General features: G+C 46.4%; 2 protein-coding genes across 4 annotated transcripts; one reads left to right on the top strand and one right to left on the bottom strand.

The window, feature by feature from the left end:
• Positions 1-20,462: 20,462 nt before the first annotated feature.
• Positions 20,463-35,280, top strand: mocs1 (molybdenum cofactor synthesis 1). The gene is made up of 11 exons (XM_056295880.1): positions 20,463-20,686; positions 24,423-24,528; positions 25,339-25,506; positions 27,867-28,031; positions 30,269-30,330; positions 30,468-30,579; positions 31,389-31,501; positions 32,419-32,529; positions 32,731-32,851; positions 33,212-33,259; positions 33,573-35,280. Exons 1-11 carry the CDS (start codon positions 20,480-20,482, stop codon positions 34,703-34,705), a joined length of 2,346 nt encoding a protein of 781 aa, XP_056151855.1. The 5' UTR covers positions 20,463-20,479; the 3' UTR covers positions 34,706-35,280.
• A 9,425-nt stretch (positions 35,281-44,705) lies between these two features.
• On the bottom strand, positions 44,706-117,954 carry daam2 (dishevelled associated activator of morphogenesis 2). 3 transcript variants are annotated; one of them, XM_056295691.1, is made up of 25 exons: positions 117,746-117,954; positions 105,536-105,625; positions 95,170-95,244; positions 86,326-86,420; positions 76,920-77,253; positions 74,562-74,672; positions 73,976-74,079; positions 73,264-73,330; positions 72,743-72,860; positions 72,088-72,226; positions 69,185-69,243; positions 68,665-68,849; positions 68,045-68,347; positions 67,326-67,427; positions 65,726-65,755; positions 62,697-62,803; positions 61,119-61,203; positions 60,558-60,664; positions 58,717-58,805; positions 55,687-55,855; positions 54,076-54,183; positions 53,473-53,533; positions 52,639-52,770; positions 45,833-46,003; positions 44,706-44,915 (listed from the first exon to the last, which is right to left on the bottom strand). In XM_056295691.1, the coding sequence occupies exons 1-25, from the start codon at positions 117,911-117,913 to the stop codon at positions 44,706-44,708; spliced, it is 3,219 nt and encodes a 1,072-aa protein (XP_056151666.1). In that variant the 5' UTR covers positions 117,914-117,954. The 3 variants fall into 3 exon arrangements, with proteins under 3 accessions (XP_056151666.1, XP_056151665.1, XP_056151668.1); XM_056295690.1 differs by having other exon boundaries at positions 67,326-67,433; XM_056295693.1 differs by lacking the exon at positions 65,726-65,755 and having other exon boundaries at positions 67,326-67,433.
• Positions 117,955-123,520: the final 5,566 nt, after the last annotated feature.

Raw genomic sequence — 123,520 nt, forward strand, 5'->3', positions numbered from 1 at the left:
ATTAACAGCTAGAATGCCAAAGGTCTGCAATGCTGTAATTGCTGCAAATGGAGGATTCTTTGACGAAAGCAAAGTTTGATGTAAAAAAATCTTATTTCAAATAAAAATCATTATTTCTAACCTTGTCAATGTCTTGACTCTATTTTCTATTCATTTCACAACATATGGTGGTGAATAAGTGTGACTTTTCATGGAAAACACGAAATTGTTTGGGTGATCCCAAACTTTTGAACGGTAGTGTATATATTTGTAATTTGACCTGGACACAAGCATTATGAATCATAATATATATATATATAATCTTCTTCCTGGTCTCATTTGATCATGTCAGTCATATACAGGCATCACATTTAAACTGAAACCGGTCAGTGACAACCTGCTTGATGTAGCTTTTCAGCACCTGGGAAGATGAAGACTTCTGATGTGTTAACACTGCAGCTTGATCTTTCCTTCATAGCTTTTACCAAGACCTGGCCTGCTGAGAAAACAAGACAAGTCAAACGCCTGAGCGTCTTGTCTGTAATTAAGCATATGGTACAGCAGTCCCAGCACCCCAGGAGCTAGGACTGACTTTCACATCAGTGTTGTAAATACACATGGCACACCAAACCAGACAGGAGTGTCTTCTCTTCCTGTGAGGAACTAACACCTCAACCATTACAAATCCACAACCACACCGACGAAATCTTAGAAAAACTCGCTAATGGTAATGTCCCCATCATGCAAACAACTGCTCTGCCGGAACGGTTTTCAAAAACATCTCTGAGAGCACAAGCCAAACTTAATCATATGGGTGAGCTAGCTCCTTATTCACAATCCATTTCTTGCAAATTGCTCTTTAAAATGTCACCGGCTGCAGAAGTGCTCCAAGCGTGCAAAATCATCCCTGGAGGGTAGACCTTTTTTTTATTCTTTGTATCTTATATATATATATAAAAAAAAATTCTTTTTGCACAGGCATAGTTTTAGCCAACATGTACACAGCCGCATTTCCAGCATCGATGCACAGACTCACACACCACGGATGTGAGAAAACAACAACTTTAAACTAAACTGATGGGGGAGGAGGCTGAGTTTCCTGCCCCAGGGTGGATGGAGAACAAAGTTTGAAACGAAGCGCACAGCTGGATTCATCCACATCGCCACGTTTCACAAATGATAATGCACAGTCCAAAAGCCTGGATAAAAAGAGAAAAATCAGCAGCTGAGAGGGAATAAACAGAGAGGGTTCATGCATATATAGTTGAGAGTTATGCCCCGTAGGCTCAAGTCCATGTGTGTGGCTTTATTTGTCCCCCTGATTTAGTCCCTGACATTTGGGAAGTCAGACGAAGTAATACCAGAGAGACGGCTTTGGATTTGGCTGCTTTGCCCTGAAGTGTGAATGTGATTGTGACACACCAGCTCATGTTGGCTGGTAGATTGCACTGGCCAGACAATTTGTGACCAGAACAGAAATTTATGCCCAACACAGACCCGGCAATGTCTCGACGAGAAGGGAAATTTCAATGTTTACTTTCCAGTATAGTGCATTGAATCCTCCTTTGCTGTTGTTTTGTCTCTATAGGAAGGGCTGTTTGTCTTTATAGGAAACTGATTGGGAGGTTTAAAAACTAAATGTGCAAAATGCCAACCAGCCTCCCGATGGCGGCCCTTCAGCCATTTCATTAAATTCAGTTTATGATATGTTTTGAAATTGGGCCATGGGAGGCAGATGTCCTTGGCTTTTTTTTTTGTTGTTGCTTGGTAATATGAAATTCCTTTCTTGCGCAGCGTTTTTAGCCTCAAGTTCCCAGTTGAGTCCATTTTTTTTATCATTTACATCATATTAAAAATTTAACAACAAAGATCATAGAAAGCACGTCCGTTAGTGGTGCTCTTGTGTTTTATGCACGAGTGTGCCGTACAGGCCTTAAACCCCAACTGCCAGAAGTCTGATTCACAAGGGGGCTTCAAACGTCTGGAGGAAAGAGTGGGATTAAGCAGACATCTGTCTGCAATGAGTCCTGCAATGAATGAGGAGGACAAATCTAAATTATTCAAATGCTCACTACCTTTTCATTAATCTATGAGAACTAGAAAGGACCTCACCCCCGCAGTGGTTAATAATAGCTCTCTTAAGAAACAGGGGAGGGAAGGGAGTCCGAGATGCTGGAACTCGTAGCGGTCTGAGAGTCAGCGGGCATATCTGAACCTCAAGGCGCTGGACATGATGCAGTATTAGCAGAACCACAACGAATAGGAGCTATTCATGTGGTAACTAGGCCACCTACCTTCTTTAGGCAGAGTTCACTTAGCAAAATTTACTGCTATGAATAGCAGACGGTGATACTATATTAAAGGGCAATTTCACCTAAAATTGACACATACATATATATAAGGTTTTTTCATTTAATTGCTCAAGAAGACAGTTCAAATATTAGAAGATTTTTAGTTTTTTTTCATCGAAGCTGTGGAAATAAAATGTGATTTGATGATGTACTCAAATTTCTAACTTGGGATTGTTGAAAGATATTTTAGTGTACTGTGTTCCTGAACCTGAACTGTTTAATATAAATACAAATGAAGATCTATCATGGTGGGCAGAACGGTGGTGCAGTCGTTAGTGTGGTCGCCTCATTGCAAGAAGGTCCTGGGTTTGAGCCCTGGGGTAGTCCAACCTTGGGGGCCCGGGCTGTCCTCTGTGTGGAGTTTGCATGTTCTCCCCGTGTCTGCGTGAGTTTCGTCCCACAGTCCAAAGACACGTAGGTCGGGTGAACTGGCCATACTAACTTATCCCTAGGTGTGTGTGTGTGTGTGTGTGTGTGTGTCAGCCCTGTGATGGTCTGACAGCCGGGTTTCTCCCCGCCTGCCACCCAATGACTGCTGGGCTAGGCTCCAGCATCCCCCTGACCCTGAGAGCAGGATAAGTGGTTTGGATAATGGATGGATGGATGGATGGATGGATGGATGGCTCTAACATGGGAATTTTCTTTTTTGGGCAATGCAGTTCACTGCATTTGGAGCTCATACCTCAAAACTGTTGACGCAGGCGAAAAAATTCTTGAGGACATTTTAGGGGGGGGGGGAACAATTATTCTCTCAATGCTGCTGAAGGTCAACTTCAGGGGATATCCTTTAATAGGTGCACCGTTCAGTTGGCATTACCGCATCGACTCGCCCACTTCCTGGGAAAGTTCATTGTAGAATCGATGGATATAATCAATGTGCATTGGCAGAACCGCTCCGCTACTCAAAAGCCTTTATCCCGAGCCACCCGGGGTTTCCTATCATTTGATGTTGAGAGTTATTTTGCAGTTGTCCTCCCCTCTTTCCTGTCCCTGCGCTCTCTGCCGGGTCTCTAGTGGCCGACACCCACTCTGGCACAGAATTGATAACAGCTCAAGGATTAACTTCAAGAGAAGCGCCGCATATGCCGGGAGTCCCTGTTCCCCCGAGCTGCCACGTGACCGCCAACGAAGGACAACGTCCTCCACCAAAAAACACCGCGCGTCGACGAGCCCCGCCGCCGGGGAACACGCGTCACCATGCGGCGCCGTCATCCCGGCTGTCCTCGTAGCCGCGACAGCCCCGCAGCACTCGCCGAGCTACCGAGCCCTGCTCGCGAGTTCACCGCGTGACGAGCCCTCGGTAAAAAAGGTCAAGAACACCGGCGGCAAATGAAACCCGGTGACGTCATATTTCCGGAAATGGGACTAGCGTTGAAAGGCTAAAAGCTAAGATAGCGCGCGCACGCGCACACAAAAGGTCTCTGAAGAACATTTGGAAGATTAAGCAGAAAGGGGGCGCTATCGCAAAGCAGTACAATCGTTAGAAAACGGAAAAGGATAATCAAGGAGCTCTATGAAGAGCGCACAATAATAATAATGATACTAATAATAAAAAATCCCTTAAATCCTCACTTTGAGAGTCCTCCGTGGAACATTTAGGGTTACCGTCACCTACCGTTTAGGGTTACCCTCACATACCATGTGGGGTTACCCTCACATACAGTTTTAGGGTTACCCCCCTCAGCTACCATGTAGGGTTACCCCCCCTCAGCTACCATATAGGGTTACCCTCACCTACCGTTTGGGGTTACCCTCACCTACCATGTAGGGTTACCCTCACCTAACATTTAGGGTTACCCTCACCGAACGTTTACCCGTACCTTCACCCGAACACCTACAGCTCAGGCGGAACTTCTCCTTACTGGGTAACGTCATCCTTGTACTGGGATGAGGCTGTGTATCGTAGTGCTACGGGCAAATGTTCTGCACTATGGACAAAGGCCAGCCGCTCTACAATAGCATCAGAGTACCTGGAAGAGGTCAGCAGTAAAAAGTTGATTGTTCCTTTTGTAACCAGGTGGAACTCATTCTATGAGGCATATGCCCGCATTACAGAAATGCCCCTCACTGTCATCAATAACCTCTGCACAAAGCTTCAGATTAAATGTATGAACGACAGGCAGTACCAGTTTCTAAAAGAATACTGTTCTATAATGAGACCTTTCACAACTGCTTTAGACATTTTGTAGGGCGAGGAGAATTGTTTTTATGGAACACTTCAGCCAACATTAGAAATTCTTATGGCCAAAACCCTCGCAATTAAACATGGCCTATCGCAGATGACCAGTGGACTGCCAGACATCATTGTGACCGCAATCAAAAGTCGGTTTGCAACAACTCTTGACTCCAAGGAGGCTTTGCTGGCTGCTGTCTCGCTCCCCAAGTTTAGGCTCCGTTGGTTGAAAGAGGAAACGAGAAAAGACAACATTAAGCTGCTGCTCATTACGGAGTGCCGCTCCTTTACAGAAGAACCAGCACCCCTGACACCTAATCCTCATCCACCTGTTGCTGCCTCCAATGAGAAGGACTTTTTTTTCCTTTGATGCAGAGGCCAATGTAACCAGTGCAGCTATGTCAGTGGAAACGGAGGTGGTGGACTATCTCAAATCTGATCCTGTGATGGAAAGCCTGCACAAGTTTCAATGAATAAAAAAAGTGGCCCTCCGCTATAACACAGCAACACCATCCAGTGCACCAGTGGAAAGACTTTTCAGTCTTGGGGGACTTGTTCTCACTCCAAAGAGAAACCGTCTCAGTGAAGCACGCTTTCAGCGCCTACTCCTGCTGCGTTTTAACAAGGTCTTTAGCAGTATGTAGTAAAGCCTTAGGGTCAAGGCTAACTGCCTTCTATAGTTTATTTTTATTCATCATTTATTATTACTGTCAGCCTTTATAAGGCTGTATGTTTCCCTTGCTTGTACTGCCGGTCTACCCTGTTTGGCTGTAGTGTTTTTGTTGTTGTTGAAATAATAGCCTACACTACAAGCTATGCACTTGTTTATTTAATGAAGTTGAGGTTATGTATTATTTTTTTCTTCCTCCAGGACTGAAATGAACCATATTTTATAATTAATGAATGATGCACTAATATTTGTTGCTGTTGGTCCCATACTATTTCAGGGATGGAAAAAATGAATGCCCTTCTGGTGGGTGTATGTTTAGTGATGCCCTAACATGAAGTTGTTGAAGTCCAAGCAATTAAAAAAAGCATAGAAAAATATATTTTGTGTCTTGTCATGTATTTGTTTGTTGTGATGTAATTCTGTGTAATCAGCTCGTTAATCTGAGCTTCTGTGCTTCCATTATTCGCCATGAAAGAAGTAGCATGTGCTTTGATTTTTTAAAGCCTAGGTTTCGGCGTTTAGGTTGGTGAAAGTAACTCAAAGTAATATGTAATCAGTAACTAATTACTCTACACATAAAGTAATATTGTAGTGTAACTTGTTACTTTTAAATGAAAGTAACTAGTAATATATAATATATTACATTTTGTAAGTAACTTGCCCAACTCTGGTGAAGGCTGAGGTCTCCACCCCGTACCGCCCAAGAAACCCCCATCAGCCCTGAGCTGACGCGCGTGAACTCGCTGGACGAGAAAGAACCACAAACAACACAAACTGTTACCGCCGCTTCACTTTACATATCGTGATAGTAAATCACTAGGATTTAATAGCATATCATATAGTGGCATGAGTAAAGTATGTTAGTGTAGTTTACTAGTATTCATGCATTTCTAGTATAAGTCTAATACCGCACAGTCCATCTCGAGCTCTTTGCTCTGAAAACACAGGGCTCCTGTGTCTGTGAATGTTCTCATTCATCCAGGTCATGGTTATCCAAAGGAGTTGAATCAAGTGCAACTGGACTTGGTATATATCTGTGAAGACGTTTCGCCTCTCATCCAAGAGACTTCATCAGTTCGTGCCTTTCTGACTAGACCAAGCTAGTCTGACTGGCTGGTGATGAAACTCAGATATTTATCCTCTTTGGAGTCGTTATCCGAACTATTGATGTCCATGGCTCTTTGTGTTCCGATGTTTAGCAACGAAAGCCGTTGGGGGTGTTACTTTCTACTTTGTTAGTGCTCCATTCAGTGGTCATGAGTCGTTGGAGCCGTTAGTGACCGACTGCTGTTCTTGGAGGCTAAGCTTCTTGAGTCTCCTGGGTAGAGATGAAAGGACGGCATTGTAAGTGGGAGATAGGTGGTGTCGCAGACCTCCTCCTCTGTTGAGGGATGGTTTTTCCAGCTTCGCATAGATGGCTTCCTTCACCCCTCTTTCAAACCATCTATCTTCCCTGTCCAAAATGTGTACGTTGCTGTCCTCGAAGGAGTGTGTCTTCTCCTTAAGGTGTAGATAGACTGCTGAGTCTTGTCCTGAAGAGTTTGGCCTTCTGTGTTGGGCCATCCGTTTGTGTAGTGGTTGTTTGGTTTCTCCTATGTATAGGTCAGTGCAATCCTCGTTGCATTGTACAGCATACACCAGATTGCTTTTTTGGGCTCCTGTGTGTCCCCAAAGTTAAGAGGAAGTCCGCTGGTGGCAGGGCCTTTTGCTGTCGGGCCCGCTCTTGTGGCCTAACCTGCCTGCTGCCGTCAGACAATCAGAGTCTGCTGAGTCCTTTAAATCCAAACTTAAAACTCATCTTTTTGCCTTAGCCTATAATTAGTTGTCTTTAAGTTGAGTGCTTCACAACGGTTTCTGTCTCAGTGAATTTACCAACCACTGTTCTGCCGACGAGATTATAGCGTATAGATTATGACTAATTGATGACTTAATTGACTATGACTAATGACTATTGCAAACTGTTCTCTTCTCTCACATGTTTTCTCTCTCTCTCTGAATGATGTCTTCTCCTTTCTCTTCTTCTGTGTATGTGAATGGTGTGATCTGAGTCTCCCTTGTGTGCACGCGCAGTCTGTCCTCCTCCCATATAATATTTTGTACAATTATTAGCATATTTATCTGATTCATACAGGCTACTACAAGTAAAATACCCTTTAGAAAATCAAAGTGATTGAATAAAAGTCTAATAGTATCAGTATATAAGAGTAGTACAATTATAATTTACACATAATAATTATAAATTGTTAGTATAATCTCGTTTCCAGTTTATTAGCATATTTGTTTCTGCTTCTGAAGTTCACTTTAGAAAAGTAAAGTGATTATAATGTATTGCATTGTACTGTGTCATATTGTCTTCTACTACTACTACTACTACTACTATTAATACTACTACTACTACGACTACTACTAATCAAGTCAGTTTTATTTGTATAGCCCAATATCACAAATTACAAATTCGCCTCAAGGGGCTTTACAGCAACACAACATCCTGTCCTTAGACCCTCGCTCTGGATAAGCAACAATTTCCTAAAAAAAAAAACCTTTAACACGGAGAAAAAATAGGAAGAGACCTCAGGGAGAGCAACGGAGGAGGAATGTCTCTCCCAAGACAGACAACGTGCAATGGATGTACTACTACTACTACTTTCGGTTGCTCCCATTAGGGGTTGCTGCAGCGGATCATCCGTTTCCATCTCTTTCTGTCCTCTGCATCCTCTGTCACACCAGCCACCTGCATGTCCTCCCTCACTGCATCCATAAACCTCCTCTTTGGCCTTCCTTTTTTCTTTTTCCTCCGATATAATTGTTCCTAATCCTGTCCTTCTTCGTCATTCCCAACGAAAATCTTACCATCTTCAACTCCATCTTCCACCTCCTGTCTTTTCATCAGTGCCACTGTCTCCAAACCATATAACATAGCTGGTCTCACAACCATCTTGTAAACCTTCCCTTTAACTCTTGCTGGTACCCTTTTGTCGCAAATCACTCTTCTCCACCCACATCACCCTGCCTGTACTCTCTTCTTCCCCTCTCTTCCACACTCCCCGTTACTTTGAAAAGTTGACCCCAAGTATTTAAACTCATCCACCTTCGTCACCTCTACTCCTTGCATCCTCACCATGCCTCTGTCCTCCCTCTCATTCACGCATAGGTATTCCATCTTGCTCCTGTTGACTTCCGTTCCTCTTCTCTCCAGTGCATACCTCCACCTCTCCAGGCTCTCCTCAACCTGGTCCCTGCTCTCGCTACAGATCAATGTCATCCACGAACATCATTGTCCACAGAGACTCCTGCCTGATCTCGTCCGACAACCTGTCCATCACCAGTGCAAAGTAGAAAGGGCTCAGAGCCGATGCCTGACGTAATCCCACCTCCACCTTGAACCCATCTGTCATTCCTACCACACACCTCAACACTGTCACACTTCCCTCATACGTATCCTGCACCACTCCTACATACTTCTCTGCCACTCACGACTTCCTCATGCAATACCACACCTCCTCTCTCGGCACCCTGTCGTATGCTTTCTCTAAATCCACAAAGACACAATGTAACTCCTTCTGGCCTTCTCTATACTTCTCCATCAACATTCTCGAAGCAAACATCGCATCTGTGGTGCTCTTTCCTGGCATGAAACCATACTGCTGCTCACTAATCATCACCTCTCCTCTTAACCTGGCTTCTATTACTCTTTCCCATATCTTCACACTGTGGCTGATCAACTTTATACCTCTGTAGTTACTACAGTTCTGCACACCACCCTTGTTCTTGAAAATCAGTACCAGTATGCTTCTTCTCCACTCCTCAGGTGTCCTCTCCCTTTTCCTACAGACACAATTGGCCGTGTCTACGGGTGAGAAGCCGGGTGTGGGTATGTGTCCTGGTCGCTGCACTAGCACCTCCTCTGGTCGGTCGGGGCACCTGTTCGGGGAGGAGGGGGAACTGGGGGTAATAGTGTGATCCTCTCATGCGCTACGTCCCCCTGGCAAAACTCCTCACTGTCAGGTGAAAAGAAGCGGCTGGCGACTCCACATGCATTGGAGGAGGCATGCGGTAGTCTGCAGCCCTCCCTGGATCGGCAGAGGGGATGGAGCAGCGATGACAAGAGTGGGGTAATTGGCCAAGTACAACTGGGGAGCAAAAGGGGGAAAAATAAAAAAAAAAAACCCAAAAAAACCCTCTACTGCCACCTCTCTTTATTGTATGGTATGGTATTGTATTGTATGGTATGATATTGTATGGTATTGTATTGTATGTATGATATGGTATGGTATGATATTGTATTGTATGTATGATATGGTATTGTATTGTATGTATGATATGGTATGGTATGATTTGGTATTGTATTGTATGGTATGGTATTGTATGTATGATATGGTATGGTATGATATGGTATGGTATTGTATTGTATGTATGATATGGTATGGTATGATATTGTATGGTATTGTATTGTATGTATGATATGGTATGGTATGATATGGTATGGTATTGTATGTATGATATGGTATGGTATTGTATTGTATGTATGATATGGTATGGTATGGTATGATATGGTATTGTATGTATGATATGGTATGGTATTGTATGTATGATATGGTATGGTATGATATGGTATGGTATTGTATTGTATGATATGGTATGGTATGATTTGGTATGGTATTGTATTGTATGGTATTGTATGGTATTGTATGGCATTGTATTGTATTGTATGTATGATATGGTATGGTATGGTATTGTATTGTATGTATGATTTGGTATGGTATTGTATGGTATTGTATTGTATTGTATGGTATTGTATTGTATTGTATGGTATTGTATGTATGATATGGTATGGTATTGTATTGTATTGTATTGTATGGTATTGTATGGTATTGTATTGTATTGTATGGTATGGTATGGTATGGTATTGTATTGTATGGTATTGTATTGTATTGTATTGTATGGTATTGTATGGTATTACATTGCCGAATTCAACTTCCGCCGATAAGATGGTGGGAAGTGACGGGGAAGTGCTTGCTCTGGTGCAGCATGTATAATAGTCCCATTAAGGTTACAGTGGTGTGCTATAACAGTCTAAAAAACTGCATCCAGGTTGTAGTAGAAATCAAATGCTATGCCCTAAGAACCTATGGTGGGTCCTCATGTACCCCTTTTCCATCAGATCAGCTCTGGTTCTTGAACCGATTCCGTTCAAGATTCTTGGAGCCTTGGTGCTGTCTAGCGAACCAGGGCATTGCACAACGGAGGGCATTGCACAACGCACATAGTTTGTTTAAAAATCGCACACCCAAGAAGATCTTTTTAGTGTGCTTCTTTATTTAAAAAGACTGACGCGTGTTTTTAATTAAAGAGGTGTGTGTGTGTGTGTGTGTTGGCCCTGTGATGGCCTGGTGGCTTGTCCAGGGTGTTTCCCCGCCTGCCACCCAATGACTGCTGGGATAGGCTGTGGCATCCCCGCAACCCTGAGAGCAGGATAAGCAGTTTGGATAATGGATGGATGTATTGCATTATATTGTATTGTATTATATTGTATTATATTGTATTGTATTATATTGTATTGTATTATATTGTATTGTATTTTATTATATTGTATTGTATTATATTGTATTGTGCTTTATTGTATTGTATTATATTGTATTGTATTGCACCCTTGTGGAGACTAGACTTTTTTGCATCTGGAGAGAGTATTTTGTTGTTTTCAAATTGAAAGTGAATGACATAGAGGGCATTTTTCTCACAATATGGGAGGAATAAAATTTCTACCAGTGGAGAGGGCAATTCCATTTACGGCCCTTTCCCCACCTCAGCGGGGTTTCCTCAAACATCATTTTGGTGGGTGTGGCGTAAACAGGAAAGTCACCTTCCAGCAAAGAGAGGGTCCTGCAGCAATAAATCACTGAATAGCCATTGGCATCATGTAATTTGTCACAGGGATTATAGCTGTGATTTTTCTGCTCCTGTATTTCAGTACTTAATGCTGATGCATCCTCATCGGTGGAGGCCTCGGTGTCCTTGATACCTTGTTTTGAAGACTATAATTCAGGCTGGCAGCTCTGTTGGTCAGACATGACCGTGCAAATGTGTCTCTCTCTTTTACCCTTCCTATTACTTTCCTCAATACACGTGGTGCAGTTTTAAACTGAGTTCTCTGATACATGTACTCATGCAGTACTACATATGTCCAGTAAACTAGTATCACACTACAGTGCCAGTGTCAGGTTTTTTATGCTCTCCTGTCTTAACTGAATTTTAGAAAAGTAGAAAATGATTGTGACGGGTTAATTCTTTATTCAGGACCCCCTCCCCTCAAAAAAATAAATAAATCAACAGCAAATAAAAAGTTTTTCAGTTTCTTGCTGTGCAATAAGCCAAGGTGACCTCAAATTCCCTGCAATGGTTTGATGCAAAGCAACAGCAGTGAGACCCTCTAGCCTCTCCTCATTAGGCACTAACAATCCTTTTTTTATGTGTAGCATTTTACCTAGTGTTATTTATAGATGGTGTCAAAACATGAACAGTGAGTGAATACTTATTACTGACAAAACAAGAAACAATAGGACACACAGTAAATCAAGAGGAAACCTTACATCATTACCATGGTTGTAGTGATCCAGTATGGACTACATCATCACTACGGTTGTAGTGATCCAGTATGGACTAATTCATCACTATGGTTGTAGTGATCCAGTATGGACTACATCATCACTATGGTTGTAGTGATCCAGTATGGACTACATCATCACTACGGTTGTAGTGACCAAGTATGGACTACATCATCACTATGGTTGTAGTGACCAAGTATGGACTACATCATCACTATGGTTGTAGTGACCAAGTATGGACTACATCATTACTATGGTTGTAGTGACTCAATATGGACTACATCTTTACTATGGTTGTAGTGATCCGGTATGGACTACATCATTACTATGGTTGTAGTGACCCGGCATGGACTACATCATCACTATGGTTGTAGTGATCCAGTATGGACTACATCATCACTATGGTTGTAGTGACCCGGCATGGACTACATCATCACTATGGTTGTAGTGACTCGGTATGGACTACATCATCAGTACGGTTGTAGTGATCCAGTATGGACGCGGGTGTTCAGTTAGCATTTTGAAGCTCTTGTCTCGGACTTCACATCATAATGACTCGGGTTCGACTCGGGGCTTGGACAGTACAGACTCATGATCATTTTTCATGAAGTGCAAAACTTTGATTTACTTTTTTTTATTTTGGAATAGACATCAAACTTTGCCTGAGGAGAACAACAAAGTGCAGGTTTAACCTAATTTGTTTCTCTTGTTGTTCACTTATGTCTCTGAAACAGTCCTTCCATGGTGGAGGGAAAAAAGCCTAATGAATATCAGTGTGGGACATTTTGACTGTTGTTATTACGACTACTACGTCATATGGTTACATACATAGTCACATAGTTATAGTGGTGGTGTTTAACTGCACTGTTCTGGGGTCAGTCTTTACATTAAGTTTTGGCCCCTTTGTTCTTGATTCAGACTCATCCCCATAAAGACTTGGTCTGGACTTGGTCTTGCCTTTGATGGTCTCGACAACCACTTACATAAATAAATAGTGTGCGCTATGTGTTTACTTTACTTTCAGCCCTCCACTTTGCCGCATACTGCTTTGTCCTGTCCTTTTGTCCTTTTTATTTATATGAGGCCACTTTAGCCGACTCAGCGACCCATACTGGGAAAGACAGCTCTCCTGGGCTCCTCTAGCGCCTCGGCGTGATCATTATTTTGCTCTCTTAGGTGAGTTGTTTTTTTTAGGTTAAAGGTTATTTCTATTACAATCCAGCAGGAGGGAGACGGTGCACTCTACTGCTGGCCCAGCTGCTCTCGCTGACTAGTTTCAAAGTCAAAGTATAAAGCCTAGGTACTTGGTGGTGGTGCAGATGACCAGGACTTCCTGTCCCCGAGTAAACAGAGGAGCAAGATGTGCTGGGATTCTGGAGAAGCAGATTCTCAGTTCCGCTGATTTTTCTCCATTGAGCATCATGTAATCTGATGCAGCCCATTTACCCAGCTGCTGGGCTTCCACCGCCACTGAAGGGTCACTGTGAATATAAGGGAATGGCCCGAGACAGTCCTATGTCGCCAGCATACCCAATGTCCGATGTGTTGTCAAAGACAGTCTTTCGAGTGGACCTGTGTAGTAGGAACAGGTATGGTGAGACCACACCACCTTGGGGGACCCCAGCTATAACCTCTGACCAGAACTGTAAGTGCCATTTGCTCTCATCCTCGGCCTTCTTCCAGTTATGCAGCTGTGCACCCGGGCTAAAAGTCAAAGACATATATCTCTATGTTGGCCAGATGTTGCAGCAGCTGGGCACGGTTCACCCTTTCAGAGGCCTTATCAGGACATATCAGCCAGCAGCACCCTCACCATAGTTTGCTGTTTGATGTCTATAGCCTCTAACCAAGAATGTGTGGCTTTAACAAGGACAGTTGTGGTCCCGGACCTAGGGAGGGAGCCATGCTGGTTCTTACATTCAGACATCACTGTTGGCATCAGTTTATTTATGATGAATCTTTCTTGTGTTTTTCCCGAGCATGCCGTTAATGAGATGAGCCTTCAGTCACTAGGGGTGCCGGAGTAAGTCATTTACTCAAACAATGGCCACACATTACAGAGGAGAACACCTCTTTAATTGTTAAGGTGGACAACGCAATGCTTGCACGCGAAACCCGATATAAGGGAAGGGCATTATTACTACTGATTCACCCTGAACTCAACATTAGCTGTCATGATGTGAAAAAACAAATTAAATGGGGGACATGTGGAGGGCTAAGAAAGAGGCTGTCTTTATTTGCTCTCAAAATGCAGTACTCAATAATATATGACATTCTTCTTCTTGGGCTATGAGGTCCTGTTCTCTCCATAGTACTGAAAGCGCTGAGGGTTCCCCAGGGAAAGTGGAGAAAGGCAGTAAATCCAGCATAAGTATTCATTGATTGCAACGTCTCTTAAACTGTCCGTTGTAGTGTGAACAAAATTGCTGGTCAATAACCGTGCAATCAATAACCTTTTTGATCAACAACCTCTCAATAAAAACAAAGCAGATGAAACGTAAGCCAACATCAACTGTTTTCTTTCTTCAACACAGTCTTGATAATTAGCGATGTGAATTGTTTCAGTAGTTATGAGTCAGACTTAAACACTCTGTAATCATTTAATCTTAACAAAGACATCTTACGTGGATTTTAGAGTATCCAAAGAACGCCTTGGTAATTCAGTAGATAGTCAACAGTCAGCAGGCGACAGCTGGAAACGGTCTGCTTGCTTTTCAGCGCTCTCCGTACATTGACGCCTTTATCCAACAGTGACGTCATCATGCAGAACAACAGCCCACTTCAAAATAAGTTTGGACAGGCTAATAAATCCGGGGTTTCCGTCTCGTTATTTATAAATGGACCATCAGGTAGCGACTGGCAACAACATGATTGCCGTCATAATTACCACCATAAATAACAGAAAGCGAGGCACACATAGGTAATTAAACCTGAGTGAGGCTTTGCAACAAATTGCAAAACACAGAAATGATTTTATAATATTCACCCAAAGCTTAAATTATTCACTGACTCACATTAATATCAGGCAGGCGGATGACTGAAAGGAGGTTAAATGTTGCAACCAGTTCAACGTGAGATCCAGGGCCCACAGGAACGGTGTCTGTGTATGAAGCCTGAATGTATGCATAACATAGAGAGCATAATTGTTGTTTAAATAGGTTCTCAATGAATTAGTCCACCTGCCTGTCCTAATGAGGGAATTGAGATTTTAAGAGTTTGAGTAGAGTTGCATGAGAGTGATCCAAGCTGCCTGCATTCCTCCATACAACTTTACACAGAGGATCCTTGTCCATATGTGTGTAACCATGTCCCATTTAATGCCATGCATGCTTGTATGTGGTATGTGGCAGTACCTAAGTCATTCTGTCAAACTGTGTGGAGATATATATGAATAGATATATATGTGTAAGGATACGTATATGAGAGTGAACTTGTATTCTGGTGTTGGAGGTTAACTTGTATTTTGATGTACAGGCTGTGGCAATAAATCTCATCAAGTAAGACAATAAAGAATCTTTATCTGTCTGTCTATCTATCTATCTATCTATCTATCTATCTATCTATCTATCTATCTATCTATCTATCTATCTATCTATCTATCTATCTATCTATCTATCTATCTATCTATCTATCTATCTATCTATCTATCTATCCATCCATCCATCCATCCATCCATCCATCCATCCACTCTTATTGACCAGAAGCTCATTACCCAATCAGATTATATACACATGTCACTGCTTAACATTGCTGTCATAAAATTGTCTGGTTTTGATTATGAAGTGATCTTTCCCTGAATAACACATAGCTATATAGTCCTTTGAATACACCACCTCCTAAAAAGGAGGTGGTGTCACTCAGAAAAACTTTTCCAATCCACAGTGCTGCAAACATCCAACTTCTCTAAACCAGTCAGTCAGTGCTGACACTGGGGAAATGATGCGGTGTGTTGGGTGTTAAATAATGTAGCCAATCAAAAATAGATAAGTAGCACAGCAGATATTTAAGACTAGGCCTGAACATTACTGCTTTACTAGGATTTATCACTAAGACACAAACATGGTGTAGAGCCCAACGGTTTTCATCAGTGTTGATCCGATTTCAAGACTTTCTGAACCTTCATAGGGTGCGTCTCGTTGAAATCTTGAATTAGACACTTGGCAAGGTAAGGCAAGTTTATTTATATGGCTCATTTCATACCCAAAAGCAACCCAAAGTGCTTTTATGGAGTATGCAGGCAAAAGCAAGAAACAAATGATTAATAACGATAAAAGTAAGCAAACAAAAGCACACAGAGTAAAAACAATAAAGCAAACAGGCAAATAAATGTGATTTAAAAGAAAATTAATCAAGCACAATTTTAAACAGACAGGTTTTTAGCTTGGACTCAAAGTAATCAGCATAGTCTCAAGTCTTAGCTTTTCTGGTAATTTGTTCCACATTTGAGTAGTATAGAAGCTAAAGGCAGCTTTACCATGTTTAGTTTCGACTCAGGGAACAGCCAGAAATCCAGAACCAGCTGACCCAAGAGGTCTGCAAGGTTCATACTGAGTTAGGAGATCTGATAAGTATCTTGCACCTAAACAATTCAGTGAAGCAACAGCATTTTGAAGTTACTTCTATGAGAAACTGGAGCCAGTGTAGTGATCTGAGAACTGGAGTTATATGCTGACCTTTATGGTCTTTGTTACAACGCTAGCAGCAGCAGTCTGGATCAGCTGAAGCTGTCTGATTGCTATCTTAGATAGACATGTGAACAGTCCATTGCAGTAGTCTAGTCTGCAAGAGATAAAAGTGTGTACAAGTTTCTCTAAATCATGTGCTGACATCAGGTTTATGATCCTTTTTAAAATCCATATTTCTAAAGGTGGTAGAAGACTGATTTTGTTATTTATTTAATGTTACTACTGAAATTTAGGTTGGAATCCAGGATAACACAGAGGTTTCTAGCTTGAATTTTACTCTTTAAGGACAGACTATTAAGGTGAGCACAGACTTTAAGTCTTTCTTCACTGGCTCCAAAAACATGACTTCACTTTTGTCCTCATTTAACCGGAGAAAATTTTGGAACATCCAGCTACTAACTTTGTTTAATGCACTGTCCTAGGGCGTCTGTTGAACTGTATTCGTTTGGCGACACAGCTGTATGTATTTGCGTGTCATCTGCATAAATGCGATGTGAAACCATACATTTTTAAATAATTTCAGCTAACGGGAGCATGTAAAGTTTGAATAACAGAGGTCTGAGAACTGGCCCTTGTGGAACCCCTGACATTGTTGGGAGATGCTCTGAGCTACCATTGAACATGCTCATGTTTTGGGTGAACGGTGAACTGAAGTATCCGTTTGCAACTAATGAATGTGAACGTAAGCGTTGTTAACTCCTGAGTTAACTCCAAGAGTTATCAGCACTCATACACTGTTTTATGGCACCCAAGAACTTACGACATTTAGCATGCTGGCATGGCTAGTGCAACTGGCAATTTAGATGCAGCTACCGGTACTGCTGAAGACAGTTCATATGACTATTTGAAAGAGTTTTATGAGCAAATTAGTTCAGCTTCCAGTGGAAGAAATGTCACTTTTTTATGCAAATTGTGAACGTCAGCCACATCAGCAACTAATTTGAAATGACACAGTGAGTTGAAGCATCCGACCATCGGAGCAGCTCATAAAGAAAAGAAGAAGAAAAAAATAAAAAGAAAATAACAGAGGAAATTAATGTGAACTTAGTTCAAAATTCAAAATTGTGAACATGAACTAGTTCAATTTAATCTGTGTGAACTGAACTTTGAGCTAGCTCTTGTGAAGTGTGAACTTGCACAACACTGGCTATCAACTGATAAAAAATAGTCTCTGTCTTGAAGCTAGGACATGAACCAATGCAGGACCATGTTAGAGAGGCCAAACCAGTATATCGTGATCAACTGCATAAGATGCAGCAGTAAGGTCCAACAACACAAGGATGGAGACTTTACTCAAGGTGCTGAGATTAATGTCATTCAGAACTTTGATAGGAGCAGTCTCAGTACTGTGGTGGGGTGTAAATCCAGACTGGAAAATGTCAAAGTAGTTTTTTACTGCCAGAAAGTTGCTAAATTATCTAAAGACAACTTTCTCAATAATTTTAATAATAAATGGCTGATTTGATATGGGCCTGTAGTTTGTTTAGTACAGATGCAACAAGATTAGCTACTTTAAAAAAGTGACTTGATTACTGCAGTTTTTGGGGCTTTGGGAAGACCCCTGAAAGCAGTGAACTGTTGACTATCTGTAATACACCTGTTGCCAGGCAACTAAAAACCCTCTTAAAAAAAATAAATCTGAAGGCAACGAATCAAGGCAGCACATGGATGGTTTGAGATGTAAAACAACTTCTTCAAGAGTTGTGAGGTTTATGACAACAAAATGAGTCATCTTTACCAGATTAGTTCTAGCTGATTGCTGAGGTGTGTTATTTAACTTATGTGAGGAAGCACTAGTCTGCCTAATCTCTTGAAAATTTTCAGAAAAAAGAAGCACAGTTATCACACCCAAGATGGTGGCACCCACAGATGCAGCGGCTCGGTGCTCTCACCAAATGAAATTTTATTGTATGTATGTAATGTCAATAAAGTATCTTATCTTATCTTATTACACAACTTTGTAGAATTGAATTCAGGCAGTGTTGGTACATGTGGATTGGTGAGTTTATCCACAGTGGCAAACAGTGTGCATGCATCATTATTCTCTAAATTAATGATCCAAGACAACAATAACTGTCTTGCGTTTTTCAGCTCTAAATAGTAATTACGGGGACTCGCTTGTAGAGATCATAGTGAATTTGATGTTTAGTTTTCGGCCATTAACGCTCAGACTTTCGACACATTATTTTTGGAAGTTTGGCCTGTGTTCCTCAACTAGGCCTTTCACTTACCTGGCTTGGCTCTCCTGTTTAAAGCTTTTTGAGTGAGCTGGTCATTTCCAGGCATTAAAAATTGTCAAGAATGGGAATATGATATATGAAATCAGTTTTTTTTCACGACTGTTTTAATTTCAGATTTTACAAGGATGTCACAAACAACTATCTTCACCCTGACTCTCTCCCCAACCAGTCAGTGTTCAGTTGCTCGGTGGCAGTTCATCATAATCTGTTTACAATTAGATTTACAGTTGTTTGGAAAATAACATCATGAAAATGGAATTTCTCTTTCCAGTCTTTTTGACTTAAGAACTAAAATCTTAAAAATATATTTTGATTTCAGTTTTAGACCATGTTTGCCTTATCTATTAATTTACTAACTTCCTCTGCAGTAATTAGTGGAGTTGTCAAAAAACTGTTGTCGTAGGGTAAACCAAAACCAAGACAATGGCTCCCTCTGGTGGCAAGATTACAGACCGCAACGCTGTACAGGGGAAAGTCACGGCTCAGTGTTGCACAGTCATGATAAATACTATTGTTCAAAAGCAAAATAGACACATGACTTAGGAATGACTTGATGCGTGACTTTGGGAACTCCAGCAACCGCTGTTCGGAGGCCCTACGGATGAGCTCAACGGTCATCTATTTGACAGCCAATCTTAAAGGTAAACGACAGTGTCGTTTAAAAGTACACTTTATGAAACCAAAGGTAATGAAACACGTTCAAAGTTGTGAATTTGGGGAGACATCAGAATCTTACAAGCAATAGTTAAGCTGCCGTTTAAATTCGAGTTTAATTAAATATAAATGGCATGCGACGCCGTTTTGTTTTTTAACCGAGCCTGTCCATAGAAATCCGTGGTCAGATGAACGTTAACCCATGCTGATGAAACTTGCACAAGAGAAACGGTTGAACTCGGCGGTTGAACTCGAGAGCAGAGGGATTCAGCGACATCCTTCGCAATGCCTCATGGGATGAGTAGTACACGTCCCCTTAAAAGATGTTAAGCAAAATGTTGACATACCTTTGTCTTTTTCGGATATCATTTACTCGGAACAAATTGTTTTAAGGAAGGCCAAGATTCACCTCGTCGTTAGTTGGATCAGTTCGGGGATTTTTTTTTCCTAAAGAGGGAACAAACCGAAAGAAGAAGAAGAAGAAGAAGAAGAAGAAGAAGAAGAAGAAGAAGAAGAAGAAGAAGAAGAACGTCTACGGAGAAAATGACTGGGACATGTACTTCCGGTAATGGTGTTAGCGAAAATTCCGTTGAAAACTGTGACCATCTTTAAGCGACACAAGAAACGGGAAACAGTCCGGAAGAGTTTGGCGACGGACTGGTGGATATCTCCCAAGTCGCCACCGGTTTCTGTTTACGTTTAGGTTCGGCTTAGGTGTCGTTTAAGGTGTCGAATAATGATGTAGGAGGGTGGTCGTTCCTTTGCAACGCCGTCAAGTGGCCGCCCAATGTGGTCACAATTTTCGATGGTCACAAATGTAAGTACAACACCACCGGAACCGCCAATGTGGTCACAATTTTCGATGGTCACAGATGTAAGTGTAACACCACCGGGACCGCCAATGTGGTCACAATTTTCGATGGTCACAGATGTAAGTAGAACACCACCGGGACCAGGACTGCTGAAAAAGTGGGCGGTCGCCTCTCCGCTTTATTCGCCCGATTGGCACTCGGTGTCCACGCCCCTCCTGATTTCAAGGGGTCGGTGTTTATAGGGAAAGCTGCAGAGAAGTCCGGCTTGACACGCTGTCGGCACGCAAAACGAACCAGAGACAGTCCAGCGGCCATGGCCGTTCACGGTGGCATGTACTGCCGTTTGATAGCCAGTCACACCGGCGCCAGAAGAGCCTTGACGCGTCTGGGGAGGATCTTCGCGCAATGCGCCAACGGGGAGAACCGCAGACGGTACTCCGGCGTTACGCACAGGGAAAACCAAGTTGAACTTGCAGACTCCAGTTCAGTTCCCAACTTCGCCAAAAATAGGCCAAGACAGGTAAATAACACGGGAGCGGTTTGCTTTACTTGTCAAGCGAGGCGGTGTCTCGTCAGTGCATTCGCAGTGGCTGTTATATGGTAGGCACTACATTGTTATAACCACGGAGGAGTTTAACGGACCGCAGCTTGTGCCCCTGCGCGGTTAAGGGCCCACAGGCCCGGTGTAAAATGTTATTAATTCTGTTCAAGGGAGTTATTAAACCTTAAAAACAAACTTGACAAAATTTAATTTTGATAGTGTGCCCCCCCCCCAGCTCGGTATCGCCTTTTGTCACTTGCAGACTGTTGGTCGCCTATTCAAAGCTGTCTCCAGTATCAAACACAAGTTTCACAAAATGACCCTTGAGAGAAAGCAAGAAGCTTACAGAGAACCGTTATGCTCTAAAAGCCGGTGGGGGGGGAAAGGGTTCTCCTCAAATTGTACTTATTCTCTTTTGGCACAAGGAGAGAAGTGGGAGTGCCTTTTAGATAACGATTCACAAGCTGTCAATGCCCAGTGAATAGATAACAGGCCGTGTTTCAGCCATGTGCTCGCTAATACGTTTGACATCATCTCGGTCCTTTATTTGATGTCCAAAGTTCACAAGCCATCAAAAGAAACGTGCCGGACATGTGTATGTTCCTCGCTATGGTTCACTTTAACAATGATTGTTAATGTGGGTTGTAATGTTACAGTTGCTTATTTGGTGGCCTGAAGCTGCTTTTTTTGGCAAGCAAATTCTATGAAAGCACATGTCAGATATATCTGTGAATGTTCTCATTCATCCAGGTCGTGGTTGTCCAAAGGAGTTGAATCAAGTGCAACTGGACTTGGTATATACCCGTGAAGACGTTTCGCCTCTCATCCAAGAGGCTTCCTCAGTTCGTGCCTTTCTGGCTAGACCAAGCTAGTCTGACTGGCTGGTGATGAGACTCAGAATTTATCCTCTTGGAGTCGTTGTCAGAGCTATAGATGTCCATGGCTCTTTGTGTCCCGATGTTTACCAACGCCCGTCAGTGGTCATGAGTCGCACTGAATAATGAATGAATAATGAATGATGAATAATGAAGTCGAAACTAACACCCCCAACGACCGTCGCTGCTAAACAAATGCATATCAATAGCTCCGATAACGACGGGCGTGGCCAAACATTGGTACACAAAAGAGCCACTCATATCTATGGCTCTGTTAGCGACGGGCGTTGGTAAACATCGGGACACAAAGAGCCATGGACATCTATAGTTCTGACAACGACTCCAAGAGGATAAATTCTGAGTCTCATTACCAGCCAGTCAGACTAGCTTCGTCTAGTCAGAAAGGCACGAACTGAGGAAGCCTCTTGGATGAGAGGCGAAACATCTTCACGGATATATACCAAGTCCAGTTGCACTTGATTCAACTCCTTTGGATAAGCATGACAGATGCAGTCATTCAGATTTGAGTAAGATATCAGATTTATTTGGGGGGGGGGTGAACTGAGATCAAGAAGAGGAAGAGAGTGATTGGCGATCAAGAAGAAGAGGTTGAAGGCAGGGCCAAGGATCAAATGGTGGAAGTTGAACAAGGAAGACTATTGCGTGGAGTTCAGAAAGGAGTTAAGACAGGTACTGGGTGGTAGTGAAGAGTTGCCGGATGGCTGAGCAACCACTGCAGAAATAGTGAGGGAGACAGCTAGGAAGGTACTTGATGTGTCATCTGGACAGAAGAAGGAAGACAAGGAGACTTGGTGGTGGAATGAGGAAGTACAAGAAAGTATACAGAGGAAGATGTTGATGAAGAAGAAGTGGGATAGTCAGAGAGATGAAGAAATGAAGAAAGTAGACAGGAGTACAAAGAGATGTGGCATAAGGTGAAGAGAGGTGTGATGAAGGCAAAGGGAAAGGTGTATTGTGAGTTGTATGAGAGGTTGGATACTAAGGAAGGAGAAAATGACATGTACCGGCTAGACAGAGGGAGAAAGCTGGGAAGGATGTGTAGCAGGTTAGGGAGATCAAGGATAGACATGGAAATGTGCTGACAAGCAAGGAGAGTTTATTGAGAAGGTGGAAGGAGTACTTTGAGAGGCTGAGGAATGAAGAAAATGAGAGAGAGAGAGAGAGAGAGAGAGAGAGAGAGAGAGAGAGAGAGAGAGAGAGAGAGAGAGAGAGAGAGAGAGAGAGAGAGAGAGAGAGAGAGAGAGAGAAGGCTGGATAATGTGGGGATAGTGAATCAGGAAGTGCAGTGGATTAGCAAGAACGAAGTGAGGGCAGCTATGAAGAGGATGAAGAGTGCATACCCATGGAGGCATGGAGATGTTTAGGAGAGACGGCAGTGGAGTTTTCAACTAGATTGTTTAACACAGTCTTGGAAAGGGAGGATGCCTTAGGAGTGGAGAAGAAGCATACTGGTACCGATTTTCAAGAATAAGGGCGATGTGCAGAACTGTAGCAACTACAGAGGTATAAAGTTGATCAGCCACAGCATGAAGATATGGGGAAGAGTAATAGAAGCTAGGTTAAGAGGAGAGGTGATGATTAGTGAGCAGCAGTATGGTTTTATGCCAGGAAAGAGCACCACAGATGTGATGTTTGCTTTGAGAATGTTGATGGAGAAGTATAGAGAAGGCCAGAAGGAGTTACATTGTGTCTTTGTGGATTTAGAGAAAGCATACGACAGGGTGCCGAGAGAGGAGATGTGGTATTGTATGAGGAAGTCGCAAGTGGCAGAGAAGTAGTATGTAGGAGTGGTGCAGGATATGTATGAGGGAAGTGAGACAGTGGTGAGGTGTGCGGTAGGAGTGACGGATGGGTTCAAGGTGGAGGTGGGGTTACATCAAGGATTGGCTCTGAGCCCTTTCTTGTTTGCAATGCTGATGGACAGGTTGTTGGACGAAATCAGGCAGGAGTCTCCATGGACTATGATGTTCGTGGATGACATTGTGATCTGTAGCGAGAGTAGGGAGCAGGTTGAGGAGAGCCTGGAGAGGTGGAGGTATGCACTGGAGAGAAGAGGAATGAAAGTCAGTAGGAGCAAGACGGAATACCTTTGCCTGAAAAAGAGGGAAGACAGTGGAATGGTTAGGATGCAAGGAGTAGAGATGACAAAGGTGGATGAGTTTAAACACTTGGGGTCAACTGTTCAAAGTAACGGGGAGTGCAGAAGAGAGGTGAAGAAAAGAGTGCAGGCAGGGTGGAGTGGGTGGAGAAGAGTGTCAGGAGTGATTTGTGAAAGAAGGGTACCAGCAAGAGTTAAAGGGAAGGTTTGCAAGATGGTTGTGAGACCAGCTATGTTATATGGTTTGGAGACAGTGGCACTGATGGACTGCTCAGGATAGACGATTTGGAGACAAGGCAAGAGAGGCAAGATTGAGATGGTTTGGACATGTGAGGAGGAGAGATGCTGGGTATATTGGGAGAAGGATGCTGAAGATGAAGCTGCCAGGCAAGAGGAAAAGAGGAAGGCCAAAGAGGAGGTTTATGGATGTGGTGAGGGAGGACATGCAGGCTGGTGTGACAGAGGAAGATGCAGAGGACAGAAAGAGATGGTAATAGATGATCCACTGTGGTGTCTCCTAAAGTGAGCAGCCGAAGGAAGAAGTGGCACAAATTGGTTCAATGGGCTCACAAAATCACAAAGGAACAACCTATTGCAAAACACTACTCGGCTGTTCAAGAGCTGGTCATCCTACTGTCGTCTTGGTACCAACTGCTCATCCATTATTCTGACCAGTTTCTATAAAGGCTTTTGTAACTTTTTTCTCCTTTTTTTTACACAGAGGTTAAAAGATGACACCACACCCTTCTCAGCATTCCTTACAGACAACTTTGGTCGGAGGCACAGCTACCTCCGTATCTCCCTAACTGAGAAATGCAACCTGCGTTGTAAGTGGGTTTATCTTTTCCAATGTCAAAAGCCTTCTGCTCTCTCATCAGTATGTGTTTCAACTCTCTGGTGGAGACAGTTTTAGATCTGAATGAAAAGACGAAAGAGGAAGCAGCACCATCTTCCAGAAATGTAAAATTTGCTTTTCGATAGCTCTTAACAAATACTACTTCCTTCACGGGCCATACATGCCACACATTGCTGTTAGTACACTGAAACGTTAGCTTGTTAAGATGAAGTCTCTCAGGCCTGTTCACTTTTCAGGTAATGACTAACCACATAAGGGATTTTGTCATTAATTGTGGCTAGCAGTGTGAGGCAATCACAGAGCATCTATATGGCAATCCCTTTTAGATGAAGTTTGTTCCTCCTCTCATCAGTCTGAAGCTACCTCTTCTTTTGCACTTCTTTTTGTTTAACATTAGTGTGCATCATACTGCGTTTCTGAAGTCACAAGAGTGCCTCTATATATTAAAATATTGCTAGTAAAATACACTGCATGCAATGCACATTTTAAGTTATAATCTGCATTTATAGGTTGAATTTCCATTAAAGGAAGTGAGTAGTAGCCACTTACTCAAGCAATCACTTTTACTTTTGCAGCAAATCCAATGTTCCAGTTATTACATGTGAACCATTGGAGTATGCCTGTTCACATTACTGGCCAGGTACCATGTGGTGCTGACACGCTTTTAATTTTCATTGTAACCACCCGTTCCAAAAAAAAAATCTGAACTCATGGTATTGCAGGATGAAATAGTTATCATAATTACTTTATGACCATTTTTTTTACCCCACCTTGTCTTCAGGTCAGTACTGCATGCCGGAGGAGGGGGTGAAGCTCACGCCGCGGGGCCAACTCCTGTCCACCTCGGAGGTGCTGACCCTGGCACGCCTCTTCGTCAAGGAGGGGGTAGAGAAGATCCGCCTCACTGGAGGAGAGCCCCTCATCAGACCTGACGTAGTGGACATCATTGGTAAGGGCCTGTTCAAGACCTGTGGAGAAAGAGAAATACTGTAAACGTAAACGAAACGATCTTTGCAGCAGATTTCCTCCTCACCCAAGAGAAACGAGGTTTTAATAAAGAAATGTGTGGGGTCTGTATTTGGTTTCCTGCGTGCTCGGTGTTGCAAAGCATCGCTGTGTTTGTACCTAATCCCTGACATTAGTTATTCCTCACTGCAAAAGAAAAAAGATTGGGCTGTGTCTACAACTTCATGGTTCAGCAACCGCAGTGGTGTTTCTCTGCTTACTTTGTTGAGTAATGGGCTCTGACAAGAGAGGTGGCCCGTGTGTAGCTTGTGCAAAGTTGGCATCACACTTCCGAATGTCTTTCTCTGCCCCCCCCCAAATTGCCAGAGGAAGAAAACTACATCAGTTTACATCAACCAGGCTTTGAGTTTACATTTTTATTTCATCTTAAAGCAGCACTCGGTAATTTTTTTTTTTTGGATTTTGGCAATGTCTTACGCCAGCTGTTGCAAAGACAACCCAGGGGCTTTTTTTCTTCTTCATCGTGTAGCAACAAGATGCATACATTTATCTGCAAGCCGTAGCTCAAAAGACTGTCTTGGAAGAAGAGGAACTGTGTTCACAGTTCAAAGTAAAATCTAGTAAATCTTTCTAAAATATACTTAAGCAGTCTCTACCTATAATTCTCAGGAGGTTTGGTGCCCAGTGGCAGACAAAGGACTTCCTGGAAACTGATCCAAATTATGGTTGTGTCATTCTCCCTTAGCCATCACATCAAAATTAGATTAATGATGATGTGTGAAAGCAAAAAGTTAGAACACGTTAAAGGTTTTAAATTTTTTTTTTTTTTTTTGCAGTTTCAGATTTTTCCTTTTCCCTTTATTGTAGAGCCTAAACACATAATCACCTTACTGTATTTATTCACCTGGTGACTATGAGAGTCACTAAAAAAGTTTGAGATTTTCCAAGGGATCGATCTAACATTTGGGATGTGGCTCTGTGATTCGTGAAGCGATGTGACTCTGCCGAGAGGAGATGTTACGAGTTCGACGGGGGGGAAATGACGCCGCACACAAAGAAGTGTGCCGGAGAAGGAAATGGATTAGCCACACCACAGCTGCATGATCGGTCCTGTGACATGTTATCGTCCCACCTCGCTTCATAATCGGACCAAATCCGGGCCACGCGGAATCGAATCCTGTAGGAATGCGTTCACGTACATCATCAGTGGAGAAGGAAGGTCTGCCGTCTGGTTTTAAGTCTCTTAATGCTTATTTGAAGATGATCGCTCATAAAGTTTTCTTACCCCACAGCCAGATGTTATTGCTTGTTTTAAGAGAGTGTACTTGTTTCATGACTATAAGACTTGTTCTAAGTAAGTTTCACTAAACAGGAAAAGAAATCTTAAGATAGTTGATCTAAGGTCATAGCTGATTTAAGATAATATTTTTCTTGGGGTAAATGTCATGAGACAAGTCCCGTTATGATGGAACAGATGCTCTTTGTTGAAATGAGCAGTAGAATCTGCCAGTGGGTTAGCAAATGTTTACCAGCAATGAATTATGAGACTTAAAACGAGATGAAATACCTCAATAAGCTTGTGTTTTCTTTCAGTGGGGGGGGGGGGGGGCGACGGCGCTAGAGGCAAACCCAGTGCGTCCAATGACAATGTTATGCTAGTGAGATGTTCATGTGAGGGTCAGCAGTGATCACACTGTCACCTGAGCGGCCACCACTGTGACCGCCTATGGCCCATGTTAAAGTTTGGTAACGTGGGTGGCGTGGCGGTCTAATTCATTGCCTACCAACACAGGGATCGCCGGTTCAATCCCTGTGTTACGTTCGGCTTGGTCGGCGTCCCTTTTGACACAATTGGCTGTGCCGGCAGGTGGGAAGCAGGATGTGGGCGTGTATCCTGGTTGCTGCATTAGCGCCCTCTCTGGCCGGTCGGAGTAGCTGTTCATGGGGGAGGGGATACTGGGAGGAATAGCGTGATCCTTCCACGTGCTACGTCCGCCTGGCAAAACTCCTGTCAGGTGAAAATAAGGAGCTGGTGACGCCACATGTATCGGAGGAGACGTGGTAGTCTGCAGCCCTCCCTGGATCAGCAGAGGGGGTGGAGCAGCGACCGGGATGGCTCGGAAGAGCGGGGTAATTGGCCGGATACAATTGGGAGGAAAAAAAAAGGGGGGGTTTGGTAGCCCAGAGGAAGTGTATTGTGAAGTGGAACCAGCAAGTTGTGGTTTTTTGTGTTGTGTTCTGGCAGGAAGTGATCTATGAGCCACCATCATCTCTCACTCTTTGCATCCTTTCTCTTTCTCTTCTTTTCACCCTTCTCCCCTCTTCATTTCTCCCTTTGTGTAGCGGAGCTGAGGAAACTTGAGGGCCTCAAGACGATTGCAGTGACCACCAATGGGATGAACCTGTCCAGGCTGCTGCCCAAGCTGAAGGAAGCGGGCCTGGACCTGCTCAACATCAGCCTGGACTCTCTGGTGCCCGCCAAGTTTGAGTTCATCGTCAGGCGGAAAGGTACAGCACAGTTTATATCGGGACGAAAAATGATTATAAATGCCTCGAACCTCTATGTTCGTTGTAAGGAGAAATTGATGTAAAATTGACTTGGAGGAATTACAATAGCGGAGGGAAGCTCAGAATCTGACCATGAACTCTGACTTTATAATATGAATGTTATAAAGGCCCAAGTATTTTTGTTTAATACTTCAGCAAATTTCGGGCGGGTTGGATTTACAGAGGTGATTGTTGCACAGCAAGTCAGATGTTAGCTTTGGCCATTGTCTCATATCTCTTCAATGTCATATATTCATCAATCACCAAAGCAGCGACAGTTACATTGGTACATTATTTAGCAGGAAGCATTAGATTGGTCCTCTATCTAGAGCGCTACTCATCACAAACTATTCTGACATGGAAAGCGACAATGGCAGAACTATATCCGTGACTTGAGTCTGTGTGAACTGCTTAAGTCAATTCATATAGCAGCCACAGGTCAAATCCCCCAGATTACAAAAGGGAATTGCTGGCCTTAAAGCACACGTTTTGGGTTGGAGGGCAGGTGGTGCAGAGGGACAGAGCTCCGGGTGGTTAGGTGTTAGTGGGGGAAGAGACAGATGGACAGACTGGAGGAGATTAGGGAGAAAATGCAAAACCCCGGCCAACATTCCTCTTCCGCAACACTCGTTTTTCAGTGAAAGGTTTTAACAATGTCGGCTAAAATCAGCTGATATTGCCTTAAAAAAAAAACCCCCAAACTTTTGCTTTTTTTTTTTTCTTCAAAAATTTGTGTCCGGGTACCTAGTAGGAGCTGTGGATCCAAAAGCAGACTCAGTAGACAAAAAGGGAAGACTCCGTGGATCCATCCAGCCATCCATCCATTATCCAAGCGGCTTGCCACCCAATGACTGCTGGGATAGGTTCCCAGCGTCCCCACGACCTCGGTTGGGATGTTTAATAAAAATAGAAGGCACTGCAGGATGTCACAAAAATGTAGGCAGCAAAAAAAGGGCAAGATGCAGTCCAGCTGAATAGTTACAACAAAAAAAAAAGAAGGGGGGGGGGTAATCACAGCAAAGCTACAAGCATGGTTCAGGCAACATCAGTACCCAAAACAGACAGAGAGATCGAGGCACAGAGGCAATAAAGGTAACCAGGGGCTTGGCAGAACTCACATAGCAAAAAAACAGGCTTAGGTCAAAGAGCAAAATATTAACTAGAATAAGCTTCACAATGAAGAGACGTATTGGCGAGATAATCTAGCGAAGAGCGTTGATCCGGGCATGGTTTAAAAGCTGTGGCTGATGAGGTGAGTGGCAGCAGGTGTGGGATACACGGGGGTTGACTGAGGACAAAACCAGGAACTGACTCGACCAAACAGGTGAGAACTTGTCTTTATGCATGCTCAATAATCAGATGAGAACTTCAAAATAAAACAGGAAAGACAACAGACAATGATAAAGGTACTGGGCTGACAGACGGAAATGATGGGAGACGATGACTGCCGAAAATAACTGACTGAGCTAAACCAGGAGACAACCCAAAAGTACACAATGTTTTGGGTTGTTTTGGGCGTCCATACTGGCATGTTTTGGGTACTTCTGGGTTGTTTTGGGCATCTGTACTGTGTTGTTTTGGGTAGTTTTGGGTTGCTTTGGGTGATTAGTATGACCCACAATTCAGCCTGAACAAGAAAATATGGTGAACCGAGCAAGCTGTGTTTATATTATAAATGCCTTAAAACGAGCAAGCGGCAAACTTGTGGCACAATACAGCCATGAATTTTGTCCTCTTGCGTCATTTTGAGGTTTTATCCCAAGATAACTTGTATCAGTTTTGTGACTTTGTCTAGCCCTCTTACCACATCCATCTTTACAAGGAGGTGCTCATCTCTAGACAAGTGTTTAAAGCTTTATTATCCATCTATGGGAAAAGAAGTGACACTTACTGTTTGTTGTTGAATAACACCAGTGCAAAAAAAGTCTAGCTGATTATATTCATACACTTTAACAGAATGCATTGCTGTATCGTATAATAATTTATGATGAACTTTAAGTGAGCATTCATCAAGATATTTTTTAAACATGCCATGCATGTAACGGTCTAAATGTGCTCCAGGTGTGATGCAAGCCATTGCAATTTTACATCTTTTGTATCTCGAGTGTTTTGCTTGTGTTCATATTGACACCTGAATTTTTCCCATTGTTCGTCTCGGGTGAGGTGTTTTCCAATAGTTGCTCTGCTTTCTTTGTCAGGGTTCCACAAGGTCATGGAGGGCATCGATAAGGCCATTGAGATGGGCTACCAACCTGTCAAGGTGGAATGTAACACACTTTTTATTTCCGTTTTAGTGATGTTTGCACTTGCTAGTCAGTCATACATCTTTTTATGTAATGAAATTGATTTTTTTGTTGTTGCATGCAACAGCTTCTAATTGTGAGCTGCTCTCCGTAGGTCAACTGTGTGGTCATGCGGGGCCTCAATGAGGACGAGCTGCTCGACTTTGTGGCCCTCACGGAGAAGAAACCGCTGGAGGTGCGCTTCATTGAATACATGCCATTTGATGGTGAGTGCCTGCGTTTTACATGTGAATCCTGTGCAGATTTGGAAAGTCTAGGGAAGTTTCATAATTTACTACATGTTTAAAAAAAAATTGGGAATGGCACTAAACATGTTAACAAAACATGCAAAATGGTGTTTTTGCATGTTCTCCCCGTGTCTGCGGTGGGTTTTCTCCAGGCGCTTTGGTTTCCCCCACCATCAAAAAGACATGCATGTTAGGGTTAATACTCCTGTCTGTGCCCCTGACCGAGGCATGACAAGACGAACTGGAGTTGGTCCCCGGGTGCTGCACAGCGGCTTCCCGCTGCTCCTAGCTACATAGCTAGGATGGGTTAAATGCAGAGCAGAATTTCCCAACAGGGATTAATAAAGTAGTAATAAATAAATAAATAAATAAATGAAGTAATGGTTGGTTATGACAGCATAGCCTGTTTAGGTGGGGTCTTTAATAAGAGTGCTATTTGTGGGATTTCAAGATGTTTTTTGGGTCATTTTCAGATGAAATGGAATATGGGGGGTGATGGCGCTGCACAAAATTGCTACCAAATCCTGCATGTTGATCATAGCAAAATTGTAAAGTACTAACTCTATCAAGGGAAAAATGGCATTAATCTCATGTTTTAAGAACAGGTATTGCTCTTAGATCAGAATATTTTTTTCTGTATCTTCCCTTCACTGTATTCGCTGTAGTCTTTCTAAACATACTTACAAAGACCTTAGGGTAGCTGTGTGTTTGGTGGTGAGAGTCCTGAAATATGGCACAAGTTGAGTTTACCTCACATTGACTAATGATGCCTCTCATTTCCCCTGTAGGTAACAAGTGGAATTTCAAGAAAATGGTGAGCTACCAGGAAATGCTGGACCATATAAGGCAGCAGTGGCCCACCCTTGAAATGCTTCCCATCGGACATGCAGAGACAGCCAAGGTCAGTTCCCCCTTGCCAGATTCATCCTGAGAGAGATTAATTTGCTTCTGTCGGGTTCTGGCATATTGGCCCAGTTGAGGTATTTAGTGCCCTGTATGCCCATTAGAACCAATTAGAATAACACGTTATCCATTCTCATTAAGCCCACATACATTTCTGAGAATTAAACAATTTATCTTTGTAACAAAGCTTGCCAGTTTCATTATCAATTTCACTTGGCACATGAATTGTTATCTTTTTCAGGTTATTGAATTCTGATGTGGTTTTGCATAACCACATCATTATGGATCTATTTTCCTCCTCTCAGGCATATATTGAAATTGTTACAGGCTAAAACGAATATGACCACAGCAGAAATGTTCCCTAAACCCACTTTTCCTAAACTTTTAGGGTGATGCTTGGTTTTGCTTAATTTAAGAGAGATATTTCCGAGTGATTTCTGACAGAAGGGTACCAGCAAGAGTTAAAGGGAAGGATTACAAGATGGTTGTGAGACCAGCTTTGTTATATGGTTTGGAGATGGTGGCACTGACGAAAAGACAGGAGGTGGAGCTGGACGTGGCAGAGTTGAAGATGCTAAGATTTTCATTGGGAGTGACAAAGAAGGACAAGATTAGGAACAAGTATATTAGAGGGACAGCTCAGGTTGGACAGTTTGGAGACAAAGCAAGAGAGGCAAGATTGAGATGGTTTGGACATGTGTGGAGGAGAGATGCTGGGTATATTGGGAGAAGATGCAGAGGATAGGAAGAGATGGAAACGGATGATCCGCTGTGGCGACCCCTAACGGGAGCAGCCGAAAGTAATAGTAGTAGTAGTCGTAGTAGTAGATTTGAAGAAGTTCAGTGTTAGAAACCATTTTCAAATATACTCTTTCCAGGATTAGTTTTTTGACACCCTCCTCTTTTCCGCACCAGACGTTCAAAGTGCCAGGCTTCAAAGGGCAAGTCGGCTTCATCACCTCCATGTCCGACCACTTTTGTGGTTCCTGCAACCGCTTACGCATCACAGCAGATGGCAACCTCAAGGTAAAGCCCTGGTTTTACTCTGTCAGGCTTCAAATATACCGCAAGAACGGTTCTTGTATGGGGTCTGCTTGCATCTGTTTGCGTGATTGTGTGACTTCTCAGATTTATTAATTAGTTATAACTAACCACGTACCTGTTTCTGGGGCCGTGCCTGTTTCTGTTGCATATTTCATGTTCCTTTCTTTTTCTGTCTTCTCTCAGGTGTGTTTGTTCGGCAACGCCGAAGTGTCCCTCAGAGATGTCCTGCGTTCAGGGGCATCAGAGGAGGAGCTACTGCAAATCATTGGGGCTGCAGTGGGCCGGAAGAAGAAGCAACACGCTGGTAGAGATCACATAGAGTTCCTCACTAGCTTAGATACACACCAGAACTGATATACCACCTCAGTGACATCAGAGCAAGTATGTTTTAACATACAAATAAACTGTCACAAATAGCTATTTATGGATTCAAAGATCACACATTTTGATTCCATACACAATACACTGTTTTCCTCAAAGAGTCCGATCTCTACCTTCACGCTCTTATTTCACAGTCAGATTACTTCCTTAATCCTTCATATAACGTTGATGTTCTGATCTGGGTACATCTAGAAGCATTATTCATGGGCTCGTGCACCATTTCTTTGACTTGCCACTGTAGTTTGTCATGATGGCACGTAAACAGTCTTCTTTCTCTTCTCAGGCATGTTCAGCATTTCCCAGATGAAGAACAGGCCTATGATCCTCATTGGTGGGTGACGTGGCTGTACGTACCGTACATTTCCCTCATTCACTGCCATTCAGCTGTCTCTTCATGAGCCGTTTTAGAGTCACCTAGTGACTGTTTGTTTAAAGGACTTGTCTGGCCTTGTTATTTTATTCATTCGTTTTTGTTAAAATCATGGCCAACCCACATTTGAAGCATGCATCTACTTAAACCAGTAAGAATTGCAATTTGTTGACCGCTAAAATACATATTCGGCTAAAAAGATGAAATTTAGAAACGTGTCTCTTTGATTTGGAGGTGTCTTAAAACAGCGTCCTATTTCCTCCATGTTTGACAGATACCACATCCCAAAGGCTTCTCTCTCCACCGGAGTCAGAAGACAGCCGGGGGGCTTTACTCTCTGTTCCCTACCTTAAAAATCAGAGATTCTTCACTCAAAAAATGGCTCCTCACCTGCACCACCCAGGCGGTAGCAGAGCTAAGATGGGTGAGGACGTTTTGTGCCTTTCTGGCAGCACTGTTTTAACAAGGGCTGAAGATGTTTGCTGCTCAGGAACCTCCAGGAGGGGTGGTTCCTATTTTAGCTCACCTATCATCAAAGCAAACCTCCATGGGACTGGAAGTGTCCACAATGCAGAACCCCTCCACTTTAAGTCTGGAAATATACCCCCTCCCCTTCGTTCTCCAATGAAGACTGTGAATTATGCCAAACGCACAACATTTATGAGCCACGTTTATGCAGACTGTCTCAGGTACGCACAAGTAAGGGGTCCTTGTTTCGTAAAAAGACACTCAGTTGGGACCCCAGGAATGCCCTATTTTTGCACACTAATAAATAATGCCAAATTAAGTACCAACAAGCACCACGGCATTAGACTATGCCATGGGCAAACTCCCAGTGAAGACCTCAAAACCAAAACTGAGCTATCCCCATGTGGTCAGAGCCCATCGGGCACGAATCCCCCAGAAATCCACGGGCTTGATGGTACCACCAAAGCCCATTTGACGCACACAGATGCCCAGGGCCGAGCCACCATGGTGGATGTTGGCAGCAAACTGCCCACGTGTCGGACCGCCACAGCCCGCGCCTCTGTTATTTTAGGCCCCACTGCCTTCCAGCTGTTACGAGAAAACCAGCTGGCGAAAGGCGATGCATTAGCCGTGGCACAACTAGCTGGCATTATGGCTTCCAAGCAGACCTCGTCCCTCATCCCACTCTGCCACCCCCTCTCATTAGACCACGCCTCTGTCACCTTTGACCTCAACGAGCAGCAGAATGCCGTGGTCATCACGTCAGCATGCCGCACCGTGGGCAGAACGGGAGTGGAGATGGAGGCCCTGACAGCTGTGACGGTGGCGGCGCTGACCCTTTATGACATGTGCAAGGCGGTGAGCCATGACATTGTCATTGCGGACGTACAGCTGGTCAGTAAGACGGGAGGGAAGAGGGACTTCCATCGGGACTCCTGATGGACCACCTCGCCCCGGGCTTTTTTGTTGTTCGCTTAGTGTTAATGTTCTTACAAATGAATTGAGCACTGGATTTTCTAGTCTTGTATTACCATTTTAACGTTGCACTTCCAGCTTCTGTATGTAGTTCACCTGACTGCCTGGGTCTTGCTCTTTTTCCCTCTCCTTCACATTCACATTTATTTAGAAAGTAGATAGGTGGTTGGTTGACTTTGAAATGCAAATCAGAGTTGTTTCAAGTCTTATTTAAACAGAGTTTCACAGTTAACATATGTCATATTTCAGAACTATACATTAGATTGATTTATTTTGTAGCTTTTTGATCTCAGTGCAGCTTACGACCTAAGCAAGTTGGAGGTTAGCGGGGCTGTGTATATTAAAATGAAAGTTTGCGAAAGTGTTGGATTAAGTATCTCTTGCCATCTTCAGAAGGTTTTTCAAAGCTCATGTGTACCTTAAGCATAGTTTGATTTTATTCAAGCTAGTTGCCCTAGGCAGCATGGTGGCGCAGTGGTTAGTGCGGTCGCCTCACAGCAAAAAAAGTCCTGGGTTTGAGCCCTGGGGTAGTTCAACCTTGGGGGGGTGTGTGGGGGGGGAGGGCTGTGATGGCCTGGCGGCCTGTCCAGGGTGTCTCTTCGCCTGCCGCCCAATGACTGCTGGGATAGGCTCCAGCATCCCTGAGAGCAGGATAAGCGGTTTGGATAATGGATGGATGGTTAGTTGCCCTACTTTGCCCAGATTGAAAAGGCGGCAGCGGTAGTATTAAAATGAGGCTTTTTGTGTCCTGTTATTCTTTCCATTTATCCATTTGCAGGTGCATGTCGAGACAGTTGAGAGTTTCCAAACTCATTCCTCTCATTAACTTTGCACTGAAATGCTGGACAGCAGTGAAAGGTTTTCCCAGGTAAGCCTTAAAAAGAGGTCAAGTTGGTCAGAAGACACATCGTCATGATTTTATTTTCTTGTGTAACACTACGATCCATCACTTTGTTCTGCTTGTGTTGTTCGCTATTTTGAGACGGGGTGCGTCTTCTGATCGCTGCCCGCTGGAAGGTTTTCCTGGGAAAAGAAATGCAGAGGTGAACCGTTTATAACGTGACAAGATTTAGCAGTAAAACATACTCGGCATGCATTTCTGCACTCTGGCGTTTACCATATCACGTTTTCTTTCAGTTACTTAAACTTCTGTTGGAGCACAGTGTTTTGGATTAAGCATTTTAAACAGGATGAATGTGTGTTGTGGTGCAGGGTGAAGTGAAAAATCAAGGTGGTGATACTTCACACAAAAAAAGGTGTTACTTCTTTGAAAAAAAAAAGGCTGATGGTGCACATGTGGTGCACATAAAGACTCATTTCGTACTTTTTACATGGGGATCGGTAAACGGTGTCCTCGGTTCACAAGGTAGTGACACCCATTGACTGGATCCACATTATTTTGGAATTATTAAAAAAACAAACCATGTTTTCAAGGTAAATATAAAAAGGTTTTGGAAAGGAACTTTGTAAATGTACATTAAAAACAATTGCCTGATTCACAGTGTTTCTGCGATAAACTTGGGAAAAAAACAAAAAACAAGATCCTTACATGTATTCAAGCATATGATAAACCAGCCGGTGACATGAAGTCTGCGTGATTCTTTAAAGCTGCATGGTCGTTGGTCTCCGCACAGCAAATGGATTTTGTCGGTATAAGTGTGGCGCTTTTCTCTAATCTGCATTGTAGGTGAAGTTCACTTTATTGCTCTAATCCTCACAGTGAAAAATAAATGAAGGCTAACTGTGCATCTGGATGACTTTGGCTGCTCACTGAATCTGTTTTTCCACATTAGTTCCCCTTTTACAAGCCTCCTCGTACCCAAAGTGTGTCTGAAAGCTGAACGCAGTCGAGAAATAAAGGCTTGTGTTGGGGATACAGCCTTTCAGTTAAATAAAACAAACTTTTATTTTGTCGAAAGTACATTTTGTGCTTCGTGTTACATTTTAGGTGTGAAAAGCTACCAACAAATGAATACAGAGTGTTTAGTTTTTATTTTGTAGCTGGTGCATCTCTCTATTTCTGCCTGATTTAATAACTCGGTCATTCATTCATTGCCAACCATAAATATGAATCTAATCAAACAATACAAATAAAACATGTCATCTCATATATGTTTATATGATACATGTTAATGATTTAGATCATGTAAATCATTAACATCTCATATGCCTTGATCATAGGCTCATCTTATGATCATTAACATGATACATCGGCGTCTCCTGTTATATAAATCTGCACTTTGATGTGATGTTCCAAGTGTGTGTGTGTGTGTGTGTGTGTGTGTGTGTGTGTGTGTGCATACTTTATATCCGTGTACGTATGGATACAAAGTATGCACACACCTCTTCCACTTTCAATGCTATGACTATTGAAATGGTCATCAGCTAAAATAAAACGAATTAGTAAATAAGTAAATAAATAGAAAAATGACTAGGGAGCAAAAAGGCGGATAATTGCATTTAGGATTGCATTATTCCCGAAATCCCTCGTGTTCACGGATGTAAATAACACAACAAATAACATTGATTTTACAAAGTAAACCTGAATTCCGGAGTTAATCTAGTCGTACGCAAACAAACGTCTCGTTTTCGTGTTGCGTGACCCTTTAACCGTGGACAACACAGAAAAAAAATTGAAAATAGACAAAAGTGTGAATTTTTAGTAAAATGCAATCGTTCCTAGTTTAGAAGCTGCTTTTGCCGCGTTCTTTGCTCAGAACGCCCCCTGCAGGACTTTATGTGTCAATGCAGCCGCGTGACGCGTTTCATGAAAATAACAGAAAAACAGCCAAGGGCCGCCTGTTAGGGACAAAAGTTTATTGTAACCCTACAAAATGACACAGGGTGAGAAAAAAATACAGAAATGAAAAAAAAAGTCTCATTCTTATACAAGTCTGAAAACTATCCAACAGACATGGACCACAGTATAATTATTCATATACATAATTTTAATATAACATTTTATTGTAATGCTGTGTATACATACAAAATATAGCAAACTAAATAAGGCAAATAAATAGAGGTACAATTTACAGGAAAATGGAACATTCCTCAACATTTTAATCTTTTTTAATCTTATCTCAAACATCAATGGTGTACAAAATGCTTTTCCAACTGTACATTTTTCGGTGGAGATTATCCTTTTTTTTTTTTCTCTTAAAACCATAAAAATACTGTCTCCTCACAATTATGCAACCACTAAAATCGGGTGCAACTTTTCTCAGGCAGTACAAATCGTTGTGTAACAGGTGTTTTCCGTTTTGCAAGCAACTTTACACTTAAGGTTAAAAGTCAAGCGATCACGCTTTGTGCACCCATCTTCGGACATGCAGGTCGACGCCAAGTGCATGATTTGACAGAAATGTGGTAGTGTTAGTGAACCCCCCCCCCACCCACCCTCACCCCCACCCCCCTTTCTCACATCCAAAGCAAGTGACACAGACGAGGACAAACGAGGCCTTAACATTCAATGCACTCTTGTTAAGATGGAGCAATCTCCCCTGAGAAGGAGGCTCACTCCTTTACATCAACACTTCAGTCTCTGTCGCCACCCGTCCCATCTCTGTCATACTGCACTGACGATAATAACCTCTGTGTGTTTCCAGCGGCCCAGCCGGAGTAGCCAACCTCACTTGCGCTTTTTCTTTCTCCGCGGCGTTGTGTGTGTGTGTGTGTGTGTGGGCTTTGCACCACCTGCTATCGTCACGAGTTGCACCCTTTCCCATCTTTTCGGACCGACCCGGCCCGCGACGGTGCTTTGAATTGGAAACGTCCCATGGTTTAAAAAAAAAAAAAAACCCAAAACAAAAAAAGTGCATTTAACAAGCTATTACATTTCATTCCTGCGATTTCCATCTCAACATCCTCATCAGCCAGTCAATGGCCAAATAAACGCAACCAAACATGTAACAATACACACATGAAATAATACTGACAACGTTGCAACACCCCTCGGTAAATACTAAAATATGGATTAAAGCTCTGGGTTAAAATGGTAGAGGGGACTACCGAGAGTGTGCTACTGGACTCCCCGGAGTAACGCTAAAGCCAGACGGAGCAGAGCAGGACAGATATTAGCTCAAATGTACACGAGGTGCTGGGTGAGGATACCAGAATACATATTACCAATGTTTCCCCTCATTTGGGCCATTAAGTAATCTTTTTTTTTTTAATTCCCAAGCAAGGGCAACATTCCACAGTGTCTAAAAGTTTGAATATTTCTCTCTATTTGGTATAATCAACATCTGTAAAAGCTGGGGGACAAGCCGACACCCTCCGCAACAGGCCTCTTTATTTTAGTCTTTAAATTCTTTGTGAGTAAGACTTTAGGAGGAGTTAACCCCTCAGTTTGACGGAGGATTACCTTGTGAACAACTGGAATGACCAGAATCCAGATTCCCTGTTTGGAAAGTGCTACGGACCCCCCTTCCCCCTCCCCGTGCACGGTTATCTCGACAAGCCGGCCGAACTGAAGAAGAAAACGGTTGGATTTCCCGGCGAGTTAACAGGAACCGGAAGCGTGGTACCACCGCAGAGGGCCGTATCACAACCTTAACCGTTTATGTGGTCATCCGCACAATGTCTGTCGCAACCGATAAACCTCAAGATGGCGCTAAGCCCCTCGACTCAGTTAAGTTGCGACACGTCTATTTGCCCTCACATCCTTTTTTTTTTTTTAAAATACCACACCAGTGACGTTAAACCACAACAGGAATGCTAAGTGTGTGAAGAAAGGGTTAAGCGGCACCTCACTGGGATTTCAGTGCCTACAAATTTTCAATTCATAAATGGGAGGAAGCGACAGATTTGTCATTTCTGTTCAGAAACACAATGTCAAGTAAAAAAAATAAAAAATTTAAAAAAATGCCGGTCTTTGTTTTCTGTCAGTGAATCCCACACCACTGTTACCAGACTTCCAGTCATGGAAATCTCTGGCTCTGTGCTTCATTAAAACCACATACCGAGTGCTTATTGTGTCAAGTGCCGTGGGGGGAAACACCAATCTGTAGACACACGTCTTTGTCCTCTACCTCTACTCAACTCTCATTTCCCCGTCTCGGATGAAGGTGGAGGCTCTGCCGCGTCGGTGCTTAGACTGTTACCGTCAGTGTGAGAATACAGCTTTTTAGGCTCTCACCGTCTTGTGAAACTTAACCCGGGGGACCGTTAATTTACCGTTTGGCTTGGACAGCTCGACTGGCCTCGTCCTATGCTCTGCAGCTAACGAGCCTCAACGGCGTCATAACAAGTAGTCTTATCCAAACAAAGCATAACGGGCGCGTCCATATCAAACCGACTTCCCTCGCCAGTCCTCGGATTGCTGGGACACAGAAAACAGAGGAGATGGACACGCCGACGTGGCATGGACCCGAAGAGGATACCTCTCAAGATATGGACAGACCTAGCGTGTCAGATATCAGCTGAAGATGAGCAAGAGGGAGACACCGGGTCCAGCGACAGCAGCGAAGGTGAAAGTGAAAGTCAGGTAGCATCATGCAAAGGGGCGCAAGCTCAGGAGACTGGCACAGCGGGCATCTGCAGCAACCCAAGACAAGAGTGGAGTCCTTGGAGCTAACCGACGAGGAGACAGACCTTGGAGCTAACCGATGAGGAGACAGACCTTGGAGCTAACCGACGAGGAGACAGACCTTGGAGCTAACCGACGAGGAGACAGACCTTGGAGCTAACCGACGAGGAGACAGACCTTGGAGCTAACCGACGAGGAGACAGACCTTGGAGCTAACCGACGAGGAGACAGATGCCTTACAGGAGGAAGTGAGCGGAGGATTCAACCTCGTCCAGGAAATGGAACCATCTCCAATGCACTAACAGCAGTGACGACCACCTTAAGCAAGGAAATGTGTGATCATCCCCGTGGTGCTCTTCACGAGGACTTGAGAAGACTCATTGATAAGGTTGATCATATGGACGCCAAACTGACCAGGATTGAAAGAGAGGTTTCTGCTTTAACCCTGTCAAGATTGGTGTCTACCGCTCCATCTGGATCTACAGTAGACCCGTCAAGAGCTGCACATGTACATAATGCACCCTCCGGCCAGACCGATTCCGTCCCAGCTCCCCGTCCTCCTTCCAGCCCGAGTGAGATAGAGGCCTTCGGCTTTGAGCGTGTCCAGGTGTAGTGCACCAGTTGTCTACAATTTTCCCTTTTGGTGCAGCAATCCAAGGGACTTATGGTGATGTGCATTCACCCCACCTTTAAGGTGTAGGTGTAGAAACCGATGGGAGCGCTCTTCCTTGCTCTCTGTTCAAAGATGTGACTGTGCCATCTGTGTACTAAATATCCATTTTCTTCGCTATGCCTCGACGTCTTATGTTCTCATACCACACCTATTGTTTAAAACAGGAATTTGACACAAGGTGCACGCTAACCCACAATACTGAGTTTTGTTTGGTTTTATCAAAGAAAAAAAACCATTGACTTAATGCCTCGTACGTACCACCCTCAAGGACATTCAACTGGAGCCCTTGTGCTAGGCTGCAACAACTGCACACTAACATAATCCCGACAGGTCCACAAACTAGCAGCCTCCGCCTCAAATGCAATGGCCCACAGGACCGACCAGACGTTGGAAGTCTCCACTAATTGGAACTGAAGTGAAAATTGCGCCGTCTAACCCTATTTTGCCTTCACATAGAGAAATTGTCAAATCCATACCGAACACACTACTCATAGACTCCACCGAGTACTATAAATTCTTCCTAACAAACCACCGCCCTCAGAGATCAGCTCCGCGTCATCTTGGCTCCGCTGCATCCCTCATATGGGCGTCTTGTGCTGCTGCTCGGAGCTGCGCTGAAGAACTCCAAACAAGAATCAAGCATGAGATTCCAGGCATAGTAAAAGCAAAATCTCTACTGCCTATATTAGGGGGAACCCCCCGGGACCCCCCCAGAGAAGATTAGCACAGGATGTGTCCATTATCCAATGTGCCTCCAAAGACAAGTGCAATCCTCTTGCTGAGCTCCTGGGCTGCTCCCATACGGGCCTTAAACTGTGCTATTGTCGAGTTAGTACAGCCTAATGAGATGCTAGGACCGGATGGGGCCAGTTGAGTCGGTTTTTTCTTTTTACACCATGTTGTGGTTTTCAGACAAGCTTTAACAGGCTGCTGTGGAAGGTGCCAGGCATTTGGCCCTTCCTCGCCCACACTACATACACCCCCCAGGGACTGATCAGTTCTCTTATTTGCCTCTTTTTTCCATGAAAAGGACTCCGCCTCAGACTATTTTCATCAATCGTATTTCTGTCTCAACGAGGAAGGCCAATCAAATCCACAAGCTGTGTATAACACAACGCGTTTATGTTATAATTTGATTTCAAATGGGTTCACCCTGTCGTACACATTTGTCTTTTCGTCTCTCTAACCAGCGAGTCTGGGAGCCAATTTAGCCACTTTGAGACGCAGGGGGAAGCCTCTCTGTCCGTCTCTGACACAAGCCTTCAAAACCTGAAGGCGGTACCAAGGCAGACCCCGGGACGAAAGCATCCACACACATACCAGCCTTTGTCTTAGCTACCGCTAAAGGTCGAGACACATATAACAAAATGACTATGTGGGCTAATTCAAAACCGTAAAGAAAGCAACGTTAAGTGGGCTGTCGTATGTGGAGCATCAGTTCTCATTTTGTCTACGGAGTTGTCTTGGTTACCAAAATAAATAGCATCACGGACACGCGTCAACATGTGTTTCCACTACATGATGGCATGGAGAGAGAGAGAGGGTGGCAGGGAGGACAAGAGGAGCTTTTCCTCCACAGGGCTCATCTAGTGCAGAAATCTAATGGGTGTTCTTCTCCATTAGTCTCCTGTCATCACACACCATTCACAGCTCTAGAGACACTTGCACCCAAGTCACACGTTCTGTTCAGCACTGTCTTGTATCCTCACATTGCAATAACGCACAGTAGACAGTAGAGGGCAGGACTCCACATTGCAACGTCGACAGAGGAGAGGATGGGAAAATGCACCACAAGTGTCATGTACCACAAATATGAATGGTTCTTTCATTGCCATCAAGGAAAACGTCTAAATGTGGACCGGTGACCTTTCCCACTTCATACACCGAGACAGAGAGAGACAGAGAGAGACAGAGAGAGACAGAGAGAGAGAGAGAGAGAGAGAGAGAGGATGAGAGAGGTTAAACTGTTTATGTTAGCACCATTAAATGTCCTATCTAGACAATGTTAAGAGATTAACAATGAGACTCGATCAGTTTCATAACTCAGAAGGGGGCTGAAGCAGCTTTCGGTTATTTGCGTGTCTATGTAGTTGTCACGTTACACCTATAGTCACAGGGGATTCGGATCAGAGCAGATGTCTCAGAGAACACGGGTTTGGTTTGTGGGTTAACAGACTAAAGTTTTCCATAAAAGGTACAGTGCAAACAAGGCATGGATGTGTGAAAAGAACAAGCCAAAATCTCTTCTTTCTTTTTTTTTACATGAAGCGCAAAAGGAAAAAGAAATTCACTTCAACAGCAATCATCCCTGCAAAGTGAAGTTAACCCACTGAAAATAATGGACTGCTTGTACAAGAGACCAAAAAAAAATGCCATGAAAACATAAAAAAAACCCCTCTAAAATCTTTGCAATTAGCTTGTCTGCATCTAGATATAAATATATATAAATGCCTAATTGCAGTATGTTTTGTAGTAATACCTATACATTTTTTTCTTTATCGCTTTGGCACTGGTTAATGCCAAAACAAACCTTCTCTTTTAGAAACCACTGAAGAAATAGTAAATGTGAACTTTGACCCTCTTGGCACATTTGTCAGGTGGACCAAGGGTGAGCGGAGAAAACGTTTTTCCTTGAGGAGAACTCCTGTAAAAATGACGGCAGGGGATATGCGTCCTCCCAGGGAATGCTAAGTGACTGGATGAGACATTCTGGAAAACAAATAAATCCCGGCGTGTCTCTAATGTTGTGAACCGACGTCCCCCATAATTCATGTCACCATCAACACAATTCTTCCACACTCACCCATCCTTTTTTGTTTAAAAAAAAAAAAAGTCCAACACTCAACCACAAAGCATTATGGGATCTCTTCTGAGCTCAAATCCGATCTTTGCAGTTTTACAAGCTAGCACACCTTCTTGCTTTTGACAGCTCGGTTTTTTGTTTTGACACAGACTTGGAGGGGTACGACTGGCAACCGGGATAAAAGAACCTAATGTGAGCTAATCACTGCAGATGGAAATACTTCGGGAGGGCAGGAGGACGAGATGGTCTGAGCTCGACGGTGGAGGTACAGCGTTAGGTACAGCCTCCTCCCAGCTTGTTCTCCGGCACTGACAAAATCTGCCCCGGAGTAGTTTAGGGACTGACCGCTGGCTCGGCCAATTCTTCCTTTTGCTGTTTTCCTCTATGTACATTGTGACTGGTTGAATATGGAATGTGATCCAGAGTCAGATATATAAAGCAATAAGATAGGAGCCGTCCCATTACCAAGCATCTTACTATGGACCACCAGCATGAAGAATGACTACCGAGAAACTGGGGGCGACAGCTGGGGGAGGACAGTGTTGAAAGGGTGAGGGAAAAAAAGAAAAGTGGCAATGCGTCGTGGTGGTCTATCTGTCTATCCATCCATCTTAAGTGTCCTGCTCACGAGACCACAACCATGTCTCATTGCCCGGGATAAACTAAGGTGGAAAGTAGCTTTACAAAACCAATTATATAAAAAGAGAGCGTTGCATCCTTCATACGGCGTGGGTGTGAATATGTGTGCTGATACAAACTCAGTCCAGCCATTATTTTCCATCTTCAACAAGACCACCAACAGTTCGAGGCCCCGGGCTAAAAGTCATTTAACTGTTGGTGTTAAGAAATTTTACACCATGGCAGAATAGAAGTGTCTACTTTTTTTTCTTTTTTCTTTTTTTTTTGCATCTCCCCACCCGACCCCCACACCATGCCCCCCCTCCCCACCTCCCTCCATGACCTAGTAGTTGACCTTGGTGACGGGACGCTCGCGGCCGCCGCTCTCCACCAGGTTGACAGAGCGCTTGCGGTTGCGTTTGAACTTGTTCAGGTCCTTGTCGAAGACCTCGCCCGAGCGCAGCGCCGACACCAGGTCATCAAATTCCCCGCCCACCTCGTCTGTGGTGCTGCCCTTCTTGGCCCTCCGTTCCCGCTCTCGCTGTTCCTTGAGCTAAAGCGATAAAGAGAGAGAAGGGGTTTATGAAATGATCACGTTTTGGGCCTGAATCAAGTCAAATTTGACTCGTGTAGATCCGAATCACAATTCAGTCCCAGACAGCATGACAGTCACACGACATTTCCCAACTGATCAAAACAGAATAAGTGCAATGACTGACAGGTGAGGAGAAACTCCACAGGGAAAAAAAAAAAAAGGGAGAAATCTCAGGATGGATAGACATGCAACAGGTGCCAAATAGTAACATGTGACCATATAGTAAAGATTTACTCCAAGATTTATCTCCATTCATGAATAGTTACGTTATCAGTCTGGACCATGGAGTCAGTTTACATTAAGTCATCTCTACCATGGATGGAGACACTCTCTATATACTGTGGGTGACATTTTTGGATCAGGTAGGACGAACACTCGTGCAACGGCAAACAGGTTCCTACTCAAACAAGGAAAAGGACTGAAATGTGATGACGATGTGCCAATTCTAGAAAACTCGAGAATTCTGCCAAGTTGAGAAAATCACGGATTTCAGCTTTAAAGATATCTGGAGAATATCCTTAAAATATCTAGAGGCATTTTGTTCCCAGTCGATTCCAGTTCTCCCAGAATGTTATCACGGCTATTCAAATGTGTCTTAGGTAATGTTTGTTTTATAAGTGTGTACCCATTCTTGTGAGCGAAACCCAGCTAAATTAACATTTGACAATTCTCAGCATTTACTGCATTGAAGGGTACTTGACTGGCAATATGGTGTACTTTTTTGTCTTGAACTATTTACTTAACTCTAATGTTGTTTCATCTTGCTTGGTAGCAAGAGATGGTAAAGGGCTCACCACAACAAGTTAGTTTTAAGTGTGATTTCCTGAAAACATTTTGCTGCAGGTTTAGTATACATTTCTAAAACAGTGCCTCACCATAGCCTCCATCCGCGCCCTCCTCTCCTCCTCGTCCTTGCGTCGCTGCATGTTGTCCAGGTCTTGCCGTGCTTCGCTGAACGACTGCAGGAAGGTGTCGAAGATGCCGAAGAACTCGTCGGGCTGCATCCGCCCGTTCTCCTCTCCAAAGTGCTTCAGAGCCTTGGCAAACTGAACACAAGAGAGACAGGGGGGGAGAATATACAAGTCCACCGGTATTAGTTGTAGTAGGGAGCCAACTGATGAGGTTTCTCTAAGAAAAACAGGTAAACTTTATATTACATAAAAACCTCTTTTTTTAATGTTGAAGAATCATCACAATGACCTCTGTAAACTAAAAAAAAACGTGCACAAAAACATGCCTGACGATTTAACTCCTGGAATAATAAAATGACCTCCAGATAAGCAGAGTTCTCTGCTTCATTAGCTAATGCAGTGGTTCTCGATCTGGTCCTTGGGTAACACCGCTACTGCTGGCTTTCCATTCTAATAGCTAGTTAACATAGACTGTACAAAAGAGATGGCTACAGTGCCTGTGATGTGACCCCTTGATTTCTGAGAAGGCATTTTGAAGCCTAAAGTTTGGCTTTATGCCCGTCGCCATGTTGGCAGTTGGAGCCAGAAAATCCAAATTCAGGCAACGGGGTGGACCATGGGTGGCACTGGGTGAAACCTCGGTGGCAGACCGGTTGCCTGTCCTGTCAATCAAGGCAGACACAGCCTCAACATGCCACTTTTCTTTTAATTCTCAGTATCTTTTTAATGGAATAATTAGAAGCTGAGAATTCTCTCGATTTTTTTGGAGCCAGCCACCTAGGTGCCACTTGGAACTGCAACTTAATTAAGACACCTCAGCACTGAATTCAAGTCCAGCCTTGGTGGTTCCTGCTTGGTAGTTAATTACATTCACCTGTTGTTCATCCTGACTGGATGGCTGGAATACCTGACACAACAGGTGAATGTATTAAACACCTGGTGGAATAGAAAACCAGCAGTACTGCGGGTCCCTGAGGGATTGAGAACCACTGAACTAACATAACTCACTGGATGACTCTGTCAATTGCTGATATCAAGGTTTTGGTTTATGACACATTTTGGAACAACACCTGTGAAACAGAGCTTCACCTCGCCTCTCCAATCATGGGTGTTTCTCATGCATTCTCTTTTTAAAGATTATTTTTCTTTTTTTTCTGCTTTATTTGACAATGACAGTATAGATAAGACAGGAATGACAGGGAAGGAGAGAGAGAGAGGATGACATGCAACAAAGGTTGCTGGCTGAATTCGAACTGGCGACGTTGTGACCATTCGGCTATGGTGGCGCCCCGTCTCGTGCATTCTTAACCTAAAGATGTTTGACATTTCTAAGCATTCAGAATAAGTTCAGCCTTCCAGCATGATAGTCACTTGTTCTACCAATTAAAGGACGGCAGAGGCTATAAACTCATCTGACCAGGTTTTTTTTTGTTCCACCCATTTTACCTACTGTGGTCCAGAAAGAGAGAGACAACAAAACAAAGTGTAAAAAAAAAGCGTAAGAAAGAGAAAGTGACTGGGAATGTGACCGTGTGTTATTGAACCACCATATGTCCACTCCTCTCTGTCCAAGCTGTTCAGTGGTGTGTGCCAGGACAGTGCACCAAGCCACAGCCAATTAAATTCCAATACATCTGAATCAGTATCACTATTTGTCATTTCATTTCATGCACTTGCGCACATGAAATGAAACAAGACATAATTTCCTCCAGCCCACAGCAGTGGAACACAAAGGCAAAAACACATATCCAAAAACTACAAGAACACATATATCCAAACTAACACATATATCTAAACTAAAAAAAAAAAGAACCACTGTGCAGGAGAATGAAAGCCAGCCAGGATGACTGTCGGAAGTGCCGGTCTGCATGGGCTAGCAGTTAGCTTAGCCTGCCCCCCTTCTACGTCCAGTCAGACCGCCCTTGGCGTTTCCTCTTTGGGTGCAGCGCTGGTCAGCGCCATGGTCCTTGAGCCCACAGGATGCAACAGGCCAAGCTCCCTCAGCCAATCCAACACTAGCTTTCCCAGCCAGACACCTTCGACACACCTCCCCGCACTCCACACGACGACACTAAAAACACAGTCAAGGCTAGGCGAGGCCGCCGCCAGACCGCCCTCGGTATTATCGGAACTGCCGGTCTGCATGGGCTAGCAGTTAGCTTAGCCTATCCCACTTCTGCGTCCTGTCAGACCGCCCTTGGTGTTACCTCTTCGGACACAGCTCCAGGCAGGGTCATGATCCCTGGGCCCACAAGATGCAGCAGAACAAGCTCTCCCAGCCGATCCAGCACCAGCTCTCCCAGCCATCAAATGAAGACAAACTTACGATGCAGACCTGGCCAAAGACACTGCATGGGCGGTACTGGGTAAGGCCGCTGCAAACGTGAATTCATGCCACCATCTTCCCACACCACATTTCACCTTTGGAATAATGTTACAGTATACATACAGTATATGGTACTATCTTTAAAGACAAAGTACCAATATGTGATCTCTATCACTGATACCCCAAGAGGTTTTTTTTAACCATACGGTGAGAAAACAGCCAGGTCAGTGACAGCATCAAGACCATTTGAGCAACAATGTACTCAATGTCTTGTTCAACCAAGGCTGAGCAATAACTCAATATTACCGTTTATCATCTTTCAATGATATGGTAGCAGTGTGAAACTCAAATAGTCATGTCGTGATGCACAATTTTGTTTGTATAAGTGAATGATACTGAGGTTGATACCTGAAATTTCTTACAGAGTTTTATATATATCCATTATCCAAGCCGCTTATCCCAACCGGGGTCGCAGGGATGCTGGAGCCTATCCCAGCAGTCATTGGGTGACAGGCAGGGGGACACCCTTGACAGGCCATCACAGGGCCGACACACACACATATTCACATTCACACCTAGGGACAATTTAGTACGGCCGATTCACCTGACCTACATGTCTTTGGACTGTGGGAGGAAACCGGAGTACCCGGAGGAAACCCATGCAGATATGGAGAGAACATGCAAACTCCACACAGAGGACGACCCGGGTCGACCCCGAAGGTTAGACTACCCTGGGTCTCGAACCCAGGACCTTCTTGCTGTGAAGCGACCGCGCTAACTACTGCGCCACCGTGCTGCCATACATATATCGTTTTACCATGGTTTATCTGGGCTTTCTGGAATAATCCCAGATGATTTCACAGTGAAGACAACCACCAAAGGCAGCTCTTGCCATGAATTGATTTGATCAGCTGGCTGTGAAGGTGATGACCTGTCCATCCTGTGATGGCCTGGTGGCTTGTCCAGGGTGTCTCCCTGCCTGCTGCCCAATGACTGCTGGATAGACTCCTGCATCCCCACGACCCTGAGAGCAGGATAAGTGGTTTGGATAATGGATGGATGGATGGATGGATGTGTGTGTGCGCGTGTATCACAATGTTATGGGACATTTCTATGATTATCATGATAATAATATTTTCCAAATCACCCAGTACTATGCTCAAGGACACTTCGGTAGTGGCTAACACATGCCATTAGGGGGTTTGAATCCTGGCCCTTATAGCTAAAGGACAGTCTCCCCACAGCATGTTATGCAGCTGCCCAAACCATCTTTGATTAAACAATTAAAAAAAAAGGTCCTCAACTGCAAGTACTACAGTATATGCAGTATTTCTCAGACTGACAGCCTGCAAAATTTAACACTGGCTTCCCCCTGAACCCTGTGGCACCGCCAAACTTGTAGTACATGTCCTTTGAGAGGTGTTGCACCGACAGCACTGTTACAGCTCTCTTCATACCAGCTATTGTGAGATCAGTGGTTTATTATTATAATGAAGCTGAAATGAGATGAGGGCACTGTGACATTTGGAGCCCACCTCGCTCAGTTTCATCCCATCCAGTTCTCACATTTAGCTATCTCCATGCATGACACACAGGAGGCGTGGACAGAAACACATTCTGCCCTGACGGTTGAAAGGAGGACACTGCGTAAGGACCGTCTGTTGTTGGTCCTGGTGTTGCGATAAAAGAGTGTTAGCGCAGTCCTATTCTGAGGATGTAAGCCCGTCCTGTCATTATGGGCTGGTCACCATGGCAACCCAACCATCATCCATCCCTCTCCTGTAATTATGTGTCTGGTTAAATGTTTTTCCTGTCATCCCCCTTGGGTCTGGGGCAAATGAGTAAACACACACACACACACACACACACACACACACACACACACACACACACACACACACACACACACACACAGCTTAGCTCTGGAGGGGGCTGATTATCTTTTTGTATTCTTTGTGAAGACTTAAAGAGGGGCCCCGGAGTTGATTAGTGTGAATTCAAACTTTATATTATTTAATTCAACTACATGCTGAATGACGTTACTGTCAAAAGATTTTCGAGTTATTGGATTAAAAATGGACTTAGCCGGGTGGTGCTTTGACACTGCTCTATAAAGAGATGGTTAAATTACCAATCAGGAAAAAGATCATGTGCACTGGAAAATATTCTCCTCTGTATCAACCCAGAGTCAGCCCAATAAACTAAATGGAAGTGGAAAGCTTGGTCAGACATGCTGTTCTCCTCTCCAGGCACAGCACCTTTTAAGATAAATTCACTCAAATGGAATATCTGGAACCTTAAGATCGTGTTTCTTTTGGATTCCAAGGTCTCGGAGGACATACATTACATTAATGAGACGGTAGTTTGTTAGTTTTTGAATTATTCTTGTGTCCTATTTTAGAAATAAACAGCCTGCACGCCACGGGTCGTCCTTAATTGCTCTTCTTGCCACCTGTTTTATTGTAATATCCCTCAGGATTAACGCAAGACCAAGCGGTCGAGCTGAAAAGCAAATACGGAGCGGAAAATGCACACACACACACACACACACACACACACACACACACTAAAATGAGGATGGCTCTCCCTGTGTATTCGCCTCTCTTCCTGCCCAATATGTCTTCTGCCATCTCTTCTAGTTCCTCCTTCCATCCCTGATCTTATCGCCACACGTGATGGATGCTGAACGCTACACGGAGCCCAAGCCCACCTCACAACGGTTCCTCAGTTAGCGGCTGAGCCCCCCCCCCCCCCTCCCGTCTTGTCCCGTTTAAGCATTCACTCCAACAGCTCGCTAAGCACTCATCTTCGAGGCTCGATCCCGTCCACCGATTCTTCCCATGTGTGACCCAGACTCGATGTTTTTGTGACACACTAACACACTCATCACATGTGGCGGTGAATATACGTGGCCCGACTCGAAAAAAAAAACGGCGTTACGTTCCTGGAAACAGATTGAGTCTTGTGTATTGTTTGAGAATGAGTGTGTGTGTGTGTGTTTGTGTGTGTGTCTGTCAAGAATAAACCCTACCAATCTCTCTGGCTCAAGAGAAAAATCCCTTCCCTGCTCTGAAAACCTCTGTCCCAATAACCCACATGACCTTGGACAACTGTAATCCTTTGTAATGTATGGAGTTGTGTCTGGTGAGCTGTTCTCACTCACATAACAGACACACACACACACACAAACACACACACACACAAGCATGAGCAGGTTGTTATGGAGCTCTGAGAGGCTCAGTGGGTTTCCTGCACCATTGACTCATTCGCCTCCACCTCCTTTAGACACGAATGCAAACGCACCCCCGCACCTCAATATTTGTATTCCACTGGAAAGTTAATGGAGCTTCAGAGAACACCGACAGACCCGGGAGTACGTGTGTCAGAGTCCTCGCCCGCTCTAACACACACACACACACACACACACACACACACACACACACACACACACACACACACACACACACACACACACGCCTCCCTGTTAGGGAAAAGTGAACACAGGTTCTTTTGTTTTCCGACAGAATCCGGTGCCTCAGTTTTCCCGTTCTTTTCCCGTGACGTCCCAACTGACCCGGTTCCCCGCCTTCCACCACCTTTTTTTTTCTGTAAAAGCAACCTTCTCCTTAAATAAACGATTCAGGGGAGGCGCAGAGGAAAACATACAGTACATGCCGTGGCCCCGTGTCTCTACAGTGACGCCCTCCTCGTCCCCCCCCCCCCCCCGCCAACCCGCTCCCAAAACGCCTCACAATTTGGGATGGCAATTGAGGCACTTAGCATAATTGCGTCATGAACTTTACACAAAACAAGGAAAGATCTGACTGTAAATTATATAATGAAAATAAGCCGGGGCAAACCGTTGAACGCACACGGTAAGGTTTTCCATAGCCGCGGTCCCCAACGTGTCAGCATCGGGATGCTGAAAAAGAGCCTGAGTGAATTAGGAGATGCGTTCACACAATCTCTCTCTTCCCTCCCATCCAGTTTTCCGTCCATCTGGGATGCATTCGCTCCAGTCCCCGTTTTTGTAGAGTGTCCTCAATAATGCATCAGTCTATAAATCAGCAGGGTCTGAAAGGGCTGGTCTCTAAGCTCTCCGAATTTGGAATTTTGCCCCCCCCCCGAAAAAAAACAAAACAAAAACACAGAGGGAAGGATATGAGGGGGGAGGGGTCCCCAAGACTGGTGAAGGCATCACACTGGACTTCGTTTGACTTCTTTTCAACTTTTCCCTCTGTAGTCCCCTGAACCCCCCCCCCATTGTTGCTGCTATCGTCACTCTCTTCTCAACATGCAGGCTTGGCAAAGGCTGCTGGTTACACATCGGAGCTGCACATATGCAGTCATAAAATGGACAAAGGCACTTGCAAACAGCCATAATCTCTCTTTGTCCCCCCCCCACACACACAGCAATATTGTAAAGTGGTTGACTGATCGTTACCTTGTCCTTGGCTTCGCTGAGCTGGTCCTCCAGCTCAGAGAAACTGAACCCAGCCACAGTGATAAAGTCACCAATCACGGCCACAAACTTGTCGCCACGTTCCCTCGTCCTGCTCTGCTGATACTGCAGCTCCTGGAGGGAATGGGGGGGAGAAAAGTGGGTTATGACTTAGTTTATTTTACGTTTTTCGAGCACAAAACTGCAAAGCGTGAGAGGCGGACAGCGATTGATTTTCCCCTGAAAGCCATCATGCAAAACGGGCTGCAGCTGATGCATGCACACATGCTTGTGCATGCAAAGAAAGAAGCCCCCCCCCTCCCTTTTTCTCTTTCCCCCACAGACCAGTGGACATACACCAACACACACAAAGGCACCGAACAGCGCTGACAACAGAATGGATGGGAGTGACTCCGTTGAGGTTTTGCATAGCGTGCCTGTGTCTGTGTGGCAAGTTGTAGTTAACGACTTAACAGCTCCCCACATCGGTCTACGTCATCTGTAATGACCGTGTGTCCGTCCAGATCTGCAACTGCACTCTCGGGAGGGAGCTGCCGATCGGCGGCAATGATTGCAAAGGCGTCTATGTCCCGATTAAAATAAGGCCTCTTCTGTTCGCAGAGCACGAGAAGGGTTTGTGTGCGTTTGTTACGGCGTGCTCTGGTGCACGTGTGCGGGCAAACGAGACTCTCGCCGTTCCAAATTTTCTGTGGAGCGTCCCCACCACTTTAAACGCCTCGGCCCGCTGCCTACCTCGGCCTTTACTCGAAATCGTAATTACAGGCACAGGAGGAACCAGTGGGAGGGAACGTGTGACACAAACGCAAGAAAACTCACCGCCTCGAGGGCCTTCAGTCCGCTCTTGATGCTGTGAACCTCCTTTTCCAACTCAGCGAGACTAGAGAGAGCGAGATGGAGAGAAAGACCGTGAGAGAGAAAAACTCTCGGTTGATTTTTTTATTGTAAAACCCACTCTGATACCAGTCCAATATGCTTTTTTTTTAGGGCAGAACAAATGATAATTAAAGAGGCAGCACTTTATTTCAATCGCACAGTTTGAGTTGAAAACATGCTGGTATTTGTCTTAGTTGGTAAAACTGAATATAAGAATGCACCATGCAGCCACTTCGAGCAAGAAAATCTATGCTTTCTCTTTCTTTCAGGGTAATGTGCGTGTTACGATCAGCTTCCCCAATCTGCCGATGTCATATGAGGGCATCAAAGACAGCGATGCCTCTTATTACACTGCCGACACGTGTGCGTCTGGTGCTTTAGACAAGTGGTACTCAACCATGTGCTGTTGAGATCCATGCCTGGTTTTCTTTTCAACCCAACACTACGCCAGCTGATTTCACTGATGAACCCTCCCTTGTCTGGTTGAAGGTGTGCTAATCAATGTCTGTTAGTCTGCTTGGTTAGATGTGCAGAGGGTTTACTCACTTCACTTTGGCCGCCTCCGATAAACTGCTGAGGTCCTGCTGGATGTAGAGCGTGTCGGGGAAGTTCTTCTCGAAAATCATGATCAGGTAGTGCAACATGGTGATGCTCCTGTTGAGTCGTAACAGTGGAGTCAAGTGTATGTGCAAAAATGAGGACAATTATCCATCCATCCATCCATTATCAGAACTGCTTATCCTGCTCTCAAGGTCGCGGGATGCTGGAGTCTATCCCCGCAGTCATCGGGCGGCAGGCAGGGAGACACCCCGGACAGGCTGCCAGGCCATCACAGGGCCGACACACATACACACACATTCACACCTAGGGACAATTTAGTACGGCCGATTCACCTGATCTACATGTCTTTGGACTGTGGGAGGAAACCCGAGCACCCGGAGAAAACCTACGCACGCAGACATGGGGAGAACGCGCAAACTCCACACAGAGGATGACCCGGGACGACCCCCAAGGTTGGACTATCCCGGGGCTCGGACCCAGGACTTTCTTGCTGTGAGGCGACCCCGCTAACCCCTGCGTCACCATGCCGACCGATAAAAATTATAAAGAAGGTTTTTTTTCATTTTTGGATTTTCTCCCCAATTGTATCCGGCCAATTAACCCACTCTTCCGAGCCGTCCTGGTTGCTGCTCCACCCCCTCTGCCGATCCGGGGAGGGCTGCACACTACCACATGCCTCCTCCGATACATGTGGAGTTGCCAGCCGCTTCTTTTCACCTGACAGTGAGGAGTTTTGCCAGGGGGACGTAGTGTGAGGGAGGATCACGTTACCCCCTGCCCCCCCAGTTCCCCCTCCCCCCCGAACAGGTGCCCTGACTGACCAGAAGAGGCGCTAGTGCAGCAACCAGGACACATACCCACATCCGACTTCCCACCTACAGACATGGCCAATTGTGTCTGTAGGGACGCCCGACCAAGCTGGAGGTAACACGGGGACTTGAACGGGCAATCCCCATGTTGCTAGGCAACGGAAAAGACCACCACGCTGCCCGGACACCCACATGAAAAAGTTTTCTTAAAGGCTTTGCATATGTGGCATGCATATATGCATGAGTACTTATGGACCTTATTTACTGCGATTCAAAATAAAACATGCTGATGTGCATTTGCATTTATACAGCTTGCATGTGTGCAGGGCTTTTCACTCTGCAGAGGTTGAAAAATTGAGGTCAGCCCACGATTCAAATTGTAAGGTCTTGTGAGAAGAGAAAATAAACACCTCTCTTGAGTTACAGCGAAGGTGCATTGTCAGATAAGTAAATGCTTTTTGGGAAATGATAAGCAATAAAATCATTGCAGCAGTAAAAAAAAAAAAAAAGTGAAATTCAAAGAAGATATCAAGGGGTGAGATGAAGAACCACAGAAAACCATCCTGTGCAACATATTCTGACATTGCCAATGCAATCCCCGTCACATCTGTCATCTCAGAAGAGATGCTCAGTGAAAACTTGTTCTAAATCACATCAGAGGTGCATCTCCTCCCAATACACTGCACAGTGACCCTGGATTTGCCACCCAATAGACACAAAGAGACCCAATCCTTTGTTAGCAACTGCCAGCTTCGCAGATAACCTTCGGCCTCCATCTTTGGCTCACCTGTCTATGCTGGACTTGGTATCAGCGATCTTGTTGAGGCTGGAGATCTTGAAGCCGTAAGCATTGCCTCGCTGTCCCTTATTCATAAAGTTGCCAAAGGCCAGCACCACCTCCAAGATCTGTGTCAGCCGCTTGCTGCGCACCACCTCCTTGGATGCATTCAGAATAGCTGGTGGTAGAAAAGAGGGGTTTGGAGGGGGGGGGGGCAAGAGCGATTGAACAGTTAGTGGTTGCTGGGTGTCTTTATATATACGTATATATATATATACACACATGTATGACTATGTACTTTGGGTGATGTAGTGCTTTACATTAAAGGGCAAATTCACCGATTTTCATCCTCATCTCTGTCTATCTGTGACGGGGATGGCGTGTGAAAAACACCTGCAGTTGGTCCTGATCGACTCCGCATCTCTGGTGCAGCAGTGAAACCGAGTTTTTTCTGGCTGCCGACTGACATATTGTGATGCCATTTGGCAGCTGGGAAAACCAAATACCGCCTAGCAGGGTTTCCAATACTCTAATCTACTCTAAACACGCCGTTCAAAATACACATCCTCGTTCTCTCGGCTAGGCTATGTTTCCGATGGTGTGAATGACATACCACAACACTAGCGCAGAGGACTTTATGGACGACGATACAAAGGATTATGGGCAACAGCACTGCGGTACATGTAGGCACTGTGGGAAAGACTGTGCAGAATGCCAGTTTCGCCATCCAAATAGTACACAGTGAGTACTTCAGTGTTTCACTTGGCTACATTACTAATTAGTACTGATTGCACACGCACAAAAACATCGACAATTTCCTTTAACATTTTACATCCCACGAGCTTTTGACTTTTCCATTGCTTTTCTGTTCTGTTTTCCCATCAGCTCTGACGGACACACACACACACACACACACACACACACACAAGTTAAGGCCTAATGTTGTTATCAGCTTCATCCTCTGTTTAATATTGTTATAATCAGGGTGTCCAGGTAGCGTAGCAGTCTATTCCGTTGCCTACCAACACGGGGATCACCGGTTCGAATCCCCGTGTTGCCTCCGGCTTGGTCGGGCGTCCCTATAGACACAATTGGCCGTGTCTGCGGGTGGGAAGCTGGATGTGGGTATGTATCCTGGTCGCTGCACTAGCGCCTCCTCTGGTCGATCGGGCGCCTGTTCAGGAGGGAGGGGGAACTGAAGGGAGTAGTGTGATCCTCCCACGCGCTACGTCCCCTGGCGAAACTCCTCTCTGGCGGGTGAAAAGAAGCGGCTGGCAACTCCACATCTATCGGAGGAGGCATGTGGTAGCAGCGACCGGCACGGCTCGGAAGAGTGGGGTAATTGGCCAGATACAATTGGGTAGAAAGGGGGGGGGGGTCAAAAAAAAAAGTTAATAATCACTGCTCGACAAGGTCCCGACACAACTGTTCAGGTCAGTCAGACTCATACCAAGTTTCTATTTCTTGATAAAACATCAGGCTGGTGAGAACATTGTGAAACTGGATCATTTTAAAAAACACATAATCAGACACATTAAAACAGTGCCGTTCACGCTCCATCCTTTCCCTCCCATAGGAACGGACGTGTCTGGCCCGGCTGCAGGTGGTTCCCCTTCCTCCGCCGAGGAAATCTCCGTGCGAATGTGAAAATCATTACGAGAATCCATATTGTTGTTATTACAGTCCTTCTGCCGTCATACACCATGGGAACCGTTCCTCTGGCTCCGGTGTCGGTGTGTTTCGCTGGATGTAGCGTGGCCTGGCTGCACAATACACCGCTGCCTACTCTGAACCGCCTTTTTATTGAACACGCTGGGTGGTCTGGGGAAACGTAGTCTCATCTATGGCAAATTACAATATTACATCAATAATAAAAGGAGAGGAGAACTTTATTATGGGAATTGATGAACAGTGTGGTTTGGGGGCGTTTGGATCAGGCTCTGAAGATTCTGGAGACTCATATCAATAGTCTTAGTCACCAGATCAAGTCAATTTAAGGAGCGCCCTTAATACTGTACAGTTCTTTCCATTCACAGTGGCCAACAAAGCATGCAAAATAATGAATTTTATTTTTTCATGCAAGTATTTTTCATCAGAGATGAATGGCTAGACTATCCGGCAGAAATGACTTCCAGTCAGCTGTACAGAGGGATAAACCGTCAAGTCGGTTGCTCAGCGCGAATAAATTCATGCTGGCAGAAATTAAAGACAGCATTAAGGCAGGATGCGAGTATCAAAGACCTGGATGGCACTTGGGGCCAGGAGCGAAGCGACCTTAAGTAGCTGGGGGTTAAACTGGCAATAAGCGAGTTGGGTTGCGACAGACTCACATGCAAATACAAGGGTGTTGTGGGTGTGCATGCACGCACACACACACATGCACACCCACAAACACGCACATGCACACAAAACCCTGTATGGCCTTTGCTAAAAGGTTTTCCCTTGCTCTTTGAAGAGAGTGGCAATGTTTATGACAGAGACTCTTCCCTCTCAACGTGTGCCAGCTTTCCAAAACAACCTCTCTGGAAACCTTGCTCTTTATTTGAGCTGGCTGGAGGGAAAAACGGCATCTTGTCGTTAGCCGCCATTCCCATGCTTGCACACACACACACACACACACACACACACACACACACACACACACACACACACACACACACACACACACACACACACACACACACACACATGCTGGCCTTTCCAATCTCCTATATTCTGCCTCTCTTTCAGTGCCCTACCATTTACAATCCTATCAAAGAATGTTATTTGAACTAGGCGATAACCCAGTTTCAACTCTTGTATCTGTGACACTTTTTACTAGGAAGCCTTTAAAAGTTTAAATGGTGTCAGATGACCATTTCTCGCTTGTTCTGCCTCTGGGATGTTTTGACCGGTGAAGTACGCTAGGCTAATGGATGGTTCGGGCCCATTTACCGACTAATCCCTGATGCGGTCTTTAACCCCCCCCCCCCCCCGAGTAGTTGTTTCCGCTTAGTTCTTTTATTTTCCCGTTTCCCCCTGAGGAGTTTTGGTCTTTACCTTCGACCTTGGGCTTGGTTTCCGCCAGACGCTCGGCAAACTTCTTCTTAAAGAACAGAGCCTGGAGTCTGTGTTGGTAATGGTCGATTCTGAGGAAGAGGAGGGAGAGAGGAAGCCCACAGGGGGGAAACAAGCAGAGCGGGTTAGAAACTTATACATTTCAAATCTGCAAGTCCCTCAATCATCCAAAAACTAATATGTCTCATCTTCCCCGGCCTTTTATCATCGATATCAACCCTGTGGATGTTCTTTCAGGTCTTGCTGATGCTGGGGTGTGTTAAACTCTCCCAAACATTACTGGCAAAATTATACAAAGGAGTAAATGGCCAAACAAACTGGTTATTATTTCACAAAGAGACATTAAAAGATCTCATTATTTTTATTATTTCCCCCCAATTGTACTTGGCCAATTACCCCACTCTTCCAAGCCGTCCCGGTCACTGCTCCACCCCCTCTGCCGATCCGGGGAGGGCTGCACTCTACCACACACCTCCTCCAATACATATGAACTCGCTAGCCACTTCTTTTCACCTGACAGTGAGGAGTTTCACCAGGGGGACGTAGCGCGGGGGAGGATCACGCTATTCCACCCAGTTCCCCCTCTCCCCTGAACAGGTGCTCCTGACCAACCAGAGGAGGCGCTAGTGCAGCGACCAGGACACATACCCACATCCGGCTTCCCACCGCAGACACAGCCAGTTTTGTCTGTAGGGACGCCCGACCAAGCCGGAGTTAACACGGGGATTTGAACCGCTGAGCCCCATGTTGGTAGGCAACGAAATAGACCACTACGCTACCCGGACACCCCCAAAAAAGGTGTAATTATTGAATAGAAACACAGTGAAAGTAACACGCTCTTCAAACCAAGATGGTGACTCGGTGACTCGGAAAACCCCCCCCCCCACAACTCTTGCCGCTGATTGAAGGAATTACCTCCACATCTCGTCCTAGACGAACAATTGTTCAGAAATGCAGGCTCATTTCTCATCCCTGCCTCCCCCCTTTACTTCCTCATCAGTTCATCCTCTCCAAGCGGATGTTGTGCTTTTCAACATTCGGCAGCTGTTCGGATTCCTTTGTTCAGCCCAAATCTGTAGACACTTTGTCTGCTTTTCAAAATCTTTCATCTCAGCTAAATCCTACGGACATCTGGCGACGGCGCAACGCACACACGACATGACTTTCACGTGCATGACGCCATTTACCAGAATGCAAACACAGACTATTGGCTGAATATTGATTGCTATTCATCACAGAAAGTTGAATCAGTTCATCTGGACACATTTATTGACAGAAGCGTTTCATCACTCATGTAAGTGACCTCTTCAGTCTCAACTGACTGCAGGTATCCCCACCCTTATAAACACCACAGCGGCTCAACGACCGAAACCAACGATCGGTTTCATATGCAAATTGCCATGAGCATTAACTAGAGTTACAATGGCCATGTGTACTATTCACAGAGGATTGGGGAATAGTTACAATCACAGCATTGTAAGATGTTGACAGATGCACTCTTAGCCCCCCCCTCAGTTCAGGGATGGTCGTTCCCTCTTCACATAGATGGCCTCTTTGACTCCCTGTTCAAACCAGCCTTCCTCCCTATCAAGGATGTGCACATCCTCATCCTCGAAAGAGTGCTATTAAACTTGAACTTGCTTCGTTAAAACCCGATCCTAGCACCGCTGAATCATGCAGACCAAGTTCCACAATTTGCATTTTGCCGCATCTGCACATTCATATCGTAATTCATACAATGAGACATGAGGCGGCAGTAACCAGAGCCTGCCATCAGCACTGCTATCTAACACACAGCCTCTTCAGACTAAAACGGTTCGTACCTGCTCATCTCAAACAGGAAGCGGTCGGCGCGGGCCATGCGCTCCAGCTCGTGTTTGTGCTCCTCCAGGAGGTCAACGTCACTCTTCTCTGGGACAAACTTCAACAACTGCAAATTTACAAGGGATTTGGAGTCTGTACTTAGTCCTCTCCATTTCAAAACACAGACGTTTCGACTTTCAGAAACTTCCCCGAAACAAAAACGCCACAGTTCAATTAATTTTTCATGGGGGCACGTAGCTGGTGCCACTTAAAAATGTCAAGTCGTCGGCTTTCAACTTCCCCCGACGGAGTTACTGAAATCAACAACCATGAGTCTTTATAGTTCCTTAGCATCACCGTTCACTCAGCCAAGTGGAAGTACTAAAAATCCCAAACTAGATTATAAAAAACTAACAGTCTATGAAATCCCTGCCGACGGATATATTTTGCTTTCAGACAACAATTTTCTTGCTTAAGACAATTATATTAATATGCACGGTCGCAACAGCCAAATCTAATCGACATAATGAGTGATTTTACTGAGCTCTTTCACGTTCATTAACTCAGCTTTTCAGTCATACCTGCTCCAACATGTCTTTGGCCAGCTCTTCCCTCTCGTCCATCTCCAAGATGGCCCTTCTGATCTCCTCGTTGCTCATTTTTAACCTGCAACAGGACCAATTTAACATTTGGCATTCAGAAAAAAATAAATAAATCCATATGTCGTCTGGAGTAAAACATTATTTTTGAATAATTTCCATACAAGGGAGAGAGATCAGCCTCTATACAGTTTAGCTATAGCAAGGAACAGTTCCATAAGAGTGTCACACACCCTATGTCTAATAATAAACAGTACACCCAAAAGCAACCCAACATCACTGAGTCTTGCACTGTTGTGGACTGATTTAATCTCCAGGCGCACTGCCGGATGTTATTAGTCCATCTGATCAATGATTAATGCAGCCATTTGGGATCAATGATCAATATCAGCACTTTTTAGACGACAAAACAAAGCCTTATTGACTATTTGCTGACCCCATTTGGGCCTGGCGTGCGCCCCCAGGTCATTTGCCACTGACACGGAAGCGAGTTTGGAGATCATGCTTCCGTTCTGTGAGAGGGACGGGGGTCTGAAGAGGAGCCTGTTTATTGATCCGTCATGCCGGTATCAGGGCTCAGAGTCTCCAGAAGAGCCTCGAATTGCTGCTTTTAAGAGGGATACAAATGGCAACCATATTGTGAGTTGAGTCTTAAATGATGACAATTGATTCGTTTAACATATAGTGTGTTTTTGTTTTGTTTTTTTGTTTATTTTTGATTTTGCGATACCTCATTGATCCCTGTGGGGAAATTACACTCTGCATTTAACCCATCCTAGCTGTGTAGCTAGGAGCAGTGGGCCGCCGCCGTGAAGCGCCCGGGGACCAACTCCAGTTCGTCTTGCCACGCCTCAGTCAAGGGCACAGGCAGGAGTATTAACCCTAACATGCATGTCTTTTTGATGGTGGGGGAAACCGGAGCACCCGGAGAAAACCCACCGCAGACATGGGGCGAACATGCAACCTGGGATGACCCCCAGGGTTGGACAACCCCGGAGTTCGAACCCAGGACCTTCTTGCTGTGAGGCGGCAGCGCTAACCACCGTGCCGCACCATGATTGAATATCCACTGCAAAGGGCTGCTAACAAAATATTTGCGTGATTAAGTTATATTATGAGACACAGAGTCCGTGTATGTTTAAAGAAAACCAACTAAAGCCAGACTAGCTCATTTTCAAAGTGCTTCTCCATGGTTGCATCTCTTTCTGGACAACGTTTTTACTGTCGGTTATTTGGCTGTGCCTGCTCTTCCAAAATGGATACAGGGACGGTTATTCAATTATGCTGACAGATGTCCATGCGAATCCATTAAAAAGACATTTCCTGTTGCAAACTGAAGAAGCACCCACCTGTCACAGCTCCAAAATGACTTACAAGTACCGCTCTCACCCTTCAAACTAAATTAATGTAGTCTATGGCAAAGTTACAGGTCACTTATTTTAAAATTGGCCCATACGCTAATGTGAAAACACGATACTGATGCAATGAAATTACCTTAACTAATTGTTTTGGTTTTTTTTTGCTACTATAATGATTCAAATTTCATGCAGGCGTTCATACTTTGAGAGCAGAATGACACAGTTCTGTGCACGTCGGCCGTCGATGACGGACAACTCTTTGACCTTCCGTGTGCTCACGTACAGATCATCCATAGAGCCGGTCTCTTTCTGCAGGCAGACAAGACAAAGACAGAACGTACAGGTTAGCTCGAGAGAAAGAAATAATATGAACACCCAGTTCTGATTCAACTTCACAAATGACGGCGTTATCGTAAAATGCAAGGTCGGCACAATGGTCCCTGCACAGTCTGGCGAGTACGCATCGCCCTTGCAGGGTTCAGACACGACCATGACCCGTACTCAACACGTGGAAATGAGTTGGTTCAGAAATGGTGACTCAGCGTATTTAAATAAACCTAGCCGTTTGATCAACGCCATGATCAAGTGCAGGTCAAAACGCTGCACCACAGCCAATTGCCAGAGTCAAGCCAAGGTTGGCCCCGATTTAGCTGACCTGCTTTATTACAGCAGCGGGGGAAAAGGTTTGCAAACGTCACTAACTGCTTATGTCAGGTATCATGCATCATTTCTAAGGGTCAATAATGCACGTCCTGTAAAAAAAAAAAAAAAAATCCCCTGAACCGAATCAAAGCCGACATGTGAATACATTTCCAAGAAAAGCCATGAAAAAAACAAAACAAACAAAACAGTGCGTCACAGGTCCATGTCGGTGCAAGCAGAAAATCTAAAGCAGGTCTTGGGGAGCACAGCTTTTTTTTTTTTTTTTGGTGAGTCACCACCGAAAGCAAAGCAAAGGCGGTCCCATAAACCTCTCAGAAGAACAGGAAATTCTGTTCGAAACTCAGTTTGGGCTTGTCAGATATTTTTGTAAGCTTTACACAAATGTGGTATTAAAAAATCCACATGGGGAATGAATGCATGTCTGCAAAAAAAAAAAAAGAAAAAAAAAAGAAAAAGGGATGAATGTTAAAAGCACTCTATTTATGTTCCAGGCTGGTTTCCTGCTTGCTAGAAAACGTTCTTCTTGTGGTTACAGGGTATGACGTATGTAAAACAGATGCGGCCTGTAAAGAGAGTGTCATTTTGCCTTGCCCGCGTTGACCTACGGGGGTTGGCAGCGCAGAGATTGGCAGGCGGTCAGGGGGACAACTCCCATTGGCTGGGCACCGCCAAAGCCCGCCCCTCCTCTGCCCACGCTCTGAAGGCGCCCTTGCCAGGTTAATGCACGCCGTATGTAAGAACTCCTCTGAAGTGTAACAGGAGACCTTCCCCTGATGATTATCTTTTATAATAGTAAATAAGTACTCGTAATCAAATTGTGGTTAGATTTCTCTTTCATTGTGTTTTTTCTAAGGCAGCACTGTTTCCAGGCTTCATCACGTGTATGCGGTTTCTCTTTAATTCAGCCTTTTTTCCCCCCTTCTTCACATCATGATGATCAGTCATGATGACATTCAGACTACGGGCAACAGAGCTACGAAACGGTCAAGCGGGGCCAACTACAGGACCGCCGAGCTGCCCTTTGAGCAGCGCGCAAGTGCTCACTGACCCAGATAATGTTTTCACCGCCCTGTATACCGTAAATTCATGATTACCACTTTCTTTTTTTTGTGATGTGAGGAAGCCAATTACAAATCGTGGAAATTGTAATGGTATAATAAACTGTGTAGGGCCAAGCTAATTTCGCGTATTATAATCTCACCCCCATATAACCTCACTATATTTCCTCCTGCTATTCTCTATATATTTTGCATGGATTGTTGGCCTATAAATTTCAATGCATTTCATTTAGGCACACTTCATAAAAGCGTGTTCTGAGTTGAGAGCACTTGTTGCAGTTGCTGTGGTTTACACGTGTTGGAAACAGGCCAGAACAGCAAGAATTAGTTTTCCCCTCCATTTAGGTGGAACTAGGGGAACTTTTTGGAGCTAGGACAAGGGGGAGTGTAAATGGGGGAACGACTAGATCGGTTTTGGTCGGTAGCTGTCACGCGGCACCGCGTGGCGTACTTTTGTACCTTCATGTCACAGACCTTCAATGAAAATGGCTTGCTGCCTGTTGCTTTGTCACCTGAACGTCACCTAAAACAATGAAAGATGACTAGTTGCTAAACTACTACGGTGATCAAAACAACGATTCAGATGAATACGGGGGGATGTTCAAGGTTAGTGGGACAACAATAGTGAAGATTAACACTGATTTTATATCACGGCTTTCCTGAACGCCGCTCAAGGAAATCCGTGGAATATTACGGCGATGGGTGTCCGGGTAGTGCTGCCTACCAACATGGGGCTCGCCGGTTCGAATCCCTGTGTTACCTCCGGCTTGGTCGGGCGTCCCTACAGACACAATTGGCTGTGTCTGCAGGTGGGAAGCCGGATGTGTGTATGTGTCCTGGTCGCTGCACTAGCGCCTCCTCTGGTCGGTCGGGGTGGAGGGGGAATGGGGAGGGGGGAATAGCGTGATCCTCCTATGCGCTACATCCCCCTGGCGAAACTCCTCACTCTCAGGTGAAAAGAAGCGGCTGGTGACTCCACATGTATCGGAGGAGGCATGTGGTAGTTTGCAGCCCTCACCGGATCAGCAGAGGAGGGGCAGCAGTGACCGGGACGGCTCGGAAGAGTGGAGTAACTGACCAAGTACAGTTGGGGAGAAAAAGGAGGAAAATCCAGAAAAATAAAAATACTACAGCGATACAAGCACACTAGCTACACCGATTCACTAGTCACTTCCTCTTATGGTACCTTGTTAACCTCACCGTGGAGTAAAAAGAATCATAAACTACTTTATGATCTTTCAAAGGAAAGGACACAGAACAGTCCAACTTGGATTGAGCTTTAAAAATCCTCTCGACCATTACGGAGGAAGAGGGAAAAAAAAAGAAAAAGGCATTAAAGAGATATTCCATCACCGGACAGCGAGTAACAGTTAGCAAGTGTGGGATAACAGCTGGGATACAGATGCCTCCTTTTTGCTGGCTGCCCGCTAAGAATGGCAGAGGAGAAGGGCACAGAGCAACAGGAGTAAGTTACCGTGTGGTGTAGAAGCCGGAGGGACCCGTGACTCACCTGTTTGAAGGATTGGTTAGTGAGCAGCTCCTGCCCAGCCAGTCGGAGAGTGCAGAGAGAGAGAGGGACCCAAAAAACAAAAATTGAAAACACATGCAAAGATTAGCACCTCAAGCTGCAAAAGATGGAAAAAAACTACAGTGGTGGCTAGAGCAAAAGGTGGATTATAACTATGCACTACGAAGCAGAAGTCGTGAAGCCTCCGAGGGCCAAAGCGTGCCGCCCACCTCCGGGGCCGTCAGGCGCTCATGAAATTTACACTGGTGGTTGGGGTAGCTCTGTGCTCCGCCGGCGGGAAAACATCATCATCATCATCAACAACAACAAAATCAGCTTAAGTTGGCTTGTTATATTCTGCGGAAGCCATGGTTACTCAAATATAGCCTTTTGATTACATCTACAGCTGTCCTGAATGGAAAGGAGGAAAATGAAAAATGAAGGTAGTAACCGATTCTACCAGAGCTCAGTGTAAACAAGAGCCTTTTATTCCCCCCCCCCCAAAAAAAAGAAACAACAAAAAACCAGCCCACTCAAAAGCTTACAATAGCAATCACGTTACTTAAAAACTTTGAAATCCCGTCCAGAGGAATATCTTACCGAACGAAACGGAGTCATCATAATAAGAGAGAACCTCGCGTTTTATGTGGTTGTATTCACAAAGAACTACATCTAACCACCGGCTTGTGCCAATGAAAACTTTTAACTGTATAAATAAATATCGGCGATAAATCACTGTCAGCAGAAACCTCAAATGACCCATTAAACCTCACGGCCCTTTAAATAAAATCAACAGAGCCGTTTTGTACCGAGCTACCGAGATGCCTTCAACCAAGGCAGTAAAATACAGCGAGGAGGCACTCAACAGTTGTAATGCCTCCATAGGGGATATCTTTAGCCCTCCCAATTAGCCTTTAAGACCTTGTTTTAAGCCACAATTACTGAAACTAATTAGGGATTAATTAACCTTCTACTTAAACCTATTTGGGGTGGTTAAGGTTGTTAACAGTATGCCACTGCGTCCGATACCACCACAGGATGAATGGTATGCAATTAGTTCCAATACGATGGCACAGAATTAGCCTGTTGCTACGCAAGAGTAGTGAATGGGCATGTACTTGGAAATTATGAGAATAATGAACAGTTCAGCTCCATTCAGTCGATCAACACCCGCCACACTGCTAGACAAGTGATTAATTCCCCGTTTTCTTCACCCTTGTGACTTTAACGTGGACTTCCCCTGGTTTTGGCCCTCAACTATGAGCCCATGAAGACCCGCTCTCTTACAACCGCTGCTCTGCACACATTCATGCACACTTGAGCTCTGTGGCATCTCAACAATAAGCCATTCATGAACGGACAGCTGCTAATGTTAGCTGGGAGCCAGACGCTTGGCACATTCAGAGACACAAGGTTCAAATTAATCACTTCAAAGGGCGAATCAGACAGTGAATATGTGTTAAATGTCTGTTTCTGCATCCTAACAAACCCGAAAAAATGCACACACACAAAGACCAATGTCAGCCAAAAAAACCCCCCAAAACACCGCATACCAAAACAGTGCAACCTCCCCATGCCCGGTCACTAGCTACCAAAACCGAACCTGCTGTCTCTGATAGGCGGAGAACATCTTCTCTATGTCCTTAAGGTCGAGGATCTTGAAAGCCCTCAGGTCATCGATGTCGTGCCAGATGGTGCCCGTGATCTTATTCTTTGAAAGGGGGAGAAGGAAGGAGGGAGGGAGGGAGGGAGGAGAAAGGCAACATGGGGGGAGTTTAAACTGAGATTAACAGTCTGCAGTTTCAGGGATGGATAAAGTGCAGATGAATGAGGATGGTGCCACCAAACGTTACGCCGTGCTGCTGTGTTGATATAGGAGATTAAAAAATGAGCAGATGTGTTGAATATGTTATGCAATTACATTTGCTGCTGGGTATGGGGCTCTCTATAGGACCAGCATATTAGCATTGGTAGAGCGACTTGCTCTAGTCCATATTTACTCATGTCAGATTATGAATGATCCTTCTTTTTACATTATTGCCATTAAGTCATGAGAACAGTATCTTGTAATGGGATCTATAAATCCATAACACTGCTTTCAGATGAAAACCGTGACACATGTTAGAAACTCAGCAATTTATAAAAAAGACTGTTCTTACTGATGATGATTTACATCAGTTTTTGAATGGGTTTCATCAGTACAGGGTTACAAAGCTTCGCCAGGAAATTACAGATCATATCGTCTTTCACTTCACATGAAATATGAAAAATAAAATAAAAAAAGGGCATAATTAAATAATGAGATTGTGATGCTCCCCTCACCTCCCCTAGTTTGGCCCAGTTGAAGGACTTGAGGGGATGGGAGGGTTGAGGGATGGACTTGGAGCGCAGGGTGGTTGTGGTGCTGAATGAAGGAAGAGCCGGAGGAGGCGGTGCACCGAAAATGGGCGGGGCTCCCGGCGGAGGAGGCGGGCCTCCGGGTGGCGGCGGCGGTGGAGGAGGCGGTGGGGAGCTGAAGGGAAGTGGAGGAGGAGGTGGAGGGAAGCCGCAGTTCATCGGCGGTGGAGGTGGCGCCAAAGGACCACCAGGGGGAGGTGGAGGCGGTGGGAAAGACAGGTTGCCACCCTGTTGGTTGAGGAATAGAAAAAAAAAACAACAACAAATGAACAGGTTGAAGCCAAATAATTAACTCTGATATCCTACACGGAAGACTTTGCAGGCCAGCTACAAAAAAAGCTAAAACAGAAAACTATAATTTCCCATAAATGTCCATCAAAGAAAGCAATTAGAATAACTTCCAATTTTCTTTTTAAACAGCATCATTCTACAAGTCAGTGACCACAGAAACCTCAAAAGGTTAAGAATTTATTGCATTATGAAATGTTGTTTTGCCCCCAAAACCCAATACACTATCACACAGTTAAACAAATGACACTGCTCACAGCTATGTCATGTATGCGCGAGGACAGGTCCAGGACTTGTTCCCTGGCAGAGCGGAGCTCCACACCCTCACGCTGCAGTTTGTCCTTCATCTTATTCAAAGTCTTCATCATGTCATCCTTCTCTTGCGTCTTGGTCTCACACTCCCGCTCTTTCCTTTCCAGCTTGGCCAAAAGCTCTGCATGTTCTGAGAGAGGAAAATGGAGAAAGAATTATTTGCAACGGTGTGCATACAGATGGGAAAGTACACAAGAGTCATGAAAAAGAGAGCAGATGAACAAGAGGCAATGACGTAGACTGTCTGAGATTTATGGGGAGACGTATAAGAAATGAATGGAGTGAGAGAAAGGGGGGAGGGGTACAATGTATTCATGGGTTAATTTAATTTGGCCTCTCCTTTGACCAAGTTTTTGGGGCGTCCTCACGGACGACCTTGGTGAGGCGAGGTGAGGTTGACCAAGTTGAAAAGGAATGCACTCCCTGCCTCAACCTGTAGGGGGCGGTGTGGAAAACAAATCTTACCTTTCCTGAACTTTTCTGCCTGGTCCCGCCACTGCTTCACCTCATTCTCATTGACCAACCTGGGATGATTTAAAAAAAAAGAAAAAAGAAAAAGAAAGAAAAGACAGAGCAAAACAGGGAATAAAATAAACAGAAAGAAGAGCGTTTGGAAGAAAAGCACAGCCTTGTTCAGGCAAAACAATTATATATATATATATTTAAAAAAAACAACACAACCTTGCAGGTACGGGTCAACTTGTAGTCCAACTCATTCAAGCCAGAAGATAAATTCAATAGATTTGTAGTAAATTCTCAGTGACAATCACATCCCATTTCTGATTTATGAGCTGGATTGTGACTGTTTGCTAGAATCGGACTGGTTGGAGTGCATTCAACCCACGTAAGCTACTTACCACAATGTTATTGCTAAAGTCAATTCTGCAAGGTTGGAAACAATTTAATTCAGGGTTATGGTTATTGGCACTCACTTCTGACCGGGGGCTGTGTGTTAAGACTGAGTTACAATGTAGTTCCGATATGAATTCAAGTCGTGTCAGTGACATTTTTTGGATACAAGGCAAAAATATTGGAGGGGGGGGGGGTCAAATGAATGAGAAGTGAAAAAAAATGATCGGATGGAAATGCCAAGAGAAGCTGAATGACAGAGAAACTAGAAGAGTGAAACCTGGAGAATCGGTGGTAGCCGTGGCTGGAGCTGAGAAAATAGAGACCATTTCAACGACAATACACACACATATAAATCACACACAATAATGTGATTGAAAGAGCAAGAGACGAAGAATAACGGTTGCCACACCTGGTATGAAGGTGCAATGGGGGGGGGGGGGATAGAAAAGGACAAAGTAGGTTCGACGTAGTAATGATTAATACCAGGATGTGCGCAATTATTTCTAGCGGGAAAGCCCACAAGGCATTTTAAGGGAAAATTAATCAGTTTGAGGGCTTCTAAATTACTCGTGCGCTTATAGCGAACAGAGCCCCTTTAACTTGATTGCAGAGTTCTTTAATTACGGCACAAGTGACATTTCATGGACCCAGCTCATTAAATCTAAGACACAATCACTTAATTGTCGACCACTCTGAAAAATAAATACCTTTGCGTAGCTGTGTGTGTGTGTGTGTGTGTGTGGGGGGGGGTGAAAAGCGTGTTTCGCAGTGTTAATCTTTGGGTCAGGCGTGCGCGAGCGAGCGGTCAGAGCCGTCATCGCGCCGGCCACGGATGATGAACGACTCCGTCCCCCGATTTGTTTTAACATCGTCTCCCCCAAGAGCCGCCATCATACCCCAGACTAGCTTTTCACCCGTTTCACCGTCGGCGCCCGTGGCACCCGGCCAAAGACTTGGAAATCCCAGTGTGTGCCCTCGTTTTCCAGCCGTGATTTACTCTTAATAGAGTTAATGGAAACACAACAAAGACTTTGGTGTGAACGCCAAGCCGGGGCTAACATTACCGACCGCTGTACAGAGGAGCAACCGGCAGTGATGGACGCCCGGTGTAGATGCTCGACCCGAGAGGCGAACTTGAACCTCATCCGCAAAGTGCGCCGATTATACAAACAATGGCCACTGAACTAGCTGAGAGAGTGGGGGCAAGCGCGGGCCAAGGTTTTACCCCCGCTACATGCTTTATGGTGCTTTCACCGCTCAGACTAAACACATAAATCGCTGATCTGAAACTTAGTTGGGACATGGCAGAAATGAAATGTAGAGACTGCTAAAGATGGAGAAGGAGATAGGGGTGGGGAGGAGAGAGTGACAGTAAGTCAGAGGGGGAAAGTGAAAGAATCCAGGGAAATGTAGAGAGAGACAGGTAGACAGAGGCACAAACAGAGAGAGGAGGGAGAAAGACAGATAGAAAAGAAACAGAAGAACGTTGTTTGGACAAAGCCCTGAAAGCTGTCTCTTAACACTGCCCACGCTCACAGTGAACCGCAGATCTTGGCTGGGGACCTCTGGTCCACATTTGCCTGGAAATTCATCGAAACGCAAACCTCTTACACAAGCAAAAACGTCAGCGACCGTGAGTTTCTTTTTATACAACAGCGTACACTGAGCCGTCCCTGGTGGCGTATAGAAAACAACGGCTCTCGAGCACAAACGGGTGGTTTTCCCTCACGAAACAGCCACTTGTCTTGGTCCTCTCCTCCGCCGCACCAGCTGACCGCTTCGCTGCACCTCAACATGGCTGACTTGGCCGGCTCGCCTGCCTGATACGATTAAAGCGATTTCCTTTTGATCTCACGCTTCCGCTTTCATGCCAATTCGCCAACGGAACCCCCACCCCCACCTCTGCCCCCCCCCCCACCTCCGCCCCCACCCTCTCCCATCACGTTCTCCGCTCACAGGGTTGGTGAGATAGCTGAGGAGAAGAGAAAAAAAAATCCCACAATAACCAGGCTCAGATTTTTTAAACACGTATAATTCACAGATGCGGTTACTGATTTATTAGACGCGGTTTCTCTCACGGGTACGCACGCCGCGGCTCCGAGGCATATAAGTCAGGATATCCTACTCGGGTTTTCTACTTTCCAGCTGCGCCTCCTTCGCTCGGACATTAAAGGGCATGCCGTCGACATCGGCCCCGTCTTTTGATCTTAAGAGGGAACGCGGTGCCGGGAGGATGCATTACCCGCTCGGATCCTTTCCAGAAATGAGAGCCAGCTTTAGGTGGACTTAAAAAAAAAAAGGGGCACAGGGCGTGTGACGGGAATAGGGAGTACCTAACGGGTCGGCATGACCATCTGTTTCATAATGGTCTGACGTTTATACACATGCAAACTAAATATAGCAGGGCAAGAAACGTAGAAATTAAGCCAACGAATGTGTGTGTGTGTGTGTGTGTGTGTGTGTATGCGCGCGCACACACAAGTTCTACTCAATGATAAATGTATACAACCACTCACAGGCGGATTATATTCTTGACACTGAAGTTGTCCAGTGGAGCAACATCAGGGTCCTCTCCCTTGTCATCCTGTAGGACTATCTGCTGAAGGATCCTATCTAAGAGCTGCCAGTGCTGCAGGCTGCCCCCTCCACGTTTATCTATTTATAGAGAGAGAGAGAGAGAGAGAGAGAGAGAGAGAGAGAGAGAGAGAGAGAGAGAGAGAGAGAGAGAGAGAGATTAACAAATCCAACTTCCTATGTCAATGTGGATGCAGCAATGTAAAAAGAGTTAATATTTGCAGAAGTGCAACTGCTATAAGTGATAGGAGTCTTAAACCTACAGGCATCCATGATTGAACCACATCATAAAAGCCTGTGAAACGTATCCCTTTGCCGGTGTGTACCGACATAAAAGTTTTTATGGACACGAATGGTGTGTCCCCGACACAGTAATGTACACCACCATAAATGAGATCAATGTGTTCCACAGCACAGTAAAATTGTCACCCTTAGTGGTATGCGTATAGCTTGGTGGCCTTCGTGGAACCTTTCGCCGGCTGTTGAGGGATACACAGTCTGCAAAGCATTCACCTGTCCTGCAGGCATACAGACCAACGACTCACCCAGACATCAGTATCACTAAGCCAAAAATGTCCATCTAATCAGGCTACTCACAGGGCATCTGTAGGCAGTGTTGGAGGATGGAGAGGAGGTACGGGTATGCCTCTGTGTGGTTCAGCTTCTTCTTTATCAGTTCGAACATGGCACCGGCACTCTTGGTGTCCACATGGGGCTATTTAGGAAAAGGACAAATCATCAAGTCCCCAAGTATTCACACACAATAAGTTTTGACTGCTGAAAAGGTAGACTCCATCAAAACTGCTCAAACTTACACTGCTTTAAGGCTTTAAGATGATTTTCAACATTATTTCTCTATATGAATATGTTGCAACAATAACACCCAATTAGCAGCTACAATACCCAGCAGTCCTCTGTGTGTCTCCAAAAATGCCACTGAAATTGTGCAGAAAAGCGTCTTGCAGTGACATCACTGGCAGACAATCTGCGAATCACCATTCGCTACAACAGCTGTATGTAGCATTATTATTACCACACATTCTCTCCTACAATACAGAGAGATAATGTTGAAAATCATGATCCTTCCCCTTTAAACCACAGATGAATTGACTACTCACCATATCAAACCGTTTGGCCAGTTCGGAGTCGTCCTCGTTCCGCACCATCTCAAAGAAGTCCAAATGCCTGGAGAACGAGAGTACAGACGCTATGCAGATAAACAATAATCCAAGCACCTTACTTGTTTTAGTCTAACTGACTATGTTGGACACCTATGGTGATACAGGTTATTGCATTGTTGTTTGACCACTGCAAATCCCAGAGTTTTATTCGAGATGAAACAAGAGTTGCCATGGCAACTGCACTGACTCTGTCTCACTATAGTCACTGTCTCCACCTCCTAACAAGAGAAGACGGTTGAATCTGAATTTTAGCTACCGGTGCCGTAGCATCTGTTGGTAAAGGTCATCCACGAGCTTAGCATGCCTTATTTACTTGTTAGTTACAACTGCACTTCTTCAGACTTGCCGCTACCTGACTTCCCCTGCATTTGGCTGCAGTGGTGAAGACATAAAATGCTACGAACCGTGTCCATGGGGAGTCCAACCAGACAGCAAGCATTAAAATGAGCAACTACAAAAGCATTCATGACTTGGATATTTGTGGTTTAGCTGTTTGATTTCAACACAACAGAGACAGCAAGTCTCAAAATGGACAATTATTTGCAGGTAAAACATTACAGATTGTAGCTTTAAGGAGAAAAAAAAAGTCACAGGCGAGGCCACATTCTCAGTGGCTGACTGTAATTAGGAAATTAGATCCCACGCTCACCTATCCAGAGTGGCATTCTCGTGCTCCCGGAGCTTGTCGATGACCGGCTGGATACCCAACATCAAAAACTCGTACCTTAGATGGAGGCGAAACTCCAGGTTGTCCTAGGAATGGGGGGGGGATAAACAAAGGTGAAAAAGTTACTTGACGAACCGACCACGAGAACAATCAGATATGAATGACTGCATTTCAATAGCCCCTCCCTAGTCCGGCGACACAGAGTGCTTTACAATGAAATGACTGCAACACATTACAGTATCGAACATGTAAGAAGTCACGTTGGAGTTTTTCCTCATTCGTGTCCAGGGTCCAAGGATCGAGGGTGTCGTATATTGTACTGATTGTAAAGCCCTTCGGGACCATCTCGTGATAGACTTGACTTGCAAGTGAATACAGTGACACTCTAAATCATGACTAAAAAAATAAATATTTAATTGATTTATTTTTCTAAACACTGAACACCCTCCAAAGGTGAATTCCTGACAAGATAAGGCTTCACAATTTTTGTCCCCCTCCAATGTTTCGGAGAGGCTTGTTTGACAGATTGACTCTGTGAAAGATGTTTGTGGTGATTGCTGTGGCTGACCTCTCCTGCTCCAGCATTGAGCACTGCATTAATGAAGGACATGATGGCCGTCTTCAAGTTGACCTCGTCTCGGTATCGGCCCGTGCTCCGGTCCAGCTCATTCAGCAGTGTCTAGATGGTCGTGACAGATAGCAGAACTCATCAGCCGGTTTGTTTTCAGTGCTATAAAATATCAGATAGTGACTGGGTCGGAGCCAAAAGAAACCCGCTGATAGCCAGTTCTTAAATGTCAGGGTATTAAAATGACACCGCGCTGAAGAAGACCTCATAAAATCAGAGCCTCTTCATCATTTTATGAAGAGAAAGAGGCAACAATGCTAACTTCTCATTGCCTTCACTCCCTCCCCACATTCCCTCTTCCACTGACGTTCAACACATTTTCGCACCTTAACCATAACACAAACCAACATTAAAAAGGTCCATAAGCTCTGAATCACTCAGCTCCTGTGGTGTTAACTTAGTTTTAGGTGGTGTGATTTACCACAAACCCTGGAGACCTGTAAGATTTGGCTTGTTGACACAGTCCCTCCAGTCATTCCAGCACCCCCACATGCTCATGCACCTCCCAACAGTCCACCCTGCAGACTCCATAACTCTGGCTGTCCTCATGTGGCTTTAATATGGAGTACGTGTTGACTTAACCTCATCTCCGAAAGTGTAAGTGTGAGTATCGACCCATGAGCCTCCAACTTATCAAAATTACCACAGCATGCCCTATCCTCTCTTTGCCTCAGATATTTTGTCTTGCTGCGCCTTATTCCCTGAGACTCGATATGCATCTTTGTCCTTCCTTGGCCATGTCGCCACCACTGTGTGTTCCTGTTAACAGTTCTAACTGCATCGTCAATGCAACATTTAAAAAAACGTACTGACTGTTGTGTGGAATGTGGATTTTAAAACTGTACATGACACAGTTTAAGAAACTGCTCTCCCGCTCCAGCACTGACTGTATGATAATATGGATGTGTTATGGATGTGAGGCACAACTGCGGCGTGACTGTGTTGTGCACAGAGCAAAACTGGATCATTGTTTTAAGTTTGTAATTGGAAGCAGTACTAGTACTGACTGCACATTTTCAATTGAGTAGCTCATGTTACATATTATTTATGTCATATCCTGATTGAATGCTTAATTAACATTGTAAAATAGGTTCTTTGGCAGCAGTTCAACAAAGCTAAAGTTAGCTTGTGTGAATCATGTTTTTAGCCAACCCACAGCCAAGTTGGCTAGGGAGCTGATGAATCAGAGACACTTAAAAACTGTTATCAAAAGACTGATCTATTGGGGCACCCGGGTGGCGTGACGGTCTATTCTGTTGCCTACCAACACGGGGGTCGCCGGTTCGAATCCCCGCGTTACCACCGGCTTGGTTGCGCATCCCTACAGACACAATTGGCCGTGTCTACGGGTGGATGCCGGAGGTGGGTATGTGTCCTGGTTGCTGCAATAGCGCCTCCTCTGGTCGGTCGGGGCGCCTGTTTGGGGGGGGGGACTGGGGAGAATAGCATAATCCTCCCACACACTACGTCCATGGCCGGATTAACCCCCAAGGGGGGCCCTGGGGTATGCACGTCCATTGCCCCCCCCCCCATCACCCCGTCAGATAGGCTACGCAAACAATACTAAACATTGTTAAATGTAAAACTAATGCAAATACCCAACATGGTAGTCAACGCTATGCCAATCTGCATGGGGCCCCCGCATAAATGGGCCCTGCATCGCGATGCAGGGTTGGAACAAACATCCCTTGTAGGGTATGATAGGGGATCCCTACTATACGCGAACACAATACACCTAACCTTTTGGGGCCCCTCATGGTCCGGGGCCCTGGAGCACTCGCCTGGCATGCCCTGTCCGTAATCCAGCCTTGGCTACGTCCCCCCTGGTGAAAGTCCTCACTGTCAGGTGAAAAGAAGTCGCTGGTGACTCCACATGTATCGGAGGAGGCATGTGGTAGTCTGCAGCTATCCCCGGATTGGCAGAGGGGGTGGGGCAGCCACCGGGACGGCTCAGAAAATAGGGTAATATGCCAAGTGATCAAGAGAAAATAGTGGGGATGCAGAAATAATATTTTCTCCAATCTTCTTAACAACGATGATGACAATGTTAATTAAAAAATGTAAAAACTTTAATGTCTTACAACAGTGTTTCAAGATGCACTCACTTATATTTCTGGAGGTATTACAACCCCCCACCTCAATTTATGCAGATGGTACAGCTAAACGTGAGACTAACTGTCAGTTTGTGAGTGACTGAGTTAGGAAGCCATGTTCATGGGGTGCTTTACATTTAAAAACCAACCAGCCAACCGAGGTTTGCTTCAGTCCACTGCGGGTGAGTTGAATTCCCTCCCTTACCTGGAAGCGAGTCCTCTCGGCAGCATACTTCTGGTAGTGTGCCATGGCCTGAAGAACCTTCTTGTGCCCGTCAGGTACCAGGCACACCGCCCCAAGGATCTCCAGCACTGCCACCTTGGTCTTGATGTTCTCCGTCCGCAAGCTCTGCGAAATGGTGTTGATGCTCTGCGGGTGGGCGAGGACGTGGGCGCGGCCCTGCGAGTTGTTCATCAGGGCCTTGATGCAGCCGATGACCGAGGTGTGCACGCGGCTCTCTGACGTCTCGTAGTCCATGCTGTGCAAGAAGTTGAGGAGGCAGGTGAGGCCATCCAGTTCGATGAAGCGCGTGACAAACCTGGGGGAGACGAGGAGCGAAATAAGTTCAGATTCGGTGAAACATAAACGCAAACCAGAGCAGGGTGGAATACGGCGCAGGATAGCGTTGATAGTATTGAGTCCAATGAGGTCTCACATTGCGGCAGTTGGAGCACATTCTGCAGCACTCAAACAGCCTCTGTGTGGCCATTGCCACCATTAAACACATTTGTGTGTTGTTACAATATTTACAAGCCATCTTCCCCACAAACTCAGTCAGAGGTTTCCCAAAAATGTAAACATCGAAGCTCAGGGCAAGCTAATTCATTAAGCTTAAGGACTCAATCCAAACAAAATTGATCAGCAATGCAGCAAAGCAGACAATATTTACTCAACTGACCCCAGTCTGCAGACCAACAAAAAGCCAGACATGAGTAACTTTGTTTTTTTAAGGATCCCCCCCTCCCCCTCTTTCTCCCCAATTGTACTTGGCCAATTATCCCACTCTTCCGAGCCGTTCCGGTCACTGCTCCACCCCCTCTGCCGATCCGGGGAGGGCTGCAGACTACCACATGCCTCCTCCGATACATGTGGAGTCGCCAGCCGCTTCTTTTATCCTGACAGTGAGTGAGGAGTTTCGCCAGGGGGAAGTAGTGCATGAGGGGATCACGCTATTCCCCTCAGTTCCCCCTCCTCCCCCGAACAGGCGCCCCGACTGACCAGAGGAGGCGCTAGTGCAGCGACCAGGAGGCATACCCACATCTGGCTTCCCACCCACAGACACGGCCAATTGTGTCTGTAGGGACCCCCGACCAAGCTGGAGGTAACACGGGGATTTGAACCGGCGACCCACGTGTTGGTAGGCAATGGAATGGACCGCCACGCCACCCGGATGTCCACGAATAACTTCAGCACCTTCCAAACTCATCCATTACTTCAATAACAACCTTCTTTCACTGGTCTTGTTAGAGAGCAACTAGTCATGCGCCTAAGTGGCCCCAACAGCAGCGAAAACGTAACCTCCAGAGGAAGTGACAAAGGAAGGACGTCGTCACAAAAGAGAACGCGGCTACAGATGAAAGCAGCGGACAGAAAGGGCCGCCCGGCAATTTACGGAAAAGAACCGCCAAGGGCAGTGAAGTGAGATTTAACGCCGTTCGTCTTAAACAGATACATTGTTTTGACACCATCGGGAGAGCGCTGTCCAAGTTTCATCCCCTCCCACTGCTCTCTTGGCTCTCTGGCAGGCGTGGAAAAAAACACAAGGCCCGGCCTCGAAAATATGTAAATCATCAAATTATTATCCTATACATCTCAGGACAGGGCTCCTTCCCAAACGCACAAACGATCCCAGATTTCCAGGACGTGCACATGGACACACATTCACGTGTGTGTGTGTGTGTGTGTGTGTGTGTGTGTGTGTGTGTGTGTGTGTGGAGTATACACATACACACACACACACACACACACACACACACACACTCACACACACACACACACACACACACACACACACACACGCACACAGTTCACCTGGCACGGCCAGTAAATCTCCCAGACATATAATCCTCTGATCTCCAGCAGTGCCTGGATGAGATCATAGAGATCATACTGAATGCATGCATGGATGCATGCATGCATGGATGCATGCATGCATCCATGCTCTCTCGCGCTCTCTCTCTCTCTCTCTCACACACACACACACACACATATACACACACACACACACGCCGACTTGACAATAAAATATTGTGAAACGCTGAGAACTCGAGAACTCGCGCACAACGGTCTCCCGACGCACAATGTGCTTCTTGTTTTAGCGCCGACACTACCATTCGCACATCGCGGCCATGGTTTCCACTCATCACCGAGACGACTCAGAACGAACCCCACATATTAGAAGTGACGTGATTCAGATGTAACACAGACACCGGAGCTGGAGCGAGGCCGATCTGATCCCAGCGCCGAAGCCACACATCTTACAAACCAGGATAAGTCCTTGGCCAGCAGAGGAGCCATATTGATACATCTCTCCGTGAAACCGCGGGCCACCTCGGAGATAGAGAGGTTTCAAATTGGAAAAGAAATTAAGCTGAACATTATTATGATTCATGTATGGCGAGCACAGGGAGACGGAGGTTGTTCTTGGAGTATAGGTTCAAAAAGGTAGACGGGCTCTCGGCTCGCTGCTTGGAAGTCACGCTCCGTTGGCTTGCTGACAGCTTGGCAGAAACACAAACACACGCACACACACGCATATGCACACACACACACACACACACACACGGGCCCGACGCTCTGTGCACACGCATGCATTTTCACAGCAACACAAAGGTGCGAAGAAAAATGTGCCCGTTCGTGGACGCACACCGGCACATACCCACGCGGGTCCGAACAATACTCTACATTAACTAGTCCTGAAAAAAACGAAACAACAACATTGTGGTTAGACTACCATCCAACTACTTTCTCTCTCCTGATCCTTTACCTCCTCCTTTTTTCACCTCCCCCCCCCCTTTTTTCCCCCTCACTGACACACTCATCCCTCATTCAATGTCTGGTGAACACTTGAATCAATTGATCCAATCTCCTCTGGCTTCTGAGCCTCCGCTCATCCCTTTGCCTTCTCACTGACATTCACGCTCATCCGACTGGCGTGCAGCTTTTTTTTCCTTCTTCTTCTTCTTCTTTTTTTTTCTGGAACGCTCGCTGCATACTTAAAAACCCCAAAAGGGTTGTATTCAAGACAACGGAGGACTAGACGACTGCAGAAAAAAAGAGGGGGTGGGGGTGGGGGTGGGACTCAGACAGAGCCGAACAATATCGGGGCCGAGCCAAACACACACACACACACGTGCATGCATGCACACACACGTGCACACACATGTGCACACACATACACACACACAGCTCATCAGACAGACATAAAAAAGGGGAGAACTATAACCTAGATTGAGAGGAGACTAAACAAAACGACGACGGCGGAGCAACAAATGGCCCTGGTGTGCGCGTTGTCTCGGGGCCAAGGATCGTCCCAAATTAAACGGCAGCTTGGCCGCTGGTAGCCGTCACTTTAAAAAAACGGAGCGCTCGGCTCCTCGAATTTCACAAGTTTTGCAAATATCGAACGCTTTCGTAACGCCCCGGCGAAGGTGGTTCACATCAGATTTCCGAAGTTGTCTTTCATAACTTCTGTTCACCCGATCGGATCCCCAGAGGGCTTGGCGACACGGCCCGAAAACGCTCCCGCCTCCTCGAACTGCGGGTGACCCCCGTGTGTGGCGGGCGGATGGTGGTGGTGGGGGATTCACTCCGGCCTCAAAGCTTAACCACACAAACGTATCTAAGTACAACACACATGTGCACGCGTACACGTAAACACCGTCTTTCTACCCTGATCCAAACACCCCCCCCCCCACACCCACACACACTCTGAATGCCTGCACGCCGACCACCAGGCACAAAGGCACGTGTGCGGACCTCCCCCCGTTCTGCCATAACCGGGCCAGACGGCGGACCAGCGCCCGGGAGGTTGTTCGGAGGTGCGGCGTGAAGCCGCTTGGCTGAGGTGTCTGCGGCGCTCGCACAGGTAACGCGACATGGCGGCGGCCCTCGTTCAAATACGTTTCCTGTGATGCGAGGGACGGAGCGGCCGCCGTTTCCGAACCAGAACCTGGATGAGGGGCTATAATCACAAACGAGTACAAACACACACTCAGCTCAGTCCCCCCCGCCGGCCCCCCCCACACACACACACACACACCGCTGTATGTAGACCGCACCTGGAATGTGTATCGAATATCATAGCATGGCAGCCCTAGCTCTTACAGTCTGCACTTATGGTCAAATCCACAGGGAGCTGTGTGTGTGTGTGTGTGTGTGTGTGTGTGTGTGTGTGTGTGTGTGTGTGTGTGTGTGTGTGTGTGTGTGTGTGTGTGTGACTAATGTGACTTTGCAGCCACAATGGCTCCTGTGCCTTGTGGTTGGGGACAGAGGCAAACAAAAAGGCGCGCGCACACACACACACACGCACCTCGTTACCATGTTTACCAATAATGCAACACTGATTTGATAATATGGCCATCTTACCATATACAAACTCTGATTCTGTGTTGTACTGGAGCGATATAGTAAATATACGCTTCATTTGCATGTGTGTCTAAGAGGACGTGTTTTTCATGCAGTTACATCAACACACCAACGGATGGAGGAACTGGGGAGTGGAACAACCCAGGAGAACATAAACTTCTGTTTTCTTTCTTCATCCCTTTATCATGGTTCCAACGTAAACGTCCCTGGACAGCAGCATCAAGCTCTTTCTTTCTCTCTCCCTCTCTCTCACACACACACACACATACACACACACACCCTCCAATCCTAGACACCACAGCCCAGCTCGAGGTGAGGATCCGTCACTCAGAGAGAAACACAACAATAGTTGTTGAGTCTCTCTCTCTCTCTCTCTCTCCACTGACTTTGCTCTCTCTCTCTCCACTCTCTCTCCCCTTCGCTCATCTATAATCAGCTCATGATTCCATTAACTTTGATATTCTCACAATATTTTGACAACATTTGAACGAAGGAAAACAACTGACGGAAAATATCCCCTTTTTATTTCTGACTCCTTTACTCTCTTTCTCTCTCAATTACTCCCACTCAGTCTCTTTCTCTTTCTCTCTCCCACTCACCTATTCTCTCTCCCACTCAATATCTCCCTTTTTCCCTCTTTTTCACTCTGTCCCTCTCTCTCTCTCCAACTCTGCCTCTTTCTTACTCACTGTGCCTCTCTCTCGCTCGCTCTCTCTCTCTCTGCCCCCCCCCCACTAATGTATTCGGTAATATGTGAAAACAGATATTAAGTTCACTCTCAGCGGAGCAGAGCCTTTGAAACATCCGGCGGCAAAATGTTTTGAAGGATAATATTTGCATACGGTGGTAGGGATCTGGACCTTCCAGAGGGTTATTGACACAAGCGCTTTTCCTGAGGAACGGGGGAGCGGTTGCACTCAAGTCAATATTCTTGCTGGAACAGCTTTGCAGCAGTGATGTCCAAGGAGCCGTCCTAGGAAGAGTTGTGATGCTCCATTGACGTGGGCCGCCGGTTGCAGTGCATGCTGGGCCAATGTGGCCTCAGTGACCTCCGGGACCACTCTGTTCCTTGCCCTCCTTTTTATTTCTGGACCCTCCCCCCCCCCCCAGTCCTCCACTCCTTCCCCATCTGACAGCAGCACAGACGTGACAGTGACCGACCGTTTATACATCTATGGGAGTAGGCAATATATCCATATCATGTCGACCTCATCATGTAGGACTCGGTATTGCCAGGTTATTGTAACACGGTGATGTAACTTAAATGTTGTCATTCCCTGGTCTTAAAGGCCGCATTACAGTAAAACGAGACCATTTTCTGAACTTACTTGACCGCTTTAGCACAGCGAAATCAACGATGAATGTCTCTGCCTGTTTGGTCAGCATATCCACATTACCAATGATCACGTCTCAGTATTTCCTTGTGTAAATATCATGTGAAAGCAAGCACTGACGGACATCCCCAAAATACCATCCCAACATCAATATTGAGGTATTCGGTTGAAAATATTTTGATATTTGGTTTGGTCAATTTTATCCAGGCCTATCTCAGAGACAAGCAGCCGTGAACTATAACGTTGTTTTTAAGGATTAAGTGTTGAAGCTGCGGTTGAACTGCCGACTCACAAGTGCAACGCACCTAAAAGGTTCCTGCAATCCACCAGTCTGGGTACCTGAATGCCTAGAAAGGTCAACACGCTGGTGCAAATAACAGTCTTTACGAGGAGCTTTGAAATACCGCTGCTGCTATAAATACTACGTACTCTGTGGCTACAAGAGATGGTAAATACTAAAACACATGGGAGCCAAATTGAAATGCACCATTTTACATGTTTGCCTCTTTAATTGACTACACCGCTGAGGAGGTTTGTGTTTGTTATATCGGCCCTCCAACGCTCCGGAGATCCCCGGGCTGGCACGCAGCAGTGTGCAGGAGAAGATGGGTTACGGCCCCAATATGAAGCTTCAAGCTCCATTTGACAGCACGTAAGCAAAGGGCAGACTTTTGGCAGGAAAAAATGCAAATGAGGTAAGCCATCAGATCCCTTCAGGCGAGTGTTCAGCCAGTTTTTCCCAAATCAGCTCCTCTGAAACGGTTTCTGTTTGAAACACGATGAACTGAGACGTTTAAAGCTGGGCTCAGTTTGACGAGCTGCCGTATCGAACCGGGGAGGATGACGACACCTGCTTTCCTCTGCTAGACATCAATACGCCAGTCGAGAGAGCTAGCGGCATGTGGCTAGTTAGCAAGAGCCCCGGGATAGCTGGCTAGCTCAGAGTCGACAGACAACGAGATGGGGGATTTCCAACACTGCTACTTTATTCTATCGTACATACATCGGCCATACAATACCAGTGTTCACCGATCATACACGAACAGTAAGACATAAAAATCATAACCTGCACCAACTTGTTACGGTCAGAGTTCATTCTCGTGGACATCAATCGAAGCAGCACTGAGAACGGCTCTACTACTCTCGTGTGTCGCAACAAAACAAAAAGGATGAGCCACCCTGTGGCGCTGTTTGGCATTGCATTTATATTTACGGACTCTTGACTGGTACACAATGTTGGTGGTCATTACTGAGACATCATCCCCTTGCAGTTGAGAAACCAAAATCGGATTTGCGAAATGAATCATCTTCCTTAAAAAAGAACAAGACTTATTACGCCAATTTTGGGAGACCATTGGAGAGGAGGATGTCACGGAAGGATGATAATACAATCTATTCAAGCTGCCTTCATATGATTCACACATGACCACGACGTGTAACTTGGACCACTCCAACTAACCCCTTAAGACGGGAAAGGACAAAAGTGGGTGGTTTGCTGACAATGTGATGCTTTTGTGTGCTCTGCCTGGCACACTGCATGTCCACCATGTGCCCGCTCCTCTGGCTCTCCAGAGGGAATGGAGGGCACAACGGCACCTCTTTACTCCAGAACACAGCTGTCTCTTTGACAGGCCAGGGGGTGCACGGGGAGGGAGGCCATTTCGGGCCGTCCTCCAAAAAGCAGTCCTAAATCAAAGTTTAGCACAGCCACAAGCGTTCCCTCAGCGTGTAGCAGAAACAAAAACAAGTAAAAACCAAATTCGGGGACGTGTAGATGAAACATATGTCAAAAGCAATAGCTCACGCGCAAACATACGAATGGCTAACTGCACATTTTGCAAACAACGGTCTGGGTGTCCAGCTACATATACGACATACGTACATGTGCACTCAGAAGTCTGTCTACACAGTCACCCATATAAATATACAAAGGCTTAGGCCATGCAAAAACACACACACACACACACACACACACAGAGCTAGGCAGCCTCAGCAGAAAGCCACCTGGTCTTTCCGTTTCTTTTCCTCATGTCACCCATTTGTCTTGAAAACGAGACTTCGGGGAGGCATTGAAAATAATCCTGAGGCTGTCCCTACAAAACCTTATCCTCCGGGCCACACCTGCGACTCAGATCATGGCTACGCCACAACACTTTACCACACCCAGCTGTGTGTAAATGAGTTGGCAACTACACCATCGCCCGCTCTTGGTGTAATGGCGCGGCGGCAGGTGCGCTGGTGAAAAGTGTTGATTGGGTCACAGTAGGAACCTCTGGGGAGATATATTACCGAAGGCTCTCGCAAATAAAAAGCTAAATGGAAAAGGGGGCGAGGGACCAAAGGAAATTTTTAAGTGACAGAATAGGGTTCCCATCGTGTTTCGAAATCCATGAGTCCAGAACTTCCAGGACTTTTTAAGCACATTCTCCAAGGACAGCCCTTGAGGTCATATTATTCAGTATCAACTATCAGCGGGAGACTTACTGCAACCTGTACACACACACACACACACACACACACACACACACACACACACGACTTCTCAAACATCATCATTTGATCGCTGAGTTTTACTGAAATACGGTTTGTAACGTCTTATTTCTCAACTTGTTGGGAACAAAGACACTGAACTTGGAGTACGTTCACACCACAGCAAACCGAATCGTCAACGGTCTCTAAATGGACTGTGTAACCTTTAGCCGGTCACTGGACCTACCACCCAGACTGATGTGCAATCACAGCAGCTAGAAATCACACTAAAGTTATGCAATCTCGGCGGGTAGAAATACGAGTTTATAACCTGACTCTACAATTCTCCATGGCCTCAATAATATTTCCCGTACATTTGATCAATTTGATCATTTTCCAGGGGTTTTCCAAAACCTGGAAAACTAATTTATAAATTTCCAGGTTTCCCAGGATGTGTGGGTACCCTGCATGAAGGCGTAAATGCTGCACCCTCGGTATCGGGAAAGAAACATCTGATTAAGTTACTGCAGGCAGCAACCCCCCCAACATACAGAGCCTTGCTCTGAGAAGTGATTTGGATTCTCACGCATGCAGATAAGCTTACAAAAGCAAACATGCACAGTCACACACTTTAAAACACATAGTTCCCCACAATACACACACGCGCGAAACCCAGACATGACCCAGACACGTCAGTTCTCCTGGGTTTTCATCACTCCGCGCCGGAGGTCTGTCACTTTATTGCTCCCCAAAAGGAGGACCCCCACCGCCCCCCACCTCAGCCCAGACCACTACATCATGCATTCTGGCACGGGTTGATGGACAATCGCTAAGGAGCTGCTGATGAGAGTGGGCGGTCTAGGTCATATTAATGAGCTGTCCAGTGCCTTGAATGTTTCTTTGTGGTTCACGAGTGAGGTCTTAACATCTGCCGAGGGCTACACGGGGGGAAGAGTATGTCATGATTGACACGGGTCGTCTGGCGCTAATTTCGACCTCTTCAAAGTGCTATTTTCAAAATGTGCCGTTGCAAGAGAAAGACTTTATGGGTGATGATCCTTAATTGCACTGTGCAAGATGACAATAATTACTGCATTACTACTGGTAATTGTAGCATAACGGCAACATATCAAACACTTGGAAGATAATCATCAAAACGCTGACTTTTAAGAGTACTGTTGATATAATACGTCTACGGCAGAGACAACCAAACCTCCCACCTCATTGGCTGAGTCCGAAGCGCCGTCTTCAGATCCTCCACCACTTTGTTTCTCATTTCCATCTCCTCCTCATCAAAGGCAAAAAGGGTCTGCATCTGTTAAGAGGACGAGAAAGACAGGAATGTAAGTCACCAGGAACAACTGATTGAAATGAGGCTTTGCAACAACGCCGCTGGTTTAAATACTGTATTCTTCACTCCTAATTAGACTTCTCCCTTCGGACAATTGTCGGCTTGTTTCTGCCGGGGCGACAGCCCATTCAGCGCAACACAAAAGTGGTAAGCTCAACTCGGTAACTGTGAGTAGCAGGAAACAGCGGCATTATGTATTTCTACCCCGTTTCAGGGGAATCTCTGTCTGCAATTTGTTGCTCGCCACGCGGACAATCACATCCTAATTAGCGGGCTTACGTTTCAGGCGCCACAAATCAAACGAATCACGTCTTTTCTTCTTCCCGTCCCATTTTCTGATTAAAAAGCTTTTTGAAGCTATACAAACTTGCCCCCCCCCCACACACACACAGACAAAAAAAGAAGTTGAGCAGGCAATTATCTCCAATCAAGCCCACACAAAATGGGGCAGATCATTAACAACCTGACGCTTGTGCGAGTGTTAATGCATTTAGGTGTTGCTTGGAGGGTCCCCCCTGAATAGCATCAAAGGACTGTTTGTGTTCCTGTTAGCCGGCGGGCGCTGGGGCTTCTGTTTAGCCTTTGCAAGCATTTCCCATGGCAGCTTGCTGACAAGCGCTAAGGTTTAACCTGTGTGTTTTAATAGTGCAGTAAAGTACTATTCATGGGGGGGCTAACCATTAATTTGCCTGTTAGAAAATTATGTCTTGAAGGAAAAAAAGAATAGTCTTTGCTGACACTCTTAGCTTCCTTAAAGGGACGTGAAGTTCAAAAATGGGTGCAATTATTCCCCCCCCCCCATTGTACCTGTTCAATTCCTCCAGTCTTCCGAGCCAACCCGGTCGCTGCTCCACCCCCTCTGCCGATATGTGTGGAGTCGCCAGTTGCTTCTTTTTTCACCTGACAGTGAGGAGTTTCACCAGGGGGACGTAGCGCGTGGGAGGATCACACTATTCCCCCCAGTCCCCCCCGAACAGGTGCCCTGACCAACCAGAGGAGGCACTAGTGCAGCGACCAGGACACATACCCACATCCGGCTTCCCACCCGCAGACACGGCCAATTGTGTCGCCTGACGCCCGACCAAGCCAGAGGTAACACAGGAATTCAAACCGGTGATCCCTGTGTTGGTGTCGCCAACTGATAAATTCATTTGTACGAGAGGACCTTTTGACTGGATGCACCATTAGTTTGAGCCATGATGTCACAGTTTTTCTTCGCTTCTCTCTGAACCTCAACCGCCGTTTCTGATCGACGGCGAGCACACACACCCGGAAAACTCCCCTCCCAAAGTAAACCTTTAAACAAGTTGCTAGCCTCTGGACACGTACCATAGCTACTGCTTTGAATGGACCACGTAGCGGTGCATTTGGAAAAGATTTGAGCACGCGAGGCACCCTTGCAACTGGGAAAAGTCCTTGAGGAGTGTTTAAAAAAGCAACAGCACCCACATACGTCCCTGAAGAAGGTGTAGTTGTCCCATGTCTGACTAACAACAACTCTGTGCCGTCTGGTATAGGAGTGTTTAAACTAGATACTGTGCAGTCAAAACATCCATCGTGTCAACTCAGCCTCTTGTCCAGATGGTTCGGGGGAACCGTTGCCAAGGAATAAAGGTCCTGGCTTCTATTTCGTGAAATGAATATGTTCATACTGTACTGAATGGGAAGTTGGACACAACAAGCGCTGGAGGGAGTGAGTGATTTGGTCCTGCTGTGAGCCAGTTCACCGTGTCAACAAGACTAGCCAAATGACTCCTCTCCACATCTGTTATTTGTAATGTAACGCAAACCGTAGGCCAAAACGCACATAAGGATACTATTAAACGGTTGGTAAACCTGCAAAAGGTACGCGGCTCGGTTGTACACCCTGGGTCCAGAACTGCCACAGTGTGCGCGGACGTTATCGTCGACGTGTTGATGAAGTGAAAATGAACCCCAGGGCACATTTTTCGACCTGTTAAGTTGTTTGTATGCCTGCGTATTGGAAAAGATGTCAACCCTGCATGGACATGAGTTCAACACTTTCGAGACGCCACCAACAAGCCAAGTCGTTAAATCACGTTTCCTGCCTCCCATCAGTTAAAAGTAAACACCCGGCTCGACTTTTGATCCCATCTCGACTGAAGATGTAAAATCAGACCTCGAGATGCACTTATGTCAATGGCATAGGAACCTCCTCGTCCATGAAGGTCTACAACACAGATGAGAAAACGCTTTGTCCTTTTCACAAGTGTTCACATTAGTGAAAGTAGTGTTGTGTTGGTAATCTTGTCATTCGCTGGGTTGTAGTCCTCAAACAAGACGTGCATTTTGTCAGAGTTCGCTATACTCATGTTATTACTCCAACAGTTTTCAGAAACTTCCGTCTTCCTACACCACCACAGCTTCTTCCCCTAGTGACTATACTGACTGCCCCATGGGCTCCAGGTAACAGGTTCAAATGCTTCATATCCCTCAGTGGGGGGGGGGGGGGGCAGAGAAAACGTCTCTTTTAAGATGCAAAGCACCTCATTAACCTGGTTTCTACTGACGTTTTAGTCTCACGTTTAGCCGTACCATCTCTGGAGATTCAGGGGGGGTCGAGTTGCGACCCCTCCAAAAATGTCTGTGAATGAATCCATCATCAAATATATGCTGTTGTAAGATGTTAATTATTTTGTATCCCCCCCCCGCTCCCTTTTCTCCCCAATTGTATCCGGCCAATTACCCCACTCTACCGAGCTATCCCGATCTCTCCTCCACCCCCTCTGCCGAGCCGGGGGAGGGCTGCAGACTACCACATGCCTCCTCTGATACATGTGGAGTTCGCCAGCCCCTTCTTTTCACCTGACAGTGAAGAGTTTCGCCAGGGGGACGTAACGTGTGGGAGGTTCACGCTATTCCCCCCAGTTCCCCCTTCCCCCCGAACAAGCGCACCGACGGACCAGAGGAGGCACTAGTGCAGTGACCAGGACACATACTCAAATCCGGCTTCCCACCCACGGACACAGCCACTTGCATCTGTAGGGACGTCCAACCAAGCCAGAGGTAACACGGGGATTCGAACCGGCAATCCCCGTGTTGGTAGGCAGCGGAATAGACCGCCACGCCACCCGGACGCCTTTGATTTTGCATTTCTTTTTTCTGATAAACACCATCTTCCTCACTGGTAAGACACTTAATGAAACATATTTTTCTGCCCCCCCCCCCCCAGCCACCACCACTATTCTCTTAGCCTCCTCCTTTTACTCCATCACTTGGTATTGCCCACGTGGTTTCATTCGTGGAACGATTTCACAGACGCGCTGTCAACAGAGATGCAAGTACGACGTTCTCTCTCACCTGTAACCTGCTCAAACAAATCAACCACTTGGTAAGAGTTTTAAGTGTTTCTGATGTGTCGGCTTGCTTTTCTGGGCTGTCGGTTAGCTAAAGATATGATTCAGACGAGCTAACTATCCCTGTTGAACACGTGCAAAAGCACCTATTTTCCAACGTCAATGTTAAAGAGAGACTGACATGCCCTTTCTGAACACATTTTTTTTAACATTGGAAGTTTGAATCATAACCGAAAATAGGTGTGGTTTTATGAATTCAAAGCTATTGGCTACCGTCTTCCTGGGTGGGTGGGGCTCGGTACTGCTCGTCACTTGTTATTTACAAAAAAAATGTGGGGTAGCGAGAGCGAGAGGGAGGTCCTCCGCGAGGATTACAGTTTCGAGGAGGAGGATTCGGTGATACAAATAACTGTTAGATTGATAGATGATAGATATTTAGATAAATAGATAGACAGATAGATAGATAGCAATGCGTCGTAGCAAGATCGATAATAAAGTCTCAGCAAACTAGCAAAAACTCGAGCCATGTAGCTAGCAGGAGGGGGTGAAAGAACGGCTTCTCCGTGGTTTCATAGCGTCTCGCTACGGACACGCCCTATATGCAAATTGACTGGTGTCTACGTGTCCAGCGGCACAATTCGTCATTGGACACCATCTACAGTCAATCACAGATCTCTCTCGAGGGGCCCCAGACGCGCTGTTTTGGCCACTGAATTTCTCCGTGGTCACATTCCAACCCAGAACATAGCCTATCGATAGGAATTTTCCGATTCTGCAGTCAGCATCACTTTAAGCATCCAATCAGGATATGATGTAAATAATATCTAACATTAGCTACTCAACTGAAAACATGCGCTAAACACTAGACCCACTTGCAATTACAAACTTAGGACAATGATCCAGTAGCGTTCCGTTCACAACAAAGTCACACAACAGTTGTGCGTCACATCAACGACACCATGTGACCCTGTTTTTCCTCTGTTCTCAGTTGGCTTTTTCAAAATGTCTCATAGGCGGAGACGAAGGCCCACTCCTTTCCAAAAGCAATCCAGTATCCTATTGCTCATCTTAACCCAAACGCTATCAAACTCCCCCCAACCTCGGGGGAACAGCGCAGTAGCCGGGACACAGCAGGGCTACAGAAACTCTTGTCAGAATCGGGGGGCTAGCATTTGAGTTATCACTTCATGGCCATGAAAAAAAAAAAAAAAAAAACCCTAAAAAAAACACCAAAGGATCTGACAGGTTTTTATGAATGAACATCAAGGAGCTGGTTGTAACGTCTCTGGGCAGCAGGGTGAAAATGAGCCCAACCAATAACTCAGCTACTGCTGAAGGGCTGTCCCAAGTACTTGCTCACTGTGAGCACGCCTGGGAGCCAAGATGTGATGTCATCGCGGAGCCGATGTGGAGTGAAGATGCTGTCTAGACCACCGTGGTGGAGAAAATGGAAGACGGATAGTGAGAGTGAAAGTACGAGGCAGGAAGGGGAGGAAATTGTCAGAGTTAGGGGGAATAAGAGAGAGTTGGCCCGCATGAGGAAAGTGAACAAGAGCTCTTGTGTTTGTGTGGGGAAAAAAAAGAGAAAAAGTACAAAAAAAAAGTGACATACTCTGACAGCACGTCTGACATATAATAGCAGAGGGGCTCGGCTGCAGCCCCGATGCATTTTAAAAATCTTGACAACTCACAAATCTGCACTCTCTCTCCATTGCACATTCAATGTATGCGTGCAAGAGCAGTCTGAAATTCGAAGAGAGTGACAGTAAAAAAAAAAAAATGGATTGCCCAGACTCCCGACACTGGGCTCAAGTACCAGCGTGCTGATTCAAATGCGGCTCATTTTCATGTGACAGCCCTGCTCTGCCTGTCAGTGTGTGTGCTCTCCATCTGCAGGTATGCCTACCTGGTAGGTGGAGTGGGCGTTGGCCTAGTTGGGGACACCTGGGCCCTGTGTTCCCAAAGGGTTAAAAACTGAACAACCTGGAGTCCCGCTCCCTCTTTCTCTGCATCCAGCCTGTTTGGCTTTGTTCCAAGGTGGCGCGGGTGAGACCGGACGCTGCCATGACTGCTTCACTTGGACTGTCTTTTTTCGGTATTTATGTAGTTCTTTTGTGCTCTTTCACCTCCCTGTCCTCTGCACTGTTAACCTGCGACCTCAGCACACTTCTGGACATTGTAACTAGAACTGCATACCTTTTTTTCTCAAGATAAGAGGTTCGTTCCCATTGTTAGGAATGAGCCCCGCAGAAGCAGGAGAAAGAAACACCAAGGGAAACGTGCCGGAGTCTGGAACAGACCGTCCACCTCTGCCCAGTATTCTGGTCGTAAATATTCAATCCATCACTATCAAGAGGGACGACATCAGCGCCTGGGTCCACTTCCACAGGGATATGCGGGACTGCAACATCCTTTGTTTAATGGAGATATGGCTCTCCCCCGCAGTGCCGGATCATGCTGTTCAACCAGACAAGACGGAAGAATCAGGCAAATCAAAAGGTGTTGGAGTGTGTCTCATGACCAACAACAACTGGTTTTTGGTTTCTGTGCTGTCATGCTCCTGCTTGCCCGATCTCGAACACCTAGCGATCCTCTGTTGCGCTTTTCACCTGTCCCAGGAGTTCTCGTTGGTCGTCACCATTGTTGTTTATATTCCACCACCGGTGGACACGGTCACTACTCTGACCATATTACATGATACCATCAACAAACTCTATGCCAAATACCCAGATGCAGCCCTCATCGTGGCTGGTGACTTCAATAAGGCAAACCTAAAACAGGTTATACCGAACTTTTTCTAACATGTCACATGCCCAACTAGGGGTGAAAACACATTTGACCAATGTTACACCCCGTCCAAGAATGGTTAGAAAGCCACCTCTCTCCCGCCTTTTGGTAAAGCTGATCATGCTATCATCTTCCTAATCCCGGAATACAAACAAAGGCTAAAACAGGAAGTCCGAGGAGTGTTTGGAACAGTTAACAAAAGAACAGTTGTTGAAAGTTGCGGTTAACCTTTCTAAAGAAAAAAATTAAGCTCAGCTTAAAGGCAAAGTTGGTGGAAATGGAACTTTTGAGTGCAAGTCTGGAAGAATGTCCATCGGAGATCCCATGTGGACCCTGTCTTTATGGGGGGGGGGGGTGACATCCCCTGCTCTGCCTGTCAGTGTGTGTGCTCGCCATCTGCAGGTGGAGTGGGCGTTGGCCTAACCGGGGACACCTGGGCCCTGTGTTCCCAAGGGCTTAAAATCTGAACAACCTGGAGTCCCGCTCTCACCTCCTTCTCTGCATCCAGCCTGTTACACTACTATGTTGTTTTCTGTTAATACTTTTACTCTGTAATAAATACCTTAACTTTGCTTGCACTTGCTTGTCCGTCTCCCCTCGTCATGGTCTACGGGTCAGGTCATGACAGTGTGAAAAAAAAAGGGGGGGGGGGGGGGAGAAAAAAGTAAAAAAAAAAAAAGAAAAGAAAAGTGACATGTTCTGACAGCATGTCTGACATATAATAGCAGAGGGGCTTGGCTGCAGCCCCGACGCATTTTAAAAATCTTGACACCTCACAAATCTGCTCTTTCTCTCCCACTGCACTTTCAATGTATGCGTGTAAGAGCAGTCTGAAATCTGAAGAGAGTGACAGTAAAAAGAAAAAAAGAAAATTAAAAATGGTTTCTCCAGACTCTGACGCTGAGCTCAGGTACCAGCATGCCGATTCAAACGAGTCTCATTTCCCCCCAGAACACAGCCAATAAACAAAAACAGCTGTAAAACGAGCAAACATGCAAACATGGCTTGTTGCTACAGACATGTTTGCCAGAGAAGCAAACAACATGTCAATAAACAGATATTAAATGCCATTAATTTCTGGCACTGTATTTGTCATGATATGCCTGACTTACAAGTTGAAATGTCTCTGCAATCTGGGGCCTGGAACGACTTGTAAACACTCAAATTCTTTGGGGCTGTTTTTGGCCAGGTGTGACAAAGAGGGGGGCGGGGGGGGGGTCAACCCAGGGGGAATGTTGAAGTCCGTTACTGAAATGGGAGCTCGGCGTCCGTGTCCGACAATAATACGGCACAACTTGTCTCTCTGGATTTTATGCTTGTGTGTCATTCCTGAAGCGTTGGTCCTAAATTTCAAGGTTTATGATGTTCAAACATCTGGTGGAGCCAAACTGTTGTCAGAATGACGGTTCTGGGTGAGGTTACTGGCACAGATGTGTCGGTGGCTGAGGTCACGGCTGACATGTACGTGTCACTTCCATCCTGGCACAGAACTCGCTTTGTCAAAAAACAAGCTTGTTCAAGTAGATACTGAATATCTAATCAGGCGTCCCACGCCAGAAAAGCAATCTGCACGACTGTCATCTTTCTTAACTCATTAAACCAAATGATTATCAGATGACAGTGATGACGTCTTGGTCAATGTGCACGATGCCATTCATATGAATTAGCCATGCTGGCTAAAAATATACCAATATCGTCATCCTGCTTTCTCTCCATCATTCTCACTGAGTGAACTGCTGAGTGGATAAATAGCCTGTTTGTCATCACTCTGTGCGTGAACGCTGGGGTCAAAGGGAAGGAATGCAGCCTTGTGAATGCAGTGAGCTCAGTCAGCAGGGACCTGATCAAAAGAGAGCCAAGAGAAACGCTTGAGAGAGAGCGAAAGAGAGAGAGAGAGAGAGAGAGAGAGAGAGAGAGAGAGAGAGAGAGAGAGAGAGAGAGAGAGAGAGAGAGAGAGAGAGAGAGAGAGAGACGGGGGTTGGGGCACTGACCTCTTAAAAATAGTGGCGACAGGCCGAAATGCAGTGGAGTGTACTATAATGGTGAGATCAAATGGAATATTCACTTGTCAGGGAGTTTCCACAGAATTGGAGAGAGAGCAAGACAGCGAGAGAGGGGGAGAGAGGAGAGAGAGAGCAAGAGCAAGCAAGACAGCGAGAGAGAGAGAGAGAAGAGAGAGTGAGCAAGAGAGAGGGATAGAGGGAGAGACAGCAAGAGAGAGAGAGCAAGACAGCGAGAGAGGGAGAGACAGCAAGAGAGAGAGAGAGGACAGAGCGAGCAAGAGCAAGCAAGACAGCGAGAGAGAGAGAGAGAGAGAAGAGAGTGAGCAAGAGAGAGGGATAGAGGGAGAGACAGCAAGAGAGAGAGAGCAAGACAGCGAGAGAGAGAGAGAGAGAGAAGAGAGTGAGCAAGAGAGAGGGATAGAGGGAGAGACAGCAAGAGAGAGAGAGCAAGACAGCGAGAGAGAGAGGAGAGGCAGCGAGAGAAAGAGAAAGCAAGAGAGCAAGCAAGAGAGTGAGAGAGACAGAAGACGGAGCGAGTGAGAGAGAGAAAGAGAAAGAGACAGACAGACATTCGGACAGGGAGAGGAGCGAATCTCATTCACTTACAGCAGCCATGGAGTTGATCCGGTCAATGTAGTAGTCAGGCCAGCTAGTGGCCAGCTTGTTGGGGTCCTCTTGCTCCTGTGCAGACACAATGACATACAGTGTGAGACACTTCTAAAGTCGTCTCTGTACTAAACAATGACAGGAATCACAGCTCTGCTGTCTCATTGAAGGGGAAACAATCATGATTTTCAACATATTCTCTCGCTGTCTCTCTCTCTCGTGTATACATACATACATCTATGTTGTAGGGATAACACTCCATCAGCAGCCATAATACTTAGCAGTTTTCTGTATGTCTCCGAAATGCCGCTGAAAATGTGTCCGCCGGTGACGCCGCCGGTGGAAAAAGTCCACGGATGTCAAAACTACACTTACTTCCAGGTTTACCGGCGGCCACACTGCGTAAGAAAATGCAAATGGCAAGGTTACACACAGCTGTGGTAGCGATTCAAGCATTCACTTTCCCACACAATTTTGGCAGCATCTCGGGGACACACAGAAGACTGTTCAGTATCATGGCCCCTAATGGACAGTGTTATCCCTACAACATACACACAGAGATGATACTGTGATTTTTTTTTCCCCTCTTAAAGTGCCCTGAATGCATCGGGCTTGTTGGAGCCCACTTACTGTAGGTCTGCCTTTTCCATTCCCAGAGTGCATACACTGCAAAATTACCTATATCTGATGAACTGCGACAATCTATATTGCACGTGCTGCTATATTTGACTACAATACATATTTCCACGTTGGTACTTCCAAATTTCCATTTCCTAGGAGGATGCACGGTGCAGCCGCCGCTCAGTACTCCACCATACTCCGCGACATCCACATGAACTGACTAAACGGATCCGACAGCGCGGCACACAGTAACTGGGTCACAATATTCAACCCATTCAGCTGTCTCTCAGCACTTACGAGAGAGCTCCATCCGGAGATAAAAACAAGAGACACGGAGTGATGGAGCGGCCCCATCGAGGGACTGGGTGCGCTTCACAACAGCGTTCGATACTGCCGTCCGAAATCGGTCAGTACCAACCCAACGGAGGGGGGAGCGCGACGCAACGAGGAACGGAGACACGGGAGGGAAATGCAAAAAGACAATATTGCTTGTTCACATCTGGTATCGTTTAGCCCGGTTTGGGGCACTGCTGGAATGTTGTTGTTATTGTTTTTTAAAAGAGTGCACGTCGACGTGAGACTGAAACTTGGGAGAGGTGGAAAACAAATGAGTTTTTGTTAGGGAAAAAAAAAAGACTCAGGATAAACATTTGCAAATACTTTAAATGGATTTCAAATCTCAACACCCAACCGAACCAAATACATGTGATGCAAACCAATGGTAAAAGCCAGGAGTTGTGTCTTTGTATTGTACCTTAAACAAGTATTGTGTATTCAAGGGATCCGGTTTCTTCTATTAATATTCCACAAACTGATTTCTGAGGTTCAGTCTTTTTATACAATACTTTTTTTTGGGGGGGGGGGGTTCTTCCCAATTGTATCCAGCCAGTTACCCCCCTCTGCCGATCCGGGGAGGGCTGCAGACTACCACATGCCTCCTCTGATACCTGCGTAGTCGCCAGCCGCTTTTCACCTGACAGTGAGGAGTTTCGCCAGGGGGATGTAGCATGTGGGAAGATCACGCTATTCCCCGCAGTTCCCCCTCCCCCTTGAACAGACGCCCCCGACTGACCAGAGGAGGCACCAGCGCAGCGACCAGGACACATACTACCTACATCCGGCTTCCCACCCGTAGACACGGCCAATTGTGTCTGTAGGGACGCCCGACCAAGCCGGAGGCAACACGGGGATTCGAACCGCGAGCCCCGTGTTGGTAGGAAACGGAATAGACCGCAACGCCACTCGGACGCCCTACACAACACTTTTTAACTTTACATAAAACTTGGACAGCTGTTTTCTCAGGCTGGGCCAGTTGATTGACGAGGACATTATGGACACGGAAACTTGTACCCATCATGACGCAACATCCACATCAGATAAATGGAATAATCAATAAGACAATAAATAACTATATTTTCTCACGATGAGGCCTCCAAAACTTGAAATTAGTTTGAAAAGTGTCAATTATATGCTGCAGGAGAGATACAATGTCAATCATATGCTGCAGGACAGACACGGTTTTGACCGCAGCTGACGGGCGAAAGATTCCTTCTCGTAAATTACCGGACCTCAAATACTGTGATGACATCATTTGCTGCAAGGTTATTTTCATCCACAGCTAGGGCTAATCAGTTCTCACTCCCCGATATGACAAATAAATATTTCATGCGCCCTAATCCATCCATTTTCCTCAATTCACAGCTTGCTCGGTGGCCGCACACACAGCTGAGAGAGCACAAATGACCTTTACTAATGATGAAGCCAGACAGAGTCCGTTTCTGGGATGAGCCTGAATTGTTTGTCCACAGACATAAAATCCTCTTATTATCTCCGGAAAAAAGCCCAACTGACCTACTGCGAAGGACAACAGCCAAAGCCAAATCGGCCCATTCACCGACTTCTGAACGAGGACAAACAAGTGTATACCGAAGCCGTTTGAGGTCGGGCTCCGGGGTTGATTTTGGATTTCTGCGCATGTAATGACCACCTTGTCTGTTCGGCGAGGCTCGCAGCCAGCCCTTTAAGCTTAAGCAGCAGAATCAAAACAACACAAAACAATAGGGCTCACTGTACTCAATTTGTGCTTCTTGTTCTCTGCCACTACCACGATTCTGCTGACACGCACTGGACGCCTTGCCAGACAGATCTTGACGCTGATATTAACAACTTAACTGCTTCTCTGCAGCCCCTCAGACAAATTACAGCCACGGATAGGCCCTTAATAACATGTTGAGTCCAACGCAACATTTACCCTGGCACTTTCACGAGCCCCGAGTAAAGTACTGTAATTTCCATCTTGTTTTAGGGACAAATGAGAGGACGGGGTGGTGGTTTGGTGTGGGGGTCCCTGTGACATGCAGACCTATACAAGGGTCTGAATATTTGAATGGTGACTTGATAACGAAACAAAAGTCGTGGACTTTTTTTTTTTTTTTTTTGGCTGATTAATTCTACGCCACGAGTCGAATCTGGTTAGGCACATATTTACTCCATGGAGCTTATCGAAAACGAAAACTAGTAGACGTTAGATGGGTACGAACAAGGAGTACGTGTGTGTGTGTGTGTGTGTGTGTGTGTGTGTGTGTGTGTGTGTGTGTGTACATATTTGTAACCCGCTGTACTGAGCGAGCTCCCGCTTATGGCGCTTTTATTCTGAAAACACTCCAGCGGTGTTCTCCGCTGCAGCAGTCTAACATCAGGTATGCAGGGGTTTCAACCCCATCACTTTATTACAGCAATTACACTCCTCTACTGCAATGTACATTCCCCGTGTCTGGCGACATTAAATATGATTTACAGCCTGCGAGGCAGCACGGGGAGGACAGGACTCCAAAACTACGTATCAGGTGTAGCCCTGTCGTTACAGCCATCTGCTGGAGGATCTATCCTACCTGATATATTTATTGTACCCGAGTACAGCTAGAGGTCGAGATCTTTTCCCTGTGTTTGGCAGGCTACTGTGTGTGTACGGACACCTGTGCACAAGACAAAAATATAGATTTCAGCTTGCCGACGCCGTCCAACGAGGCATTATAAAAGGGCTACCAAGTTCCAAAAGGCTTCACTGATAACCTGGGTTGAACGCATGATTTGCACATTTTATTATGATAATCCGTTACACGTACATTTATTAGCTTTCTTCTTAATCTGTGTTTCTGAGTAACAGATGGTAGGAGTCCAACCAAACACACCGCTGGCCGGGGCAGTTAAACTCGCTCTCCAGCGCCATGAGGTTTTTCAGCTGTTACTGCCCAATTCTTAAACTCCACGTCGTTTCAGAGATTTTTCCTTTTTTTTTTCCCCTCCTTTTTTTCCTGAATATGTCATAGCTAATGGAGGGGAGGTGAAGGGAATCCAAACTGGACTGAGAGTCTCTAGGGTGGCCCAAATGGGAAAAGTCATGACCCCCCCCCCCCCCCACACACACAGCTATGTCCGCCCTTATTCGTAGGAACCACTAATTGACTCCATTCATTCCCGAGCCCTTAACCCCAACCACCAGAACTACATGCTTAGCCCTAACCCTTACCTTAACCTAATCCTAATTTTAACCCTAAACCCAAGTGCTCACCTTAAAATAGTCCCTTAAAGATGCGAGGACCAGCCAAAATGTCCTCACCCAGCACAAAGGTTTTCACTTTCCTACATTTGTGACTCATGGTAGCCACAAATATAGGAATATGAAGTATATATACACACACACACACACACACACACACACACACACAGTAGTACACTGTAATGTGTTAAGCAGATTGAGACATGTCAGCAGATCTGAGGATGGCACATTTTCACCTCCATGTTTTCTGATCACGGGGCTTGGCAGCTTACTCAGCTGTTCTGGGACTGAGACGGGGCCAAAACTCATACCCTGACTCACAGCGACTGGCTAACGTGTCTCTCTACGGTGTCTGGCAACTGCACCGCTTGCCGGGCCCGACCTCTCTCTTTTCCACGGGTCCTTAGAGGACGCAGCGTGGACCCTGGCTGAAACAGGGAGAGTCTCTGATGAGTCCTCAGCTGTCCAAAACCGTGACAGCAACGGGAACTACGGCAATACTAAAGGGAATAACGCTTATTGGAAGACCATTAGCGTAGGTAGTAGTGATCTATTCCGTTGCCTATCAACACGGGGCTCGCCGGTTTGAATCCCGTGTTACCTCCGGCTTGGTCGGGCGTCCCTACAGACACAATTGTCTGTGTCTGCGGGTGGGAAGCTGGATGTGGGTAGGTGTACCAGCGCCTCCTCTACTCGGCCGGGGTACTTGTTCAGGGGGGGAGGGGGAACTTGGGGGGGCGGGGGGTAGCGTGATCCTCCTATGCTCTACGTCCCTCCTGGCGAAACACCTCACCTTCAGGTGAAAAGAAGTGGCTGGCGACTCCACATGTATCGGAGGAGACACGTGGTAAGTCTGCGGCCCTCCCCGGATTGGAGAGGGGGTGGAGCAGCAACTGGAACAGCTTGGAAGAGTGGGGTAATTGGCCAAGTACGGCTATGTACTTCATAGTTGGGGCATTATGATTTGGTGTCATAAAGGTAAGTAGGCAAATAGTTTCTCCGCCTAATTATGTGTACCATATGCAACTTTTCTGGTATATCGTAGGTTACATAATGGACGTATTTCAATCCCCGGCCCCTCTGGGCATCCCTGCAAGTGTGTATGCGTGCATTTCTCAGAAAGACACGTAGAGAAACAGTCTGCGGATCGCGCCGCAAAATCTGTCGCGTCTTCGGTTGCCACCTCTCCGCGGCCTCCGTCTGTTCAATCGGGGGTATTGTCCGACATACCAAAGAGCCGATCCCTCTTCAGGGAATATTTATTTAAGGAAGCCTGGATATGAAGTCTCACCCAGAGAGGCAGGAAATGGACAGGATATTGAATTCTGGGAGATTATGTAACGCACGCCGTCTCTCACAGGTAGCCAGCCGAACACGGGTTTTTACACACACACAGACACACACAGACACACACAGACTGCTAAAAGTGTCTTAAATCACTGTCCAGACAAGTGCAGGTACAGCGTGCGCTCACTGTGCTAAATGATGCCGTTTTATTTGCGGCATTTGAAATCAACAGGATTTGGACACCGTGCTTGCTTATTAATTTACTTATTTTATTTTCGCCTAAAAATCCTTTCCTTCGAAAATAATGGGACACATGGTTTATGGATAAATGCTTATCCTGTCAGCGCCTTGACACCAGTGAAGAGAGGTGTTGTAAGGTTGTGGGATGGGCGGTACGAGCGTGTCGGTGCACCCGTGCTAATGGGTGCCAGGAGACTGTTTGGCCCCAGGCACCGATCGGTTATTAGGGCCCAATAAAAGCCACGTCTGGCTCTGTACCTGGGAAATACCCAACACAAGTAAATATGCACATAAAACCACACACATGCACACACCCTCACACGCAGACGAGGAAGCAACAGCACACGCATGTGCGCTGCAGACACACACGCGAGCTCCCTCCCTCCCCCACATGTACAGTCACACCATCCACAACAACGCCGCAACACCGTCGCACACACTCGAAAACATGCACACAATATGCAGCACCTCTATGAACGACAGACAGCGAGAGAGAGAGACAGATAGACAGACAGACCGAGAGAGAGAGAGAGAGAGAGAGAGGGAGAGAGAGAGAGAGAGAGAGAGAGAGAGAGAGAGAGAGAGAGAGAGAGAGAGAGAGAGAGAGAGAGAGAGAGAGAGAGAGATGGATGGATGGACAGACAGACAGACAGAGAGACAGACAGACAGAAACAGACAAAGACACAGACAGCGAGAGAGAGAGACGGACGGATGGACAGACAGACAGACAGACAGAGAGCGAGAGACAGACAGAGAGACAGACAGACAGAAACAGACAAAGACACAGACAGCGAGAGAGAGAGAGACGGACGGATGGACGGACAGGCGGACAGACAGAGAGACAGACAGACAGAGAGACAGAGACAAAGAGACAGCCAGGCAGGCAGACAGACAGAGAGACAGAGACAGACAGACAGACAGGCAGGCAGACAGAGACACAGACAGAGACAGACAGGCAGAGAGAGACAGAGACAAACAGACAGGCAGACAAAGAGACTGAGAGACACACAGACAGACAGACAGATTGAGAGACAGGCAGATAGACAGACAGACAGCGAGACAGAGACAGACAGGCAGACAGACTGAAAGAGAAACAGACAGACAGGCAGAGACAGACAGACATAGAGAGAGAGGGAGAGAGACAGACAGACAGAGGCGCGCGCGCGCGCGCACACACACACACACACACACACACACACACACACACACACACACACACACACACACACACACACACACACACACACACACACACACACACACACACACACCACCCAGCAGCGCTGACTGAGATCAAAGGTGCTGATATGGCTGGCTTATGTAAAGCCTGAAGGCCCCTACAAGATGTTCTAGTTAGTCATGGTACACAGACAACTGGCCTTGTTTAGAATGAGTCTCTGACATCACCGCCAACTACCGTCACCCAGATACCATCGGAGTGCTGTCCGATAAACACACTAAAACAAATGTATATCCGATTGGAACAAAACAAATTTCGGGTTTGGATATCGGGTTTAAAATGCTGCAAACAAAGCAAAGGTGATGCGTAACCGCATTTTTGCCACCAGCACACGGTCCACAACATCTGGAGGGGTTCGCCTTCACTCCTGATTCGAGATTTTGAGAAAACTTCATTCAAAAGTTGCCTACGTCTTCAGTACAAGCGTGTATGGCACAACCAGTGCAGGCCTAAGCACTTTTCTTTTCCCCCCTTTTTCTCCCCAATTGTATCCGGCCAATTACCCCACTCTTCCGAGCCGACCCGGTCACTGCTCCACCCCCTCTGCCGATCCGGGGAGGGCTGCAGACTACCACATGCCTCCTCCCATACATGTGGAGTTGCCAGCCGCCTCTTTTCACCTGACAGTGAGGAGTTTCGCCAGGGGGATGGAGCGCGAGGGAGGATCACATTACCCCCCCCCCCCCACCCAGTTCCCCCTCCCCCCCCAAACAGGTGCCCCGGCCTACCAGAGGAGGCGCTAGTGCAATGACCAGGACACATACCCACATCCGGCTTTCCACCTGCAGACACGGCCAACTGTGTCTGCAGGGATGCCCGACCAAGCTGGAGGAGGCAACGCGGGGATTCGAACCTCCGATCCCCGTGAATGGTAGGCAACGGAATAGACCAAACGCTACCCGGACGCCTGTAAAGACTTTCTGTGCTGTGTCATACTGTCAGTATGAGCAGAGAAACAGCCTAATACCGCCGAGTCCGGAAACCATTTGGGCCCGAGACTAACTGGACGGAGTCGGAAAAGCAAATCTAAAACGCAGTCGGCACAGCTTAACCGCCAGGCAAACTGCGTGTTAGGCGCTTTGTTTTACAGGTGAACAAAGTCAGCCTGTCCTCTCAGAGGGCACGCAGCGGCCCTCCAAATGTTATCTAACCACAACAACTGTAGCTGCAGGAAACAAGGGGACCAGTGTTTGTCCCCGGCAGGGGCGGATGAGGGAAATTCTGCTGCGTTCTGCTCTGCACTACTTCCCATTTAAATGACTGTCATGCTGTAATTTCGAGCAACACAGTGCACTACTGTGTGCGGTGTGTGTGTGTGCAGTGTGTGTAGCTCTATACATGTCGGTTACCTTCAGGACCTTGTCCCGCATGCATGCCGGTTTCGCCGCGAGTGCGTATGAAAAACGTTAATATGTGTAAGAATAAATGTCTGCCTGCACGTTCGCGTTCTCTCAGAGACATGCAAATTGCCATCAGACGCTGCGGCCAGTTGTTTTTTTCGCTCCTCTCCATTACACCGCCACTATCCATGAATGAGGGGTTTGTTTGGTTTCTCCTCCGGCTTTCCTCTGTGCCTTGTTACCTCGGTTTTGGTCTCCTTTTCCTGGCTCGGACATTTCTCTCTCCTTTTTTTTTTCTCCTTTTTTTTTTAAACTTAGTCCCACAGAGGAAATTATTTCTGACTAGGAGAGACATGGGAGGAACAACAAACTAATATATCCTACCTCTGAACCCAGCTTAGTCTAGTACTGTGAACTCTTAATGTTCCAGTATATGAAGCCGGTGCCAAAGTATTGTTTCCACTACGTTCTACTACGGCACAAAAGAGCCCTTATAAATGTCTGTGGTCACTTCAATGAGATATTTAATAACCGAAATGGAAGTAAGATTGAACTTGTGCCTTTTCATGTGGGCTCACATGTGCAAATGCAGAAATATGCCAATAACTCAATATCCTTTGATACTGCGCAGTACAATACAAAAGGGGGTAATACTTTGCAAGACCTTTTGTTATCATAATATAGCTAGATGTAAGACTAGAGCTCCCCTGTTTAATTGCTCTCCTCCATATTCCATCTCCCTCCAATCTGCGGTGCCGTTCCTGCTTCCATCCTTGCCTTGACATCCCTCTAACAACACCAGAATACCTCTGCTCTCTTCCTTTTCCATGTAATCCTATACCTCGAGAAGGGATATTATCCTGACGGCACTCGTGCAGGTGTACACACACGCACGCGCACACACACACACACGACGATTTCTATTACACAATACTCTATAAATCCGTTTTGTAGTAAAAATGGCACTGGAAATTCATCTGACACTATCTTCGAACCACGGATATGTCTGTCCTCAAAAAAGCAGTCTCTACTGTAAGTAAGGCTTCGCAGTTAGATTCAAACAAAGCTCGCATTTTACTTCATTAGCATGTTCATTATCTAACCGTACTCTACAAACAGGTACCATGGATATGTGCAGCAACACACACACACACACACACACACACACACACACACACACACACACACACAGTGCTGTGTTTACTCCCTCTTAAAGAGGTTGTCAGAGTCCATCACATCAGCGCAGCCTGGCCTGCATGCCTCGGAAAGTGGAAGGAGGGGTCGGATCCTGGTTTTGCTTCCAACACAAAAGCCTCGGCCAAAAAAACAAATTAGCAAAGAGACACTGGGGAGGGTTTATGACTATTTATATAATTTGCTATTGAGGAAAAGGGGGAGGACTGAATTCCTCTTTCTTCTCAGCAGAATGTCATTTCCTGGTGGATATTTGACCACAAACTGAGACCAGAGTTGTTGTGGAGGAGCTGGGCCGAAGTGACGAAGAGATGGAGGGATGTTTTGGCGAGGGTTGAAGGGTGAAAGAGAGGGCTAACCAGAATCTCCTAATGCTCTGACGGTATGCTGACAATTCTGGTGCAGCACAAAGCCAACGGCCCATCAGAGAGAGAGAGAGAGAGAGTGAGAGAGAGCGAGACAGCGAGAGAGAGAGAGAGAGAGAGAGAGAGAGAGAGAGAGAGAATTTGGAGATGGAGGTCTCTGAAACACTGATTTACGAGTGCCTCTCTATATGCATGCATGTATATGGGCCTTACAGGTGAACACACACAGTAAAGACCTCCATGTGCATGCGGTGCAGAACGTGTTCGGAAGAATGCGCGCGTGCAACACGTGTGTGTTTATGTCACAGCGGGAACGGGTAGCTCGAGAGTTGGGTAATTTTGCGGCCGAGCCGATTTCAAAAAGAAAAAAAAAGGGGATCTGGTTGGCAGCTTCCCTTCAATAACATTCGACACTGACAGTTAAGACCCAAACTGCGGGCTAGAAAGACCGCCCGGCTGAGGGTCAGCCAGGGATTCGGAGCAGAAACACGGGTAAAGTGCAGCAGAGTTTTGAACTCACCTTCTTCTTGCTGCAGTAGATCTGCCATTTCTTCTCCGCGGGCAGAGCAAACATGGCCTCCCTGTTCTTGTCTGTCAGGTCCAGCTCATCCTGCAACCACAGAGGAGCACAATATGGCCATTGTCTCGCACACTGTTCACTTTAAATAAATCAAGGCGCAGCGGTTGTTGCACTCGTTATTATTACATTCAGTTTACATTGGATTAGTCAAGACTCCTTCACAGTCTGTCAAAAACAAATACACTATGTATATGAAAATGAGAAACATAATTTTCCAACGGAGACACAAACGATGGAAGCCAGGCTGAGACAGAACCAAAACCCCATCACATTCAGATGTCCTTATGAGGGAAACCGTAACATTTCTAAATGAGTTCCGAAGGCTGAGGCTGCATGTCAAACACCCCCCCCCCGCACCCCCGATCCCTCAGGTACAGTAACGAGCCCACAATCCCTACCGTAATCCCCCCCCGCCCCTGTCCCCAAAACAAATAAACAGGATCATATTTTAGTGACGATTGCAGATCGCTTGGATGAGTACAGTCTGCGCCCCGAGACGTTTGATCGTTTGCCCAACCTTCCCATTGTCCAGCCCAGACGGCAAACTGGTCTCTGCAGACGGCTGAGGAGTGTTTTAGTATTCCCCCCGCTGTTCTGTTCAGCTCTACAGCTCAGCGCAAGGTGCCTCCTGGAGCTTTTGAAATGCATATGAGCCCAGGAAATGAGTCTCTGTGTGCCAAAGAGGAAAAATAACGTCTTGGATAAGATCTCCTGGGCAGGAGAAGGATAAAAGATGGATAAACGGGGACGGGGGGTGGGGGTGGGGGTTAGGTGGGGGGACGAAAAGAAAGAGGTGAGGACCGGGGGGGGGGATAGGAGTGATACCACATTACTAAGAGAGAGAGATGCATTGAATGAAAGACGGGGAGCTAGTAAATAAAGCCAAGAGACACTGTGAAACGGGGTGATGGAGATGGATAGACAAACAAACAAAAAAAAGAAAGAAAGAAGATGAGATGCCACAGCACCAGGATTTGTACTCATCTCATCAGAGCGGTTGTGCTACCATGACGTCAACCGGCACTGCTGGGGCCCCGCTCCTCGATCCCGGAAAGCACAAGATGGCTACACCGGTGCCAAAGGTGGGGGGCCCCTCAAAGCAGGCCTTGATGGATTCACAGCATTTGTTTTCAACCATTCAAGTTAGCTGGGGGGGTGGGGTTGGAGGGAGGGAGGGGTGGATGGATGGATGGATGGGGGGTATTCCCATTCCAAGCAGCCTAACACCAAGAGGAATGACATCATCCCCTGAAAAGGGATAACCAGCAGCACGCCATTGTCCACTTAAAATGGGAGAGATCTCAAGGATGAGAGCTCGAGGGGATCAAAATGTTTCTGAGAGGAGATCATTGCCCCCTACACCCCCCCCCCCGCTCCCATACGCTCACCAAAACACCTCTGTTTAAAAGCACGGACATTCAGCTAACTCTAAAATCGTTAGTTTTACAGAATATTTCTGTTTTGGGGTCTTGTTTTAACCACCTGGATCTTATTTTCATAGTTTTTTTGCCATCAGGCATATCAGGTTCGAGATCATTTTACACCAGTGTCTCATGGGGCAACTGAACACAAGCCTGAAACCTGTCCTAACAACAACAATGCAAAAAAATAATCCGTAGCCCACCAGTCAGACTGTGTAGACGACTTCCTCTATGACTTCATAACGGTGCTTGCCGTGTAGTTAGTCGATGATTACTGCTACCTACAGTAAGTATAGGCCGGTCAGTCCTGTAAGCTGAACCAGGAAGTAGCTCAGCAAAGCAAATGATAATATCGGGCACATCGGGGAACGGATTTTAATTTGCACTTGGATAATGGATGGCTGGATTTTCACTTCCAAGTACATGGTTTGGATATTTTCGTTGAATTGGCCTTGCTGAAAAATAAGTCTGGCCCATAAGACACCATTGCAAAGCCGAATCAAGCGGTGGTTGCACATGCAAAACCTCCTCAATCAATCCGGTGATTAAAAAAACGTTATGCAGAACGGCAAAAATTACAAACCCCAACTGCTACCCTTCACATACTTCACGTACAAAGACAATAAGCAGCGAAATTATTTATTTTATCAACAACTAGCAGCTTATATCATGAACTGATCCCTTCACTTCTTCCAAGTTTTACATATCGACCCCAAGAAAAACTTGCGTCTTGCGTGATTCCCCCTCACACTCCAACTGTTAAGACCTGTAACTAGCCATCTAAAGGACGGCTATCGATCCTCTGACACTCAGTCCTTCAAGCTTAACAGATTCTGGTTCTTGGCTTGTTGACGGCAATCCCATCTTCCCCCTCGTCCTCGTCGTCCTCTCAGAACGGAGGGCCTGGAGGGAAGAGCAGCCAGCGAGTCTCTGGCCTGTCGCCTGGTCGCTGGGTCAAAGCCCTGCCATCCAAGCCACTGCTGTTTGGAGGAGCTCATCTAGGGAGCAGGACGGGGGGAGAAATCAGTGAGAAAGAGACTCCTGGATTCGGACCAGATGGGAACAGAGCCCGGCAGCTGATCTCCCTGCTCCTTCTCAAACCCCCTCCATCCCACTGCTCATCAGCCCCCCCGGGAACAGTAGTCATGTGAGAGCAGTAGGTCCTGTGGCAATAAAAGAGGGGAGGATGGGATGTTTGCTTGCGTGCACGTGCATGCATGTGTTCTTCATTAGCGATATTTGTGAGGACAAATTTGAGTTTTTAACCACCCAAGTGAGGATATTTCCAACAAAGTGAGGACATCTTGGCCAGTCCTCAAATCTCTAAGAGTCCATTTTAGGGTTAGGACTTGGATTTAGGGTTAGAATTAGGATTGGGTTAAGTTTTAACAGTAAGGTTTAAGTTTAGGCATGTAGTTCTGAGCTCTGATGGTTAAGGTTAGTAGTCAATAAGGGGTCCTCACAAGTACAGAAAAACAAGCGTATATGTGTGTGTCTGTGTATGTGCGCACAAGACGAGGTTTAGGGGTGCAGGTTAAGGTACGTCAGAAAGATTTTTGAGGAAATTCAATTATGGAATAGCTATGGGATTACATAAGTCTTTTATATAAGATTTCGGTGTATGAGTAGGACAAAGCCAAAGGCCGTGTGCGGTAAGCATGGAGTTAATGGCAGAAAGTTGAAAAAAGAAATTAAATATAGAGTGGATCCAGCCTAATGCACTTTGAGATCCCTAAGAGGAGCTTGCGTATCTTATTTTGCTATTTGCAGGTGCAGGTGGTACATTGTTTCTGAATCAGAGATAGCCCAAGAGAAAGAGGAAGCCAGCATTAGATAGATAGACTGACGGAGGGAGTGACGGGCGGGGGTGGGGGGGGGGGGCGAGGGCTGAGGGAGAAAGTGAGGACATGGGAAAAGGAATGTGCAGGTCATGCCAACCAAACAACTTTTCAGCTTTTTCAGTTACGCAACAACCCCACTACCTACGCCACATCCCATCGAAAACATGCTTGCAGAACCACATCCACATCACATGGATCTCCTCATGATACCCCCCCACCCCCATCCTAAGCAGACTCAGACCTCCTTTTTACTCTATAAAGCCCCCTGTCCACATTGGCCGGCATACACCAGCAGGGAATTCACATAAACCAAAGCTAATATTGTTACACCTGCTGCTCCGAAAAGGGGAAGAAAATTCACACCCGGCCCCGCTAAACACCTCTACTTCATATTTCCATGAAAAAGCATCTATCGAATAATCTGGCAAATTTAAAAAAGGTGCCGGGTTTGGGAGTTATAACAGACACAACAGACTGATTTACTGACACCCCCCGCCCCCCATCATTCAACGTGCGGATAGTCATGACTGTCGGACGTGTCGAATGTCTGAAATGACAAGACGTGATACGGGGGGAGGGATGCCGTTCAACACTACAGACACCAAACACAGTAAGAAAATAACACTGCTGGGTTTTCACCACTCAAGGTTTCAAGAATATCGTTGGTTTGGAATCAGGAACATCAGGAATCGGGAACACTTATTTGAAATATTGTTTCCACCAGCCCACAGCAGTGCAACACAAAGACAAAAACACATATCCAAAACCTACAAGAACACATATCCAAGAGAGCGAACACCAGCCAGGATGACTGTCGGAACTGCCGGTCTAGCAGTTAGCTTAGCCTGCCCCGCTTCTGTGTCCTGTGAGACCGCCCTCGGTGTCTCCTCTTCAGGCGCAGCGCAGTGCCGGAAAGGGCTGTGGTCCTTGGGCCCACAGGACGCAGCAGACCAAGCTCCCCCAGCCAATCCAACGCCAGCTCTCCCAGCCAGACACCTTCGACACACCTTCCCGCACTCCACACCACGACACAAAAAACACAGTTAACGCAAGGCGAGGCCGCTGCCAGACCGCCCTCAGTGTAATCGGAACTGCCGGTCTGCATGGGCTAGCAGTTAGTTTAGCCTGCCCCGCTTCCGCGTCCCGTCAGACCCCCCTCGGTGTTTCCTCTTCGGGCGCAGCTCCGGGCAGGGCCGCGGTCCCCGGGTCCACAGGACGTGACAGACCAAGCTCCCCAAGCCGATCCAGCGCCAGCTCCCCCAGACATCAGACACAAACCCAGACGCAGACGTGGACAAAGACACCGCAAGGACGGTACTGGGTGAGGCTGCTGCAAACCTGAGTTTGCGCCGCCATCTTCTCACACCGGAAGCGGGAAAAAAATTTTGATCCTTGGTAGTTAAGATTTTGGAACAAGCGTGACTTGACTGAAGTGTTTCCACTATTGGCAGGACTCTTTGCAACTGGTACCCTTAGTTTTGGAATGACAGATTTCATTTCTTCTAGAGTGAAAGTACCTAATCCTGAACTCGGTTATGGAAATATGATGATAAGGCAAATCGTACTGGTGTGAACTCATCAATCATGGCACATTCCTGACCAAGCATGACTTACATGGCCACATACCTTTTCCTTCTACTGTAAACAAAACAGATCCCCAGTGATGCGACATGCCTATTAGAGACCGAAATAACTGGCCGTATCATTTGGAGAGTAGTGGAAGAAGAGAAAAGGAGAGACCTTATTTGTCTTACAGGTACACTTTAGCACACATATACATGGCAGGGAGTGGTGGCTGAAGAAATGTTACTTCTGCATTTTTCCCCCATCTTGTTGTCCATCTAGGAGCAATGGGAAGCCATCTCCTTCAATGCTCCGGGACCAGTTCCAGGTGGACATCCATGTCGTGGTCAGGGACAGGAAAGGAGAGTGTTCTGTATGTTTCTATTGGGGTTCTTTTTGGTGTTGGAGGAAACCCATGTGAGCACGGGGAGAACATGCAAACTCCACACCGAAAGGCCCCTCGTCTAGAGATAACCCACCTGAGCATGGGGAGAATATGCACAGACAGCCACTTCACACCAATAGGCCTGGGGAGAACATCAAACCCCCTTGTGCCAACCCCGCTCCAGGTGGGAGTCCAACCTAGGACATGGTCGGGAGTCCCTACAGACACAACTGGCCGTTTCTGCGGGTGGGAACCCGGATGTGGGTATGTGTCCTGGTTGCTGCACTAGTGCCACCTCTGGTCAGTTGGGGGTGCCTGTTCAGGGGGGGGGGGCTGGGGGGAATAGCGTGATCCTCCCACGTGCTATGTCCCCCTGGTGAAACTCCTCACTGTCAGGTGAAAAGAAGCGGCTGGCGACTCCTCGTGTATCAGAGGAGGCATGTAGTAGTCCGCAGCCCTCCCTGGATCGGCAGAGGTGGTGGAGCAGTGACCAAGACACCTCAGAAGAGAGGGGTAATTGGCTGGATAAAACTGGGGAGAAAAAGGGAGGGGGGGGGGACCAAGCACTGCGCCACGGAGCCGCACACAATACATGTGAATATACACTTATCAACAGCCCGAGAAAACCCAAATAACCTGTTGCTATTGTTTAGTCTCTACCATTAATTCCAGCAGCTGGCCAGATAAGGACAAGGCGAGAGCGAGACAGAGTAGAGGAGGGAGACAGAAAGCGGAAAACATGTTCAACACCTATTAGAGACGATAGGTTAGTTAAGAGGTGGGAGGCAGTTAGGGGACCGCACCTACACATGGGGGTTTTTGCGTCTTCGCGCATTTGCGTACGCGGGTCCACTTGAGATAAAGGCGGCGGTGACGGACGTCGAGGCAGACGTGCGCGGGAAACTATACAGGAAAGGAGGGCGGCTGAGTCAGTGGGTGTGGGGGAGCTGACGTGGGAATGGGGGAGCCTAAGGGCGAGTCTTAGTGACAAGTGACTAGGAGTGTCCACCCAGTTAAACAACGCCTAAATGGGAAATGTATGAGGTCTTAGAATGACCACCTCTAGCTGGCCTTCATTGTGTGTGTGTCTCTCAGTGAAGTGGCATTTGAATGAATTAAAATGTTCCAGCATCAGTCTTTCAGCTCTGAGAAGTCCTGCAGGACAGCTTGGCAGGTAACCCTGGTGTTGCAGTTTTACACACACACACACACACACACACACACACACACACACACACACACACACACACACACACACACACACACACACACACACACACACACACAATCCTCTGCACTGCTCTCCGGGTTGGGCAGGAAGACAGAGGAAAGACAGGCAAGATGGCAGGAAGTCATATGAGGCCTCGAGGGGACCCACAGGAAACTGTAGCCGACATTATTTACCCAAATGAGACTCTGTGTGTGTGTGTGTGTGGGGGGTTTTGTGTGTGCGTGTGTGCACGCGTCATACCAAGCCTGTCCTCCCAGACAGTCGTGCAGGCCTTCACACAAGGCAAAGAGGGATTCCGAGACATGTAACACGCCCAAGGAAAGGTCGGAGGTCACATTTCCTACAAGGTTTGGCCAGAACCTTGCTTATCGGCAACTCCTCCCTTTGTAAACCACTACACAACTTGGGCTGGCCTCGCGATGTTTCGCAGCGATCTGATGAGTCACGGCATCCCTTTTCCTCCCCCTTTTTTAGATGACTTATTGCAGCAAACCGCTGCCAGCGTACTCCCTTCTCACCAATGTCCAAACAATACTGGACGGAGCCCCTGCTGAAGTTGGCTTGGGCCAGCGAGGGTTGGCTGGAAAGCGCGTTAAGGAAGGGAGAATGAGATATGGGAATCCAGCTGGACAGACCAATGACAGGGATCGAGAGGAGGAAACAGAAAGAGAAACGATGAGGCGGGGAAGAGGGGGCATCCCAGGGCATACACAGGTTGATGCCCCCATAGGACTTTGCAGGGGGTGAGGGGTGGGGGTGGGGGGGGTATTTCCTTACCTCCCCTGTGATGCAATGCGTGTTTTGGTTTATATTTGGTTCGGAAAAAAGTCCCTGTCAAACACAACGGAAGGGACATTAGGAAGAGAAATTTATGCTCGGAAGAGTCCAGTTTTCTTGGAAACATGAGTCCCTGCATCTACAAACGAGGAAGAATAATTACACCAGCGTGGCTTTTGGGAACAGGATTTCTGTGACACTAACAAGGGTGATTGCGAGTCACATGGGGCGGGCGCTCCGGAGGCAATGTGTCAGCTATGACACTGGACCGCTGGACCGTTTCCCAGAACTGCGAGATTAAAACTGCTCCAGTTCGTGCGAGTGGGGGGCTGAGTGAACCCGCCGAGACACAGAGGCACAGGGACAGACGGCCAAGACAGATTGGGGAAAAGGGGGCAGGAGCGAGTAAAAAAGAGAGGGGGGGGGGCAGAGAGGACAGATTAATCTGTCATCTGCTAGTACAGCAACATGCCAGATGTCGGCACACAACACTTGATGCTGTCACATCCAATTTGGCCGGATTATACTGTACAATATTTTTAGAAAGCGCCTCACCTTCTTACTACTGTTGCCTGGCGAAGGCCATCAACATGCAACCTACCCGCTTTAAGCTGTTAACGGGACCGATTTGCTGTCACAATAACACAGCTGGAAAAAAGCAAATCAAAGAGTCATCAGCTCGATGACTAAAGATTTTTCCATGTGTAAAAATAGCCTTTCTAATTCAGTGGTGGAGCCATTCAGCCAGGTCGGGGAGAACATCCAGTCGCGCTGTGGCTGTGGATGGTGTCACATACAGAAACCAAGTCAGTCACTCTCTTTTCACCGTATTACCTTCCAATCATTTTTACCCATTTGCAATCTTTCTTTCAAGGTAACCCCAACTCTTTTGCAGCTTTTTTGGGGCAACTTTTCCCTTTTCTATCTGTTTTACCCTCCCGCCAGATGATCTGAGTTTGCAGCGTTCAGCGGTAGTGTGTGGATTGGATTAAAAAAAAAAAAAAAAAAAGGAAAACATAAAGAGCGCCATAGACACATGGCGGCCATATGCAGACCTTTCCACGTAGAGCCGTACACGTTTTGTTTATTGCAATCGGCTGCGAGTTGAAAACGCCAAACCGGTTTGTCCTCACACAACCTCAAGACGCCGGCTGCGCTTTAAAGGAACAAAGCGTGGCACCGCAGCTCGCCGAGGCCATTATCACCGAGAACGGCACCCCGAGCACCCGAAACGGGCTGCAGAGAATCATTTCCCAATAACACCCAACTGCGACAGCAATTTCACATTTGGTGATAACATGTTATCACTCACCGGGGGAATTGCCCCCGATAAACAAAAAAATAAGCCGTCACTGCTCGGGATGCTGCCAGGTTTCACATGTGGCCCATTTATCATCCGTGTGTGCGTGCCTTTAGAAACTACGTTTGGGCAAGTAAAATAAATAAATAAATAAATAAAACAAAAACATTTTAAATGCAACCAGATATGCAGTGACGAGAATGCGGCGCTGCTGCTCACTGGCAGCAGGGAAACGGCAGCAGGCTGCATAATGTGTTTTCTGATTGGTGTGATTCATTAGCTCCTCTGATGTGGTCTGTGTTTAACATGTCCAAATCAATGGTGATTGCTTCCATTCGCATGGGATGGAGTTATCAGATGCCACGGAGGGTCTGCAAACAGGCAACACGAGAGGGGCTGACGGTAGACCAAGGAGCCAGCTTTTCTGCAGCTTCAGACCCGTGTGGTGGGATGATCAAAACCTGCAGAGGGGTTTTGCTCAGATTGAGCAGATTGATATCGTGGAATAAACCCCCTGATATATCGGGGTTTTTTTTTTTTACCACGTAATCTCAATAATAAATATCCCGCCTCTTGTGTTTTTCTGGGGATTTCTTTATTTTCTTTTTCAAATGATGGATCCTTTTTTTTTGTGTGTAACAAAAATTTCCAGCTGTTGTGCCGAACTTATTTCATGTTGGCACATTGTTCATTTAACAATGTGGAAGTTAAGGCATGGTGTCCGGGTAGCGTAGTAGTCTATTCCGTTGCCTACCAACATGGGGATCGTCGGTTTGAATCCCTGTGTTACCTCCGGCTTAGTTGGGCGTCCCTACAGACACAATTGTCTGCGAGTGGGAAGCCGGATGTGGGTATGTGTCCTGGTCGCTGCACTAGCGCCTCCTCTGGTTGGTCGGGGCGCCTGTTCGGGGAGGAGGGGTAACTGGTGGGTGTAGCATGATCCTCCCACGCGCTACGTCCCCCTGGTGAAACTCATCACTGTCAGGTGAAAAGAAGCGGCTGGCGACTCCACATGTATTGGAGGAGACCAGTGGTAGTCTGCAGCCCTCCCCAGATCGGCAGAGGGGGTGGAGCAGCGACCGGGAAGGCTCGGAAGAGTGGGCTAATTGGCCGGATAAAGAAATTAAGGCACAGGTTCTACATTGAGGAGTTCTCCACTTGGTGCTGTGAAGCACAGCGTAACATCCAAGTCTTTTCTGAACTCAACTGGTCTCAATAAATCTGACAGGGAACTGCCCACTTTGAATACAGTAAAAAAAATAAAAAAAACACACACACACACACACACACAACACTGTGGAGGTGAACACACGTGGAGGTGGTTTGCTCCTCCGTTTGGCCCAGATCTGTCACCCCCACTCCACAAGCCTCCGCTGAGTCTCATTCCCCTCCTGAGGAAAAAGCTTTCATAACAATAATCGCTGACTCCCGTTGCTATGGAAACACACTCTGTTATGTCTCTCCCACCCCCTATCTTCCCTTATAACACTGCTTCTACCCACCCGACAAAATTTCATGGTGTCAGTGTGAGAACCGGTGCGTCCATACTGTGGAGCTACTGGAGGTCTGGTTGAACAGATGCTTTGGATAACCACTCAAATGTGTCAGCATGCTGGCCCAGGGTCCATTAACACATGCCGAGGGCGCCAGTTCACCAACGGCATGGCCAGACCACCACCTTTGGGTCGAAACAGCATCGGTCATCCAACGAAAGCAGAAATGCCTCAAACTGTCACCAGATGAGTGATGTGTTCGCTAGAACATGAAACTGGGCGATGTTTCTTTTTGCTTTCAAACTTATTAGCGTTAAAGTTTTCAGGCTAAAGTGGGGTGATCGGGGTCTTTTTTCTCCAGCAGAGCACGGACCAAAACCAACCACACAACCCGAGAGATGTTGTCCAGAAGACCAAACATCTGGCCTTCTCTACCAGATGTGAGCCTCACCAGTGACCATCTTGGAAAAAATGTATTCATAAATATGTGAAGGGGCCCGTTTCCAAACACACTGCCTTTGCCTGGTCTTGCAGAGCTGTACCGACCGGAAGCGAGGAGGATGCTTCGGCTTTGCCTCCCCCCCCCCCCTTGCTCAGCTGCATCTCAGATATTTAACTTAAATAAATGGGGGTGGGGGGGTCATCCTCCCTTCTCGATCACGAGAGGCTGCCGTGATTCGCTTAAAAGCGCCCATATGACAGGAGGGTTTTTGTTTTGTACCAGCAACGTAACTTTGAGGTAGCGACCCACTTCAGGTACGTAAGCATCTGTCCGGCTCGTTGGCCGCATGGGGTGAAACAGGGAATTGCGTTGTCATCGTTCCCCATAAATTCCACGTGAATGCAATCACCGAGTGAGTAAAAACAACAATCTGGTGGTCATTCGAGACGAGGACGTGAGTCGACTTGTTGGTAAAAGGACCTCGAGTAGTTCTAGTCTGCAGAACGATTCAGGCGATCTGCGTCTCGATTACAACCGTGCTAACTTTTGAGGTTTTTTCCCCCTATTGCGGGCCAGTGGGAGTGTGAGAGCCACCGGAGTTTTAGCAGTCTGTGCGTTACTGGCGATGACGTGAACCTGAGACAGCAATTTTATTTCAGTGGCGGTTGCGAATTGTCAACATTGCTCAACAAACTGGGTAAACATCAACCTTGAAAACAAAAACAAACAAAAAAATCCGTTCACAAATTGAATTTAGCCTAATCTTCTAAATCAGTTTGGACGCAGAGAGTGAGACGGGGACGAAGACAGAGGAGACGCTGAGGCCAACAGACACGGAGACAAAACAGAGGAGAGGAGAAAATCGGGAAGCGGCAAAGCCGTGTTCTTCCAGGCGATATTCAGTTTGCGTGCCAGCCGAAACCCATAGCAGACTTCCTAGCTCTGACAGCTGTGCCAGCGCGGCCATGTCAGTCTGGCACTGGCACAGGCCCACAGACACTGCCAACAAGCCTGATCTGGGCACGAGAGGGGAGGGCACGGTAAGGGTATGGAGCTGGATGTAGTGGAAAGAGTGGGTGCGTGGGGGTGGGGTGGAGCGACAGCTCATCCAACCATCAAGACACCCACCACAGGATCTGATCCCTTCCCAACTTCTACCCCCAAAATCCATTTGGGGCCAGGATAATGAATGACATGCAAAGGAAAGACCTGGGCTGCTTCCCATTAGGAAAAAAGGAAAATTCCAGGATTTATATCGTATTGTACAACCGTACTGTTCCAACCCATCCCCGAACACGTTACGCTGGCTTTTACCCGGCTGTTAATGCAAGCAGCATCTCCGCACGGCAACTTGTTTTGCAGATAGGAATGTTCGTGTGGCATGCGCTGCAGAACTGGTTGCGTTCAAGTTGGAAAGGTCAATAGGTCAGATCGGTGCCATCCTAGAAACGTTAACGGGGCGTTTCGAGGGTGAGATCAAGACTACATTGCCCCCAATTACAACAGTCAGCATGCTGAGAGTTTACCGGAAGACATGTCCCGTTACAGAACCGAGGACGTCGTATTGGACGCTGTAAAAAGTTACCAGACTGATCTCTCACAGCAAACATCTACGACCAACTGAAGCGTTACACAATGCGAGTGTTTAGATGCTTGTCAAACGGGTTATTCGATTACTCGTGACAGGCCCAACTCACCACCAGCTCGGAGAAGCGGGCGTTCAGCTCCTCCGCGGGCGGCATGGGCGTGCTGAACTCCAGCAGCTGCAGCGGCACGCTGTCCTTCAGGTTGATTTCCGGCGGCTCGCTGCTGCCGAAGCAGCACAGGAAGCCCAGACCCGGCCGCGTCCTCTTCCTGGGGGGCATGGTGGCAATGGCGGCAACGGCAGGGCAGTGGTCAGGCTGGGGCCACGGGGGAGGGGGGGAGGGAGGGGGGAGGGGCGAAGGGACAGGGGGAGGGAGTGGAGGGGAAGGCAAGAGCTGCTATCTAGGGGGCATGATCTGGAAGAGACGAGAGAGAGAGAGAAACAAAAACAGAAAAGGTTAGAGAAAGGATCTGATCATCCCAGCTTTCCCCCCGGCTAAGCCGTTAAAGGGCGGGCCGGCCACTATTCGTGAATACCTGCCCGCTAACCAAAACCATCCCCCCCATCGTCATCGAAACGGAAAACAGCCAAGGTTCATTCTACTGCACCACAGAATCACATTTCCGAAGAACAATTGGTCATTATTCTGGCCACTACATGTGACTTTCTGCGGTATTAAATCCACGTAGGAGAGTTGCGGCGCTGTCGACAGTGCAGAGTCGCACACCGTCTGGTATTTTGGTGTAAATGTCTTATGACATAGTGAAAACAACATGTCATGTTTCAAACCCAGTGTTTGTTTCCCTGTACAATTGATTTACATTCCGCAGCGGTGAAGGGTCCAGCGAGTTGAAAGGTGACTCATTGTGGGACAAGACTACTCATATTTTCATATCGTGTATTTTTTGTTTTTTTGAGAACACGATTACCGCAGTGAAACTGTGGCATAATGGCAGGCTGCACCAAGTTGAACGATGGGCTACATGTGATGGTAAAACAGAGTAAAGAAAGCCAGGCAGGGGAAAAGTTTGACAAGACCCCCCCCAGCCCCCCCCCCCCCCGGTCAACAACATGCCTACACCTCACCACCATCGTCCACTAAGGGAACATTTTTCCCCCCTTTTCCCCCCAGTTGTATCCGGCCAATTACCCCACTCTTCCGAGCCGCCCCGGTCGCTGCTCCACCCCCTCTGCCGATCCGGGGAAGGCTGCAGACTACCGCATGCCTCCTCCGATACATGTGGAGTCACCAGCCACTTCTTTTCACCTGACAGTGAGGAGTTTCACCAGGGGGACGTAGTGTGTGAGAGGATCACGCTATTCCCCCACACCTCCCCCTCCCCCGCAAACAGGCGACCCGACCGACCAGAGGAGGCGCTAGTGCAGCGACCAGGACACATACCCACATCCTGCTTCCCACCCGCAGACACGGCCAATTGTGTCTGTAGGGACGCCTGACCAAGCCAGAGGTAACACGGGGATTCGAACCGGCGATCCCCGTGTTGGTAGGCAATGGAATAGACCGCCACGCCACCCGGACGCCCCTTGTTTGTTGTTGTTCTAACCTTCCCTTCTTCCCCGCAGGACGTCTGTATGAACTTGTGCCGAGGCGGCGGGGGGTGCTGTTGGTGTTTGAGGGCTTGGAGAGCAGAGGACAAGGTGGCAACAGGAACGGGCATCATATCCTTGCCATGACACAGGCTGCTCTCAGACCCGCACAAAGAAACCCCTTGTCTGTGAAGCACAATGGTGCCCGCACAGTGACTACTGTCCGTGTACAGTCGCACCAAGAGCTGTGCCAGCACTGCCCTCAGTCCTCCAATGGTGTGGTACTAACGCACACTGTGTGTGTGTGTGTGTGTGTGTGTGTGTGTGTGTGTGTGTGTGAGTGACTGACAGCCACAACAACAACAGCAGCAGAATGGGCCCAGACAGCCTTGAGGATTTCCTCAATGCTGAGAGAGAGACCTACGGGTGGTCCTCATGTAGGATAACACACTCTTAAGACTATATTATGCACTTTGCTGCACACACTCGTGCACAAGCACAATGGCTGCACACAGATATGAGGACACAAAACCACAACTGTCCATTGAGCACTCACACACACACAAAACTTACCAAAGTGATTTTTATGCAAACAGTTTTATGCATTTGTGAATGAATGAGCCCTGTGCCTGTATCGGTGCATTATGCAAACGGAATGAAACAGCCGAGCCAAGTCGACCAAGAAATCAATTATAAAGCCTAAACTACCATGGAAAGCCCATGACGCTGCCAATAACAAAGAACCAAAACCGACAACCGCACAGAGGGACACAAAGACTCTGCAACGGCCTCTCCGCTGTCGACTCTCCCATTTCAGCCGTGGACGACTCAAATTAATAAAAGGCACACAGGCTAAACCCACCTTGCAAAGCAGACACGCCCTGAGAGAAGGTGAGCGCCTCGCACCCGTTCGTGACTCGAGTCTGCACGAGACGCCACGATGCCCCACAACGTCTCGAAACGAGCACGGCTTTTCTGCCGCCGCTCGCTCAGCGCAGGAGGTAGGAGTTCTCAGTGTGCCGCTAAAAATAGAGTGATGGTAAATTCTTTATGAACGCGCCGGGCTCCTGACAGAAGCTCAAACGGTAGAAAGAAAAAAAAGAAAAAAAATGAACAGAAGAAAACACCATATTTCCATTTCGCCTTTTTGCTCATTTGCTTTTCTGCTTCCTTGAACCTGCCGCCGCTTTGAGCTACAATGTGTGTGTGTGTGTGTGTGTGTGTGTGTGTGTGTGTGTGTGTGTGTGTGTGGTGTGTGTGTGTGTGTGTGTGTGTGTGTGCGTACGCTGGAGATAAACCTCAGGCTAGATGACTATAAATGGAAAGCAACCTGATTTTTTTTTTGCCTTTGTTAAACTTTTTCTTTTACATTTTTTCTATATGAGCATGTTTTTTCTTCTAAACACATCCATCACTTTCAGATGGGTTGACTTTTTGCAGGCTATTGCATCAGAACACTGTATAAAATTATATCATAATCTGAAATTGTGCCTGTGTGTGTGCGTGCGTGTGTGCATGCATGCGTGCATGTGCATGTGTACCTGTGTGTGTGTGTGTGTGTGTGTGTGTGTGTGTGTGTGTGTGTGTGCATGTTTGTACCCTTTTGCAACTGAGCCAGCATCTGTGAGGATTAACGGCACAAATGTGAGCTGTTGCGATACCCGAGGTGACAATCCCTGAGTGCTGGCACACAGGGTGTGACATTCTCCTGCAATCTCTGTTCCCATAGAAACGTGGAGAGCCTCGTCTGTGCATGCAGCCTTCACACAGCATCAAGTGTCAGACAAACCCCCCTCCCGAAATACATTAACCTTCCCACGGCAATGTTCACACTTTTTCTAAAAGTGACGTGGATCTACTATAACAGACAACGGTCACACTGTCATGGCGGGAGCAGGAATCAAGGATCCAAAAAATGCAGACGGTAACAGGTGAAACTGGTAGGACACATGAGTGTATCAGCACCACACATGAGGGTTACATGACGGTGACATGGTAGAGACATGGCGGGGGCATGGTGGGGACGCAGGACGCTCTGAAAGTGAACAAACTAAACAGCCACACTGAAACACACGGAAACTTGACTGAATAACGAACAACGGCTTTGGGGGCAAATGGGCAACAAGAGGGAAACTGGACAGGAGGCAGGACTGGGATGGTGTTGTCAGAGCAGGACAGGACATGAGACGTAAGAACCGGGGCCTCATGTATCAATCATTACTTTGGACAAATTTGTTGTTACACACCCATGTGATTTTTTAGCCCTGGAGTTTATGTCAGAGACCAGTGTGGAACCTGGGTAACCCCTGGATTTAGACAGCGGTTGGCTAACACTGATGTCTCTGCCGGCCCGGGTGACTGCTCACTGCAAGAGGTAGACGGTAGATGTTAGGAGGAAGGAATTACAAATAACCATCATGCTTTGCTTGCTGTCAGACAGTCTTGAGGGCTAAGAAATTCCATGGGTGTGCACGAACTAATTTGCCCATAGTAACGATTGATACATGAGGCCCCTGGACTGGAGCGGCCGGAACCGGGAGCGGCCATGACACATATGCACTGTACATGAGGGATTTTCTGCTCAGCAAGCTGTTGAGCTACCACCTTAAAGGAACCTAAGGCTTACTTTTGCAGTTTTTGCCATCGTGCACATCTGTTATGATATAATTTTACCCACCAGCTTTATTTTGGAGATTTTGGACACCGGACCACCGCTGGACTCACCCAGCTTTCCAGCACTGTCTTACGGGGCAACCGGACATGAGCATCATGAGCATCGCACATGTTTCAACGAGTCCAATTTTTCCACCTTTTATTCGATAGCGACAGTCAAGAGAGACAGCAAAGGCAGGGGAGAGAGAGGGGATGACATGCACTAAAAGGCCTGCGCCGGATTTGAACCCAGGTTGCTGTTGCAAGGACCCAGCCCCAGGTGGCATGTGCTCCCCCACCCCTCAACGAGTCCAATTTAACCAAATGATCTAAACCACACGTTTGGATGTGAAAATGAAAGCGCCAGTTGAAAGTTACCACCCAAAACATCCAATATCATCGATGGTCACTGAGCTACTTCCCGGTTCAACTTGCAGGAATGTACAGCTTATATTTATCGTAGGTAGTCGTGACCATCGACCAGTTCAAGAGAAGTTATAGATGATGGGAAATCATCTACACAGTCAACCTGAGGCAGTAGAAAGGACAGGTCTAATGCCCCCCCCCTTTTTTGTCTTCCAATTGTACTTTTTGGCCAATTATGCCACTCTTCCGAGCCGTCCCGGTCGCTGCTCCACCCCCTCTGCCGATCTGGGGAGGGCTGCAGACTACCACGTGCCGCCTCCAATACATGTGGAGTCGCCAGCCGCTTCTTTTCACCTGACAATGAGGAGTTTCACCAGGGGGACGTAGCGCGTGGGAGGATCACGCTATTCCCCCCAGTCCCCGAACAGGCGCCCCCAACCAGAGGAGGCCCAAGTGCAGTGACCAGGACACATACTACCCACATCCGGCTCCCACTCGCAGACACGGCCAACTGTGTCTGTAGGGACACCCGACCAAGCCGGAGGTAACGCGGGGATTCGAACCACCGATCCCTGTGCTGGTAAGCAATGGAATACCACACCACCCAGATGCCCAAATGTTCATGTTTAGTTGGCACATCGAACTGAGTCTAGTGGTGGCGCTGTGTCCAAAATCTGCAAAACGAAGCCAGTGAGTAAAATGATATAACCAATCTGCACAATAAGACCCAGGTTGCAAAACAAAAAAAAAAAAAATACAAGTAAATAAATTAATTGATTAAATCTGAATTTTCTTTTAAGTGTGCCTGCAAGCCACACAACAACGCCAGATGTGACCAAACACCGCATGCTAACCCAAAAGATACAAACTTAGTTGTGGTGTTACGGCTTTCCTGGTACTTCTACCAAAGTGTTACCTAGTGAGGCATCTGGAGTCTGTGTAACGAAACATGTGGCGTGTCAGCTTAACACAAGTGGCCATTAGTGGTGAAAAAAAAAAAACGAGAACACAATGTACATCATGGCAGCGCTGAAGGCATTTGCAAAGGACTCTCATCTGGGAGTGCACTGTGATTTTATTGTCATTTTTTTTCCCGCAAGTGAAACAACGGTGTCGGGGCATTAGGTGGATAACAGCCCCCTACTTGTAATCATGTTCATCATGGGAAGAAACGGTGTCTGGCTCTGCCAAATCCTCCGCGGTGCTGAGAGAGTTATTATTGTTGCTGTGGACAGCTGGGGAAGCCGAATGTAGAAGAGGCGGCTCTTGGGGGGGATTTGCGTCCACTCGGCGACAGAACGTCCTAAACCTCCCGTCCCGA

This window comes from Lampris incognitus, chromosome 16, assembly GCF_029633865.1.
Source record: "Lampris incognitus isolate fLamInc1 chromosome 16, fLamInc1.hap2, whole genome shotgun sequence".
NCBI lineage: Eukaryota > Metazoa > Chordata > Actinopteri > Lampriformes > Lampridae > Lampris > Lampris incognitus.

What these genes read in the sequence shown, in the direction of transcription:
- mocs1 (XM_056295880.1), top strand. Translation starts at nt 20,480, where the DNA reads ATGGCCGTTCACGGTGGCATGTACTGCCGTTTGATAGCCAGTCACACC. An exon ending in TGAGAAATGCAACCTGCGTT is followed by an intron (nt 24,529 to 25,338) that starts GTAAGTGGGTTT and finishes CCTTGTCTTCAG; the next exon opens with GTCAGTACTGCATGCCGGAG. An exon ending in CAGGCCTATGATCCTCATTG is followed by an intron (nt 33,260 to 33,572) that starts GTGGGTGACGTG and finishes CATGTTTGACAG; the next exon opens with ATACCACATCCCAAAGGCTT.
- daam2 (XM_056295690.1), bottom strand. Translation starts at nt 117,913, where the DNA reads ATGCCCCCCAGGAAGAGGACGCGGCCGGGTCTGGGCTTCCTGTGCTGC. An exon ending in GGATCAACTCCATGGCTGCT is followed by an intron (nt 86,421 to 95,169) that starts GTAAGTGAATGA and finishes TCCTCTTAACAG; the next exon opens with ATGCAGACCCTTTTTGCCTT. An exon ending in CCAAAGACATGTTGGAGCAG is followed by an intron (nt 60,665 to 61,118) that starts GTATGACTGAAA and finishes GTAAATTTGCAG; the next exon opens with TTGTTGAAGTTTGTCCCAGA.